This window comes from Pleurodeles waltl, chromosome 4_2 (genome assembly GCF_031143425.1).
Source record: "Pleurodeles waltl isolate 20211129_DDA chromosome 4_2, aPleWal1.hap1.20221129, whole genome shotgun sequence".
NCBI classification, from domain to species: domain Eukaryota; kingdom Metazoa; phylum Chordata; class Amphibia; order Caudata; family Salamandridae; genus Pleurodeles; species Pleurodeles waltl.
Genome location: NC_090443.1, coordinates 420,859,861 through 421,004,039, shown reverse-complemented (window position 1 = coordinate 421,004,039; position 144,179 = coordinate 420,859,861).

The window sequence follows — 144,179 nt, the reverse complement described above, 5'->3', positions numbered from 1 at the left end:
CAAAGCGCAACGTGGACACATCCAATTTTTTTAAACAAAACAGAGGTGATTTTTGCGAAGTGCCTACCTGTAGATTTTGGCCTCTAGCTCAGCCGGCACCTAGGGAAACCTACCATACCTGTGCATTTCTGAAAACTAGAGACCTGGGGGAATCCAAGATGGGGTGACTTGCGGGGCTCGGACCAGGTTCTGTTACCCAGAATCCTTTGCAAACCTCAAAACTTGGCTAAAAAAACACATGTTCCTCACATTTCTGTGGCAGAAAGTTCTGGAATCTGAGAGGAGCCACAAATTTCCTTCCACCCAGCGTTCCCCCAAGTCTCCCGATAAAAATGATACCTCACTTGTGTGGGTAGGCCTACCGCCCGCGACAGGAAACGCCCCAAAGCGCAACGTGGACACATCCAACTTTTTGAAAGAAAACAGAGGTGATTTTTGCGAAGTGCCTACCTGTAGATTTTGGCCTCTAGCTCAGCCGACACCTAGGGAAACCTACCAAACCTGTGCATTTCTGAGAACTAGAGACCTGGGCGAATGCAAGATGGGGTGACTTGCGGGGCTCGGACCGGGTTCTGTTACCCAGAATCCTTTGCAAACCTCAAAATTTGGCTAAAAAAACACATGTTCCTCACATTTCTGTGGCAGAAAGTTCTGGAATCTGAGAGGAGCCACAAGTTTCCTTCCAGCCAGCGTTCCCCCAAGTCTCCCGATAAAAATTATACCTCACTTGTGTGGGTAGGCCTAGCGCCCGCGACAGGAAACGCCCCAAAGCGCAACGTGGACACATCAAATTTTTTGAAAGAAAACAGAGGTGATTTTTGCGAAGTGCCTACCTGTAGATTTTGGCCTCTAGCTCAGCCGGCACCTAGGGAAACCTACCAAACCTGTGCATTTCTGAAAACTAGAGACCTGGGGGAATCCATGATGGGGTGACTTGCGGGGCTCGGACCAGGTTCTGTTACCCAGAATCCTTTGCAAACCTCAAAATTTGGCTAAAAAAACACATGTTCCTCACATTTCTGTGGCAGAAAGTTCTGGAATCTGAGAGGAGCCACAAATTTCCTTCCACCCAGCGTTCCCCCAAGTCTCCCGATAAAAATGATACCTCACTTGTATGGGTAGGCCTAGCTCCCGTGACAGGAAATGCCCCAAAGCGCCACGTGGACACATCCAATTTTTTGAAAGAAAACAGAAGTGATTTTTGCGAAGTGCCTACCTGTAGATTTTGGCCTCTAGCTCAGCCGGCACCTAGGGAAACCTACCAAACCTGTGCATTTCTGAAAACTAGAGACCTGGGGGAATCCAAGATGGGGTGACTTGCGGGGCTCGGACCGGGTTCTGTTACCCAGAATCCTTTGCAAACCTCAAAATTTGGCTAAAAAAACACATGTTCCTCACATTTCTGTGGCAGAAAGTTCTGGAATCTGAGAGGAGCCACAAATTTCCTTCCACCCAGCGTTCCCCCAAGTCTCCCGATAAAAATGATACCTCACTTGTGTGGGTAGGCCTAGCGCCCGTGACAGGAAATGCCCCAAAGCGCCACGTGGACACATCCAATTTTTTGAAAGAAAACAGAAGTGATTTTTGCGAAGTGCCTACCTGTAGATTTTGGCCTCTAGCTCAGCCGGCACCTAGGGAAACCTACCAAACCTGTGCATTTCTGAAAACTAGAGACCTGGGGGAATCCATGATGGGGTGACTTGTGGGGCTCGGACCAGGTTCTGTTACCCAGAATCCTTTGCAAACCTCAAAATTTGGCTAAAAAAACACATGTTCCTCACATTTCTGTGGCAGAAAGTTCTGGAATCTGAGAGGAGCCACAAATTTCCTTCCACCCAGCGTTCCCCCAAGTCTCCCGATAAAAATGATACCTCACTTGTGTGGGTAGGCCTAGCGCCCGCGACAGGAAACGCCCCAAAGCGCAACGTGGACACATCCAATTTTTTGAAAGAAAACAGAGGTGATTTTTGCGAAGTGCCTACCTGTAGATTTTGGCCTCTAGCTCAGCCGGCACCTAGGGAAACCTACCAAACCTGTGCATTTCTGAAAACTAGAGACCTAGGGGAATCCAAGATGGGGTGACTTGTTGGGCTCGGACCAGGTTCTGTTACCCAGAATCCTTTGCAAACCTCAAAATTTGGCTAAGAAAACACATGTTCCTCACATTTCTGTGGCAGAAAGTTCTGGAATCTGAGAGGAGCCACCAATTTCCTTCCACCCAGCGTTCCCCCAAGTCTCCCGATAAAAATGATACCTCACTTGTGTGGGTAGGCCTAGCGCCCCCGACAGGAAACGCCCCAAAGCGCAACGTGGACACATCCAATATTTTGAAAGAAAACAGAGGTGATTTTTGCGAAGTGCCTACCTGTAGATTTTGGCCTCTAGCTCAGCCGGCACCTAGGGAAACATACCAAACCTGTGCATTTCTGAAAACTAGAGACCTAGGGGAATCCAAGATGGGGTGACTTGCGGGGCTCGGACCAGGTTCTGTTACCCAGAATCCTTTGCAAACCTCAAAATGTGGCAAAAAAAACACGTTCCTCACATATCTGTGGCAGAAAGTTCTGGAATCTGAGAGGAGCCACAAATTTCCTTCCACCCAGCGTTCCCCCAAGTCTCCCGATAAAAATGATACCTCACTTGTGTGGGTAGGCCTAGCGCCCGCGACAGGAAACGCCCCAAAGCGCAACGTGGACACATCCAATTTTTTGAAAGAAAACAGAGGTGTTTTTTGCGAAGTGCCTACCTGTAGATTTTGGCCTCTAGCTCAGCCGGCACCTAGGGAAACCTACCAAACCTGTGCATTTCTGAAAACTAGAGACCTAGGGGAATCCAAGATGGGGTGACTTGCGGCGCTCGGACCAGGTTCTGTTACCCAGAATCCTTTGCAAACCTCAAAATTTGGCTAAAAAAACACATGTTCCTCACATTTCTGTGGCAGAAAGTTCTGGAATTTGAGAGGAGCCACAAATGTCCTTCCACCCAGCGTTCCCCCAAGTCTCTCGATAAAAATGATACCTCACTTGTGTGGGTAGGCCTAGCGCCCGCGACAGGAAACGCCCCAAAGCGCAACGTGGACACATCCAATTTTTTGAAAGAAAACAGAGGTGTTTTTTGCGAAGTGCCTACCTGTAGATTTTGGCCTCTAGCTCAGCCGGCACCTAGGGAAACCTACCAAACGTGTGCATTTCTGAAAACTAGAGACCTAGGGGAATCCAAGATGGGGTGACTTGCGGGGCTCGGACCAGGTTCTGTTACCCAGAATCCTTTGCAAACCTCAAAATTTGGCTAAAAAAACACATGTTCCTCACATTTCTGTGGCAGAAAGTTCTGGAATCTGAGAGGAGCCACAAATTTCCTTCCAGCCAGCGTTCCCCCAAGTCTCCCGATAAAAATGATACCTCACTTGTGTGGGTAGGCCTAGCGCCCGCGACAGGAAACGCCCCAAAGCGCAACGTGGACACATCCAATTTTTTTAAAGAAAACAGAGGTGATTTTTGCGAAGTGCCTACCTGTAGATTTTGGCCTCTAGCTCAGCCGGCACCTAGGGAAACCTACCAAACCTGTGCATTTCTGAAAACTAGAGACCTGGGGGAATCCAAGATGGGGTGACTTGCGGGGCTCGGACCAGGTTCTGTTACCCAGAATCCTTTGCAATCCTCAAAATTTGGCTAAAAAAACACATGTTCCTCACATTTCTGTGGCAGAAAGTTATGGAATCTGAGAGGAGCCACAAATTTCCTTCCAGCCAGGGTTCCCCCAAGTCTCCCGATAAAAATGATACCTCAGTTGTGTGGGTAGGCCTAGCGCCCCTGACAGGAAACGCCCCAAAGCGCAACGTGGACACATCCAATATTTTGAAAGAAAACAGAGGTGATTTTTGAGAAGTGCCTACCTGTAGATTTTTGCCTCTAGCTCAGCCGGCACCTAGGGAAACCTACCAAACCTGTGCATTTCTGAAAACTAGAGACCTGGGGGAATCCATGATGGGGTGACTTGCGGGGCTCGGACCACGTTCTGTTACCCAGAATCCTTTGCAAACCTCAAAATTTGGCTAAAAAAACACATGTTCCTCACATTTCTGTGGCAGAAAGTTCTGGAATCTGAGTGAAACCACAAATTTCCTTCCACCCAGCGTTCCCCCAAGTCTCCCGATAAAAATGATACCTCACTTGTGTGGGTAGGCCTAGCGCCCGCGACAGGAAACGCCCCAAAGCGCAATGTGGACACATCCAATGTTTTGAAAGAAAACAGAGGTGATTTTTGCGAAGTGCCTACTTGTAGATTTTGGCCTCTAGCTCAGCCGGCACCTAGGGAAACCTACCAAACCTGTGCATTTCTGAAAACTAGAGACCTGGGGGAATCCAAGATAGGGTGACTTGCGGGGCTCGGACCAGGTTCTGTTACCCAGAATCCTTTGCAAACCTCAAACTTTGGCTAAAAAAACACATGTCCCTCACATTTCTGTGGCAGAAAGTTTTGGAATCTGAGAGGAGCCACAAATTTCCTTCTACCCAGCGTTCCCCCAAGTCTCCCGATAAAAATGATACCTCACTTGTGTGGGTAGGCCTAGCGCCCGCGACAGGAAACGCCCCAAAGCGCAACGTGGACACATCCAATTTATTTAAAGAAAACAGAGGGGATTTTTGCGAAGTGCCTACCTGTAGATTCTGGCCTCTAGCTCAGCCGGCACCTAGGGAAACCTACCAAACCTGTGCATTTCTGAAAACTAGAGACCTGGGGGAATCCAAGATGGGGTAACTTGCAGGGCTCAGACCAGGTTCTGTTACCCAGAATCCTTTGCAAACCTCAAAATTTGGCTAAAAAAACACATGTTCCTCACATTTCTGTGGCAGAAAGTTCTGGAATCTGAGAGGAGCCACAAATTTCCTTCCAGCCAGGGTTCCCCCAAGTCTCCCGATAAAAATTATACCTCACTTGTGTGGGTAGGCCTAGTGCCCGCGACAGGAAACGCCCCAAAGCGCAACATGGACACATCCAATTTTTTTAAAGAAAACAGAGGTGATTTTTGCGAAGTGCCTACCTGTAAATTTTGGCCTCTAGCTCAGCCGGCACCTAGGGAAACCTACCAAACCTGTGCATTTCTGAAAACTAGAGACCTGGGGGATTCCAAGATGGGGTGACTTGTGGGGCTCGGACCAGGTTCTGTTACCCAGAATCCTTTGCAAACCTCAAAATTTGGCTAAAAAAACACATGTTCCTCACATTTCTGTGGCAGAAAGTTCTGGAATCTGAGAGGAGCCACAAATTTCCTTCCACCCAGCGTTCCCCCAAGTCTCCCGATAAAAATGATACCTCACTTGTGTGGGTAGGCCTAGCGCCCCCGACAGGAAACGCCCCAAAGCGCAACGTGGACACATCCAATATTTTGAAAGAAAACAGAGGTGATTTTTGCGAAGTGCCTACCTGTAGATTTTGGCCTCTAGCTCAGCCGGCACCTAGGGAAACCTACCAAACCTGTGCATTTCTGAAAACTAGAGACCTGGGGGAATCCATGATGGGGTGACTAGCGGGGATTCAGACCACGTTCTGTTACCCAGAATCCTTTGCAAACCTCAAAATTTGGCTAAAAAAACACATGTTCCTCACATTTCTGTGGCAGAAAGTTCTGGAATCTGAGAGGAACCACAAATTTCCTTCCACCCAGCGTTCCCCCAAGTCTCCCGATAAAAATGATACCTCACTTGTGTGGGTAGGCCTAGCGCCCGCGACAGGAAACGCCCCAAAGCGCAACGTGGACACATCCAATGTTTTGAAAGAAAACAGAGGTGATTTTTGTGAAGTGCCTATCTGTAGATTTTGGCCTCTAGCTCAGCCGGCACCTAGGGAAACCTACCAAACCTGTGCATTTCTGAAAACTAGAGACCTGGGGGATTCCAAGATGGGGTGACTTGTGGGGCTCGGACCAGGTTCTGTTACCCAGAATCCTTTGCAAACCTCAAAATTTGGCTAAAAAAACACATGTTCCTCACATTTCTGTGGCAGAAAGTTCTGGAATCTGAGAGGAGCCACAAATTTCCTTCCACCCAGCGTTCCCCCAAGTCTCCCGATAAAAATGATACCTCACTTGTGTGGGTAGGCCTAGCGCCCCCGACAGGAAACGCCCCAAAGCGCAACGTGGACACATCCAATATTTTGAAAGAAAACAGAGGTGATTTTTGCGAAGTGCCTACCTGTAGATTTTGGCCTCTAGCTCAGCCGGCACCTGGGGAAACCTACCAAACCTGTGCATTTCTGAAAACTAGAGACCTGGGGGAATCCATGATGGGGTGACTAGCGGGGATTCAGACCACGTTCTGTTACCCAGAATCCTTTGCAAACCTCAAAATTTGGCTAAAAAAACACATGTTCCTCACATTTCTGTGGCAGAAAGTTCTGGAATCTGAGAGGAACCACAAATTTCCTTCCACCCAGCGTTCCCCCAAGTCTCCCGATAAAAATGATACCTCACTTGTGTGGGTAGGCCTAGCGCCCGCGACAGGAAACGCCCCAAAGCGCAACGTGGACACATCCAATGTTTTGAAAGAAAACAGAGGTGATTTTTGTGAAGTGCCTATCTGTAGATTTTGGCCTCTAGCTCAGCCGGCACCTAGGGAAACCTACCAAACCTGTGCATTTCTGAAAACTAGAGACCTGGGGGAATCCAAGATGGGGTGACTTGCAGGGCTCGGACCAGGTTCTGTTACCCAGAATCCTTTGCAAACCTCAAAATTTGGCTAAAAAAACACATGTTCCTCACATTTCTGTGGCAGAAAGTTCTGGAATCTGAGAGGAGCCACAAATTTCCTTCCACCCAGCGTTCCCCCAAGTCTCCCGATAAAAATGATACCTCACTTGTGTGGGTAGGCCTAGCGCCCGCGACAGGGAACACCCCAAAGCGCAACGTGGACACATCACATTTTTTTAAAGAAAACAGAGGTGATTTTTGCGAAGTGCCTACCTGTAGATTTTGGCCTCTAGCTCAGCCGGCACCTAGGGAAACCTACCAAACCTGTGCATTTCTGAAAACTAGAGACCTGGGGGAATCCAAGATGGGGTGACTTGCGGGTCTCGGACCAGGTTCTGTTACCCAGAATCCTTTGCAAACCTCACAATTTGGCTAAAAAAACACATGTTCCTCACATTTCTGTGGCAGAAAGTTCTGGAATCTGAGAGGAGCCACAAATTTCCTTCCAGCCAGCGTTCCCCCAAGTCTCCCGATCAAAATTATACCTCACTTGTGTGGGTAGGCCTAGCGCCCGCGACAGGAAACGCCCCAAAGCGCAACGTGGACACATCCAATTTTTTTAAACAAAACAGAGGTGATTTTTGCGAAGTGCCTACCTGTAGATTTTGGCCTCTAGCTCAGCCGGCACCTAGGGAAACCTACCATACCTGTGCATTTCTGAAAACTAGAGACCTGGGGGAATCCAAGATGGGGTGACTTGCGGGGCTCGGACCAGGTTCTGTTACCCAGAATCCTTTGCAAACCTCAAAACTTGGCTAAAAAAACACATGTTCCTCACATTTCTGTGGCAGAAAGTTCTGGAATCTGAGAGGAGCCACAAATTTCCTTCCACCCAGCGTTCCCCCAAGTCTCCCGATAAAAATGATACCTCACTTGTGTGGGTAGGCCTACCGCCCGCGACAGGAAACGCCCCAAAGCGCAACGTGGACACATCCAACTTTTTGAAAGAAAACAGAGGTGATTTTTGCGAAGTGCCTACCTGTAGATTTTGGCCTCTAGCTCAGCCGGCACCTAGGGAAACCTACCAAACCTGTGCATTTCTGAGAACTAGAGACCTGGGGGAATGCAAGATGGGGTGACTTGCGGGGCTCGGACCGGGTTCTGTTACCCAGAATCCTTTGCAAACCTCAAAATTTGGCTAAAAAAACACATGTTCCTCACATTTCTGTGGCAGAAAGTTCTGGAATCTGAGAGGAGCCACAAGTTTCCTTCCAGCCAGCGTTCCCCCAAGTCTCCCGATAAAAATTATACCTCACTTGTGTGGGTAGGCCTAGCGCCCGCGACAGGAAACGCCCCAAAGCGCAACGTGGACACATCAAATTTTTTGAAAGAAAACAGAGGTGATTTTTGCGAAGTGCCTACCTGTAGATTTTGGCCTCTAGCTCAGCCGGCACCTAGGGAAACCTACCAAACCTGTGCATTTCTGAAAACTAGAGACCTGGGGGAATCCATGATGGGGTGACTTGCGGGGCTCGGACCAGGTTCTGTTACCCAGAATCCTTTGCAAACCTCAAAATTTGGCTAAAAAAACACATGTTCCTCACATTTCTGTGGCAGAAAGTTCTGGAATCTGAGAGGAGCCACAAATTTCCTTCCACCCAGCGTTCCCCCAAGTCTCCCGATAAAAATGATACCTCACTTGTGTGGGTAGGCCTAGCTCCCGTGACAGGAAATGCCCCAAAGCGCCACGTGGACACATCCAATTTTTTGAAAGAAAACAGAAGTGATTTTTGCGAAGTGCCTACCTGTAGATTTTGGCCTCTAGCTCAGCCGGCACCTAGGGAAACCTACCAAACCTGTGCATTTCTGAAAACTAGAGACCTGGGGGAATCCAAGATGGGGTGACTTGCGGGGCTCGGACCGGGTTCTGTTACCCAGAATCCTTTGCAAACCTCAAAATTTGGCTAAGAAAACACATGTTCCTCACATTTCTGTGGCAGAAAGTTCTGGAATCTGAGAGGAACCACAAATTTCCTTCCACCCAGCGTTCCCCCAAGTCTCCCGATAAAAATGATACCTCACTTGTGTGGGTAGGCCTAGCGCCCGCGACAGGAAACGCCCCAAAGCGCAACGTGGACACATCCAATGTTTTGAAAGAAAACAGAGGTGATTTTTGTGAAGTGCCTATCTGTAGATTTTGGCCTCTAGCTCAGCCGGCACCTAGGGAAACCTACCAAACCTGTGCATTTCTGAAAACTAGAGACCTGGGGGAATCCAAGATAGGGTGACTTGCGGGGCTCGGACCAGGTTCTGTTACCCAGAATCCTTTGCAAACCTCAAACTTTGGCTAAAAAAACACATGTCCCTCACATTTCTGTGGCAGAAAGTTCTGGAATCTGAGAGGAGCCACCAATTTCCTTCCACCCAGCGTTCCCCCAAGTCTCCCGATAAAAATGATACCTCACTTGTGTGGGTAGGCCTAGCGCCCCCGACAGGAAACGCCCCAAAGCGCAACGTGGACACATCCAATATTTTGAAAGAAAACAGAGGTGATTTTTGCGAAGTGCCTACCTGTAGATTTTGGCCTCTAGCTCAGCCGGCACCTAGGGAAACCTACCAAACCTGTGCATTTCTGAAAACTAGAGACCTGGGGGAATCCATGATGGGGTGACTAGCGGGGATTCAGACCACGTTCTGTTACCCAGAATCCTTTGCAAACCTCAAAATTTGGCTAAAAAAACACATGTTCCTCACATTTCTGTGGCAGAAAGTTCTGGAATCTGAGAGGAACCACAAATTTCCTTCCACCCAGCGTTCCCCCAAGTCTCCCGATAAAAATGATACCTCACTTGTGTGGGTAGGCCTAGCGCCCGCGACAGGAAACGCCCCAAAGCGCAACGTGGACACATCCAATTTTTTTAAAGAAAACAGAGGTGATTTTTGCGAAGTGCCTACCTGTAGATTTTGGCCTCTAGCTCAGCCGGCACCTAGGGAAACCTACCAAACCTGTGCATTTCTGAAAACTAGAGACCTGGGGGAATCCAAGATGGGGTGACTTGCGGGGCTCGGACCAGGTTCTGTTACCCAGAATCCTTTGCAATCCTCAAAATTTGGCTAAAAAAACACATGTTCCTCACATTTCTGTGGCAGAAAGTTATGGAATCTGAGAGGAGCCACAAATTTCCTTCCAGCCAGGGTTCCCCCAAGTCTCCCGATAAAAATGATACCTCAGTTGTGTGGGTAGGCCTAGCGCCCCTGACAGGAAACGCCCCAAAGCGCAACGTGGGCACATCCAATATTTTGAAAGAAAACAGAGGTGATTTTTGAGAAGTGCCTACCTGTAGATTTTTGCCTCTAGCTCAGCCGGCACCTAGGGAAACCTACCAAACCTGTGCATTTCTGAAAACTAGAGACCTGGGGGAATCCATGATGGGGTGACTTGCGGGGCTCGGACCACGTTCTGTTACCCAGAATCCTTTGCAAACCTCAAAATTTGGCTAAAAAAACACATGTTCCTCACATTTCTGTGGCAGAAAGTTCTGGAATCTGAGTGAAACCACAAATTTCCTTCCACCCAGCGTTCCCCCAAGTCTCCCGATAAAAATGATACCTCACTTGTGTGGGTAGGCCTAGCGCCCGCGACAGGAAACGCCCCAAAGCGCAATGTGGACACATCCAATGTTTTGAAAGAAAACAGAGGTGATTTTTGCGAAGTGCCTACTTGTAGATTTTGGCCTCTAGCTCAGCCAGCACCTAGGGAAACCTACCAAACCTGTGCATTTCTGAAAACTAGAGACCTGGGGGAATCCAAGATAGGGTGACTTGCGGGGCTCGGACCAGGTTCTGTTACCCAGAATCCTTTGCAAACCTCAAACTTTGGCTAAAAAAACACATGTCCCTCACATTTCTGTGGCAGAAAGTTTTGGAATCTGAGAGGAGCCACAAATTTCCTTCTACCCAGCGTTCCCCCAAGTCTCCCGATAAAAATGATACCTCACTTGTGTGGGTAGGCCTAGCGCCCGCGACAGGAAACGCCCCAAAGCGCAACGTGGACACATCCAATTTATTTAAAGAAAACAGAGGGGATTTTTGCGAAGTGCCTACCTGTAGATTCTGGCCTCTAGCTCAGCCGGCACCTAGGGAAACCTACCAAACCTGTGCATTTCTGAAAACTAGAGACCTGGGGGAATCCAAGATGGGGTAACTTGCAGGGCTCAGACCAGGTTCTGTTACCCAGAATCCTTTGCAAACCTCAAAATTTGGCTAAAAAAACACATGTTCCTCACATTTCTGTGGCAGAAAGTTCTGGAATCTGAGAGGAGCCACAAATTTCCTTCCAGCCAGGGTTCCCCCAAGTCTCCCGATAAAAATTATACCTCACTTGTGTGGGTAGGCCTAGTGCCCGCGACAGGAAACGCCCCAAAGCGCAACATGGACACATCCAATTTTTTTAAAGAAAACAGAGGTGATTTTTGCGAAGTGCCTACCTGTAAATTTTGGCCTCTAGCTCAGCCGGCACCTAGGGAAACCTACCAAACCTGTGCATTTCTGAAAACTAGAGACCTGGGGGATTCCAAGATGGGGTGACTTGTGGGGCTCGGACCAGGTTCTGTTACCCAGAATCCTTTGCAAACCTCAAAATTTGGCTAAAAAAACACATGTTCCTCACATTTCTGTGGCAGAAAGTTCTGGAATCTGAGAGGAGCCACAAATTTCCTTCCACCCAGCGTTCCCCCAAGTCTCCCGATAAAAATGATACCTCACTTGTGTGGGTAGGCCTAGCGCCCCCGACAGGAAACGCCCCAAAGCGCAACGTGGACACATCCAATATTTTGAAAGAAAACAGAGGTGATTTTTGCGAAGTGCCTACCTGTAGATTTTGGCCTCTAGCTCAGCCGGCACCTAGGGAAACCTACCAAACCTGTGCATTTCTGAAAACTAGAGACCTGGGGGAATCCATGATGGGGTGACTAGCGGGGATTCAGACCACGTTCTGTTACCCAGAATCCTTTGCAAACCTCAAAATTTGGCTAAAAAAACACATGTTCCTCACATTTCTGTGGCAGAAAGTTCTGGAATCTGAGAGGAACCACAAATTTCCTTCCACCCAGCGTTCCCCCAAGTCTCCCGATAAAAATGATACCTCACTTGTGTGGGTAGGCCTAGCGCCCGCGACAGGAAACGCCCCAAAGCGCAACGTGGACACATCCAATGTTTTGAAAGAAAACAGAGGTGATTTTTGTGAAGTGCCTATCTGTAGATTTTGGCCTCTAGCTCAGCCGGCACCTAGGGAAACCTACCAAACCTGTGCATTTCTGAAAACTAGAGACCTGGGGGATTCCAAGATGGGGTGACTTGTGGGGCTCGGACCAGGTTCTGTTACCCAGAATCCTTTGCAAACCTCAAAATTTGGCTAAAAAAACACATGTTCCTCACATTTCTGTGGCAGAAAGTTCTGGAATCTGAGAGGAGCCACAAATTTCCTTCCACCCAGCGTTCCCCCAAGTCTCCCGATAAAAATGATACCTCACTTGTGTGGGTAGGCCTAGCGCCCCCGACAGGAAACGCCCCAAAGCGCAACGTGGACACATCCAATATTTTGAAAGAAAACAGAGGTGATTTTTGCGAAGTGCCTACCTGTAGATTTTGGCCTCTAGCTCAGCCGGCACCTGGGGAAACCTACCAAACCTGTGCATTTCTGAAAACTAGAGACCTGGGGGAATCCATGATGGGGTGACTAGCGGGGATTCAGACCACGTTCTGTTACCCAGAATCCTTTGCAAACCTCAAAATTTGGCTAAAAAAACACATGTTCCTCACATTTCTGTGGCAGAAAGTTCTGGAATCTGAGAGGAACCACAAATTTCCTTCCACCCAGCGTTCCCCCAAGTCTCCCGATAAAAATGATACCTCACTTGTGTGGGTAGGCCTAGCGCCCGCGACAGGAAACGCCCCAAAGCGCAACGTGGACACATCCAATGTTTTGAAAGAAAACAGAGGTGATTTTTGTGAAGTGCCTATCTGTAGATTTTGGCCTCTAGCTCAGCCGGCACCTAGGGAAACCTACCAAACCTGTGCATTTCTGAAAACTAGAGACCTGGGGGAATCCAAGATGGGGTGACTTGCAGGGCTCGGACCAGGTTCTGTTACCCAGAATCCTTTGCAAACCTCAAAATTTGGCTAAAAAAACACATGTTCCTCACATTTCTGTGGCAGAAAGTTCTGGAATCTGAGAGGAGCCACAAATTTCCTTCCACCCAGCGTTCCCCCAAGTCTCCCGATAAAAATGATACCTCACTTGTGTGGGTAGGCCTAGCGCCCGCGACAGGGAACACCCCAAAGCGCAACGTGGACACATCACATTTTTTTAAAGAAAACAGAGGTGATTTTTGCGAAGTGCCTACCTGTAGATTTTGGCCTCTAGCTCAGCCGGCACCTAGGGAAACCTACCAAACCTGTGCATTTCTGAAAACTAGAGACCTGGGGGAATCCAAGATGGGGTGACTTGCGGGTCTCGGACCAGGTTCTGTTACCCAGAATCCTTTGCAAACCTCACAATTTGGCTAAAAAAACACATGTTCCTCACATTTCTGTGGCAGAAAGTTCTGGAATCTGAGAGGAGCCACAAATTTCCTTCCAGCCAGCGTTCCCCCAAGTCTCCCGATCAAAATTATACCTCACTTGTGTGGGTAGGCCTAGCGCCCGCGACAGGAAACGCCCCAAAGCGCAACGTGGACACATCCAATTTTTTTAAACAAAACAGAGGTGATTTTTGCGAAGTGCCTACCTGTAGATTTTGGCCTCTAGCTCAGCCGGCACCTAGGGAAACCTACCATACCTGTGCATTTCTGAAAACTAGAGACCTGGGGGAATCCAAGATGGGGTGACTTGCGGGGCTCGGACCAGGTTCTGTTACCCAGAATCCTTTGCAAACCTCAAAACTTGGCTAAAAAAAACACATGTTCCTCACATTTCTGTGGCAGAAAGTTCTGGAATCTGAGAGGAGCCACAAATTTCCTTCCACCCAGCGTTCCCCCAAGTCTCCCGATAAAAATGATACCTCACTTGTGTGGGTAGGCCTACCGCCCGCGACAGGAAACGCCCCAAAGCGCAACGTGGACACATCCAACTTTTTGAAAGAAAACAGAGGTGATTTTTGCGAAGTGCCTACCTGTAGATTTTGGCCTCTAGCTCAGCCGGCACCTAGGGAAACCTACCAAACCTGTGCATTTCTGAGAACTAGAGACCTGGGGGAATGCAAGATGGGGTGACTTGCGGGGCTCGGACCGGGTTCTGTTACCCAGAATCCTTTGCAAACCTCAAAATTTGGCTAAAAAAACACATGTTCCTCACATTTCTGTGGCAGAAAGTTCTGGAATCTGAGAGGAGCCACAAGTTTCCTTCCAGCCAGCGTTCCCCCAAGTCTCCCGATAAAAATTATACCTCACTTGTGTGGGTAGGCCTAGCGCCCGCGACAGGAAACGCCCCAAAGCGCAACGTGGACACATCAAATTTTTTGAAAGAAAACAGATGTGATTTTTGCGAAGTGCCTACCTGTAGATTTTGGCCTCTAGCTCAGCCGGCACCTAGGGAAACCTACCAAACCTGTGCATTTCTGAAAACTAGAGACCTGGGGGAATCCATGATGGGGTGACTTGCGGGGCTCGGACCAGGTTCTGTTACCCAGAATCCTTTGCAAACCTCAAAATTTGGCTAAAAAAACACATGTTCCTCACATTTCTGTGGCAGAAAGTTCTGGAATCTGAGAGGAGCCACAAATTTCCTTCCACCCAGCGTTCCCCCAAGTCTCCCGATAAAAATGATACCTCACTTGTGTGGGTAGGCCTAGCTCCCGTGACAGGAAATGCCCCAAAGCGCCACGTGGACACATCCAATTTTTTGAAAGAAAACAGAAGTGATTTTTGCGAAGTGCCTACCTGTAGATTTTGGCCTCTAGCTCAGCCGGCACCTAGGGAAACCTACCAAACCTGTGCATTTCTGAAAACTAGAGACCTGGGGGAATCCAAGATGGGGTGACTTGCGGGGCTCGGACCGGGTTCTGTTACCCAGAATCCTTTGCAAACCTCAAAATTTGGCTAAGAAAACACATGTTCCTCACATTTCTGTGGCAGAAAGTTCTGGAATCTGAGAGGAACCACAAATTTCCTTCCACCCAGCGTTCCCCCAAGTCTCCCGATAAAAATGATACCTCACTTGTGTGGGTAGGCCTAGCGCCCGCGACAAGAAACGCCCCAAAGCGCAACGTGGACACATCCAATGTTTTGAAAGAAAACAGAGGTGATTTTTGTGAAGTGCCTATCTGTAGATTTTGGCCTCTAGCTCAGCCGGCACCTAGGGAAACCTACCAAACCTGTGCATTTCTGAAAACTAGAGACCTGGGGGAATCCAAGATAGGGTGACTTGCGGGGCTCGGACCAGGTTCTGTTACCCAGAATCCTTTGCAAACCTCAAACTTTGGCTAAAAAAACACATGTCCCTCACATTTCTGTGGCAGAAAGTTCTGGAATCTGAGAGGAGCCACCAATTTCCTTCCACCCAGCGTTCCCCCAAGTCTCCCGATAAAAATGATACCTCACTTGTGTGGGTAGGCCTAGCGCCCCCGACAGGAAACGCCCCAAAGCGCAACGTGGACACATCCAATATTTTGAAAGAAAACAGAGGTGATTTTTGCGAAGTGCCTACCTGTAGATTTTGGCCTCTAGCTCAGCCGGCACCTAGGGAAACCTACCAAACCTGTGCATTTCTGAAAACTAGAGACCTGGGGGAATCCATGATGGGGTGACTAGCGGGGATTCAGACCACGTTCTGTTACCCAGAATCCTTTGCAAACCTCAAAATTTGGCTAAAAAAACACATGTTCCTCACATTTCTGTGGCAGAAAGTTCTGGAATCTGAGAGGAACCACAAATTTCCTTCCACCCAGCGTTCCCCCAAGTCTCCCGATAAAAATGATACCTCACTTGTGTGGGTAGGCCTAGCGCCCGCGACAGGAAACGCCCCAAAGCGCAACGTGGACACATCCAATGTTTTGAAAGAAAACAGAGGTGATTTTTGTGAAGTGCCTATCTGTAGATTTTGGCCTCTAGCTCAGCCGGCACCTAGGGAAACCTACCAAACCTGTGCATTTCTGAAAACTAGAGACCTGGGGGAATCCAAGATAGGGTGACTTGCGGGGCTCGGACCAGGTTCTGTTACCCAGAATCCTTTGCAAACCTCAAACTTTGGCTAAAAAAACACATGTCCCTCACATTTCTGTGGCAGAAAGTTCTGGAATCTGAGAGGAGCCACAAATTTCCTTCCACCCAGCGTTCCCCCAAGTCTCCCGATAAAAATGATACCTCACTTGTGTGGGTAGGCCTAGCGCCCCCGACAGGAAACGCCCCAAAGCGCAACGTGGACACATCCAATATTTTGAAAGAAAACAGAGGTGATTTTTGCGAAGTGCCTACCTGTAGATTTTGGCCTCTAGCTCAGCCGGCACCTAGGGAAACCTACCAAACCTGTGCATTTCTGAAAACTAGAGACCTGGGGGAATCCATGATGGGGTGACTAGCGGGGATTCAGACCACGTTCTGTTACCCAGAATCCTTTGCAAACCTCAAAATTTGGCTAAAAAAACACATGTTCCTCACATTTCTGTGGCAGAAAGTTCTGGAATCTGAGAGGAACCACAAATTTCCTTCCACCCAGCGTTCCCCCAAGTCTCCCGATAAAAATGATACCTCACTTGTGTGGGTAGGCCTAGCGCCCGCGACAGGAAACGCCCCAAAGCGCAAAGTGGACACATCCAATGTTTTGAAAGAAAACAGAGGTGATTTTTGTGAAGTGCCTATCTGTAGATTTTGGCCTCTAGCTCAGCCGGCACCTGGGGAAACCTACCAAACCTGTGCATTTCTGAAAACTAGAGACCTGGGGGAATCCAAGATAGGGTGACTTGCGGGGCTCGGACCAGGTTCTGTTACCCAGAATCCTTTGCAAACCTCAAACTTTGGCTAAAAAAACACATGTCCCTCACATTTCTGTGGCAGAAAGTTCTGGAATCTGAGAGGAGCCACAAATTTCCTTCCACCCAGCGTTCCCCCAAGTCTCCCGATAAAAATGATACCTCACTTGTGTGGGTAGGCCTAGCGCCCGCGACAGGAAACGCCCCAAAGCGCAACGTGGACACATCCAATTTATTTAAAGAAAACAGAGGGGATTTTTGCGAAGTGCCTACCTGTAGATTCTGGCCTCTAGCTCAGCCGGCACCTAGGGAAACCTACCAAACCTGTGCATTTCTGAAAACTAGAGACCTGGGGGAATCCAAGATGGGGTGACTTGCAGGGCTCGGACCAGGTTCTGTTACCCAGAATCCTTTGCAAACCTCAAAATTTGGCTAAAAAAACACATGTTCCTCACATTTCTGTGGCAGAAAGTTCTGGAATCTGAGAGGAGCCACAAATTTCCTTCCACCCAGCGTTCCCCCAAGTCTCCCGATAAAAATGATACCTCACTTGTGTGGGTAGGCCTAGCGCCCGCGACAGGGAACACCCCAAAGCGCAACGTGGACACATCACATTTTTTGAAAGAAAACAGAGGTGATTTTTGCGAAGTGCCTACCTGTAGATTTTGGCCTCTAGCTCAGCCGGCACCTAGGGAAACCTACCAAACCTGTGCATTTCTGAAAACTAGAGACCTGGGGGAATCCAAGATGGGGTGACTTGCGGGTCTCGGACCAGGTTCTGTTACCCAGAATCCTTTGCAAACCTCAAAATTTGGCTAAAAAAACACATGTTCCTCACATTTCTGTGGCAGAAAGTTCTGGAATCTGAGAGGAGCCACAAATTTCCTTCCAGCCAGCGTTCCCCCAAGTCTCCCGATCAAAATTATACCTCACTTGTGTGGGTAGGCCTAGCGCCCGCGACAGGAAACGCCCCAAAGCGCAACGTGGACACATCCAATTTTTTTAAACAAAACAGAGGTGATTTTTGCGAAGTGCCTACCTGTAGATTTTGGCCTCTAGCTCAGCCGGCACCTAGGGAAACCTACCATACCTGTGCATTTCTGAAAACTAGAGACCTGGGGGAATCCAAGATGGGGTGACTTGCGGGGCTCGGACCAGGTTCTGTTACCCAGAATCCTTTGCAAACCTCAAAACTTGGCTAAAAAAACACATGTTCCTCACATTTCTGTGGCAGAAAGTTCTGGAATCTGAGAGGAGCCACAAATTTCCTTCCACCCAGCGTTCCCCCAAGTCTCCCGATAAAAATGATACCTCACTTGTGTGGGTAGGCCTACCGCCCGCGACAGGAAACGCCCCAAAGCGCAACGTGGACACATCCAACTTTTTGAAAGAAAACAGAGGTGATTTTTGCGAAGTGCCTACCTGTAGATTTTGGCCTCTAGCTCAGCCGACACCTAGGGAAACCTACCAAACCTGTGCATTTCTGAGAACTAGAGACCTGGGCGAATGCAAGATGGGGTGACTTGCGGGGCTCGGACCGGGTTCTGTTACCCAGAATCCTTTGCAAACCTCAAAATTTGGCTAAAAAAACACATGTTCCTCACATTTCTGTGGCAGAAAGTTCTGGAATCTGAGAGGAGCCACAAGTTTCCTTCCAGCCAGCGTTCCCCCAAGTCTCCCGATAAAAATTATACCTCACTTGTGTGGGTAGGCCTAGCGCCCGCGACAGGAAACGCCCCAAAGCGCAACGTGGACACATCAAATTTTTTGAAAGAAAACAGAGGTGATTTTTGCGAAGTGCCTACCTGTAGATTTTGGCCTCTAGCTCAGCCGGCACCTAGGGAAACCTACCAAACCTGTGCATTTCTGAAAACTAGAGACCTGGGGGAATCCATGATGGGGTGACTTGCGGGGCTCGGACCAGGTTCTGTTACCCAGAATCCTTTGCAAACCTCAAAATTTGGCTAAAAAAACACATGTTCCTCACATTTCTGTGGCAGAAAGTTCTGGAATCTGAGAGGAGCCACAAATTTCCTTCCACCCAGCGTTCCCCCAAGTCTCCCGATAAAAATGATACCTCACTTGTGTGGGTAGGCCTAGCTCCCGTGACAGGAAATGCCCCAAAGCGCCACGTGGACACATCCAATTTTTTGAAAGAAAACAGAAGTGATTTTTGCGAAGTGCCTACCTGTAGATTTTGGCCTCTAGCTCAGCCGGCACCTAGGGAAACCTACCAAACCTGTGCATTTCTGAAAACTAGAGACCTGGGGGAATCCAAGATGGGGTGACTTGCGGGGCTCGGACCGGGTTCTGTTACCCAGAATCCTTTGCAAACCTCAAAATTTGGCTAAAAAAACACATGTTCCTCACATTTCTGTGGCAGAAAGTTCTGGAATCTGAGAGGAGCCACAAATTTCCTTCCACCCAGCGTTCCCCCAAGTCTCCCGATAAAAATGATACCTCACTTGTGTGGGTAGGCCTAGCGCCCGCGACAGGGAACACCCCAAAGCGCAACGTGGACACATCACATTTTTTGAAAGAAAACAGAGGTGATTTTTGCGAAGTGCCTACCTGTAGATTTTGGCCTCTAGCTCAGCCGGCACCTAGGGAAACCTACCAAACCTGTGCATTTCTGAAAACTAGAGACCTGGGGGAATCCAAGATGGGGTGACTTGCGGGTCTCGGACCAGGTTCTGTTACCCAGAATCCTTTGCAAACCTCAAAATTTGGCTAAAAAAACACATGTTCCTCACATTTCTGTGGCAGAAAGTTCTGGAATCTGAGAGGAACCACAAATTTCCTTCCACCCAGCGTTCCCCCAAGTCTCCCGATAAAAATGATACCTCACTTGTGTGGGTAGGCCTAGCGCCCGCGACAGGAAACGCCCCAAAGCGCAACGTGGACACATCCAATGTTTTGAAAGAAAACAGAGGTGATTTTTGTGAAGTGCCTATCTGTAGATTTTGGCCTCTAGCTCAGCCGGCACCTAGGGAAACCTCCAAACCTGTGCATTTCTGAAAACTAGAGACCTGGGGGAATCCAAGATAGGGTGACTTGCGGGGCTCGGACCAGGTTCTGTTACCCAGAATCCTTTGCAAACCTCAAACTTTGGCTAAAAAAACACATGTCCCTCACATTTCTGTGGCAGAAAGTTCTGGAATCTGAGAGGAGCCACCAATTTCCTTCCACCCAGCGTTCCCCCAAGTCTCCCGATAAAAATGATACCTCACTTGTGTGGGTAGGCCTAGCGCCCCCGACAGGAAACGCCCCAAAGCGCAACGTGGACACATCCAATATTTTGAAAGAAAACAGAGGTGATTTTTGCGAAGTGCCTACCTGTAGATTTTGGCCTCTAGCTCAGCCGGCACCTAGGGAAACCTACCAAACCTGTGCATTTCTGAAAACTAGAGACCTGGGGGAATCCATGATGGGGTGACTAGCGGGGATTCAGACCACGTTCTGTTACCCAGAATCCTTTGCAAACCTCAAAATTTGGCTAAAAAAACACATGTTCCTCACATTTCTGTGGCAGAAAGTTCTGGAATCTGAGAGGAACCACAAATTTCCTTCCACCCAGCGTTCCCCCAAGTCTCCCGATAAAAATGATACCTCACTTGTGTGGGTAGGCCTAGCGCCCGCGACAGGAAACGCCCCAAAGCGCAACGTGGACACATCCAATGTTTTGAAAGAAAACAGAGGTGATTTTTGTGAAGTGCCTATCTGTAGATTTTGGCCTCTAGCTCAGCCGGCACCTAGGGAAACCTACCAAACCTGTGCATTTCTGAAAACTAGAGACCTGGGGGAATCCAAGATAGGGTGACTTGCGGGGCTCGGACCAGGTTCTGTTACCCAGAATCCTTTGCAAACCTCAAACTTTGGCTAAAAAAACACATGTCCCTCACATTTCTGTGGCAGAAAGTTCTGGAATCTGAGAGGAGCCACAAATTTCCTTCCACCCAGCGTTCCCCCAAGTCTCCCGATAAAAATGATACCTCACTTGTGTGGGTAGGCCTAGCGCCCCCGACAGGAAACGCCCCAAAGCGCAACGTGGACACATCCAATATTTTGAAAGAAAACAGAGGTGATTTTTGCGAAGTGCCTACCTGTAGATTTTGGCCTCTAGCTCAGCCGGCACCTAGGGAAACCTACCAAACCTGTGCATTTCTGAAAACTAGAGACCTGGGGGAATCCATGATGGGGTGACTAGCGGGGATTCAGACCACGTTCTGTTACCCAGAATCCTTTGCAAACCTCAAAATTTGGCTAAAAAAACACATGTTCCTCACATTTCTGTGGCAGAAAGTTCTGGAATCTGAGAGGAGCCACAAATTTCCTTCCACCCAGCGTTCCCCCAAGTCTCCCGATAAAAATGATACCTCACTTGTGTGGGTAGGCCTAGCTCCCGTGACAGGAAATGCCCCAAAGCGCCACGTGGACACATCCAATTTTTTGAAAGAAAACAGAAGTGATTTTTGCGAAGTGCCTACCTGTAGATTTTGGCCTCTAGCTCAGCCGGCACCTAGGGAAACCTACCAAACCTGTGCATTTCTGAAAACTAGAGACCTGGGGGAATCCAAGATGGGGTGACTTGCGGGGCTCGGACCGGGTTCTGTTACCCAGAATCCTTTGCAAACCTCAAAATTTGGCTAAGAAAACACATGTTCCTCACATTTCTGTGGCAGAAAGTTCTGGAATCTGAGAGGAACCACAAATTTCCTTCCACCCAGCGTTCCCCCAAGTCTCCTGATAAAAATGATACCTCACTTGTGTGGGTAGGCCTAGCGCCCGCGACAGGAAACGCCCCAAAGCGCAACGTGGACACATCCAATGTTTTGAAAGAAAACAGAGGTGATTTTTGTGAAGTGCCTATCTGTAGATTTTGGCCTCTAGCTCAGCCGGCACCTAGGGAAACCTACCAAACCTGTGCATTTCTGAAAACTAGAGACCTGGGGGAATCCAAGATAGGGTGACTTGCGGGGCTCGGACCAGGTTCTGTTACCCAGAATCCTTTGCAAACCTCAAACTTTGGCTAAAAAAACACATGTCCCTCACATTTCTGTGGCAGAAAGTTCTGGAATCTGAGGAGCCACCAATTTCCTTCCACCCAGCGTTCCCCCAAGTCTCCCGATAAAAATGATACCTCACTTGTGTGGGTAGGCCTAGCGCCCCCGACAGGAAACGCCCCAAAGCGCAACGTGGACACATCCAATATTTTGAAAGAAAACAGAGGTGATTTTTGCGAAGTGCCTACCTGTAGATTTTGGCCTCTAGCTCAGCCGGCACCTAGGGAAACCTACCAAACCTGTGCATTTCTGAAAACTAGAGACCTGGGGGAATCCATGATGGGGTGACTAGCGGGGATTCAGACCACGTTCTGTTACCCAGAATCCTTTGCAAACCTCAAAATTTGGCTAAAAAAACACATGTTCCTCACATTTCTGTGGCAGAAAGTTCTGGAATCTGAGAGGAACCACAAATTTCCTTCCACCCAGCGTTCCCCCAAGTCTCCCGATAAAAATGATACCTCACTTGTGTGGGTAGGCCTAGCGCCCGCGACAGGAAACGCCCCAAAGCGCAACGTGGACACATCCAATGTTTTGAAAGAAAACAGAGGTGATTTTTGTGAAGTGCCTATCTGTAGATTTTGGCCTCTAGCTCAGCCGGCACCTAGGGAAACCTACCAAACCTGTGCATTTCTGAAAACTAGAGACCTGGGGGAATCCAAGATAGGGTGACTTGCGGGGCTCGGACCAGGTTCTGTTACCCAGAATCCTTTGCAAACCTCAAACTTTGGCTAAAAAAACACATGTCCCTCACATTTCTGTGGCAGAAAGTTCTGGAATCTGAGAGGAGCCACAAATTTCCTTCCACCCAGCGTTCCCCCAAGTCTCCCGATAAAAATGATACCTCACTTGTGTGGGTAGGCCTAGCGCCCCCGACAGGAAACGCCCCAAAGCGCAACGTGGACACATCCAATATTTTGAAAGAAAACAGAGGTGATTTTTGCGAAGTGCCTACCTGTAGATTTTGGCCTCTAGCTCAGCCGGCACCTAGGGAAACCTACCAAACCTGTGCATTTCTGAAAACTAGAGACCTGGGGGAATCCATGATGGGGTGACTAGCGGGGATTCAGACCACGTTCTGTTACCCAGAATCCTTTGCAAACCTCAAAATTTGGCTAAAAAAACACATGTTCCTCACATTTCTGTGGCAGAAAGTTCTGGAATCTGAGAGGAACCACAAATTTCCTTCCACCCAGCGTTCCCCCAAGTCTCCCGATAAAAATGATACCTCACTTGTGTGGGTAGGCCTAGCGCCCGCGACAGGAAACGCCCCAAAGCGCAACGTGGACACATCCAATGTTTTGAAAGAAAACAGAGGTGATTTTTGTGAAGTGCCTATCTGTAGATTTTGGCCTCTAGCTCAGCCGGCACCTAGGGAAACCTACCAAACCTGTGCATTTCTGAAAACTAGAGACCTGGGGGAATCCAAGATAGGGTGACTTGCGGGGCTCGGACCAGGTTCTGTTACCCAGAATCCTTTGCAAACCTCAAACTTTGGCTAAAAAAACACATGTCCCTCACATTTCTGTGGCAGAAAGTTCTGGAATCTGAGAGGAGCCACAAATTTCCTTCCACCCAGCGTTCCCCCAAGTCTCCCGATAAAAATGATACCTCACTTGTGTGGGTAGGCCTAGCGCCCGCGACAGGAAACGCCCCAAAGCGCAACGTGGACACATCCAATTTATTTAAAGAAAACAGAGGGGATTTTTGCGAAGTGCCTACCTGTAGATTCTGGCCTCTAGCTCAGCCGGCACCTAGGGAAACCTACCAAACCTGTGCATTTCTGAAAACTAGAGACCTGGGGGAATCCAAGATGGGGTGACTTGCAGGGCTCGGACCAGGTTCTGTTACCCAGAATCCTTTGCAAACCTCAAAATTTGGCTAAAAAAACACATGTTCCTCACATTTCTGTGGCAGAAAGTTCTGGAATCTGAGAGGAGCCACAAATTTCCTTCCACCCAGCGTTCCCCCAAGTCTCCCGATAAAAATGATACCTCACTTGTGTGGGTAGGCCTAGCGCCCGCGACAGGGAACACCCCAAAGCGCAACGTGGACACATCACATTTTTTTAAAGAAAACAGAGGTGATTTTTGCGAAGTGCCTACCTGTAGATTTTGGCCTCTAGCTCAGCCGGCACCTAGGGAAACCTACCAAACCTGTGCATTTCTGAAAACTAGAGACCTGGGGGAATCCAAGATGGGGTGACTTGCGGGGCTCGGACCAGGTTCTGTTACCCAGAATCCTTTGCAAACCTCAAAATTTGGCTAAAAAAACACATGTTCCTCACATTTCTGTGGCAGAAAGTTCTGGAATCTGAGAGGAGCCACAAATTTCCTTCCAGCCAGCGTTCCCCCAAGTCTCCCGATCAAAATTATACCTCACTTGTGTGGGTAGGCCTAGCGCCCGCGACAGGAAACGCCCCAAAGCGCAACATGGACACATCCAATTTTTTTAAAGAAAACAGAGGTGATTTTTGCGAAGTGCCTACCTGTAGATTTTGGCCTCTAGCTCAGCCGGCACCTAGGGAAACCTACCATACCTGTGCATTTCTGAAAACTAGAGACCTGGGGGAATCCAAGATGGGGTGACTTGCGGGGCTCGGACCAGGTTCTGTTACCCAGAATCCTTTGCAAACCTCAAAATTTGGCTAAAAAAACACATGTTACTCACATTTCTGTGGCAGAAAGTTCTGGAATCTGAGAGGAGCCACAAATTTCCTTCCACCCAGCGTTCCCCCAAGTCTCCCGATAAAAATGATACCTCACTTGTGTGGGTAGGCCTACCGCCCGCGACAGGAAACGCCCCAAAGCGCAACGTGGACACATCCAACTTTTTGAAAGAAAACAGAGGTGATTTTTGCGATGTGCCTACCTGTAGATTTTGGCCTCTAGCTCAGCCGGCACCTAGGGAAACCTACCAAACCTGTGCATTTCTGAGAACTAGAGACCTGGGGGAATGCAAGATGGGGTGACTTGCGGGGCTCGGACCGGGTTCTGTTACCCAGAATCCTTTGCAAACCTCAAAATTTGGCTAAAAAAACACATGTTCCTCACATTTCTGTGGCAGAAAGTTCTGGAATCTGAGAGGAGCCACAAGTTTCCTTCCAGCCAGTGTTCCCCCAAGTCTCCCGATAAAAATTATACCTCACTTGTGTGGGTAGGCCTAGCGCCCGCGACAGGAAACGCCCCAAAGCGCAACGTGGACACATCAAATTTTTTGAAAGAAAACAGAGGTGATTTTTGCGAAGTGCCTACCTGTAGATTTTGGCCTCTAGCTCAGCCGGCACCTAGGGAAACCTACCAACCCTGTGCATTTCTGAAAACTAGAGACCTGGGGGAATCCAAGATGGGGTGACTTGTGGGGCTCGGACCAGGTTCTGTTACCCAGAATCCTTTGCAAACCTCAAAATTTGGCTAAAAAAACACATGTTCCTCACATTTCTGTGGCAGAAAGTTCTGGAATCTGAGAGGAGCCACAAATTTCCTTCCACCCAGCGTTCCCCCAAGTCTCCCGATAAAAATGATACCTCACTTGTGTGGGTAGGCCTAGCGCCCGCGACAGGAAACGCCCCAAAGCGCAACGTGGACACATCCAATTTTTTTAAAGAAAACAGAGGTGATTTTTGCGAAGTGCCTACCTGTAGATTTTGGCCTCTAGCTCAGCCGGCACCTAGGGAAACCTACCAAACCTGTGCATTTCTGAAAACTAGAGACCTAGGGGAATCCAAGATGGGGTGACTTGTTGGGCTCGGACCAGGTTCTGTTACCCAGAATCCTTTGCAAACCTCAAAATTTGGCTAAGAAAACACATGTTCCTCACATTTCTGTGGCAGAAAGTTCTGGAATCTGAGAGGAGCCACCAATTTCCTTCCACCCAGCGTTCCCCTAAGTCTCCCGATAAAAATGATACCTCACTTGTGTGGGTAGGCCTAGCGCCCCCGACAGGAAACGCCCCAAAGCGCAACGTGGACACATCCAATATTTTGAAAGAAAACAGAGGTGATTTTTGCGAAGTGCCTACCTGTAGATTTTGGCCTCTAGCTCAGCCGGCACCTAGTGAAACATACCAAACCTGTGCATTTCTGAAAACTAAAGACCTAGGGGAATCCAAGATGGGGTGACTTGCGGGGCTCGGACCAGGTTCTGTTACCCAGTATCCTTTGCAAACCTCAAAATGTGGCAAAAAAAACACGTTCCCCACATATCTGTGGCAGAAAGTTCTGGAATCTGAGATGAGCCACAAATTTCCTTCCACCCAGCGTTCCCCCAAGTCTCCCGATAAAAATGATACCTCACTTGTGTGGGTAGGCCTAGCGCCCGCGACAGGAAACGCCCCAAAGCACAACGTGGACACATCCAATTTTTTGAAAGAAAACAGAGGGGATTTTTGCGAAGTGCCTACCTGTAGATTCTGGCCTCTAGCTCAGCCGGCACCTAGGGAAACCTACCAAACCTGTGCATTTCTGAAAACTAGAGACCTGGGGGAATCCAAGATGGGGTGACTTGCAGGGCTCGGACCAGGTTCTGTTACCCAGAATCCTTTGCAAACCTCAAAATTTGGCTAAAAAAACACATGTTCCTCACATTTCTGTGGCAAAAAGTTCTGGAATCTGAGAGGAGCCACAAATTTCCTTCCACCCAGCGTTCCCCCAAGTCTCTCGATAAAAATGATACCTCACTTGTGTGGGTAGGCCTAGCGCCCGCGACAGGAAACGCCCCAAAGCGCAACGTGGACACATCCAATTTATTTAAAGAAAACAGAGGGGATTTTTGCGAAGTGCCTACCTGTAGATTCTGGCCTCTAGCTCAGCCGGCACCTAGGGAAACCTACCAAACCTGTGCATTTCTGAAAACTAGAGACCTGGGGGAATCCAAGATGGGGTGACTTGCAGGGCTCGGACCAGGTTCTGTTACCCAGAATCCTTTGCAAACCTCAAAATTTGGCTAAAAAAACACATGTTCCTCACATTTCTGTGGCAGAAAGTTCTGGAATCTGAGAGGAGCCACAAATTTCCTTCCAGCCAGGGTTCCCCCAAGTCTCCCGATAAAAATTATACCTCACTTGTGTGGGTAGGCCTAGTGCCCGCGACAGGAAACGCCCCAAAGCGCAACATGGACACATCCAATTTTTTTAAAGAAAACAGAGGTGATTTTTGCGAAGTGCCTACCTGTAGATTTTGGCCTCTAGCCCAGCCGGCACCTAGGGAAACCTACCAAACCTGTGCATTTCTGAAAACTAGAGACCTGGGGGAATCCAAGATGGGGTGACTTGCGGGGCTCGGACCAGGTTCTGTTACCCAGAATCCTTTGCAAACCTCAAAATTTGGCTAAAAAAACACATGTTCCTCACATTTCTGTGGCAGAAAGTTCTGGAATCTGAGAGGAGCCACAAATTTCCTTCCACCCAGCGTTCCCCCAAGTCTCCCGATAAAAATGATACCTCACTTGTGTGGGTAGGCCTAGCGCCCGTGACAGGAAATGCCCCAAAGCGCCACGTGGACACATCCAATTTTTTGAAAGAAAACAGAAGTGATTTTTGCGAAGTGCCTACCTGTAGATTTTGGCCTCTAGCTCAGCCGGCACCTAGGGAAACCTATCAAACCTTTGCATTTCTGAAAACTAGAGACCTGGGGGAATCCATGATGGGGTGACTTGCGGGGCTCGGACCAGGTTCTGTTACCCAGAATCCTTTGCAAACCTCAAAATTTGGCTAAAAAAACACATGTTCCTCACATTTCTGTGGCAGAAAGTTCTGGAATCTGAGAGGAGCCACAAATTTCCTTCCACCCAGCGTTCCCCCAAGTCTCCCGATAAAAATGATACCTCACTTGTGTGGGTAGGCCTAGCGCCCGCGACAGGAAACGCCCCAAAGCGCAACGTGGACACATCCAATTTTTTGAAAGAAAACAGAGGTGATTTTTGCGAAGTGCCTACCTGTAGATTTTGGCCTCTAGCTCAGCCGGCACCTAGGGAAACCTACCAAACCTGTGCATTTCTGAAAACTAGAGACCTAGGGGAATCCAAGATGGGGTGACTTGTTGGGCTCGGACCAGGTTCTGTTACCCAGAATCCTTTGCAAACCTCAAAATTTGGCTAAGAAAACACATGTTCCTCACATTTCTGTGGCAGAAAGTTCTGGAATCTGAGAGGAGCCACCAATTTCCTTCCACCCAGCGTTCCCCCAAGTCTCCCGATAAAAATGATACCTCACTTGTGTGGGTAGGCCTAGCGCCCCCGACAGGAAACGCCCCAAAGCGCAACGTGGACACATCCAATATTTTGAAAGAAAACAGAGGTGATTTTTGCGAAGTGCCTACCTGTAGATTTTGGCCTCTAGCTCAGCCGGCACCTAGGGAAACATACCAAACCTGTGCATTTCTGAAAACTAGAGACCTAGGGGAATCCAAGATGGGGTGACTTGCGGGGCTCGGACCAGGTTCTGTTACCCAGAATCCTTTGCAAACCTCAAAATTTGGCTAAAAAAACACATGTTCCTCACATTTCTGTGGCAGAAAGTTCTGGAATCTGAGAGGAGCCACAAATTTCCTTCCAGCCAGCGTTCCCCCAAGTCTCCCGATAAAAATGATACCTCACTTGTGTGGGTAGGCCTAGCGCCCGCGACAGGAAACGCCCCAAAGCGCAACGTGGACACATCCAATTTTTTGAAAGAAAACAGAGGTGATTTTTGCGAAGTGCCTACCTGTAGATTTTGGCCTCTAGCTCAGCCGGCACCTAGGGAAACCTACCAAACCTGTGCATTTCTGAAAACTAGAGACCTAGGGGAATCCAAGATGGGGTGACTTGTTGGGCTCGGACCAGGTTCTGTTACCCAGAATCCTTTGCAAACCTCAAAATTTGGCTAAGAAAACACATGTTCCTCACATTTCTGTGGCAGAAAGTTCTGGAATCTGAGAGGAGCCACCAATTTCCTTCCACCCAGCGTTCCCCCAAGTCTCCCGATAAAAATGATACCTCACTTGTGTGGGTAGGCCTAGCGCCCCCGACAGGAAACGCCCCAAAGCGCAACGTGGACACATCCAATATTTTGAAAGAAAACAGAGGTGATTTTTGCGAAGTGCCTACCTATAGATTTTGGCCTCTAGCTCAGCCGGCACCTAGGGAAACCTACCAAACCTGTGCATTTCTGAAAACTAGAGACCTGGGGGAATCCATGATGGGGTGACTTGCGGGGATTCGGACCACGTTCTGTTACCCAGAATCCTTTGCAAACCTCAAAATTTGGCTAAAAAAACACATGTTCCTCACATTTCTGTGGCAGAAAGTTCTGGAATCTGAGAGGAACCACAAATTTCCTTCCACCCAGCGTTCCCCCAAGTCTCCCGATAAAAATGATACCTCACTTGTGTGGGTAGGCCTAGCGCCCGCGACAGGAAACGCCCCAAAGCGCAACGTGGACACATCCAATGTTTTGAAAGAAAACAGAGGTGATTTTTGCGAAGTGCCTACCTGTAGATTTTGGCCTCTAGCTCAGCCGGCACCTAGGGAAACCTACCAAACCTGTGCATTTCTGAAAACTAGAGACCTGGGGGAATCCAAGATAGGGTGACTTGCGGGGCTCGGACCAGGTTCTGTTACCCAGAATCCTTTGCAAACCTCAAACTTTGGCTAAAAAAACACATGTCCCTCACATTTCTGTGGCAGAAAGTTCTGGAATCTGAGAGGAGCCACAAATTTCCTTCCACCCAGTGTTCCCCCAAGTCTCCCGATAAAAATGATACCTCACTTGTGTGGGTAGGCCTAGCGCCCGCGACAGGAAACGCCCCAAAGCGCAACGTGGACACATCCAATTTATTTAAAGAAAACAGAGGGGATATTTGCGAAGTGCCTACCTGTAGATTTTGGCCTCTAGCTCAGCCGGCACCTAGGGAAACCTACTAAACCTGTGCATTTCTGAATACTAGAGACCTAGGGAAATCCAAGATGGGGTGACTTGCGGGGCTCGGACCAGGTTCTGTTACCCAGAATCCTTTGCAAACCTCAAAATTTGGCTAAAAAAACACATGTTCCTCACATTTCTGTGGCAGAAAGTTCTGGAATCTGAGAGGAGCCACAAATTTCCTTCCAGCCAGCGTTCCCCCAAGTCTCCCGATAAAAATTATACCTCACTTGTTTGGGTAGGCCTAGCGCCCGCGACAGGAAACGCCCCAAAGCGCAACGTGGACACATCCAATTTTTTGAAAGAAAACAGAGGTGATTTTTGCGAAGTGCCTACCTGTAGATTTTGGCCTCTAGCTCAGCCGGCACCTAGGGAAACCTACCAAACCTGTGCATTTCTGAAAACTAGAGACCTGGGAGAATCCAAGATGGGGTGACTTGCAGGGCTCGGACCAGGTTCTGTTACCCAGAATCCTTTGCAAACCTCAAAATTTGGCTAAAAAAACACATGTTCCTCACATTTCTGTGGCAGAAAGTTCTGGAATCTGAGAGGAGCCACAAATTTCCTTCCACCCAGCGTTCCCCCAAGTCTCCCGATAAAAATGATACCTCACTTGTGTGGGTAGGCCTAGCGCCCGTGACAGGAAATGCCCCAAAGCGCCACGTGGACACATCCAATTTTTTGAAAGAAAACAGAGGTGATTTTTGCGAAGTGCCTACCTGTAGATTTTGGCCTCTAGCTCAGCCGGCACCTAGGGAAACATACCAAACCTGTGCATTTCTGAAAACTAGAGACCTAGGGGAATCCAAGATGGGGTGACTTGCGGGGCTCGGACCAGGTTCTGTTACCCAGAATCCTTTGCAAACCTCAAAATTTGGCTAAAAAAACACATGTTCCTCACATTTCTGTGGCAGAAAGTTCTGGAATCTGAGAGGAGCCACAAATTTCCTTCCAGCCAGCGTTCCCCCAAGTCTCCCGATAAAAATGATACCTCACTTGTGTGGGTAGGCCTAGCGCCCGCGACAGGAAACGCCCCAAAGCGCAACGTGGACACATCCAATTTTTTGAAAGAAAACAGAGGTGATTTTTGCGAAGTGCCTACCTGTAGATTTTGGCCTCTAGCTCAGCCGGCACCTAGGGAAACCTACCAAACCTGTGCATTTCTGAAAACTAGAGACCTAGGGGAATCCAAGATGGGGTGACTTGTTGGGCTCGGACCAGGTTCTGTTACCCAGAATCCTTTGCAAACCTCAAAATTTGGCTAAGAAAACACATGTTCCTCACATTTCTGTGGCAGAAAGTTCTGGAATCTGAGAGGAGCCACCAATTTCCTTCCACCCAGCGTTCCCCCAAGTCTCCCGATAAAAATGATACCTCACTTGTGTGGGTAGGCCTAGCGCCCCCGACAGGAAACGCCCCAAAGCGCAACGTGGACACATCCAATATTTTGAAAGAAAACAGAGGTGATTTTTGCGAAGTGCCTACCTATAGATTTTGGCCTCTAGCTCAGCCGGCACCTAGGGAAACCTACCAAACCTGTGCATTTCTGAAAACTAGAGACCTGGGGGAATCCATGATGGGGTGACTTGCGGGGATTCGGACCACGTTCTGTTACCCAGAATCCTTTGCAAACCTCAAAATTTGGCTAAAAAAACACATGTTCCTCACATTTCTGTGGCAGAAAGTTCTGGAATCTGAGAGGAACCACAAATTTCCTTCCACCCAGCGTTCCCCCAAGTCTCCCGATAAAAATGATACCTCACTTGTGTGGGTAGGCCTAGCGCCCGCGACAGGAAACGCCCCAAAGCGCAACGTGGACACATCCAATGTTTTGAAAGAAAACAGAGGTGATTTTTGCGAAGTGCCTACCTGTAGATTTTGGCCTCTAGCTCAGCCGGCACCTAGGGAAACCTACCAAACCTGTGCATTTCTGAAAACTAGAGACCTGGGGGAATCCAAGATAGGGTGACTTGCGGGGCTCGGACCAGGTTCTGTTACCCAGAATCCTTTGCAAACCTCAAACTTTGGCTAAAAAAACACATGTCCCTCACATTTCTGTGGCAGAAAGTTCTGGAATCTGAGAGGAGCCACAAATTTCCTTCCACCCAGTGTTCCCCCAAGTCTCCCGATAAAAATGATACCTCACTTGTGTGGGTAGGCCTAGCGCCCGCGACAGGAAACGCCCCAAAGCGCAACGTGGACACATCCAATTTATTTAAAGAAAACAGAGGGGATATTTGCGAAGTGCCTACCTGTAGATTTTGGCCTCTAGCTCAGCCGGCACCTAGGGAAACCTACTAAACCTGTGCATTTCTGAATACTAGAGACCTAGGGAAATCCAAGATGGGGTGACTTGCGGGGCTCGGACCAGGTTCTGTTACCCAGAATCCTTTGCAAACCTCAAAATTTGGCTAAAAAAACACATGTTCCTCACATTTCTGTGGCAGAAAGTTCTGGAATCTGAGAGGAGCCACAAATTTCCTTCCAGCCAGCGTTCCCCCAAGTCTCCCGATAAAAATTATACCTCACTTGTTTGGGTAGGCCTAGCGCCCGCGACAGGAAACGCCCCAAAGCGCAACGTGGACACATCCAATTTTTTGAAAGAAAACAGAGGTGATTTTTGCGAAGTGCCTACCTGTAGATTTTGGCCTCTAGCTCAGCCGGCACCTAGGGAAACCTACCAAACCTGTGCATTTCTGAAAACTAGAGACCTGGGAGAATCCAAGATGGGGTGACTTGCAGGGCTCGGACCAGGTTCTGTTACCCAGAATCCTTTGCAAACCTCAAAATTTGGCTAAAAAAACACATGTTCCTCACATTTCTGTGGCAGAAAGTTCTGGAATCTGAGAGGAGCCACAAATTTCCTTCCACCCAGCGTTCCCCCAAGTCTCCCGATAAAAATGATACCTCACTTGTGTGGGTAGGCCTAGCGCCCGTGACAGGAAATGCCCCAAAGCGCCACGTGGACACATCCAATTTTTTGAAAGAAAACAGAGGTGATTTTTGCGAAGTGCCTACCTGTAGATTTTGGCCTCTAGCTCAGCCGGCACCTAGGGAAACCTACCAAACCTGTGCATTTCTGAAAACTAGAGACCTGGGGGAATCCAAGATGGGGTGACTTGCGGGGCTCGGACCAGGTTCTGTTACCCAGAATCCTTTGCAAACCTCAAAATTTGGCTAAGAAAACACATGTTCCTCACATTTCTGTGGCAGAAAGTTCTGGAATCTGAGAGGAGCCACAAATTTCCTTCCAGCCAGGGTTCCCCCAAGTCTCCCGATAAAAATGATACCTCACTTGTGTGGGTAGGCCTAGCGCCCCCGACAGGAAACGCCCCAAAGCGCAACGTGGACACATCCAATATTTTGAAAGAAAACAGAGGTGATTTTTGCGAAGTGCCTACCTGTAGATTTTTGCCTCTAGCTCAGCCGGCACCTAGGGAAACCTACCAAACCTGTGCATTTCTGAAAACTAGAGACCTGGGGGAATCCATGATGGGGTGACTTGCGGGGCTCGGACCACGTTCTGTTACCCAGAATCCTTTGCAAACCTCAAAATTTGGCTAAAAAAACACATGTTCCTCACATTTCTGTGGCAGAAAGTTCTGGAATCTGAGTGAAACCACAAATTTCCTTCCACCCAGCGTTCCCCCAAGTCTCCCGATAAAAATGATACCTCACTTGTGTGGGTAGGCCTAGCGCCCGCGACAGGAAACGCCCCAAAGCGCAACGTGGACACATCCAATTTTTTGAAAGAAAACAGAGGTGATTTTTGCGAAGTGCCTACCTGTAGATTTTGGCCTCTAGCTCAGCCGGCACCTAGGGAAACCTACCAAACCTGTGCATTTCTGAAAACTAGAGACCTAGGGGAATCCAAGATGGGGTGACTTGTTGGGCTCGGACCAGGTTCTGTTACCCAGAATCCTTTGCAAACCTCAAAATTTGGCTAAGAAAACACATGTTCCTCACATTTCTGTGGCAGAAAGTTCTGGAATCTGAGAGGAGCCACCAATTTCCTTCCACCCAGCGTTCCCCCAAGTCTCCCGATAAAAATGATACCTCACTTGTGTGGGTAGGCCTAGCGCCCCCGACAGGAAACGCCCCAAAGCGCAACGTGGACACATCCAATATTTTGAAAGAAAACAGAGGTGATTTTTGCGAAGTGCCTACCTATAGATTTTGGCCTCTAGCTCAGCCGGCACCTAGGGAAACCTACCAAACCTGTGCATTTCTGAAAACTAGAGACCTGGGGGAATCCATGATGGGGTGACTTGCGGGGATTCGGACCACGTTCTGTTACCCAGAATCCTTTGCAAACCTCAAAATTTGGCTAAAAAAACACATGTTCCTCACATTTCTGTGGCAGAAAGTTCTGGAATCTGAGAGGAACCACAAATTTCCTTCCACCCAGCGTTCCCCCAAGTCTCCCGATAAAAATGATACCTCACTTGTGTGGGTAGGCCTAGCGCCCGCGACAGGAAACGCCCCAAAGCGCAACGTGGACACATCCAATGTTTTGAAAGAAAACAGAGGTGATTTTTGCGAAGTGCCTACCTGTAGATTTTGGCCTCTAGCTCAGCCGGCACCTAGGGAAACCTACCAAACCTGTGCATTTCTGAAAACTAGAGACCTGGGGGAATCCAAGATAGGGTGACTTGCGGGGCTCGGACCAGGTTCTGTTACCCAGAATCCTTTGCAAACCTCAAACTTTGGCTAAAAAAACACATGTCCCTCACATTTCTGTGGCAGAAAGTTCTGGAATCTGAGAGGAGCCACAAATTTCCTTCCACCCAGTGTTCCCCCAAGTCTCCCGATAAAAATGATACCTCACTTGTGTGGGTAGGCCTAGCGCCCGCGACAGGAAACGCCCCAAAGCGCAACGTGGACACATCCAATTTATTTAAAGAAAACAGAGGGGATATTTGCGAAGTGCCTACCTGTAGATTTTGGCCTCTAGCTCAGCCGGCACCTAGGGAAACCTACTAAACCTGTGCATTTCTGAATACTAGAGACCTAGGGAAATCCAAGATGGGGTGACTTGCGGGGCTCGGACCAGGTTCTGTTACCCAGAATCCTTTGCAAACCTCAAAATTTGGCTAAAAAAACACATGTTCCTCACATTTCTGTGGCAGAAAGTTCTGGAATCTGAGAGGAGCCACAAATTTCCTTCCAGCCAGCGTTCCCCCAAGTCTCCCGATAAAAATTATACCTCACTTGTTTGGGTAGGCCTAGCGCCCGCGACAGGAAACGCCCCAAAGCGCAACGTGGACACATCCAATTTTTTGAAAGAAAACAGAGGTGATTTTTGCGAAGTGCCTACCTGTAGATTTTGGCCTCTAGCTCAGCCGGCACCTAGGGAAACCTACCAAACCTGTGCATTTCTGAAAACTAGAGACCTGGGAGAATCCAAGATGGGGTGACTTGCAGGGCTCGGACCAGGTTCTGTTACCCAGAATCCTTTGCAAACCTCAAAATTTGGCTAAAAAAACACATGTTCCTCACATTTCTGTGGCAGAAAGTTCTGGAATCTGAGAGGAGCCACAAATTTCCTTCCACCCAGCGTTCCCCCAAGTCTCCCGATAAAAATGATACCTCACTTGTGTGGGTAGGCCTAGCGCCCGTGACAGGAAATGCCCCAAAGCGCCACGTGGACACATCCAATTTTTTGAAAGAAAACAGAGGTGATTTTTGCGAAGTGCCTACCTGTAGATTTTGGCCTCTAGCTCAGCCGGCACCTAGGGAAACCTACCAAACCTGTGCATTTCTGAAAACTAGAGACCTGGGGGAATCCAAGATGGGGTGACTTGCGGGGCTCGGACCAGGTTCTGTTACCCAGAATCCTTTGCAAACCTCAAAATTTGGCTAAGAAAACACATGTTCCTCACATTTCTGTGGCAGAAAGTTCTGGAATCTGAGAGGAGCCACAAATTTCCTTCCAGCCAGGGTTCCCCCAAGTCTCCCGATAAAAATGATACCTCACTTGTGTGGGTAGGCCTAGCGCCCCCGACAGGAAACGCCCCAAAGCGCAACGTGGACACATCCAATATTTTGAAAGAAAACAGAGGTGATTTTTGCGAAGTGCCTACCTGTAGATTTTTGCCTCTAGCTCAGCCGGCACCTAGGGAAACCTACCAAACCTGTGCATTTCTGAAAACTAGAGACCTGGGGGAATCCATGATGGGGTGACTTGCGGGGCTCGGACCACGTTCTGTTACCCAGAATCCTTTGCAAACCTCAAAATTTGGCTAAAAAAACACATGTTCCTCACATTTCTGTGGCAGAAAGTTCTGGAATCTGAGTGAAACCACAAATTTCCTTCCACCCAGCGTTCCCCCAAGTCTCCCGATAAAAATGATACCTCACTTGTGTGGGTAGGCCTAGCGCCCGCAACAGGAAACGCCCCAAAGCGCAACGTGGACACATCCAATTTTTTGAAAGAAAACAGAGGTGATTTTTGCGAAGTGCCTACTTGTAGATTTTGGCCTCTAGCTCAGCCGGCACCTAGGGAAACCTACCAAACCTGTGCATTTCAGAAAACTAGAGACCTGGGGGAATCCAAGATAGGGTGACTTGCGGGGCTCGGACCAGGTTCTGTTACCCAGAATCCTTTGCAAACCTCAAACTTTGGCTAAAAAAACACATGTCCCTCACATTTCTGTGGCAGAAAGTTCTGGAATCTGAGAGGAGCCACAAATTTCCTTCCACCCAGCGTTCCCCCAAGTTACCTGATACAAATGATACCTCACTTGTGTGGGTAGGCCTAGCGCCCGCGACAGGAAACACCCCAAAGCGCAACGTGGACACATCCAATATTTTGAAAGAAAACAGAGGTGATTTTTGCGAAGTGCCTACCTGTAGATTTTGGCCTCTAGCTCAGCCGGCACCTAGGGAAACCTACCAAACCTGTGCATTTCTGAAAACTAGAGACCTGGGGGAATCCATGATGGGGTGACTAGCGGGGATTCAGACCACGTTCTGTTACCCAGAATCCTTTGCAAACCTCAAAATTTGGCTAAAAAAACACATGTTCCTCACATTTCTGTGGCAGAAAGTTCTGGAATCTGAGAGGAACCACAAATTTCCTTCCACCCAGCGTTCCCCCAAGTCTCCCGATAAAAATGATACCTCACTTGTGTGGGTAGGCCTAGCGCCCGCGACAGGAAACGCCCCAAAGCGCAACGTGGACACATCCAATGTTTTGAAAGAAAACAGAGGTGATTTTTGTGAAGTGCCTATCTGTAGATTTTGGCCTCTAGCTCAGCCGGCACCTAGGGAAACCTACCAAACCTGTGCATTTCTGAAAACTAGAGACCTGGGGGATTCCAAGATGGGGTGACTTGTGGGGCTCGGACCAGGTTCTGTTACCCAGAATCCTTTGCAAACCTCAAAATTTGGCTAAAAAAACACATGTTCCTCACATTTCTGTGGCAGAAAGTTCTGGAATCTGAGAGGAGCCACAAATTTCCTTCCACCCAGCGTTCCCCCAAGTCTCCCGATAAAAATGATACCTCACTTGTGTGGGTAGGCCTAGCGCCCCCGACAGGAAACGCCCCAAAGCGCAACGTGGACACATCCAATATTTTGAAAGAAAACAGAGGTGATTTTTGCGAAGTGCCTACCTGTAGATTTTGGCCTCTAGCTCAGCCGGCACCTAGGGAAACCTACCAAACCTGTGCATTTCTGAAAACTAGAGACCTGGGGGAATCCATGATGGGGTGACTAGCGGGGATTCAGACCACGTTCTGTTACCCAGAATCCTTTGCAAACCTCAAAATTTGGCTAAAAAAACACATGTTCCTCACATTTCTGTGGCAGAAAGTTCTGGAATCTGAGAGGAACCACAAATTTCCTTCCACCCAGCGTTCCCCCAAGTCTCCCGATAAAAATGATACCTCACTTGTGTGGGTAGGCCTAGCGCCCGCGACAGGAAACGCCCCAAAGCGCAACGTGGACACATCCAATGTTTTGAAAGAAAACAGAGGTGATTTTTGTGAAGTGCCTATCTGTAGATTTTGGCCTCTAGCTCAGCCGGCACCTAGGGAAACCTACCAAACCTGTGCATTTCTGAAAACTAGAGACCTGGGGGAATCCAAGATGGGGTGACTTGCAGGGCTCGGACCAGGTTCTGTTACCCAGAATCCTTTGCAAACCTCAAAATTTGGCTAAAAAAACACATGTTCCTCACATTTCTGTGGCAGAAAGTTCTGGAATCTGAGAGGAGCCACAAATTTCCTTCCACCCAGCGTTCCCCCAAGTCTCCCGATAAAAATGATACCTCACTTGTGTGGGTAGGCCTAGCGCCCGCGACAGGGAACACCCCAAAGCGCAACGTGGACACATCACATTTTTTGAAAGAAAACAGAGGTGATTTTTGCGAAGTGCCTACCTGTAGATTTTGGCCTCTAGCTCAGCCGGCACCTAGGGAAACCTACCAAACCTGTGCATTTCTGAAAACTAGAGACCTGGGGGAATCCAAGATGGGGTGACTTGCGGGTCTCGGACCAGGTTCTGTTACCCAGAATCCTTTGCAAACCTCAAAATTTGGCTAAAAAAACACATGTTCCTCACATTTCTGTGGCAGAAAGTTCTGGAATCTGAGAGGAGCCACAAATTTCCTTCCAGCCAGCGTTCCCCCAAGTCTCCCGATCAAAATTATACCTCACTTGTGTGGGTAGGCCTAGCGCCCGCGACAGGAAACGCCCCAAAGCGCAACGTGGACACATCCAATTTTTTTAAACAAAACAGAGGTGATTTTTGCGAAGTGCCTACCTGTAGATTTTGGCCTCTAGCTCAGCCGGCACCTAGGGAAACCTACCATACCTGTGCATTTCTGAAAACTAGAGACCTGGGGGAATCCAAGATGGGGTGACTTGCGGGGCTCGGACCAGGTTCTGTTACCCAGAATCCTTTGCAAACCTCAAAACTTGGCTAAAAAAACACATGTTCCTCACATTTCTGTGGCAGAAAGTTCTGGAATCTGAGAGGAGCCACAAATTTCCTTCCACCCAGCGTTCCCCCAAGTCTCCCGATAAAAATGATACCTCACTTGTGTGGGTAGGCCTACCGCCCGCGACAGGAAACGCCCCAAAGCGCAACGTGGACACATCCAACTTTTTGAAAGAAAACAGAGGTGATTTTTGCGAAGTGCCTACCTGTAGATTTTGGCCTCTAGCTCAGCCGACACCTAGGGAAACCTACCAAACCTGTGCATTTCTGAGAACTAGAGACCTGGGCGAATGCAAGATGGGGTGACTTGCGGGGCTCGGACCGGGTTCTGTTACCCAGAATCCTTTGCAAACCTCAAAATTTGGCTAAAAAAACACATGTTCCTCACATTTCTGTGGCAGAAAGTTCTGGAATCTGAGAGGAGCCACAAGTTTCCTTCCAGCCAGCGTTCCCCCAAGTCTCCCGATAAAAATTATACCTCACTTGTGTGGGTAGGCGTAGCGCCCGCGACAGGAAACGCCCCAAAGCGCAACGTGGACACATCAAATTTTTTGAAAGAAAACAGAGGTGATTTTTGCGAAGTGCCTACCTGTAGATTTTGGCCTCTAGCTCAGCCGGCACCTAGGGAAACCTACCAAACCTGTGCATTTCTGAAAACTAGAGACCTGGGGGAATCCATGATGGGGTGACTTGCGGGGCTCGGACCAGGTTCTGTTACCCAGAATCCTTTGCAAACCTCAAAATTTGGCTAAAAAAACACATGTTCCTCACATTTCTGTGGCAGAAAGTTCTGGAATCTGAGAGGAGCCACAAATTTCCTTCCACCCAGCGTTCCCCCAAGTCTCCCGATAAAAATGATACCTCACTTGTGTGGGTAGGCCTAGCTCCCGTGACAGGAAATGCCCCAAAGCGCCACGTGGACACATCCAATTTTTTGAAAGAAAACAGAAGTGATTTTTGCGAAGTGCCTACCTGTAGATTTTGGCCTCTAGCTCAGCCGGCACCTAGGGAAACCTACCAAACCTGTGCATTTCTGAAAACTAGAGACCTGGGGGAATCCAAGATGGGGTGACTTGCGGGGCTCGGACCGGGTTCTGTTACCCAGAATCCTTTGCAAACCTCAAAATTTGGCTAAAAAAACACATGTTCCTCACATTTCTGTGGCAGAAAGTTCTGGAATCTGAGAGGAGCCACAAATTTCCTTCCACCCAGCGTTCCCCCAAGTCTCCCGATAAAAATGATACCTCACTTGTGTGGGTAGGCCTAGCTCCCGTGACAGGAAATGCCCCAAAGCGCCACGTGGACACATCCAATTTTTTGAAAGAAAACAGAAGTGATTTTTGCGAAGTGCCTACCTGTAGATTTTGGCCTCTAGCTCAGCCGGCACCTAGGGAAACCTACCAAACCTGTGCATTTCTGAAAACTAGAGACCTGGGGGAATCCAAGATGGGGTGACTTGCGGGGCTCGGACCGGGTTCTGTTACCCAGAATCCTTTGCAAACCTCAAAATTTGGCTAAGAAAACACATGTTCCTCACATTTCTGTGGCAGAAAGTTCTGGAATCTGAGAGGAACCACAAATTTCCTTCCACCCAGCGTTCCCCCAAGTCTCCCGATAAAAATGATACCTCACTTGTGTGGGTAGGCCTAGCGCCCGCGACAGGAAACGCCCCAAAGCGCAACGTGGACACATCCAATGTTTTGAAAGAAAACAGAGGTGATTTTTGTGAAGTGCCTATCTGTAGATTTTGGCCTCTAGCTCAGCCGGCACCTAGGGAAACCTACCAAACCTGTGCATTTCTGAAAACTAGAGACCTGGGGGAATCCAAGATAGGGTGACTTGCGGGGCTCGGACCAGGTTCTGTTACCCAGAATCCTTTGCAAACCTCAAACTTTGGCTAAAAAAACACATGTCCCTCACATTTCTGTGGCAGAAAGTTCTGGAATCTGAGAGGAGCCACCAATTTCCTTCCACCCAGCGTTCCCCCAAGTCTCCCGATAAAAATGATACCTCACTTGTGTGGGTAGGCCTAGCGCCCCCGACAGGAAACGCCCCAAAGCGCAACGTGGACACATCCAATATTTTGAAAGAAAACAGAGGTGATTTTTGCGAAGTGCCTACCTGTAGATTTTGGCCTCTAGCTCAGCCGGCACCTAGGGAAACCTACCAAACCTGTGCATTTCTGAAAACTAGAGACCTGGGGGAATCCATGATGGGGTGACTAGCGGGGATTCAGACCACGTTCTGTTACCCAGAATCCTTTGCAAACCTCAAAATTTGGCTAAAAAAACACATGTTCCTCACATTTCTGTGGCAGAAAGTTCTGGAATCTGAGAGGAACCACAAATTTCCTTCCACCCAGCGTTCCCCCAAGTCTCCCGATAAAAATGATACCTCACTTGTGTGGGTAGGCCTAGCGCCCGCGACAGGAAACGCCCCAAAGCGCAACGTGGACACATCCAATGTTTTGAAAGAAAACAGAGGTGATTTTTGTGAAGTGCCTATCTGTAGATTTTGGCCTCTAGCTCAGCCGGCACCTAGGGAAACCTACCAAACCTGTGCATTTCTGAAAACTAGAGACCTGGGGGAATCCAAGATAGGGTGACTTGCGGGGCTCGGACCAGGTTCTGTTACCCAGAATCCTTTGCAAACCTCAAACTTTGGCTAAATAAACACATGTCCCTCACATTTCTGTGGCAGAAAGTTCTGGAATCTGAGAGGAGCCACAAATTTCCTTCCACCCAGCGTTCCCCCAAGTCTCCCGATAAAAATGATACCTCACTTGTGTGGGTAGGCCTAGCGCCCCCGACAGGAAACGCCCCAAAGCGCAACGTGGACACATCCAATATTTTGAAAGAAAACAGAGGTGATTTTTGCGAAGTGCCTACCTGTAGATTTTGGCCTCTAGCTCAGCCGGCACCTAGGGAAACCTACCAAACCTGTGCATTTCTGAAAACTAGAGACCTGGGGGAATCCATGATGGAGTGACTAGCGGGGATTCAGACCACGTTCTGTTACCCAGAATCCTTTGCAAACCTCAAAATTTGGCTAAAAAAACACATGTTCCTCACATTTCTGTGGCAGAAAGTTCTGGAATCTGAGAGGAACCACAAATTTCCTTCCACCCAGCGTTCCCCCAAGTCTCCCGATAAAAATGATACCTCACTTGTGTGGGTAGGCCTAGCGCCCGCGACAGGAAACGCCCCAAAGCGCAACGTGGACACATCCAATGTTTTGAAAGAAAACAGAGGTGATTTTTGTGAAGTGCCTATCTGTAGATTTTGGCCTCTAGCTCAGCCGGCACCTAGGGAAACCTACCAAACCTGTGCATTTCTGAAAACTAGAGACCTGGGGGAATCCAAGATAGGGTGACTTGCGGGGCTCGGACCAGGTTCTGTTACCCAGAATCCTTTGCAAACCTCAAACTTTGGCTAAAAAAACACATGTCCCTCACATTTCTGTGGCAGAAAGTTCTGGAATCTGAGAGGAGCCACAAATTTCCTTCCACCCAGCGTTCCCCCAAGTCTCCCGATAAAAATGATACCTCACTTGTGTGGGTAGGCCTAGCGCCCGCGACAGGAAACGCCCCAAAGCGCAACGTGGACACATCCAATTTATTTAAAGAAAACAGAGGGGATTTTTGCGAAGTGCCTACCTGTAGATTCTGGCCTCTAGCTCAGCCGGCACCTAGGGAAACCTACCAAACCTGTGCATTTCTGAAAACTAGAGACCTGGGGGAATCCAAGATGGGGTGACTTGCAGGGCTCGGACCAGGTTCTGTTACCCAGAATCCTTTGCAAACCTCAAAATTTGGCTAAAAAAACACATGTTCCTCACATTTCTGTGGCAGAAAGTTCTGGAATCTGAGAGGAGCCACAAATTTCCTTCCACCCAGCGTTCCCCCAAGTCTCCCGATAAAAATGATACCTCACTTGTGTGGGTAGGCCTAGCGCCCGCGACAGGGAACACCCCAAAGCGCAACGTGGACACATCACATTTTTTGAAAGAAAACAGAGGTGATTTTTGCGAAGTGCCTACCTGTAGATTTTGGCCTCTAGCTCAGCCGGCACCTAGGGAAACCTACCAAACCTGTGCATTTCTGAAAACTAGAGACCTGGGGGAATCCAAGATGGGGTGACTTGCGGGGCTCGGACCAGGTTCTGTTACCCAGAATCCTTTGCAAACCTCAAAATTTGGCTAAAAAACACATGTTCCTCACATTTCTGTGGCAGAAAGTTCTGGAATCTGAGAGGAGCCACAAATTTCCTTCCACCCAGCGTTCCCCCAAGTCTCCCGATAAAAATGATACCTCACTTGTGTGGGTAGGCCTACCGCCCGCGACAGGAAACGCCCCAAAGCGCAACGTGGACACATCCAACTTTTTGAAAGAAAACAGAGGTGATTTTTGCGATGTGCCTACCTGTAGATTTTGGCCTCTAGCTCAGCCGGCACCTAGGGAAACCTACCAAACCTGTGCATTTCTGAGAACTAGAGACCTGGGGGAATGCAAGATGGGGTGACTTGCGGGGCTCGGACCGGGTTCTGTTACCCAGAATCCTTTGCAAACCTCAAAATTTGGCTAAAAAAACACATGTTCCTCACATTTCTGTGGCAGAAAGTTCTGGAATCTGAGAGGAGCCACAAGTTTCCTTCCAGCCAGCGTTCCCCCAAGTCTCCCGATAAAAATTATACCTCACTTGTGTGGGTAGGCCTAGCGCCCGCGACAGGAAACGCCCCAAAGCGCAACGTGGACACATCAAATTTTTTGAAAGAAAACAGAGGTGATTTTTGCGAAGTGCCTACCTGTAGATTTTGGCCTCTAGCTCAGCCGGCACCTAGGGAAACCTACCAACCCTGTGCATTTCTGAAAACTAGAGACCTGGGGGAATCCAAGATGGGGTGACTTGTGGGGCTCGGACCAGGTTCTGTTACCCAGAATCCTTTGCAAACCTCAAAATTTGGCTAAAAAAACACATGTTCCTCACATTTCTGTGGCAGAAAGTTCTGGAATCTGAGAGGAGCCACAAATTTCCTTCCACCCAGCGTTCCCCCAAGTCTCCCGATAAAAATGATACCTCACTTGTGTGGGTAGGCCTAGCGCCCGCGACAGGAAACGCCCCAAAGCGCAACGTGGACACATCCAATTTTTTTAAAGAAAACAGAGGTGATTTTTGCGAAGTGCCTACCTGTAGATTTTGGCCTCTAGCTCAGCCGGCACCTAGGGAAACCTACCAAACCTGTGCATTTCTGAAAACTAGAGACCTAGGGGAATCCAAGATGGGGTGACTTGTTGGGCTCGGACCAGGTTCTGTTACCCAGAATCCTTTGCAAACCTCAAAATTTGGCTAAGAAAACACATGTTCCTCACATTTCTGTGGCAGAAAGTTCTGGAATCTGAGAGGAGCCACCAATTTCCTTCCACCCAGCGTTCCCCTAAGTCTCCCGATAAAAATGATACCTCACTTGTGTGGGTAGGCCTAGCGCCCCCGACAGGAAACGCCCCAAAGCGCAACGTGGACACATCCAATATTTTGAAAGAAAACAGAGGTGATTTTTGCGAAGTGCCTACCTGTAGATTTTGGCCTCTAGCTCAGCCGGCACCTAGTGAAACATACCAAACCTGTGCATTTCTGAAAACTAAAGACCTAGGGGAATCCAAGATGGGGTGACTTGCGGGGCTCGGACCAGGTTCTGTTACCCAGTATCCTTTGCAAACCTCAAAATGTGGCAAAAAAAACACGTTCCCCACATATCTGTGGCAGAAAGTTCTGGAATCTGAGAGGAGCCACAAATTTCCTTCCACCCAGCGTTCCCCCAAGTCTCCCGATAAAAATTATACCTCACTTGTGTGGGTAGGCCTAGCGCCCGCGACAGGAAACGCCCCAAAGCACAACGTGGACACATCCAATTTTTTGAAAGAAAACAGAGGGGATTTTTGCGAAGTGCCTACCTGTAGATTCTGGCCTCTAGCTCAGCCGGCACCTAGGGAAACCTACCAAACCTGTGCATTTCTGAAAACTAGAGACCTGGGGGAATCCAAGATGGGGTGACTTGCAGGGCTCGGACCAGGTTCTGTTACCCAGAATCCTTTGCAAACCTCAAAATTTGGCTAAAAAAACACATGTTCCTCACATTTCTGTGGCAAAAAGTTCTGGAATCTGAGAGGAGCCACAAATTTCCTTCCACCCAGCGTTCCCCCAAGTCTCTCGATAAAAATGATACCTCACTTGTGTGGGTAGGCCTAGCGCCCGCGACAGGAAACGCCCCAAAGCGCAACGTGGACACATCCAATTTATTTAAAGAAAACAGAGGGGATTTTTGCGAAGTGCCTACCTGTAGATTCTGGCCTCTAGCTCAGCCGGCACCTAGGGAAACCTACCAAACCTGTGCATTTCTGAAAACTAGAGACCTGGGGGAATCCAAGATGGGGTGACTTGCAGGGCTCGGACCAGGTTCTGTTACCCAGAATCCTTTGCAAACCTCAAAATTTGGCTAAAAAAACACATGTTCCTCACATTTCTGTGGCAGAAAGTTCTGGAATCTGAGAGGAGCCACAAATTTCCTTCCAGCCAGGGTTCCCCCAAGTCTCCCGATAAAAATTATACCTCACTTGTGTGGGTAGGCCTAGTGCCCGCGACAGGAAACGCCCCAAAGCGCAACATGGACACATCCAATTTTTTTAAAGAAAACAGAGGTGATTTTTGCGAAGTGCCTATCTGTAGATTTTGGCCTCTAGCCCAGCCGGCACCTAGGGAAACCTACCAAACCTGTGCATTTCTGAAAACTAGAGACCTGGGGGAATCCAAGATGGGGTGACTTGCGGGGCTCGGACCAGGTTCTGTTACCCAGAATCCTTTGCAAACCTCAAAATTTGGCTAAAAAAACACATGTTCCTCACATTTCTGTGGCAGAAAGTTCTGGAATCTGAGAGGAGCCACAAATTTCCTTCCAACCAGCGTTCCCCCAAGTCTCCCGATAAAAATGATACCTCACTTGTGTGGGTAGGCCTAGCGCCCGTGACAGGAAATGCCCCAAAGCGCCACGTGGACACATCCAATTTTTTGAAAGAAAACAGAAGTGATTTTTGCGAAGTGCCTACCTGTAGATTTTGGCCTCTAGCTCAGCCGGCACCTAGGGAAACCTATCAAACCTTTGCATTTCTGAAAACTAGAGACCTGGGGGAATCCATGATGGGGTGACTTGCGGGGCTCGGACCAGGTTCTGTTACCCAGAATCCTTTGCAAACCTCAAAATTTGGCTAAAAAAACACATGTTTCTCACATTTCTGTGGCAGAAAGTTCTGGAATCTGAGAGGAGCCACAAATTTCCTTCCACCCAGCGTTCCCCCAAGTCTCCCGATAAAAATGATACCTCACTTGTGTGGGTAGGCCTAGCGCCCGCGACAGGAAACGCCCCAAAGCGCAACGTGGACACATCCAATTTTTTGAAAGAAAACAGAGGTGATTTTTGCGAAGTGCCTACCTGTAGATTTTGGCCTCTAGCTCAGCCGGCACCTAGGGAAACCTACCAAACCTGTGCATTTCTGAAAACTAGAGACCTAGGGGAATCCAAGATGGGGTGACTTGTTGGGCTCGGACCAGGTTCTGTTACCCAGAATCCTTTGCAAACCTCAAAATTTGGCTAAGAAAACACATGTTCCTCACATTTCTGTGGCAGAAAGTTCTGGAATCTGAGAGGAGCCACCAATTTCCTTCCACCCAGCGTTCCCCCAAGTCTCCCGATAAAAATGATACCTCACTTGTGTGGGTAGGCCTAGCGCCCCCGACAGGAAACGCCCCAAAGCGCAACGTGGACACATCCAATATTTTGAAAGAAAACAGAGGTGATTTTTGCGAAGTGCCTACCTGTAGATTTTGGCCTCTAGCTCAGCCGGCACCTAGGGAAACATACCAAACCTGTGCATTTCTGAAAACTAGAGACCTAGGGGAATCCAAGATGGGGTGACTTGCGGGGCTCGGACCAGGTTCTGTTACCCAGAATCCTTTGCAAACCTCAAAATTTGGCTAAAAAAACACATGTTCCTCACATTTCTGTGGCAGAAAGTTCTGGAATCTGAGAGGAGCCACAAATTTCCTTCCAGCCAGCGTTCCCCCAAGTCTCCCGATAAAAATGATACCTCACTTGTGTGGGTAGGCCTAGCGCCCGCGACAGGAAACGCCCCAAAGCGCAACGTGGACACATCCAATTTTTTGAAAGAAAACAGAGGTGATTTTTGCGAAGTGCCTACCTGTAGATTTTGGCCTCTAGCTCAGCCGGCACCTAGGGAAACCTACCAAACCTGTGCATTTCTGAAAACTAGAGACCTAGGGGAATCCAAGATGGGGTGACTTGTTGGGCTCGGACCAGGTTCTGTTACCCAGAATCCTTTGCAAACCTCAAAATTTGGCTAAGAAAACACATGTTCCTCACATTTCTGTGGCAGAAAGTTCTGGAATCTGAGAGGAGCCACCAATTTCCTTCCACCCAGCGTTCCCCCAAGTCTCCCGATAAAAATGATACCTCACTTGTGTGGGTAGGCCTAGCGCCCCCGACAGGAAACGCCCCAAAGCGCAACGTGGACACATCCAATATTTTGAAAGAAAACAGAGGTGATTTTTGCGAAGTGCCTACCTATAGATTTTGGCCTCTAGCTCAGCCGGCACCTAGGGAAACCTACCAAACCTGTGCATTTCTGAAAACTAGAGACCTGGGGGAATCCATGATGGGGTGACTTGCGGGGATTCGGACCACGTTCTGTTACCCAGAATCCTTTGCAAACCTCAAAATTTGGCTAAAAAAACACATGTTCCTCACATTTCTGTGGCAGAAAGTTCTGGAATCTGAGAGGAACCACAAATTTCCTTCCACCCAGCGTTCCCCCAAGTCTCCCGATAAAAATGATACCTCACTTGTGTGGGTAGGCCTAGCGCCCGCGACAGGAAACGCCCCAAAGCGCAACGTGGACACATCCAATGTTTTGAAAGAAAACAGAGGTGATTTTTGCGAAGTGCCTACCTGTAGATTTTGGCCTCTAGCTCAGCCGGCACCTAGGGAAACCTACCAAACCTGTGCATTTCTGAAAACTAGAGACCTGGGGGAATCCAAGATAGGGTGACTTGCGGGGCTCGGACCAGGTTCTGTTACCCAGAATCCTTTGCAAACCTCAAACTTTGGCTAAAAAAACACATGTCCCTCACATTTCTGTGGCAGAAAGTTCTGGAATCTGAGAGGAGCCACAAATTTCCTTCCACCCAGTGTTCCCCCAAGTCTCCCGATAAAAATGATACCTCACTTGTGTGGGTAGGCCTAGCGCCCGCGACAGGAAACGCCCCAAAGCGCAACGTGGACACATCCAATTTATTTAAAGAAAACAGAGGGGATATTTGCGAAGTGCCTACCTGTAGATTTTGGCCTCTAGCTCAGCCGGCACCTAGGGAAACCTACTAAACCTGTGCATTTCTGAATACTAGAGACCTAGGGAAATCCAAGATGGGGTGACTTGCGGGGCTCGGACCAGGTTCTGTTACCCAGAATCCTTTGCAAACCTCAAAATTTGGCTAAAAAAACACATGTTCCTCACATTTCTGTGGCAGAAAGTTCTGGAATCTGAGAGGAGCCACAAATTTCCTTCCAGCCAGCGTTCCCCCAAGTCTCCCGATAAAAATTATACCTCACTTGTTTGGGTAGGCCTAGCGCCCGCGACAGGAAACGCCCCAAAGCGCAACGTGGACACATCCAATTTTTTGAAAGAAAACAGAGGTGATTTTTGCGAAGTGCCTACCTGTAGATTTTGGCCTCTAGCTCAGCCGGCACCTAGGGAAACCTACCAAACCTGTGCATTTCTGAAAACTAGAGACCTGGGAGAATCCAAGATGGGGTGACTTGCGGGGCTCGGACCAGGTTCTGTTACCCAGAATCCTTTGCAAACCTCAAAATTTGGCTAAAAAAACACATGTTCCTCACATTTCTGTGGCAGAAAGTTCTGGAATCTGAGAGGAGCCACAAATTTCCTTCCACTCAGCGTTCCCCCAAGTCTCCCGATAAAAATGATACCTCACTTGTGTGGGTAGGCCTAGCGCCCGTGACAGGAAATGCCCCAAAGCGCCACGTGGACACATCCAATTTTTTGAAAGAAAACAGAGGTGATTTTTGCGAAGTGCCTACCTGTAGATTTTGGCCTCTAGCTCAGCCGGCACCTAGGGAAACCTACCAAACCTGTGCATTTCTGAAAACTAGAGACCTGGGGGAATCCAAGATGGGGTGACTTGCGGGGCTCGGACCAGGTTCTGTTACCCAGAATCCTTTGCAAACCTCAAAATTTGGCTAAGAAAACACATGTTCCTCACAGTTCTGTGGCAGAAAGTTCTGGAATCTGAGAGGAGCCACAAATTTCCTTCCAGCCAGGGTTCCCCCAAGTCTCCCGATAAAAATGATACCTCACTTGTGTGGGTAGGCCTAGCGCCCCCGACAGGAAACGCCCCAAAGCGCAACGTGGACACATCCAATATTTTGAAAGAAAACAGAGGTGATTTTTGCGAAGTGCCTACCTGTAGATTTTTGCCTCTAGCTCAGCCGGCACCTAGGGAAACCTACCAAACCTGTGCATTTCTGAAAACTAGAGACCTGGGGGAATCCATGATGGGGTGACTTGCGGGGCTCGGACCACGTTCTGTTACCCAGAATCCTTTGCAAACCTCAAAATTTGGCTAAAAAAACACATGTTCCTCACATTTCTGTGGCAGAAAGTTCTGGAATCTGAGTGAAACCACAAATTTCCTTCCACCCAGCGTTCCCCCAAGTCTCCCGATAAAAATGATACCTCACTTGTGTGGGTAGGCCTAGCGCCCGCGACAGGAAACGCCCCAAAGCGCAACGTGGACACATCCAATTTTTTGAAAGAAAACAGAGGTGATTTTTGCGAAGTGCCTACTTGTAGATTTTGGCCTCTAGCTCAGCCGGCACCTAGGGAAACCTACCAAACCTGTGCATTTCAGAAAACTAGAGACCTGGGGGAATCCAAGATAGGGTGACTTGCGGGGCTCGGACCAGGTTCTGTTACCCAGAATCCTTTGCAAACCTCAAACTTTGGCTAAAAAAACACATGTCCCTCACATTTCTGTGGCAGAAAGTTCTGGAATCTGAGAGGAGCCACAAATTTCCTTCCACCCAGCGTTCCCCCAAGTTACCTGATACAAATGATACCTCACTTGTGTGGGTAGGCCTAGCGCCCGCGACAGGAAACGCCCCAAAGCGCAACGTGGACACATCCAATATTTTGAAAGAAAACAGAGGTGATTTTTGCGAAGTGCCTACCTGTAGATTTTGGCCTCTAGCTCAGCCGGCACCTAGGGAAACCTACCAAACCTGTGCATTTCTGAAAACTAGAGACCTGGGGGAATCCATGATGGGGTGACTAGCGGGGATTCAGACCACGTTCTGTTACCCAGAATCCTTTGCAAACCTCAAAATTTGGCTAAAAAAACACATGTTCCTCACATTTCTGTGGCAGAAAGTTCTGGAATCTGAGAGGAACCACAAATTTCCTTCCACCCAGCGTTCCCCCAAGTCTCCCGATAAAAATGATACCTCACTTGTGTGGGTAGGCCTAGCGCCCGCGACAGGAAACGCCCCAAAGCGCAACGTGGACACATCCAATGTTTTGAAAGAAAACAGAGGTGATTTTTGTGAAGTGCCTATCTGTAGATTTTGGCCTCTAGCTCAGCCGGCACCTAGGGAAACCTACCAAACCTGTGCATTTCTGAAAACTAGAGACCTGGGGGATTCCAAGATGGGGTGACTTGTGGGGCTCGGACCAGGTTCTGTTACCCAGAATCCTTTGCAAACCTCAAAATTTGGCTAAAAAAACACATGTTCCTCACATTTCTGTGGCAGAAAGTTCTGGAATCTGAGAGGAGCCACAAATTTCCTTCCACCCAGCGTTCCCCCAAGTCTCCCGATAAAAATGATACCTCACTTGTGTGGGTAGGCCTAGCGCCCCCGACAGGAAACGCCCCAAAGCGCAACGTGGACACATCCAATATTTTGAAAGAAAACAGAGGTGATTTTTGCGAAGTGCCTACCTGTAGATTTTGGCCTCTAGCTCAGCCGGCACCTAGGGAAACCTACCAAACCTGTGCATTTCTGAAAACTAGAGACCTGGGGGAATCCATGATGGGGTGACTAGCGGGGATTCAGACCACGTTCTGTTACCCAGAATCCTTTGCAAACCTCAAAATTTGGCTAAAAAAACACATGTTCCTCACATTTCTGTGGCAGAAAGTTCTGGAATCTGAGAGGAACCACAAATTTCCTTCCACCCAGCGTTCCCCCAAGTCTCCCGATAAAAATGATACCTCACTTGTGTGGGTAGGCCTAGCGCCCGCGACAGGAAACGCCCCAAAGCGCAACGTGGACACATCCAATGTTTTGAAAGAAAACAGAGGTGATTTTTGTGAAGTGCCTATCTGTAGATTTTGGCCTCTAGCTCAGCCGGCACCTAGGGAAACCTACCAAACCTGTGCATTTCTGAAAACTAGAGACCTGGGGGAATCCAAGATGGGGTGACTTGCAGGGCTCGGACCAGGTTCTGTTACCCAGAATCTTTTGCAAACCTCAAAATTTGGCTAAAAAAACACATGTTCCTCACATTTCTGTGGCAGAAAGTTCTGGAATCTGAGAGGAGCCACAAATTTCCTTCCACCCAGCGTTCCCCCAAGTCTCCCGATAAAAATGATACCTCACTTGTGTGGGTAGGCCTAGCGCCCGCGACAGGGAACACCCCAAAGCGCAACGTGGACACATCACATTTTTTGAAAGAAAACAGAGGTGATTTTTGCGAAGTGCCTACCTGTAGATTTTGGCCTCTAGCTCAGCCGGCACCTAGGGAAACCTACCAAACCTGTGCATTTCTGAAAACTAGAGACCTGGGGGAATCCAAGATGGGGTGACTTGCGGGTCTCGGACCAGGTTCTGTTACCCAGAATCCTTTGCAAACCTCAAAATTTGGCTAAAAAAACACATGTTCCTCACATTTCTGTGGCAGAAAGTTCTGGAATCTGAGAGGAGCCACAAATTTCCTTCCAGCCAGCGTTCCCCCAAGTCTCCCGATCAAAATTATACCTCACTTGTGTGGGTAGGCCTAGCGCCCGCGACAGGAAACGCCCCAAAGCGCAACGTGGACACATCCAATTTTTTTAAACAAAACAGAGGTGATTTTTGCGAAGTGCCTACCTGTAGATTTTGGCCTCTAGCTCAGCCGGCACCTAGGGAAACCTACCATACCTGTGCATTTCTGAAAACTAGAGACCTGGGGGAATCCAAGATGGGGTGACTTGCGGGGCTCGGACCAGGTTCTGTTACCCAGAATCCTTTGCAAACCTCAAAACTTGGCTAAAAAAACACATGTTCCTCACATTTCTGTGGCAGAAAGTTCTGGAATCTGAGAGGAGCCACAAATTTCCTTCCACCCAGCGTTCCCCCAAGTCTCCCGATAAAAATGATACCTCACTTGTGTGGGTAGGCCTAGCGCCCGCGACAGGAAACGCCCCAAAGCGCAACGTGGACACATCCAACTTTTTGAAAGAAAACAGAGGTGATTTTTGCGAAGTGCCTACCTGTAGATTTTGGCCTCTAGCTCAGCCGGCACCTAGGGAAACCTACCAAACCTGTGCATTTCTGAGAACTAGAGACCTGGGGGAATGCAAGATGGGGTGACTTGCGGGGCTCGGACCGGGTTCTGTTACCCAGAATCCTTTGCAAACCTCAAAATTTGGCTAAAAAAACACATGTTCCTCACATTTCTGTGGCAGAAAGTTCTGGAATCTGAGAGGAGCCACAAGTTTCCTTCCAGCCAGCGTTCCCCCAAGTCTCCCGATAAAAATTATACCTCACTTGTGTGGGTAGGCCTAGCGCCCGCGACAGGAAACGCCCCAAAGCGCAACGTGGACACATCAAATTTTTTTAAAGAAAACAGAGGTGATTTTTGCGAAGTGCCTACCTGTAGATTTTGGCCTCTAGCTCAGCCGGCACCTAGGGAAACCTACCAAACCTGTGCATTTCTGAAAACTAGAGACCTGGGGGAATCCATGATGGGGTGACTTGCGGGGCTCGGACCAGGTTCTGTTACCCAGAATCCTTTGCAAACCTCAAAATTTGGCTAAAAAAACACATGTTCCTCACATTTCTGTGGCAGAAAGTTCTGGAATCTGAGAGGAGCCACAAATTTCCTTCCACCCAGCGTTCCCCCAAGTCTCCCGATAAAAATGATACCTCACTTGTGTGGGTAGGCCTAGCTCCCGTGACAGGAAATGCCCCAAAGCGCCACGTGGACACATCCAATTTTTTGAAAGAAAACAGAAGTGATTTTTGCGAAGTGCCTACCTGTAGATTTTGGCCTCTAGCTCAGCCGGCACCTAGGGAAACCTACCAAACCTGTGCATTTCTGAAAACTAGAGACCTGGGGGAATCCAAGATGGGGTGACTTGCGGGGCTCGGACCGGGTTCTGTTACCCAGAATCCTTTGCAAACCTCAAAATTTGGCTAAGAAAACACATGTTCCTCACATTTCTGTGGCAGAAAGTTCTGGAATCTGAGAGGAACCACAAATTTCCTTCCACCCAGCGTTCCCCCAAGTCTCCCGATAAAAATGATACCTCACTTGTGTGGGTAGGCCTAGCGCCCGCGACAGGAAACGCCCCAAAGCGCAACGTGGACACATCCAATGTTTTGAAAGAAAACAGAGGTGATTTTTGTGAAGTGCCTATCTGTAGATTTTGGCCTCTAGCTCAGCCGGCACCTAGGGAAACCTACCAAACCTGTGCATTTCTGAAAACTAGAGACCTAGGGGAATCCAAGATAGGGTGACTTGCGGGGCTCGGACCAGGTTCTGTTACCCAGAATCCTTTGCAAACCTCAAACTTTGGCTAAAAAAACACATGTCCCTCACATTTCTGTGGCAGAAAGTTCTGGAATCTGAGAGGAGCCACCAATTTCCTTCCACCCAGCGTTCCCCCAAGTCTCCCGATAAAAATGATACCTCACTTGTGTGGGTAGGCCTAGCGCCCCCGACAGGAAACGCCCCAAAGCGCAACGTGGACACATCCAATATTTTGAAAGAAAACAGAGGTGATTTTTGCGAAGTGCCTACCTGTAGATTTTGGCCTCTAGCTCAGCCGGCACCTAGGGAAACCTACCAAACCTGTGCATTTCTGAAAACTAGAGACCTGGGGGAATCCATGATGGGGTGACTAGCGGGGATTCAGACCACGTTCTGTTACCCAGAATCCTTTGCAAACCTCAAAATTTGGCTAAAAAAACACATGTTCCTCACATTTCTGTGGCAGAAAGTTCTGGAATCTGAGAGGAACCACAAATTTCCTTCCACCCAGCGTTCCCCCAAGTCTCCCGATAAAAATGATACCTCACTTGTGTGGGTAGGCCTAGCGCCCGCGACAGGAAACGCCCCAAAGCGCAACGTGGACACATCCAATGTTTTGAAAGAAAACAGAGGTTATTTTTGTGAAGTGCCTATCTGTAGATTTTGGCCTCTAGCTCAGCCGGCACCTAGGGAAACCTACCAAACCTGTGCATTTCTGAAAACTAGAGACCTGGGGGAATCCAAGATAGGGTGACTTGCGGGGCTCGGACCAGGTTCTGTTACCCAGAATCCTTTGCAAACCTCAAACTTTGGCTAAAAAAACACATGTCCCTCACATTTCTGTGGCAGAAAGTTCTGGAATCTGAGAGGAGCCACAAATTTCCTTCCACCCAGCGTTCCCCCAAGTCTCCCGATAAAAATGATACCTCACTTGTGTGGGTAGGCCTAGCGCCCCCGACAGGAAACGCCCCAAAGCGCAACGTGGACACATCCAATATTTTGAAAGAAAACAGAGGTGATTTTTGCGAAGTGCCTACCTGTAGATTTTGGCCTCTAGCTCAGCCGGCACCTAGGGAAACCTACCAAACCTGTGCATTTCTGAAAACTAGAGACCTGGGGGAATCCATGATGGGGTGACTAGCGGGGATTCAGACCACGTTCTGTTACCCAGAATCCTTTGCAAACCTCAAAATTTGGCTAAAAAAACACATGTTCCTCACATTTCTGTGGCAGAAAGTTCTGGAATCTGAGAGGAACCACAAATTTCCTTCCACCCAGCGTTCCCCCAAGTCTCCCGATAAAAATGATACCTCACTTGTGTGGGTAGGCCTAGCGCCCGCGACAGGAAACGCCCCAAAGCGCAAAGTGGACACATCCAATGTTTTGAAAGAAAACAGAGGTGATTTTTGTGAAGTGCCTATCTGTAGATTTTGGCCTCTAGCTCAGCCGGCACCTAGGGAAACCTACCAAACCTGTGCATTTCTGAAAACTAGAGACCTGGGGGAATCCAAGATAGGGTGACTTGCGGGGCTCGGACCAGGTTCTGTTACCCAGAATCCTTTGCAAACCTCAAACTTTGGCTAAAAAAACACATGTCCCTCACATTTCTGTGGCAGAAAGTTCTGGAATCTGAGAGGAGCCACAAATTTCCTTCCACCCAGCGTTCCCCCAAGTCTCCCGATAAAAATGATACCTCACTTGTGTGGGTAGGCCTAGCGCCCGCGACAGGAAACGCCCCAAAGCGCAACGTGGACACATCCAATTTATTTAAAGAAAACAGAGGGGATTTTTGCGAAGTGCCTACCTGTAGATTCTGGCCTCTAGCTCAGCCGGCACCTAGGGAAACCTACCAAACCTGTGCATTTCTGAAAACTAGAGACCTGGGGGAATCCAAGATGGGGTGACTTGCAGGGCTCGGACCAGGTTCTGTTACCCAGAATCCTTTGCAAACCTCAAAATTTGGCTAAAAAAACACATGTTCCTCACATTTCTGTGGCAGAAAGTTCTGGAATCTGAGAGGAGCCACAAATTTCCTTCCACCCAGCGTTCCCCCAAGTCTCCCGATAAAAATGATACCTCACTTGTGTGGGTAGGCCTAGCGCCCGCGACAGGGAACACCCCAAAGCGCAACGTGGACACATCACATTTTTTGAAAGAAAACAGAGGTGATTTTTGCGAAGTGCCTACCTGTAGATTTTGGCCTCTAGCTCAGCCGGCACCTAGGGAAACCTACCAAACCTGTGCATTTCTGAAAACTAGAGACCTGGGGGAATCCAAGATGGGGTGACTTGCGGGTCTCGGACCAGGTTCTGTTACCCAGAATCCTTTGCAAACCTCAAAATTTGGCTAAAAAAACACATGTTCCTCACATTTCTGTGGCAGAAAGTTCTGGAATCTGAGAGGAGCCACAAATTTCCTTCCAGCCAGCGTTCCCCCAAGTCTCCCGATCAAAATTATACCTCACTTGTGTGGGTAGGCCTAGCGCCCGCGACAGGAAACGCCCCAAAGCGCAACGTGGACACATCCAATTTTTTTAAACAAAACAGAGGTGATTTTTGCGAAGTGCCTACCTGTAGATTTTGGCCTCTAGCTCAGCCGGCACCTAGGGAAACCTACCATACCTGTGCATTTCTGAAAACTAGAGACCTGGGGGAATCCAAGATGGGGTGACTTGCGGGGCTCGGACCAGGTTCTGTTACCCAGAATCCTTTGCAAACCTCAAAACTTGGCTAAAAAAACACATGTTCCTCACATTTCTGTGGCAGAAAGTTCTGGAATCTGAGAGGAGCCACAAATTTCCTTCCACCCAGCGTTCCCCCAAGTCTCCCGATAAAAATGATACCTCACTTGTGTGGGTAGGCCTACCGCCCGCGACAGGAAACGCCCCAAAGCGCAACGTGGACACATCCAACTTTTTGAAAGAAAACAGAGGTGATTTTTGCGAAGTGCCTACCTGTAGATTTTGGCCTCTAGCTCAGCCGACACCTAGGGAAACCTACCAAACCTGTGCATTTCTGAGAACTAGAGACCTGGGCGAATGCAAGATGGGGTGACTTGCGGGGCTCGGACCGGGTTCTGTTACCCAGAATCCTTTGCAAACCTCAAAATTTGGCTAAAAAAACACATGTTCCTCACATTTCTGTGGCAGAAAGTTCTGGAATCTGAGAGGAGCCACAAGTTTCCTTCCAGCCAGCGTTCCCCCAAGTCTCCCGATAAAAATTATACCTCACTTGTGTGGGTAGGCCTAGCGCCCGCGACAGGAAACGCCCCAAAGCGCAACGTGGACACATCAAATTTTTTGAAAGAAAACAGAGGTGATTTTTGCGTAGTGCCTACCTGTAGATTTTGGCCTCTAGCTCAGCCGGCACCTAGGGAAACCTACCAAACCTGTGCATTTCTGAAAACTAGAGACCTGGGGGAATCCATGATGGGGTGACTTGCGGGGCTCGGACCAGGTTCTGTTACCCAGAATCCTTTGCAAACCTCAAAATTTGGCTAAAAAAACACATGTTCCTCACATTTCTGTGGCAGAAAGTTCTGGAATCTGAGAGGAGCCACAAATTTCCTTCCACCCAGCGTTCCCCCAAGTCTCCCGATAAAAATGATACCTCACTTGTGTGGGTAGGCCTAGCTCCCGTGACAGGAAATGCCCCAAAGCGCAAAGTGGACACATCCAATGTTTTGAAAGAAAACAGAGGTGATTTTTGTGAAGTGCCTATCTGTAGATTTTGGCCTCTAGCTCAGCCGGCACCTAGGGAAACCTACCAAACCTGTGCATTTCTGAAAACTAGAGACCTGGGGGAATCCAAGATAGGGTGACTTGCGGGGCTCGGACCAGGTTCTGTTACCCAGAATCCTTTGCAAACCTCAAACTTTGGCTAAAAAAACACATGTCCCTCACATTTCTGTGGCAGAAAGTTCTGGAATCTGAGAGGAGCCACAAATTTCCTTCCACCCAGCGTTCCCCCAAGTCTCCCGATACAAATGATACCTCACTTGTGTGGGTAGGCCTAGCGCCCGCGACAGGAAACGCCCCAAAGCGCAACGTGGACACATCCAATTTATTTAAAGAAAACAGAGGGGATTTTTGCGAAGTGCCTACCTGTAGATTCTGGCCTCTAGCTCAGCCGGCACCTAGGGAAACCTACCAAACCTGTGCATTTCTGAAAACTAGAGACCTGGGGGAATCCAAGATGGGGTGACTTGCAGGGCTCGGACCAGGTTCTGTTACCCAGAATCCTTTGCAAACCTCAAAATTTGGCTAAAAAAACACATGTTCCTCACATTTCTGTGGCAGAAAGTTCTGGAATCTGAGAGGAGCCACAAATTTCCTTCCACCCAGCGTTCCCCCAAGTCTCCCGATAAAAATGATACCTCACTTGTGTGGGTAGGCCTAGCGCCCGCGACAGGGAACACCCCAAAGCGCAACGTGGACACATCACATTTTTTGAAAGAAAACAGAGGTGATTTTTGCGAAGTGCCTACCTGTAGATTTTGGCCTCTAGCTCAGCCGGCACCTAGGGAAACCTACCAAACCTGTGCATTTCTGAAAACTAGAGACCTGGGGGAATCCAAGATGGGGTGACTTGCGGGTCTCGGACCAGGTTCTGTTACCCAGAATCCTTTGCAAACCTCAAAATTTGGCTAAAAAAACACATGTTCCTCACATTTCTGTGGCAGAAAGTTCTGGAATCTGAGAGGAGCCACAAATTTCCTTCCAGCCAGCGTTCCCCCAAGTCTCCCGATCAAAATTATACCTCACTTGTGTGGGTAGGCCTAGCGCCCGCGACAGGAAACGCCCCAAAGCGCAACGTGGACACATCCAATTTTTTTAAACAAAACAGAGGTGATTTTTGCGAAGTGCCTACCTGTAGATTTTGGCCTCTAGCTCAGCCGGCACCTAGGGAAACCTACCATACCTGTGCATTTCTGAAAACTAGAGACCTGGGGGAATCCAAGATGGGGTGACTTGCGGGGCTCGGACCAGGTTCTGTTACCCAGAATCCTTTGCAAACCTCAAAACTTGGCTAAAAAAACACATGTTCCTCACATTTCTGTGGCAGAAAGTTCTGGAATCTGAGAGGAGCCACAAATTTCCTTCCACCCAGCGTTCCCCCAAGTCTCCCGATAAAAATGATACCTCACTTGTGTGGGTAGGCCTACCACCCGCGACAGGAAACGCCCCAAAGCGCAACGTGGACACATCCAACTTTTTGAAAGAAAACAGAGGTGATTTTTGCGAAGTGCCTACCTGTAGATTTTGGCCTCTAGCTCAGCCGACACCTAGGGAAACCTACCAAACCTGTGCATTTCTGAGAACTAGAGACCTGGGCGAATGCAAGATGGGGTGACTTGCGGGGCTCGGACCGGGTTCTGTTACCCAGAATCCTTTGCAAACCTCAAAATTTGGCTAAAAAAACACATGTTCCTCACATTTCTGTGGCAGAAAGTTCTGGAATCTGAGAGGAGCCACAAGTTTCCTTCCAGCCAGCGTTCCCCCAAGTCTCCCGATAAAAATGATACCTCACTTGTGTGGGTAGGCCTAGCGCCCGCGACAGGAAACGCCCCAAAGCGCAACGTGGACACATCAAATTTTTTGAAAGAAAACAGAGGTGATTTTTGCGAAGTGCCTACCTGTAGATTTTGGCCTCTAGCTCAGCCGGCACCTAGGGAAACCTACCAAACCTGTGCATTTCTGAAAACTAGAGACCTGGGGGAATCCATGATGGGGTGACTTGCGGGGCTCGGACCAGGTTCTGTTACCCAGAATCCTTTGCAAACCTCAAAATTTGGCTAAAAAAACACATGTTCCTCACATTTCTGTGGCAGAAAGTTCTGGAATCTGAGAGGAGCCACAAATTTCCTTCCACCCAGCGTTCCCCCAAGTCTCCCGATAAAAATGATACCTCACTTGTGTGGGTAGGCCTAGCTCCCGTGACAGGAAATGCCCCAAAGCGCCACGTGGACACATCCAATTTTTTGAAAGAAAACAGAAGTGATTTTTGCGAAGTGCCTACCTGTAGATTTTGGCCTCTAGCTCAGCCGGCACCTAGGGAAACCTACCAAACCTGTGCATTTCTGAAAACTAGAGACCTGGGGGAATCCAAGATGGGGTGACTTGCGGGGCTCGGACCGGGTTCTGTTACCCAGAATCCTTTGCAAACCTCAAAATTTGGCTAAAAAAACACATGTTCCTCACATTTCTGTGGCAGAAAGTTCTGGAATCTGAGAGGAGCCACAAATTTCCTTCCACCCAGCGTTCCCCCAAGTCTCCCGATAAAAATGATACCTCACTTGTGTGGGTAGGCCTAGCTCCCGTGACAGGAAATGCCCCAAAGCGCCACGTGGACACATCCAATTTTTTGAAAGAAAACAGAAGTGATTTTTGCGAAGTGCCTACCTGTAGATTTTGGCCTCTAGCTCAGCCGGCACCTAGGGAAACCTACCAAACCTGTGCATTTCTGAAAACTAGAGACCTGGGGGAATCCAAGATGGGGTGACTTGCGGGGCTCGGACCGGGTTCTGTTACCCAGAATCCTTTGCAAACCTCAAAATTTGGCTAAGAAAACACATGTTCCTCACATTTCTGTGGCAGAAAGTTCTGGAATCTGAAAGGAACCACAAATTTCCTTCCACCCAGCGTTCCCCCAAGTCTCCCGATAAAAATGATACCTCACTTGTGTGGGTAGGCCTAGCGCCCGCGACAGGAAACGCCCCAAAGCGCAACGTGGACACATCCAATGTTTTGAAAGAAAACAGAGGTGATTTTTGTGAAGTGCCTATCTGTAGATTTTGGCCTCTAGCTCAGCCGGCACCTAGGGAAACCTACCAAACCTGTGCATTTCTGAAAACTAGAGACCTGGGGGAATCCAAGATAGGGTGACTTGCGGGGCTCGGACCAGGTTCTGTTACCCAGAATCCTTTGCAAACCTCAAACTTTGGCTAAAAAAACACATGTCCCTCACATTTCTGTGGCAGAAAGTTCTGGAATATGAGAGGAGCCACCAATTTCCTTCCACCCAGCGTTCCCCCAAGTCTCCCGATAAAAATGATACCTCACTTGTGTGGGTAGGCCTAGCGCCCCCGACAGGAAACGCCCCAAAGCGCAACGTGGACACATCCAATATTTTGAAAGAAAACAGAGGTGATTTTTGCGAAGTGCCTACCTGTAGATTTTGGCCTCTAGCTCAGCCGGCACCTAGGGAAACCTACCAAACCTGTGCATTTCTGAAAACTAGAGACCTGGGGGAATCCATGATGGGGTGACTAGCGGGGATTCAGACCACGTTCTGTTACCCAGAATCCTTTGCAAACCTCAAAATTGGGCTAAAAAAACACATGTTCCTCACATTTCTGTGGCAGAAAGTTCTGGAATCTGAGAGGAACCACAAATTTCCTTCCACCCAGCGTTCCCCCAAGTCTCCCGATAAAAATGATACCTCACTTGTGTGGGTAGGCCTAGCGCCCGCGACAGGAAACGCCCCAAAGCGCAACGTGGACACATCCAATGTTTTGAAAGAAAACAGAGGTGATTTTTGTGAAGTGCCTATCTGTAGATTTTGGCCTCTAGCTCAGCCGGCACCTAGGGAAACCTACCAAACCTGTGCATTTCTGAAAACTAGAGACCTGGGGGAATCCAAGATAGGGTGACTTGCGGGGCTCGGACCAGGTTCTGTTACCCAGAATCCTTTGCAAACCTCAAACTTTGGCTAAAAAAACACATGTCCCTCACATTTCTGTGGCAGAAAGTTCTGGAATCTGAGAGGAGCCACAAATTTCCTTCCACCCAGCGTTCCCCCAAGTCTCCCGATAAAAATGATACCTCACTTGTGTGGGTAGGCCTAGCGCCCCCGACATGAAACGCCCCAAAGCGCAACGTGGACACATCCAATATTTTGAAAGAAAACAGAGGTGATTTTTGCGAAGTGCCTACCTGTAGATTTTGGCCTCTAGCTCAGCCGGCACCTAGGGAAACCTACCAAACCTGTGCATTTCTGAAAACTAGAGACCTGGGGGAATCCATGATGGGGTGACTAGCGGGGATTCAGACCACGTTCTGTTACCCAGAATCCTTTGCAAACCTCAAAATTTGGCTAAAAAAACACATGTTCCTCACATTTCTGTGGCAGAAAGTTCTGGAATCTGAGAGGAACCACAAATTTCCTTCCACCCAGCGTTCCCCCAAGTCTCCCGATAAAAATGATACCTCACTTGTGTGGGTAGGCCTAGCGCCCGCGACAGGAAACGCCCCAAAGCGCAACGTGGACACATCCAATGTTTTGAAAGAAAACAGAGGTGATTTTTGTGAAGTGCCTATCTGTAGATTTTGGCCTCTAGCTCAGCCGGCACCTAGGGAAACCTACCAAACCTGTGCATTTCTGAAAACTAGAGACCTGGGGGAATCCAAGATAGGGTGACTTGCGGGGCTCGGACCAGGTTCTGTTACCCAGAATCCTTTGCAAACCTCAAACTTTGGCTAAAAAAACACATGTCCCTCACATTTCTGTGGCAGAAAGTTCTGGAATCTGAGAGGAGCCACAAATTTCCTTCCACCCAGCGTTCCCCCAAGTCTCCCGATAAAAATGATACCTCACTTGTGTGGGTAGGCCTAGCGCCCGCGACAGGAAACGCCCCAAAGCGCAACGTGGACACATCCAATTTATTTAAAGAAAACAGAGGGGATTTTTGCGAAGTGCCTACCTGTAGATTCTGGCCTCTAGCTCAGCCGGCACCTAGGGAAACCTACCAAACCTGTGCATTTCTGAAAACTAGAGACCTGGGGGAATCCAAGATGGGGTGACTTGCAGGGCTCGGACCAGGTTCTGTTACCCAGAATCCTTTGCAAACCTCAAAATTTGGCTAAAAAAACACATGTTCCTCACATTTCTGTGGCAGAAAGTTCTGGAATCTGAGAGGAGCCACAAATTTCCTTCCACCCAGCGTTCCCCCAAGTCTCCCGATAAAAATGATACCTCACTTGTGTGGGTAGGCCTAGCGCCCGCGACAGGGAACACCCCAAAGCGCAACGTGGACACATCACATTTTTTGAAAGAAAACAGAGGTGATTTTTGCGAAGTGCCTACCTGTAGATTTTGGCCTCTAGCTCAGCCGGCACCTAGGGAAACCTACCAAACCTGTGCATTTCTGAAAACTAGAGACCTGGGGGAATCCAAGATGGGGTGACTTGCGGGGCTCGGACCAGGTTCTGTTACCCAGAATCCTTTGCAAACCTCAAAATTTGGCTAAAAAAACACATGTTCCTCACATTTCTGTGGCAGAAAGTTATGGAATCTGAGAGGAGCCACAAATTTCCTTCCACCCAGCGTTTCCCCAAGTCTCCCGATAAAAATGATACCTCACTTGTGTGGGTAGGCCTAGCGCCCGCGACAGGAAACGCCCCAAAGAGCAACGTGGACACATCCAATTTTTTGAAAGAAAACAGAGGTGATTTTTGCGAAGTGCCTACCTGTAGATTTTGGCCTCTAGCTCAGCCGGCACCTAGGGAAACCTACCAAACCTGTGCATTTCTGAAAACTAGAGACCTGGGGGAATCCAAGATGGGGTGACTTGCGGGGCTCGGACCAGGTTCTGTTACCCAGAATCCTTTGCAAACCTCAAAATTTGGCTAAGAAAACACATGTTCCTCACATTTCTGTGGCAGAAAGTTCTGGAATCTGAGTGAAACCACAAATTTCCTTCCACCCAGCGTTCCCCCAAGTCTCCCGATAAAAATGATACCTCACTTGTGTGGGTAGGCCTAGCGCCCGCGACAGGAAACGCCCCAAAGCGCAACGTGGACACATCCAATTTTTTTAAAGAAAACAGAGGTGATTTTTGCGAAGTGCCTACTTGTAGATTTTGGCCTCTAGCTCAGCCGGCACCTAGGGAAACCTACCAAACCTGTGCATTTCAGAAAACTAGAGACCTGGGGGAATCCAAGATAGGGTGACTTGCGGGGCTCGGACCAGGTTCTGTTACCCAGAATCCTTTGCAAACCTCAAACTTTGGCTAAAAAAACACATGTCCCTCACATTTCTGTGGCAGAAAGTTCTGGAATCTGAGAGGAGCCACAAATTTCCTTCCACCCAGCGTTCCCCCAAGTCTCCTGATACAAATGATACCTCACTTGTGTGGGTAGGCCTAGCGCCCGCGACAGGAAACGCCCCAAAGCGCAACGTGGACACATCCAATATTTTGAAAGAAAACAGAGGTGATTTTTGCGAAGTGCCTACCTGTAGATTTTGGCCTCTAGCTCAGCCGGCACCTAGGGAAACCTACCAAACCTGTGCATTTCTGAAAACTAGAGACCTGGGGGAATCCATGATGGGGTGACTAGCGGGGATTCAGACCACGTTCTGTTACCCAGAATCCTTTGCAAACCTCAAAATTTGGCTAAAAAAACACATGTTCCTCACATTTCTGTGGCAGAAAGTTCTGGAATCTGAGAGGAACCACAAATTTCCTTCCACCCAGCGTTCCCCCAAGTCTCCCGATAAAAATGATACCTCACTTGTGTGGGTAGGCCTAGCGCCCGCGACAGGAAACGCCCCAAAGCGCAACGTGGACACATCCAATGTTTTGAAAGAAAACAGAGGTGATTTTTGTGAAGTGCCTATCTGTAGATTTTGGCCTCTAGCTCAGCCGGCACCTAGGGAAACCTACCAAACCTGTGCATTTCTGAAAACTAGAGACCTGGGGGATTCCAAGATGGGGTGACTTGTGGGGCTCGGACCAGGTTCTGTTACCCAGAATCCTTTGCAAACCTCAAAATTTGGCTAAAAAAACACATGTTCCTCACATTTCTGTGGCAGAAAGTTCTGGAATCTGAGAGGAGCCACAAATTTCCTTCCACCCAGCGTTCCCCCAAGTCTCCCGATAAAAATGATACCTCACTTGTGTGGGTAGGCCTAGCGCCCCCGACAGGAAACGCCCCAAAGCGCAACGTGGACACATCCAATATTTTGAAAGAAAACAGAGGTGATTTTTGCGAAGTGCCTACCTGTAGATTTTGGCCTCTAGCTCAGCCGGCACCTAGGGAAACCTACCAAACCTCTGCATTTCTGAAAACTAGAGACCTGGGGGAATCCATGATGGGGTGACTAGCGGGGATTCAGACCACGTTCTGTTACCCAGAATCCTTTGCAAACCTCAAAATTTGGCTAAAAAAACACATGTTCCTCACATTTCTGTGGCAGAAAGTTCTGGAATCTGAGAGGAACCACAAATTTCCTTCCACCCAGCGTTCCCCCAAGTCTCCCGATAAAAATGATACCTCACTTGTGTGGGTAGGCCTAGCGCCCGCGACAGGAAACGCCCCAAAGCGCAAAGTGGACACATCCAATGTTTTGAAAGAAAACAGAGGTGATTTTTGTGAAGTGCCTATCTGTAGATTTTGGCCTCTAGCTCAGCCGGCACCTAGGGAAACCTACCAAACCTGTGCATTTCTGAAAACTAGAGACCTGGGGGAATCCAAGATGGGGTGACTTGCGGGGCTCGGACCAGGTTCTGTTACCCAGAATCCTTTGCAAACCTCAAAATTTGGCTAAGAAAACACATGTTCCTCACAGTTCTGTGGCAGAAAGTTCTGGAATCTGAGAGGAGCCACAAATTTCCTTCCAGCCAGGGTTCCCCCAAGTCTCCCGATCAAAATTATACCTCACTTGTGTGGGTAGGCCTAGCGCCCGCGACAGGAAACGCCCCAAAGCGCAACGTGGACACATCCAATTTTTTTAAACAAAACAGAGGTGATTTTTGCGAAGTGCCTACCTGTAGATTTTGGCCTCTAGCTCAGCCGGCACCTAGGGAAACCTACCATACCTGTGCATTTCTGAAAACTAGAGACCTGGGGGAATCCAAGATGGGGTGACTTGCGGGGCTCGGACCAGGTTCTGTTACCCAGAATCCTTTGCAAACCTCAAAACTTGGCTAAAAAAACACATGTTCCTCACATTTCTGTGGCAGAAAGTTCTGGAATCTGAGAGGAGCCACAAATTTCCTTCCACCCAGCGTTCCCCCAAGTCTCCCGATAAAAATGATACCTCACTTGTGTGGGTAGGCCTACCGCCCGCGACAGGAAACGCCCCAAAGCGCAACGTGGACACATCCAACTTTTTGAAAGAAAACAGAGGTGATTTTTGCGAAGTGCCTACCTGTAGATTTTGGCCTCTAGCTCAGCCGGCACCTAGGGAAACCTACCAAACCTGTGCATTTCTGAGAACTAGAGACCTGGGGGAATGCAAGATGGGGTGACTTGCGGGGCTCGGACCGGGTTCTGTTACCCAGAATCCTTTGCAAACCTCAAAATTTGGCTAAAAAAACACATGTTCCTCACATTTCTGTGGCAGAAAGTTCTGGAATCTGAGAGGAGCCACAAGTTTCCTTCCAGCCAGCGTTCCCCCAAGTCTCCCGATAAAAATTATACCTCACTTGTGTGGGTAGGCCTAGCGCCCGCGACAGGAAACGCCCCAAAGCGCAACGTGGACACATCAAATTTTTTGAAAGAAAACAGAGGTGATTTTTGCGAAGTGCCTACCTGTAGATTTTGGCCTCTAGCTCAGCCGGCACCTAGGGAAACCTACCAAACCTGTGCATTTCTGAAAACTAGAGACCTGGGGGAATCCATGATGGGGTGACTTGCGGGGCTCGGACCAGGTTCTGTTACCCAGAATCCTTTGCAAACCTCAAAATTTGGCTAAAAAAACACATGTTCCTCACATTTCTGTGGCAGAAAGTTCTGGAATCTGAGAGGAGCCACAAATTTCCTTCCACCCAGCGTTCCCCCAAGTCTCCCGATAAAAATGATACCTCACTTGTGTGGGTAGGCCTAGCTCCCGTGACAGGAAATGCCCCAAAGCGCCACGTGGACACATCCAATTTTTTGAAAGAAAACAGAAGTGATTTTTGCGAAGTGCCTACCTGTAGATTTTGGCCTCTAGCTCAGCCGGCACCTAGGGAAACCTACCAAACCTGTGCATTTCTGAAAACTAGAGACCTGGGGGAATCCAAGATGGGGTGACTTGCGGGGCTCGGACCGGGTTCTGTTACCCAGAATCCTTTGCAAACCTCAAAATTTGGCTAAGAAAACACATGTTCCTCACATTTCTGTGGCAGAAAGTTCTGGAATCTGAGAGGAACCACAAATTTCCTTCCACCCAGCGTTCCCCCAAGTCTCCCGATAAAAATGATACCTCACTTGTGTGGGTAGGCCTAGCGCCCGCGACAGGAAACGCCCCAAAGCGCAACGTGGACACATCCAATGTTTTGAAAGAAAACAGAGGTGATTTTTGTGAAGTGCCTATCTGTAGATTTTGGCCTCTAGCTCAGCCGGCACCTAGGGAAACCTACCAAACCTGTGCATTTCTGAAAACTAGAGACCTGGGGGAATCCAAGATAGGGTGACTTGCGGGGCTCGGACCAGGTTCTGTTACCCAGAATCCTTTGCAAACCTCAAACTTTGGCTAAAAAAACACATGTCCCTCACATTTCTGTGGCAGAAAGTTCTGGAATCTGAGAGGAGCCACCAATTTCCTTCCACCCAGCGTTCCCCCAAGTCTCCCGATAAAAATGATACCTCACTTGTGTGGGTAGGCCTAGCGCCCCCGACAGGAAACGCCCCAAAGCGCAACGTGGACACATCCAATATTTTGAAAGAAAACAGAGCTGATTTTTGCGAAGTGCCTACCTGTAGATTTTGGCCTCTAGCTCAGCCGGCACCTAGGGAAACCTACCAAACCTGTGCATTTCTGAAAACTAGAGACCTGGGGGAATCCATGATGGGGTGACTAGCGGGGATTCAGACCACGTTCTGTTACCCAGAATCCTTTGCAAACCTCAAAATTTGGCTAAAAAAACACATGTTCCTCACATTTCTGTGGCAGAAAGTTCTGGAATCTGAGAGGAACCACAAATTTCCTTCCACCCAGCGTTCCCCCAAGTCTCCCGATAAAAATGATACCTCACTTGTGTGGGTAGGCCTAGCGCCCGCGACAGGAAACGCCCCAAAGCGCAACGTGGACACATCCAATGTTTTGAAAGAAAACAGAGGTGATTTTTGTGAAGTGCCTATCTGTAGATTTTGGCCTCTAGCTCAGCCGGCACCTAGGGAAACCTACCAAACCTGTGCATTTCTGAAAACTAGAGACCTGGGGGAATCCAAGATAGGGTGACTTGCGGGGCTCGGACCAGGTTCTGTTACCCAGAATCCTTTGCAAACCTCAAACTTTGGCTAAAAAAACACATGTCCCTCACATTTCTGTGGCAGAAAGTTCTGGAATCTGAGAGGAGCCACAAATTTCCTTCCACCCAGCGTTCCCCCAAGTCTCCCGATAAAAATGATACCTCACTTGTGTGGGTAGGCCTAGCGCCCCCGACAGGAAACGCCCCAAAGCGCAACGTGGACACATCCAATATTTTGAAAGAAAACAGAGGTGATTTTTGCGAAGTGCCTACCTGTAGATTTTGGCCTCTAGCTCAGCCGGCACCTAGGGAAACCTACCAAACCTGTGCATTTCTGAAAACTAGAGACCTGGGGGAATCCATGATGGGGTGACTAGCGGGGATTCAGACCACGTTCTGTTACCCAGAATCCTTTGCAAACCTCAAAATTTGGCTAAAAAAACACATGTTCCTCACATTTCTGTGGCAGAAAGTTCTGGAATCTGAGAGGAACCACAAATTTCCTTCCACCCAGCGTTCCCCCAAGTCTCCCGATAAAAATGATACCTCACTTGTGTGGGTAGGCCTAGCGCCCGCGACAGGAAACGCCCCAAAGCGCAAAGTGGACACATCCAATGTTTTGAAAGAAAACAGAGGTGATTTTTGTGAAGTGCCTATCTGTAGATTTTGGCCTCTAGCTCAGCCGGCACCTAGGGAAACCTACCAAACCTGTGCATTTCTGAAAACTAGAGACCTGGGGGAATCCAAGATAGGGTGACTTGCGGGGCTCGGACCAGGTTCGGTTACCCAGAATCCTTTGCAAACCTCAAACTTTGGCTAAAAAAACACATGTCCCTCACATTTCTGTGGCAGAAAGTTCTGGAATCTGAGAGGAGCCACAAATTTCCTTCCACCCAGCGTTCCCCCAAGTCTCCCGATAAAAATGATACCTCACTTGTGTGGGTAGGCCTAGCGCCCGCGACAGGAAACGCCCCAAAGCGCAACGTGGACACATCCAATTTATTTAAAGAAAACAGAGGGGATTTTTGCGAAGTGCCTACCTGTAGATTCTGGCCTCTAGCTCAGCCGGCACCTAGGGAAACCTACCAAACCTGTGCATTTCTGAAAACTAGAGACCTGGGGGAATCCAAGATGGGGTGACTTGCAGGGCTCGGACCAGGTTCTGTTACCCAGAATCCTTTGCAAACCTCAAAATTTGGCTAAAAAAACACATGTTCCTCACATTTCTGTGGCAGAAAGTTCTGGAATCTGAGAGGAGCCACAAATTTCCTTCCACCCAGCGTTCCCCCAAGTCTCCTGATAAAAATGATACCTCACTTGTGTGGGTAGGCCTAGCGCCCGCGACAGGGAACACCCCAAAGCGCAACGTGGACACATCACATTTTTTGAAAGAAAACAGAGGTGATTTTTGCGAAGTGCCTACCTGTAGATTTTGGCCTCTAGCTCAGCCGGCACCTAGGGAAACCTACCAAACCTGTGCATTTCTGAAAACTAGAGACCTGGGGGAATCCAAGATGGGGTGACTTGCGGGTCTCGGACCAGGTTCTGTTACCCAGAATCCTTTGCAAACCTCAAAATTTGGCTAAAAAAACACATGTTCCTCACATTTCTGTGGCAGAAAGTTCTGGAATCTGAGAGGAGCCACAAATTTCCTTCCAGCCAGCGTTCCCCCAAGTCTCCCGATCAAAATTATACCTCACTTGTGTGGGTAGGCCTAGCGCCCGCGACAGGAAACGCCCCAAAGCGCAACGTGGACACATCCAATTTTTTTAAACAAAACAGAGGTGATTTTTGCGAAGTGCCTACCTGTAGATTTTGGCCTCTAGCTCAGCCGGCACCTAGGGAAACCTACCATACCTGTGCATTTCTGAAAACTAGAGACCTGGGGGAATCCAAGATGGGGTGACTTGCGGGGCTCGGACCAGGTTCTGTTACCCAGAATCCTTTGCAAACCTCAAAACTTGGCTAAAAAAACACATGTTCCTCACATTTCTGTGGCAGAAAGTTCTGGAATCTGAGAGGAGCCACAAATTTCCTTCCACCCAGCGTTCCCCCAAGTCTCCCGATAAAAATGATACCTCACTTGTGTGGGTAGGCCTACCGCCCGCGACAGGAAACGCCCCAAAGCGCAACGTGGACACATCCAACTTTTTGAAAGAAAACAGAGGTGATTTTTGCGAAGTGCCTACCTGTAGATTTTGGCCTCTAGCTCAGCCGACACCTAGGGAAACCTACCAAACCTGTGCATTTCTGAGAACTAGAGACCTGGGCGAATGCAAGATGGGGTGACTTGCGGGGCTCGGACCGGGTTCTGTTACCCAGAATCCTTTGCAAACCTCAAAATTTGGCTAAAAAAACACATGTTCCTCACATTTCTGTGGCAGAAAGTTCTGGAATCTGAGAGGAGCCACAAGTTTCCTTCCAGCCAGCGTTCCCCCAAGTCTCCCGATAAAAATTATACCTCACTTGTGTGGGTAGGCCTAGCGCCCGCGACAGGAAACGCCCCAAAGCGCAACGTGGACACATCAAATTTTTTGAAAGAAAACAGAGGTGATTTTTGCGAAGTGCCTACCTGTAGATTTTGGCCTCTAGCTCAGCCGGCACCTAGGGAAACCTACCAAACCTGTGCATTTCTGAAAACTAGAGACCTGGGGGAATCCATGATGGGGTGACTTGCGGGGCTCGGACCAGGTTCTGTTACCCAGAATCCTTTGCAAACCTCAAAATTTGGCTAAAAAAACACATGTTCCTCACATTTCTGTGGCAGAAAGTTCTGGAATCTGAGAGGAGCCACAAATTTCCTTCCACCCAGCGTTCCCCCAAGTCTCCCGATAAAAATGATACCTCACTTGTGTGGGTAGGCCTAGCTCCCGTGACAGGAAATGCCCCAAAGCGCCACGTGGACACATCCAATTTTTTGAAAGAAAACAGAAGTGATTTTTGCGAAGTGCCTACCTGTAGATTTTGGCCTCTAGCTCAGCCGGCACCTAGGGAAACCTACCAAACCTGTGCATTTCTGAAAACTAGAGACCTGGGGGAATCCAAGATGGGGTGACTTGCGGGGCTCGGACCGGGTTCTGTTACCCAGAATCCTTTGCAAACCTCAAAATTTGGCTAAAAAAACACATGTTCCTCACATTTCTGTGGCAGAAAGTTCTGGAATCTGAGAGGAGCCACAAATTTCCTTCCACCCAGCGTTCCCCCAAGTCTCCCGATAAAAATGATACCTCACTTGTGTGGGTAGGCCTAGCTCCCGTGACAGGAAATGCCCCAAAGCGCCACGTGGACACATCCAATTTTTTGAAAGAAAACAGAAGTGATTTTTGCGAAGTGCCTACCTGTAGATTTTGGCCTCTAGCTCAGCCGGCACCTAGGGAAACCTACCAAACCTGTGCATTTCTGAAAACTAGAGACCTGGGGGAATCCAAGATGGGGTGACTTGCGGGGCTCGGACCGGGTTCTGTTACCCAGAATCCTTTGCAAACCTCAAAATTTGGCTAAGAAAACACATGTTCCTCACATTTCTGTGGCAGAAAGTTCTGGAATCTGAGAGGAACCACAAATTTCCTTCCACCCAGCGTTCCCCCAAGTCTCCCGATAAAAATGATACCTCACTTGTGTGGGTAGGCCTAGCGCCCGCGACAGGAAACGCCCCAAAGCGCAACGTGGACACATCCAATGTTTTGAAAGAAAACAGAGGTGATTTTTGTGAAGTGCCTATCTGTAGATTTTGGCCTCTAGCTCAGCCGGCACCTAGGGAAACCTACCAAACCTGTGCATTTCTGAAAACTAGAGACCTGGGGGAATCCAAGATAGGGTGACTTGCGGGGCTCGGACCAGGTTCTGTTACCCAGAATCCTTTGCAAACCTCAAACTTTGGCTAAAAAAACACATGTCCCTCACATTTCTGTGGCAGAAAGTTCTGGAATCTGAGAGGAGCCACCAATTTCCTTCCACCCAGCGTTCCCCCAAGTCTCCCGATAAAAATGATACCTCACTTGTGTGGGTAGGCCTAGCGCCCCCGACAGGAAACGCCCCAAAGCGCAACGTGGACACATCCAATATTTTGAAAGAAAACAGAGGTGATTTTTGCGAAGTGCCTACCTGTAGATTTTGGCCTCTAGCTCAGCCGGCACCTAGGGAAACCTACCAAACCTGTGCATTTCTGAAAACTAGAGACCTGGGGGAATCCATGATGGGGTGACTAGCGGGGATTCAGACCACGTTCTGTTACCCAGAATCCTTTGCAAACCTCAAAATTTGGCTAAAAAAACACATGTTCCTCACATTTCTGTGGCAGAAAGTTCTGGAATCTGAGAGGAACCACAAATTTCCTTCCACCCAGCGTTCCCCCAAGTCTCCCGATAAAAATGATACCTCACTTGTGTGGGTAGGCCTAGCGCCCGCGACAGGAAACGCCCCAAAGCGCAACGTGGACACATCCAATGTTTTGAAAGAAAACAGAGGTGATTTTTGTGAAGTGCCTATCTGTAGATTTTGGCCTCTAGCTCAGCCGGCACCTAGGGAAACCTACCAAACCTGTGCATTTCTGAAAACTAGAGACCTGGGGGAATCCAAGATAGGGTGACTTGCGGGGCTCGGACCAGGTTCTGTTACCCAGAATCCTTTGCAAACCTCAAACTTTGGCTAAAAAAACACATGTCCCTCACATTTCTGTGGCAGAAAGTTCTGGAATCTGAGAGGAGCCACAAATTTCCTTCCACCCAGCGTTCCCCCAAGTCTCCCGATAAAAATGATACCTCACTTGTGTGGGTAGGCCTAGCGCCCCCGACAGGAAACGCCCCAAAGCGCAACGTGGACACATCCAATATTTTGAAAGAAAACAGAGGTGATTTTTGCGAAGTGCCTACCTGTAGATTTTGGCCTCTAGCTCAGCCGGCACCTAGGGAAACCTACCAAACCTGTGCATTTCTGAAAACTAGAGACCTGGGGGAATCCATGATGGGGTGACTAGCGGGGATTCAGACCACGTTCTGTTACCCAGAATCCTTTGCAAACCTCAAAATTTGGCTAAAAAAACACATGTTCCTCACATTTCTGTGGCAGAAAGTTCTGGAATCTGAGAGGAACCACAAATTTCCTTCCACCCAGCGTTCCCCCAAGTCTCCCGATAAAAATGATACCTCACTTGTGTGGGTAGGCCTAGCGCCCGCGACAGGAAACGCCCCAAAGCGCAACGTGGACACATCCAATGTTTTGAAGGAAAACAGAGGTGATTTTTGTGAAGTGCCTATCTGTAGATTTTGGCCTCTAGCTCAGCCGGCACCTAGGGAAACCTACCAAACCTGTGCATTTCTGAAAACTAGAGACCTGGGGGAATCCAAGATAGGGTGACTTGCGGGGCTCGGACCAGGTTCTGTTACCCAGAATCCTTTGCAAACCTCAAACTTTGGCTAAAAAAACACATGTCCCTCACATTTCTGTGGCAGAAAGTTCTGGAATCTGAGAGGAGCCACAAATTTCCTTCCACCCAGCGTTCCCCCAAGTCTCCCGATAAAAATGATACCTCACTTGTGTGGGTAGGCCTAGCGCCCGCGACAGGAAACGCCCCAAAGCGCAACGTGGACACATCCAATTTATTTAAAGAAAACAGAGGGGATTTTTGCGAAGTGCCTACCTGTAGATTCTGGCCTCTAGCTCAGCCGGCACCTAGGGAAACCTACCAAACCTGTGCATTTCTGAAAACTAGAGACCTGGGGGAATCCAAGATGGGGTGACTTGCAGGGCTCGGACCAGGTTCTGTTACCCAGAATCCTTTGCAAACCTCAAAATTTGGCTAAAAAAACACATGTTCCTCACATTTCTGTGGCAGAAAGTTCTGGAATCTGAGAGGAGCCACAAATTTCCTTCCACCCAGCGTTCCCCCAAGTCTCCCGATAAAAATGATACCTCACTTGTGTGGGTAGGCCTAGCGCCCGCGACAGGGAACACCCCAAAGCGCAACGTGGACACATCACATTTTTTGAAAGAAAACAGAGGTGATTTTTGCGAAGTGCCTACCTGTAGATTTTGGCCTCTAGCTCAGCCGGCACCCAGGGAAACCTACCAAACCTGTGCATTTCTGAAAACTAGAGACCTGGGGGAATCCAAGATGGGGTGACTTGCGGGGCTCGGACCAGGTTCTGTTACCCAGAATCCTTTGCAAACCTCAAAATTTGGCTAAAAAAACACATGTTCCTCACATTTCTGTGGCAGAAAGTTATGGAATCTGAGAGGAGCCACAAATTTCCTTCCACCCAGCGTTTCCCCAAGTCTCCCGATAAAAATGATACCTCACTTGTGTGGGTAGGCCTAGCGCCCGCGACAGGAGACGCCCCAAAGCGCAACGTGGACACATCCAATTTTTTGAAAGAAAACAGAGGTGATTTTTGCGAAGTGCCTACCTGTAGATTTTGGCCTCTAGCTCAGCCGGCACCTAGGGAAACCTACCAAACCTGTGCATTTCTGAAAACTAGAGACCTAGGGGAATCCAAGATGGGGTGACTTGTTGGGCTCGGACCAGGTTCTATTACCCAGAATCCTTTGCAAACCTCAAAATTTGGCTAAGAAAACACATGTTCCTCACATTTCTGTGGCAGAAAGTTCTGGAATCTGAGAGGAGCCACCAATTTCCTTCCACCCAGCGTTCCCCCAAGTCTCCCGATAAAAATGATACCTCACTTGTGTGGGTAGGCCTAGCGCCCCCGACAGGAAACGCCCCAAAGCGCAACGTGGACACATCCAATATTTTGAAAGAAAACAGAAGTGATTTTTGCGAAGTGCCTACCTGTAGATTTTGGCCTCTAGCTCAGCCGGCACCTAGGGAAACCTACCAAACCTGTGCATTTCTGAAAACTAGAGACCTGGGGGAATCCATGATGGGGTGACTTGCGGGGCTCGGACCAGGTTCTGTTACCCAGAATCCTTTGCAAACCTCAAAATGTGGCTAAAAAAACACATGTTCCTCACATTTCTGTGGCAGAAAGTTCTGGAATCTGAGAGGAACCACAAATTTCCTTCCACCCAGCGTTCCCCCAAGTCTCCCGATAAAAATGATACCTCACTTGTGTGGGTAGGCCTAGCGCCCGCGACAGGAAACGCCCCAAAGCGCAACGTGGACACATCCAATGTTTTGAAAGAAAACAGAGGTGATTTTTGTGAAGTGCCTATCTGTAGATTTTGGCCTCTAGCTCAGCCGGCACCTAGGGAAACCTACCAAACCTGTGCATTTCTGAAAACTAGAGACCTGGGGGAATCCAAGATAGGGTGACTTGCGGGGCTCGGACCAGGTTCTGTTACCCAGAATCCTTTGCAAACCTCAAACTTTGGCTAAAAAAACACATGTCCCTCACATTTCTGTGGCAGAAAGTTCTGGAATCTGAGAGGAGCCACAAATTTCCTTCCACCCAGCGTTCCCCCAAGTCTCCCGATAAAAATGATACCTCACTTGTGTGGGTAGGCCTAGCGCCCGCGACAGGAAACTCCCCAAAGCGCAACGTGGACACATCCAATTTATTTAAAGAAAACAGAGGGGATTTTTGCGAAGTGCCTACCTGTAGATTCTGGCCTCTAGCTCAGCCGGCACCTAGGGAAACCTACCAAACCTGTGCATTTCTGAAAACTAGAGACCTGGGGGAATCCAAGATGGGGTGACTTGCAGGGCTCGGACCAGGTTCTGTTACCCAGAATCCTTTGCAAACCTCAAAATTTGGCTAAAAAAACACATGTTCCTCACATTTCTGTGGCAGAAAGTTCTGGAATCTGAGAGGAGCCACAAATTTCCTTCCACCCAGCGTTCCCCCAAGTCTCCCGATAAAAATGATACCTCACTTGTGTGGGTAGGCCTAGCGCCCGCGACAGGGAACACCCCAAAGCGCAACGTGGACACATCACATTTTTTGAAAGAAAACAGAGGTGATTTTTGCGAAGTGCCTACCTGTAGATTTTGGCCTCTAGCTCAGCCGGCACCTAGGGAAACCTACCAAACCTGTGCATTTCTGAAAACTAGAGACCTGGGGGAATCCAAGATGGGGTGACTTGCGGGTCTCGGACCAGGTTCTGTTACCCAGAATCCTTTGCAAACCTCAAAATTTGGCTAAAAAAACACATGTTCCTCACATTTCTGTGGCAGAAAGTTCTGGAATCTGAGAGGAGCCACAAATTTCCTTCCAGCCAGCGTTCCCCCAAGTCTCCCGATCAAAATTATACCTCACTTGTGTGGGTAGGCCTAGCGCCCGCGACAGGAAACGCCCCAAAGCGCAACATGGACACATCCAATTTTTTTAAAGAAAACAGAGGTGATTTTTGCGAAGTGCCTACCTGTAGATTTTGGCCTCTAGCTCAGCCGGCACCTAGGGAAACCTACCATACCTGTGCATTTCTGAAAACTAGAGACCTGGGGGAATCCAAGATGGGGTGACTTGCGGGGCTCGGACCAGGTTCTGTTACCCAGAATCCTTTGCAAACCTCAAAATTTGGCTAAAAAAACACATGTTCCTCACATTTCTGTGGCAGAAAGTTCTGGAATCTGAGAGGAGCCACAAATTTCCTTCCACCCAGCGTTCCCCCAAGTCTCCCGATAAAAATGATACCTCACTTGTGTGGGTAGGCCTACCGCCCGCGACAGGAAACGCCCCAAAGCGCAACGTGGACACATCCAACTTTTTGAAAGAAAACAGAGGTGATTTTTGCGATGTGCCTACCTGTAGATTTTGGCCTCTAGCTCAGCCGGCACCTAGGGAAACCTACCAAACCTGTGCATTTCTGAGAACTAGAGACCTGGGGGAATGCAAGATGGGGTGACTTGCGGGGCTCGGACCGGGTTCTGTTACCCAGAATCCTTTGCAAACCTCAAAATTTGGCTAAAAAAACACATGTTCCTCACATTTCTGTGGCAGAAAGTTCTGGAATCTGAGAGGAGCCACAAGTTTCCTTCCAGCCAGCGTTCCCCCAAGTCTCCCGATAAAAATTATACCTCACTTGTGTGGGTAGGCCTAGCGCCCGCGACAGGAAACGCCCCAAAGCGCAACGTGGACACATCAAATTTTTTGAAAGAAAACAGAGGTGATTTTTGCGAAGTGCCTACCTGTAGATTTTGGCCTCTAGCTCAGCCGGCACCTAGGGAAACCTACCAACCCTGTGCATTTCTGAAAACTAGAGACCTGGGGGAATCCAAGATGGGGTGACTTGTGGGGCTCGGACCAGGTTCTGTTACCCAGAATCCTTTGCAAACCTCAAAATTTGGCTAAAAAAAACACATGTTCCTCACATTTCTGTGGCAGAAAGTTCTGGAATCTGAGAGGAGCCACAAATTTCCTTCCACCCAGCGTTCCCCCAAGTCTCCCGATAAAAATGATACCTCACTTGTGTGGGTAGGCCTAGCGCCCGCGACAGGAAACGCCCCAAAGCGCAACGTGGACACATCCAATTTTTTTAAAGAAAACAGAGGTGATTTTTGCGAAGTGCCTACCTGTAGATTTTGGCCTCTAGCTCAGCCGGCACCTAGGGAAACCTACCAAACCTGTGCATTTCTGAAAACTAGAGACCTAGGGGAATCCAAGATGGGGTGACTTGTTGGGCTCGGACCAGGTTCTGTTACCCAGAATCCTTTGCAAACCTCAAAATTTGGCTAAGAAAACACATGTTCCTCACATTTCTGTGGCAGAAAGTTCTGGAATCTGAGAGGAGCCACCAATTTCCTTCCACCCAGCGTTCCCCTAAGTCTCCCGATAAAAATGATACCTCACTTGTGTGGGTAGGCCTAGCGCCCCCGACAGGAAACGCCCCAAAGCGCAACGTGGACACATCCAATATTTTGAAAGAAAACAGAGGTGATTTTTGCGAAGTGCCTACCTGTAGATTCTGGCCTCTAGCTCAGCCGGCACCTAGGGAAACCTACCAAACCTGTGCATTTCTGAAAACTAGAGACCTGGGGGAATCCAAGATGGGGTGACTTGTTGGGCTCGGACCAGGTTCTGTTACCCAGAATCCTTTGCAAACCTCAAAATTTGGCTAAGAAAACACATGTTCCTCACATTTCTGTGGCAGAAAGTTCTGGAATCTGAGAGGAGCCACCAATTTCCTTCCACCCAGCGTTCCCCTAAGTCTCCCGATAAAAATGATACCTCACTTGTGTGGGTAGGCCTAGCGCCCCCGACAGGAAACGCCCCAAAGCACAACGTGGACACATCCAATTTTTTGAAAGAAAACAGAGGGGATTTTTGCGAAGTGCCTACCTGTAGATTCTGGCCTCTAGCTCAGCCGGCACCTAGGGAAACCTACCAAACCTGTGCATTTCTGAAAACTAGAGACCTGGGGGAATCCAAGATGGGGTGACTTGCAGGGCTCGGACCAGGTTCTGTTACCCAGAATCCTTTGCAAACCTCAAAATTTGGCTAAAAAAACACATGTTCCTCACATTTCTGTGGCAAAAAGTTCTGGAATCTGAGAGGAGCCACAAATTTCCTTCCACCCAGCGTTCCCCCAAGTCTCTCGATAAAAATGATACCTCACTTGTGTGGGTAGGCCTAGCGCCCGCGACAGGAAACGCCCCAAAGCGCAACGTGGACACATCCAATTTATTTAAAGAAAACAGAGGGGATTTTTGCGAAGTGCCTACCTGTAGATTCTGGCCTCTAGCTCAGCCGGCACCTAGGGAAACCTACCAAACCTGTGCATTTCTGAAAACTAGAGACCTGGGGGAATCCAAGATGGGGTGACTTGCAGGGCTCGGACCAGGTTCTGTTACCCAGAATCCTTTGCAAACCTCAAAATTTGGCTAAAAAAACACATGTTCCTCACATTTCTGTGGCAGAAAGTTCTGGAATCTGAGAGGAGCCACAAATTTCCTTCCAGCCAGGGTTCCCCCAAGTCTCCCGATAAAAATTATACCTCACTTGTGTGGGTAGGCCTAGTGCCCGCGACAGGAAACGCCCCAAAGCGCAACATGGACACATCCAATTTTTTTAAAGAAAACAGAGGTGATTTTTGCGAAGTGCCTATCTGTAGATTTTGGCCTCTAGCCCAGCCGGCACCTAGGGAAACCTACCAAACCTGTGCATTTCTGAAAACTAGAGACCTGGGGGAATCCAAGATGGGGTGACTTGCGGGGCTCGGACCAGGTTCTGTTACCCAGAATCCTTTGCAAACCTCAAAATTTGGCTAAAAAAACACATGTTCCTCACATTTCTGTGGCAGAAAGTTCTGGAATCTGAGAGGAGCCACAAATTTCCTTCCACCCAGCGTTCCCCCAAGTCTCCCGATAAAAATGATACCTCACTTGTGTGGGTAGGCCTAGCGCCCGTGACAGGAAATGCCCCAAAGCGCCACGTGGACACATCCAATTTTTTGAAAGAAAACAGAAGTGATTTTTGCGAAGTGCCTACCTGTAGATTTTGGCCTCTAGCTCAGCCGGCACCTAGGGAAACCTATCAAACCTTTGCATTTCTGAAAACTAGAGACCTGGGGGAATCCATGATGGGGTGACTTGCGGGGCTCGGACCAGGTTCTGTTACCCAGAATCCTTTGCAAACCTCAAAATTTGGCTAAAAAAACACATGTTCCTCACATTTCTGTGGCAGAAAGTTCTGGAATCTGAGAGGAGCCACAAATTTCCTTCCACCCAGCGTTCCCCCAAGTCTCCCGATAAAAATGATACCTCACTTGTGTGGGTAGGCCTAGCGCCCGCGACAGGAAACGCCCCAAAGCGCAACGTGGACACATCCAATTTTTTGAAAGAAAACAGAGGTGATTTTTGCGAAGTGCCTACCTGTAGATTTTGGCCTCTAGCTCAGCCGGCACCTAGGGAAACCTACCAAACCTGTGCATTTCTGAAAACTAGAGACCTAGGGGAATCCAAGATGGGGTGACTTGTTGGGCTCGGACCAGGTTCTGTTACCCAGAATCCTTTGCAAACCTCAAAATTTGGCTAAGAAAACACATGTTCCTCACATTTCTGTGGCAGAAAGTTCTGGAATCTGAGAGGAGCCACCAATTTCCTTCCACCCAGCGTTCCCCCAAGTCTCCCGATAAAAATGATACCTCACTTGTGTGGGTAGGCCTAGCGCCCCCGACAGGAAACGCCCCAAAGCGCAACGTGGACACATCCAATATTTTGAAAGAAAACAGAGGTGATTTTTGCGAAGTGCCTACCTGTAGATTTTGGCCTCTAGCTCAGCCGGCACCTAGGGAAACATACCAAACCTGTGCATTTCTGAAAACTAGAGACCTAGGGGAATCCAAGATGGGGTGACTTGCGGGGCTCGGACCAGGTTCTGTTACCCAGAATCCTTTGCAAACCTCAAAATTTGGCTAAAAAAACACATGTTCCTCACATTTCTGTGGCAGAAAGTTCTGGAATCTGAGAGGAGCCACAAATTTCCTTCCAGCCAGCGTTCCCCCAAGTCTCCCGATAAAAATGATACCTCACTTGTGTGGGTAGGCCTAGCGCCCGCGACAGGAAACGCCCCAAAGCGCAACGTGGACACATCAAATTTTTTGAAAGAAAACAGAGGTGATTTTTGCGAAGTGCCTACCTGTAGATTTTGGCCTCTAGCTCAGCCGGCACCTAGGGAAACCTACCAAACCTGTGCATTTCTGAAAACTAGAGACCTAGGGGAATCCAAGATGGGGTGACTTGTTGGGCTCGGACCAGGTTCTGTTACCCAGAATCCTTTGCAAACCTCAAAATTTGGCTAAGAAAACACATGTTCCTCACATTTCTGTGGCAGAAAGTTCTGGAATCTGAGAGGAGCCACCAATTTCCTTCCACCCAGCGTTCCCCCAAGTCTCCCGATAAAAATGATACCTCACTTGTGTGGGTAGGCCTAGCGCCCCCGACAGGAAACGCCCCAAAGCGCAACGTGGACACATCCAATATTTTGAAAGAAAACAGAGGTGATTTTTGCGAAGTGCCTACCTATAGATTTTGGCCTCTAGCTCAGCCGGCACCTAGGGAAACCTACCAAACCTGTGCATTTCTGAAAACTAGAGACCTGGGGGAATCCATAATGGGGTGACTTGCGGGGATTCGGACCACGTTCTGTTACCCAGAATCCTTTGCAAACCTCAAAATTTGGCTAAAAAAACACATGTTCCTCACATTTCTGTGGCAGAAAGTTCTGGAATCTGAGAGGAACCACAAATTTCCTTCCACCCAGCGTTCCCCCAGGTCTCCCGATAAAAATGATACCTCACTTGTGTGGGTAGGCCTAGCGCCCGCGACAGGAAACGCCCCAAAGCGCAACGTGGACACATCCAATGTTTTGAAAGAAAACAGAGGTGATTTTTGCGAAGTGCCTACCTGTAGATTTTGGCCTCTAGCTCAGCCGGCACCTAGGGAAACCTACCAAACCTGTGCATTTCTGAAAACTAGAGACCTGGGGGAATCCAAGATAGGGTGACTTGCGGGGCTCGGACCAGGTTCTGTTACCCAGAATCCTTTGCAAACCTCAAACTTTGGCTAAAAAAACACATGTCCCTCACATTTCTGTGGCAGAAAGTTCTGGAATCTGAGAGGAGCCACAAATTTCCTTCCACCCAGTGTTCCCCCAAGTCTCCCGATAAAAATGATACCTCACTTGTGTGGGTAGGCCTAGCGCCCGCGACAGGAAACGCCCCAAAGCGCAACGTGGACACATCCAATTTATTTAAAGAAAACAGAGGGGATATTTGCGAAGTGCCTACCTGTAGATTCTGGCCTCTAGCTCAACCGGCACCTAGGGAAACCTACCAAACCTGTGCATTTCTGAAAACTAGAGACCTGGGGGAATCCAAGATGGGGTGACTTGCAGGGCTCGGACCAGGTTCTGTTACCCAGAATCCTTTGCAAACCTCAAAATTTGGCTAAAAAAACACATGTTCCTCACATTTCTGTGGCAGAAAGTTCTGGAATCTGAGAGGAGCCACAAATTTCCTTCCACCCAGCGTTCCCCCAAGTCTCCCGATAAAAATGATACCTCACTTGTGTGGGTAGGCCTAGCGCCCGCGACAGGGAACACCCCAAAGCGCAACGTGGACACATCACATTTTTTGAAAGAAAACAGAGGTGATTTTTGCGAAGTGCCTACCTGTAGATTTTGGCCTCTAGCTCAGCCGGCACCTAGGGAAACCTACCAAACCTGTGCATTTCTGAAAACTAGAGACCTGGGGGAATCCAAGATGGGGTGACTTGCGGGTCTCGGACCAGGTTCTGTTACCCAGAATCCTTTGCAAACCTCAAAATTTGGCTAAAAAAACACATGTTCCTCACATTTCTGTGGCAGAAAGTTCTGGAATCTGAGAGGAGCCACAAATTTCCTTCCAGCCAGCGTTCCCCCAAGTCTCCCGATAAAAATTATACCTCACTTGTGTGGGTAGGCCTAGCGCCCGCGACAGGAAACGCCCCAAAGCGCAACGTGGACACATCCAATTTTTTTAAAGAAAACAGAGGTGATTTTTGCGAAGTGCCTACCTGTAGATTTTGGCCTCTAGCTCAGCCGGCACCTAGGGAAACCTACCATACCTGTGCATTTCTGAAAACTAGAGACCTGGGGGAATCCAAGATGGGGTGACTTGCGGGGCTCGGACCAGGTTCTGTTACCCAGAATCCTTTGCAAACCTCAAAATTTGGCTAAAAAAACACATGTTCCTCACATTTCTGTGGCAGAAAGTTCTGGAATCTGAGAGGAGCCACGAATTTCCTTCCACCCAGCGTTCCCCCAAGTCTCCCGATAAAAATGATACCTCACTTGTGTGGGTAGGCCTAGCGCCCGCGACAGCAAACGCCCCAAAGCGCAACGTGGACACATCCAACTTTTTGAAAGAAAACAGAGGTGTTTTTTGCGAAGTGCCTACCTGTAGATTTTGGCCTCTAGCTCAGCCGGCACCTAGGGAAACCTACTAAACCTGTGCATTTCTGAATACTAGAGACCTAGGGAAATCCAAGATGGGGTGACTTGCGGGGCTCGGACCAGGTTCTGTTACCCAGAATCCTTTGCAAACCTCAAAATTTGGCTAAAAAAACACATGTTCCTCACATTTCTGTGGCAGAAAGTTCTGGAATCTGAGAGGAGCCACAAATTTCCTTCCAGCCAGCGTTCCCCCAAGTCTCCCGATAAAAATTATACCTCACTTGTTTGGGTAGGCCTAGCGCCCGCGACAGGAAACGCCCCAAAGCGCAACGTGGACACATCCAATTTTTTTAAAGAAAACAGAGGTGATTTTTGCGAAGTGCCTACCTGTAGATTTTGGCCTCTAGCTCAGCCGGCACCTAGGGAAACCTACCAAACCTGTGCATTTCTGAAAACTAGAGACCTGGGGGAATCCAAGATGGGGTGACTTGCGGGGCTCGGACCAGGTTCTGTTACCCAGAATCCTTTGCAAACCTCAAAATTTGGCTAAGAAAACACATGTTCCTCACATTTCTGTGGCAGAAAGTTCTGGAATCTGAGAGGAGCCACAAATTTCCTTCCAGCCAGGGTTCCCCCAAGTCTCCCGATAAAAATGATACCTCACTTGTGTGGGTAGGCCTAGCGCCCCCGACAGGAAACGCCCCAAAGCGCAACGTGGACACATCCAATATTTTGAAAGAAAACAGAGGTGATTTTTGCGAAGTGCCTACCTGTAGATTTTTGCCTCTAGCTCAGCCGGCACCTAGGGAAACCTACCAAACCTGTGCATTTCTGAAAACTAGAGACCTGGGGGAATCCATGATGGGGTGACTTGCGGGGCTCGGACCACGTTCTGTTACCCAGAATCCTTTGCAAACCTCAAAATTTGGCTAAAAAAACACATGTTCCTCACATTTCTGTGGCAGAAAGTTCTGGAATCTGAGTGAAACCACAAATTTCCTTCCACCCAGCGTTCCCCCAAGTCTCCCGATAAAAATGATACCTCACTTGTGTGGGTAGGCCTAGCGCCCGCGACAGGAAACGCCCCAAAGCGCAACGTGGACACATCCAATTTTTTTAAAGAAAACAGAGGTGATTTTTGCGAAGTGCCTACTTGTAGATTTTGGCCTCTAGCTCAGCCGGCACCTAGGGAAACCTACCAAACCTGTGCATTTCAGAAAACTAGAGACCTGGGGGAATCCAAGATAGGGTGACTTGCGGGGCTCGGACCAGGTTCTGTTACCCAGAATCCTTTGCAAACCTCAAACTTTGGCTAAAAAAACACATGTCCCTCACATTTCTGTGGCAGAAAGTTCTGGAATCTGAGAGGAGCCACAAATTTCCTTCCACCCAGCGTTCCCCCAAGTCTCCTGATACAAATGATACCTCACTTGTGTGGGTAGGCCTAGCGCCCGCGACAGGAAACGCCCCTAAGCGCAACGTGGACACATCCAATTTTTTGAAAGAAAACAGAGGTGATTTTTGCGAAGTGCCTACCTGTAGATTTTGGCCTCTAGCTCAGCCGGCACATAGGGAAACCTACCAAACCTGTGCATTTCTGAAAACTAGAGACCTAGGGGAATCCAAGATGGGGTGACTTGTTGGGCTCGGACCAGGTTCTGTTACCCAGAATCCTTTGCAAACCTCAAAATTTGGCTAAAAAAACACATGTTCCTCACATTTCTGTGGCAGAAAGTTCTGGAATCTGAGAGGAGCCACAAATTTCCTTCCACCCAGCGTTCCCCCAAGTCTCCCGATAAAAATGATACCTCACTTGTGTGGGTAGGCCTAGCGCCCGCGACAGGGAACACCCCAAAGCGCAACGTGGACACATCACATTTTTTGAAAGAAAACAGAGGTGATTTTTGCGAAGTGCCTACCTGTAGATTTTGGCCTCTAGCTCAGCCGGCACCTAGGGAAACCTACCAAACCTGTGCATTTCTGAAAACTAGAGACCTGGGGGAATCCAAGATGGGGTGACTTGCGGGTCTCGGACCAGGTTCTGTTACCCAGAATCCTTTGCAAACCTCAAAATTTGGCTAAAAAAACACATGTTCCTCACATTTCTGTGGCAGAAAGTTCTGGAATCTGAGAGGAGCCACAAATTTCCTTCCAGCCAGCGTTCCCCCAAGTCTCCCGATAAAAATTATACCTCACTTGTGTGGGTAGGCCTAGCGCCCGCGACAGGAAACGCCCCAAAGCGCAACGTGGACACATCCAATTTTTTTAAAGAAAACAGAGGTGATTTTTGCGAAGTGCCTACCTGTAGATTTTGGCCTCTAGCTCAGCCGGCACCTAGGGAAACCTACCATACCTGTGCATTTCTGAAAACTAGAGACCTGGGGGAATCCAAGATGGGGTGACTTGCGGGGCTCGGACCAGGTTCTGTTACCCAGAATCCTTTGCAAACCTCAAAATTTGGCTAAAAAAACACATGTTCCTCACATTTCTGTGGCAGAAAGTTCTGGAATCTGAGAGGAGCCACGAATTTCCTTCCACCCAGCGTTCCCCCAAGTCTCCCGATAAAAATGATACCTCACTTGTGTGGGTAGGCCTAGCGCCCGCGACAGCAAACGCCCCAAAGCGCAACGTGGACACATCCAACTTTTTGAAAGAAAACAGAGGTGTTTTTTGCGAAGTGCCTACCTGTAGATTTTGGCCTCTAGCTCAGCCGGCACCTAGGGAAACCTACTAAACCTGTGCATTTCTGAATACTAGAGACCTAGGGAAATCCAAGATGGGGTGACTTGCGGGGCTCGGACCAGGTTCTGTTACCCAGAATCCTTTGCAAACCTCAAAATTTGGCTAAAAAAACACATGTTCCTCACATTTCTGTGGCAGAAAGTTCTGGAATCTGAGAGGAGCCACAAATTTCCTTCCAGCCAGCGTTCCCCCAAGTCTCCCGATAAAAATTATACCTCACTTGTTTGGGTAGGCCTAGCGCCCGCGACAGGAAACGCCCCAAAGCGCAACGTGGACACATCCAATTTTTTTAAAGAAAACAGAGGTGATTTTTGCGAAGTGCCTACCTGTAGATTTTGGCCTCTAGCTCAGCCGGCACCTAGGGAAACCTACCAAACCTGTGCATTTCTGAAAACTAGAGACCTGGGGGAATCCAAGATGGGGTGACTTGCGGGGCTCGGACCAGGTTCTGTTACCCAGAATCCTTTGCAAACCTCAAAATTTGGCTAAGAAAACACATGTTCCTCACATTTCTGTGGCAGAAAGTTCTGGAATCTGAGAGGAGCCACAAATTTCCTTCCAGCCAGGGTTCCCCCAAGTCTCCCGATAAAAATGATACCTCACTTGTGTGGGTAGGCCTAGCGCCCCCGACAGGAAACGCCCCAAAGCGCAACGTGGACACATCCAATATTTTGAAAGAAAACAGAGGTGATTTTTGCGAAGTGCCTACCTGTAGATTTTTGCCTCTAGCTCAGCCGGCACCTAGGGAAACCTACCAAACCTGTGCATTTCTGAAAACTAGAGACCTGGGGGAATCCATGATGGGGTGACTTGCGGGGCTCGGACCACGTTCTGTTACCCAGAATCCTTTGCAAACCTCAAAATTTGGCTAAAAAAACACATGTTCCTCACATTTCTGTGGCAGAAAGTTCTGGAATCTGAGTGAAACCACAAATTTCCTTCCACCCAGCGTTCCCCCAAGTCTCCCGATAAAAATGATACCTCACTTGTGTGGGTAGGCCTAGCGCCCGCGACAGGAAACGCCCCAAAGCGCAACGTGGACACATCCAATTTTTTTAAAGAAAACAGAGGTGATTTTTGCGAAGTGCCTACTTGTAGATTTTGGCCTCTAGCTCAGCCGGCACCTAGGGAAACCTACCAAACCTGTGCATTTCAGAAAACTAGAGACCTGGGGGAATCCAAGATAGGGTGACTTGCGGGGCTCGGACCAGGTTCTGTTACCCAGAATCCTTTGCAAACCTCAAACTTTGGCTAAAAAAACACATGTCCCTCACATTTCTGTGGCAGAAAGTTCTGGAATCTGAGAGGAGCCACAAATTTCCTTCCACCCAGCGTTCCCCCAAGTCTCCTGATACAAATGATACCTCACTTGTGTGGGTAGGCCTAGCGCCCGCGACAGGAAACGCCCCTAAGCGCAACGTGGACACATCCAATTTTTTGAAAGAAAACAGAGGTGATTTTTGCGAAGTGCCTACCTGTAGATTTTGGCCTCTAGCTCAGCCGGCACATAGGGAAACCTACCAAACCTGTGCATTTCTGAAAACTAGAGACCTAGGGGAATCCAAGATGGGGTGACTTGTTGGGCTCGGACCAGGTTCTGTTACCCAGAATCCTTTGCAAACCTCAAAATTTGGCTAAGAAAACACATGTTCCTCACCTTTCTGTGGCAGAAAGTTCTGGAATCTGAGAGGAGCCACCAATTTCCTTCCACCCAGCGTTCCCCCAAGTCTCCCGATAAAAATGATACCTCACTTGTGCGGGTAGGCCTAGCGCCCACGACAGCAAACGCCCCAAAGCGCAACGTGGACACATCCAACTTTTTCAAAGAAAACAGAGGTGTTTTTTGCGAAGTGCCTACCTGTAGATTTTGGCCTCTAGCTCAGCCGGCACCTAGGGAAACCTACCAAACCTGTGCATTTCTGAAAACTAGAGACCTAGGGGAATCCAAGATGGGGTGACTTGTTGGGCTCGGACCAGGTTCTGTTACCCAGAATCCTTTGCAAACCTCAAAATTTGGCTAAGAAAACACATGTTCCTCACATTTCTGTGGCAGAAAGTTCTGGAATCTGAGAGGAGCCACCAATTTCCTTCCACCCAGCGTTCCCCTAAGTCTCCCGATAAAAATGATACCTCACTTGTGTGGGTAGGCCTAGCGCCCCCGACAGGAAACGCCCCAAAGCGCAACGTGGACACATCCAATATTTTGAAAGAAAACAGAGGTGATTTTTGCGAAGTGCCTACCTGTAGATTTTGGCCTCTAGCTCAGCCGGCACCTAGTGAAACATACCAAACCTGTGCATTTCTGAAAACTAAAGACCTAGGGGAATCCAAGATGGGGTGACTTGCGGGGCTCGGACCAGGTTCTGTTACCCAGAATCCTTTGCAAACCTCAAAATGTGGCAAAAAAAACACGTTCCCCACATATCTGTGGCAGAAAGTTCTGGAATCTGAGAGGAGCCACAAATTTCCTTCCACCCAGCGTTCCCCCAAGTCTCCCGATAAAAATGATACCTCACTTGTGTGGGTAGGCCTAGCGCCCGCGACAGGAAACGCCCCAAAGCACAACGTGGACACATCCAATTTTTTGAAAGAAAACAGAGGGGATTTTTGCGAAGTGCCTACCTGTAGATTCTGGCCTCTAGCTCAGCCGGCACCTAGGGAAACCTACCAAACCTGTGCATTTCTGAAAACTAGAGACCTGGGGGAATCCAAGATGGGGTGACTTGCAGGGCTCGGACCAGGTTCTGTTACCCAGAATCCTTTGCAAACCTCAAAGTTTGGCTAAAAAAACACATGTTCCTCACATTTCTGTGGCAAAAAGTTCTGGAATCTGAGAGGAGCCACAAATTTCCTTCCACCCAGCGTTCCCCCAAGTCTCTCGATAAAAATGATACCTCACTTGTGTGGGTAGGCCTAGCGCCCGCGACAGGAAACGCCCCAGAGCGCAACGTGGACACATCCAATTTATTTAAAGAAAACAGAGGGGATTTTTGCGAAGTGCCTACCTGTAGATTCTGGCCTCTAGCTCAGCCGGCACCTAGGGAAACCTACCAAACCTGTGCATTTCTGAAAACTAGAGACCTGGGGGAATCCAAGATGGGGTGACTTGCAGGGCTCGGACCAGGTTCTGTTACCCAGAATCCTTTGCAAACCTCAAAATTTGGCTAAAAAAACACATGTTCCTCACATTTCTGTGGCAGAAAGTTCTGGAATCTGAGAGGAGCCACAAATTTCCTTCCAGCCAGGGTTCCCCCAAGTCTCCCGATAAAAATTATACCTCACTTGTGTGGGTAGGCCTAGTGCCCGCGACAGGAAACGCCCCAAAGCGCAACATGGACACATCCAATTTTTTTAAAGAAAACAGAGGTGATTTTTGCGAAGTGCCTATCTGTAGATTTTGGCCTCTAGCCCAGCCGGCACCTAGGGAAACCTACCAAACCTGTGCATTTCTGAAAACTAGAGACCTGGGGGAATCCAAGATGGGGTGACTTGCGGGGCTCGGACCAGGTTCTGTTACCCAGAATCCTTTGCAAACCTCAAAATTTGGCTAAAAAAACACATGTTCCTCACATTTCTGTGGCAGAAAGTTCTGGAATCTGAGAGGAGCCACAAATTTCCTTCCACCCAGCGTTCCCCCAAGTCTCCCGATAAAAATGATACCTCACTTGTGTGGGTAGGCCTAGCGCCCGTGACAGGAAATGCCCCAAAGCGCCACGTGGACACATCCAATTTTTTGAAAGAAAACAGAAGTGATTTTTGCGAAGTGCCTACCTGTAGATTTTGGCCTCTGGCTCAGCCGGCACCTAGGGAAACCTACCAAACCTTTGCATTTCTGAAAACTAGAGACCTGGGGGAATCCATGATGGGGTGACTTGCGGGGCTCGGACCAGGTTCTGTTACCCAGAATCCTTTGCAAACCTCAAAATTTGGCTAAAAAAACACATGTTCCTCACATTTCTGTGGCAGAAAGTTCTGGAATCTGAGAGGAGCCACAAATTTCCTTCCACCCAGCGTTCCCCCAAGTCTCCCGATAAAAATGATACCTCACTTGTGTGGGTAGGCCTAGCGCCCGCGACAGGAAACGCCCCAAAGCGCAACGTGGACACATCCAATTTTTTGAAAGAAAACAGAGGTGATTTTTGCGAAGTGCCTACCTGTAGATTTTGGCCTCTAGCTCAGCCGGCACCTAGGGAAACCTACCAAACCTGTGCATTTCTGAAAACTAGAGACCTAGGGGAATCCAAGATGGGGTGACTTGTTGGGCTCGGACCAGGTTCTGTTACCCAGAATCCTTTGCAAACCTCAAAATTTGGCTAAGAAAACACATGTTCCTCACATTTCTGTGGCAGAAAGTTCTGGAATCTGAGAGGAGCCACCAATTTCCTTCCACCCAGCGTTCCCCCAAGTCTCCCGATAAAAATGATACCTCACTTGTGTGGGTAGGCCTAGCGCCCCCGACAGGAAACGCCCCAAAGCGCAACGTGGACACATCCAATATTTTGAAAGAAAACAGAGGTGATTTTTGCGAAGTGCCTACCTGTAGATTTTGGCCTCTAGCTCAGCCGGCACCTAGGGAAACATACCAAACCTGTGCATTTCTGAAAACTAGAGACCTAGGGGAATCCAAGATGGGGTGACTTGCGGGGCTCGGACCAGGTTCTGTTACCCAGAATCCTTTGCAAACCTCAAAATTTGGCTAAAAAAACACATGTTCCTCACATTTCTGTGGCAGAAAGTTCTGGAATCTGAGAGGAGCCACAAATTTCCTTCCAGCCAGCGTTCCCCCAAGTCTCCCGATAAAAATTATACCTCACTTGTGTGGGTAGGCCTAGCACCCGCGACAGGAAACGCCCCAAAGCGCAACGTGGACACATCCAATTTTTTTAAAGAAAACAGAGGTGATTTTTGCGAAGTGCCTCCCTGTAGATTTTGGCCTCTAGCTCAGCCGGCACCTAGGGAAACCTACCAAACCTGTCCATTTCTGAAAACTAGAGACCTGGGGGAATCCAAGATGGGGTGACTTGCGGGGCTCGGACCAGGTTCTGTTACCCAGAATCCTTTGCAAACCTCAAAATTTGGCTAAAAAAACACATGTTCCTCACATTTCTGTGGCAGAAAGTTATGGAATCTGAGAGGAGCCACAAATTTCCTTCCACCCAGCGTTCCCCCAAGTCTCCCGATAAAAATGATACCTCACTTGTGTGGGTAGGCCTAGCGCCCGCGACAGGAAACGCCCCAAAGCGCAACGTGGACACATCCAATTTTTTGAAAGAAAACAGAGGTGATTTTTGCGAAGTGCCTACCTGTAGATTTTGGCCTCTAGCTCAGCCGGCACCTAGGGAAACCTACCAAACCTGTGCATTTCTGAAAACTAGAGACCTAGGGGAATCCAAGATGGGGTGACTTGTTGGGCTCGGACCAGGTTCTGTTACCCAGAATCCTTTGCAAACCTCAAAATTTGGCTAAGAAAACACATGTTCCTCACATTTCTGTGGCAGAAAGTTCTGGAATCTGAGAGGAGCCACCAATTTCCTTCCACCCAGCGTTCCCCCAAGTCTCCCGATAAAAATGATACCTCACTTGTGTGGGTAGGCCTAGCGCCCGTGACAGGAAACGCCCCAAAGCGCAACGTGGACACATCCAATATTTTGAAAGAAAACAGAGGTGATTTTTGCGAAGTGCCTACCTATAGATTTTGGCCTCTAGCTCAGCCGGCACCTAGGGAAACCTACCAAACCTGTGCATTTCTGAAAACTAGAGACCTGGGGGAATCCATGATGGGGTGACTTGCGGGGATTCGGACCACGTTCTGTTACCCAGAATCCTTTGCAAACCTCAAAATTTGGCTAAAAAAACACATGTTCCTCACATTTCTGTGGCAGAAAGTTCTGGAATCTGAGAGGAACCACAAATTTCCTTCCACCCAGCGTTCCCCCAAGTCTCCCGATAAAAATGATACCTCACTTGTGTGGGTAGGCCTAGCGCCCGTGACAGGAAACGCCCCAAAGCGCAACGTGGACACATCCAATGTTTTGAAAGAAAACAGAGGTGATTTTTGCGAAGTGCCTACCTGTAGATTTTGGCCTCTAGCTCAGCCGGCACCTAGGGAAACCTACCAAACCTGTGCATTTCTGAAAACTAGAGACCTGGGGGAATCCAAGATAGGGTGACTTGCAGGGCTCGGACCAGGTTCTGTTACCCAGAATCCTTTGCAAACCTCAAACTTTGGCTAAAAAAACACATGTCCCTCACATTTCTGTGGCAGAAAGTTCTGGAATCTGAGAGGAGCCACAAATTTCCTTCCACCCAGTGTTCCCCCAAGTCTCCCGATAAAAATGATACCTCACTTGTGTGGGTAGGCCTAGCGCCCGCGACAGGAAACACCCCAAAGCGCAACGTGGACACATCCAATTTATTTAAAGAAAACAGAGGGGATATTTGCGAAGTGCCTACCTGTAGATTCTGGCCTCTAGCTCAACCGGCACCTAGGGAAACCTACCAAACCTGTGCATTTCTGAAAACTAGAGACCTGGGGGAATCCAAGATGGGGTGACTTGCAGGGCTCGGACCAGGTTCTGTTACCCAGAATCCTTTGCAAACCTCAAAATTTGGCTAAAAAAACACATGTTCCTCACATTTCTGTGGCAGAAAGTTCTGGAATCTGAGAGGAGCCACAAATTTCCTTCCACCCAGCGTTCCCCCAAGTCTCCCGATAAAAATGATACCTCACTTGTGTGGGTAGGCCTAGCGCCCGCGACAGGGAACACCCCAAAGCGCAACGTGGACACATCACATTTTTTGAAAGAAAACAGAGGTGATTTTTGCGAAGTGCCTACCTGTAGATTTTGGCCTCTAGCTCAGCCGGCACCTAGGGAAACCTACCAAACCTGTGCATTTCTGAAAACTAGAGACCTGGGGGAATCCAAGATGGGGTGACTTGCGGGTCTCGGACCAGGTTCTGTTACCCAGAATCCTTTGCAAACCTCAAAATTTGGCTAAAAAAACACATGTTCCTCACATTTCTGTGGCAGAAAGTTCTGGAATCTGAGAGGAGCCACAAATTTCCTTCCAGCCAGCGTTCCCCCAAGTCTCCCGATAAAAATTATACCTCACTTGTGTGGGTAGGCCTAGCGCCCGCGACAGGAAACGCCCCAAAGCGCAACGTGGACACATCCAATTTATTTAAAGAAAACAGAGGGGATTTTTGCGAAGTGCCTACCTGTAGATTCTGGCCTCTAGCTCAGCCGGCACCTAGGGAAACCTACCAAACCTGTGCATTTCTGAAAACTAGAGACCTGGGGGAATCCAAGATGGGGTGACTTGCAGGGCTCGGACCAGGTTCTGTTACCCAGAATCCTTTGCAAACCTCAAAATTTGGCTAAAAAAACACATGTTCCTCACATTTCTGTGGCAGAAAGTTCTGGAATCTGAGAGGAGCCACAAATTTCCTTCCAGCCAGGGTTCCCCCAACTCTCCCGATAAAAATTATACCTCACTTGTGTGGGTAGGCCTAGTGCCCGCGACAGGAAACGCCCCAAAGCGCAACATGGACACATCCAATTTTTTTAAAGAAAACAGAGGTGATTTTTGCGAAGTGCCTATCTGTAGATTTTGGCCTCTAGCCCAGCCGGCACCTAGGGAAACCTACCAAACCTGTGCATTTCTGAAAACTAGAGACCTGGGGGAATCCAAGATGGGGTGACTTGCGGGGCTCGGACCAGGTTCTGTTACCCAGAATCCTTTGCAAACCTCAAAATTTGGCTAAAAAAACACATGTTCCTCACATTTCTGTGGCAGAAAGTTCTGGAATCTGAGAGGAGCCACAAATTTCCTTCCACCCAGCGTTCCCCCAAGTCTCCCGATAAAAATGATACCTCACTTGTGTGGGTAGGCCTAGCGCCCGTGACAGGAAATGCCCCAAAGCGCCACGTGGACACATCCAATTTTTTGAAAGAAAACATAAGTGATTTTTGCGAAGTGCCTACCTGTAGATTTTGGCCTCTAGCTCAGCCGGCACCTAGGGAAACCTATCAAACCTTTGCATTTCTGAAAACTAGAGACCTGGGGGAATCCATGATGGGGTGACTTGCGGGGCTCGGACCAGGTTCTGTTACCCAGAATCCTTTGCAAACCTCAAAATTTGGCTAAAAAAACACATGTTCCTCACATTTCTGTGGCAGAAAGTTCTGGAATCTGAGAGGAGCCACAAATTTCCTTCCACCCAGCGTTCCCCCAAGTCTCCCGATAAAAATGATACCTCACTTGTGTGGGTAGGCCTAGCGCCCGCGACAGGAAACGCCCCAAAGCGCAACGTGGACACATCCAATTTTTTGAAAGAAAACAGAGGTGATTTTTGCGAAGTGCCTACCTGTAGATTTTGGCCTCTAGCTCAGCCGGCACCTAGGGAAACCTACCAAACCTGTGCATTTCTGAAAACTAGAGACCTAGGGGAATCCAAGATGGGGTGACTTGTTGGGCTCGGACCAGGTTCTGTTACCCAGAATCCTTTGCAAACCTCAAAATTTGGCTAAGAAAACACATGTTCCTCACATTTCTGTGGCAGAAAGTTCTGGAATCTGAGAGGAGCCACAAATTTCCTTCCAGCCAGCGTTCCCCCAAGTCTCCCGATAAAAATTATACCTCACTTGTGTGGGTAGGCCTAGCGCCCGCGACAGGAAACGCCCCAAAGCGCAACGTGGACACATCCAATTTATTTAAAGAAAACAGAGGGGATTTTTGCGAAGTGCCTACCTGTAGATTCTGGCCTCTAGCTCAGCCGGCACCTAGGGAAACCTACCAAACCTGTGCATTTCTGAAAACTAGAGACCTGGGGGAATCCAAGATGGGGTGACTTGCAGGGCTCGGACCAGGTTCTGTTACCCAGAATCCTTTGCAAACCTCAAAATTTGGCTAAAAAAACACATGTTCCTCACATTTCTGTGGCAGAAAGTTCTGGAATCTGAGAGGAGCCACAAATTTCCTTCCAGCCAGGGTTCCCCCAACTCTCCCGATAAAAATTATACCTCACTTGTGTGGGTAGGCCTAGTGCCCGCGACAGGAAACGCCCCAAAGCGCAACATGGACACATCCAATTTTTTTAAAGAAAACAGAGGTGATTTTTGCGAAGTGCCTATCTGTAGATTTTGGCCTCTAGCCCAGCCGGCACCTAGGGAAACCTACCAAACCTGTGCATTTCTGAAAACTAGAGACCTGGGGGAATCCAAGATGGGGTGACTTGCGGGGCTCGGACCAGGTTCTGTTACCCAGAATCCTTTGCAAACCTCAAAATTTGGCTAAAAAAACACATGTTCCTCACATTTCTGTGGCAGAAAGTTCTGGAATCTGAGAGGAGCCACAAATTTCCTTCCACCCAGCGTTCCCCCAAGTCTCCCGATAAAAATGATACCTCACTTGTGTGGGTAGGCCTAGCGCCCGTGACAGGAAATGCCCCAAAGCGCCACGTGGACACATCCAATTTTTTGAAAGAAAACATAAGTGATTTTTGCGAAGTGCCTACCTGTAGATTTTGGCCTCTAGCTCAGCCGGCACCTAGGGAAACCTATCAAACCTTTGCATTTCTGAAAACTAGAGACCTGGGGGAATCCATGATGGGGTGACTTGCGGGGCTCGGACCAGGTTCTGTTACCCAGAATCCTTTGCAAACCTCAAAATTTGGCTAAAAAAACACATGTTCCTCACATTTCTGTGGCAGAAAGTTCTGGAATCTGAGAGGAGCCACAAATTTCCTTCCACCCAGCGTTCCCCCAAGTCTCCCGATAAAAATGATACCTCACTTGTGTGGGTAGGCCTAGCGCCCGCGACAGGAAACGCCCCAAAGCGCAACGTGGACACATCCAATTTTTTGAAAGAAAACAGAGGTGATTTTTGCGAAGTGCCTACCTGTAGATTTTGGCCTCTAGCTCAGCCGGCACCTAGGGAAACCTACCAAACCTGTGCATTTCTGAAAACTAGAGACCTAGGGGAATCCAAGATGGGGTGACTTGTTGGGCTCGGACCAGGTTCTGTTACCCAGAATCCTTTGCAAACCTCAAAATTTGGCTAAGAAAACACATGTTCCTCACATTTCTGTGGCAGAAAGTTCTGGAATCTGAGAGGAGCCACAAATTTCCTTCCAGCCAGGGTTCCCCCAAGTCTCCCGATAAAAATTATACCTCACTTGTGTGGGTAGGCCTAGTGCCCGCGACAGGAAACGCCCCAAAGCGCAACATGGACACATCCAATTTTTTTTAAAGAAAACAGAGGTGATTTTTGCGAAGTGCCTATCTGTAGATTTTGGCCTCTAGCCCAGCCGGCACCTAGGGAAACCTACCAAACCTGTGCATTTCTGAAAACTAGAGACCTGGGGGAATCCAAGATGGGGTGACTTGCGGGGCTCGGACCAGGTTCTGTTACCCAGAATCCTTTGCAAACCTCAAAATTTGGCTAAAAAAACACATGTTCCTCACATTTCTGTGGCAGAAAGTTCTGGAATCTGAGAGGAGCCACAAATTTCCTTCCACCCAGCGTTCCCCCAAGTCTCCCGATAAAAATGATACCTCACTTGTGTGGGTAGGCCTAGCGCCCGTGACAGGAAATGCCCCAAAGCGCCACGTGGACACATCCAATTTTTTGAAAGAAAACAGAAGTGATTTTTGCGAAGTGCCTACCTGTAGATTTTGGCCTCTAGCTCAGCCGGCACCTAGGGAAACCTATCAAACCTTTGCATTTCTGAAAACTAGAGACCTGGGGGAATCCATGATGGGGTGACTTGCGGGGCTCGGACCAGGTTCTGTTACCCAGAATCCTTTGCAAACCTCAAAATTTGGCTAAAAAAACACATGTTCCTCACATTTCTGTGGCAGAAAGTTCTGGAATCTGAGAGGAGCCACAAATTTCCTTCCACCCAGCGTTCCCCCAAGTCTCCCGATAAAAATGATACCTCACTTGTGTGGGTAGGCCTAGCGCCCGCGACAGGAAACGCCCCAAAGCGCAACGTGGACACATCCAATTTTTTGAAAGAAAACAGAGGTGATTTTTGCGAAGTGCCTACCTGTAGATTTTGGCCTCTAGCTCAGCCGGCACCTAGGGAAACCTACCAAACCTGTGCATTTCTGAAAACTAGAGACCTGGGGGAATCCAAGATGGGGTGACTTGCAGGGCTCGGACCAGGTTCTGTTACCCAGAATCCTTTGCAAACCTCAAAATTTGGCTAAAAAAACACATGTTCCTCACATTTCTGTGGCAGAAAGTTCTGGAATCTGAGAGGAGCCACAAATTTCCTTCCACCCAGCGTTCCCCCAAGTCTCCCGATAAAAATGATACCTCACTTGTGTGGGTAGGCCTAGCGCCCGCGACAGGGAACACCCCAAAGCGCAACGTGGACACATCACATTTTTTGAAAGAAAACAGAGGTGATTTTTGCGAAGTGCCTACCTGTAGATTTTGGCCTCTAGCTCAGCCGGCACCTAGGGAAACCTACCAAACCTGTGCATTTCTGAAAACTAGAGACCTGGGGGAATCCAAGATGGGGTGACTTGCGGGTCTCGGACCAGGTTCTGTTACCCAGAATCCTTTGCAAACCTCAAAATTTGGCTAAAAAAACACATGTTCCTCACATTTCTGTGGCAGAAAGTTCTGGAATCTGAGAGGAGCCACAAATTTCCTTCCAGCCAGCGTTCCCCCAAATCTCCCGATAAAAATTATACCTCACTTGTGTGGGTAGGCCTAGCGCCCGCGACAGGAAACGCCCCAAAGCGCAACGTGGACACATCCAATTTTTTTAAAGAAAACAGAGGTGATTTTTGCGAAGTGCCTACCTGTAGATTTTGGCCTCTAGCTCAGCCGGCACCTAGGGAAACCTACCATACCTGTGCATTTCTGAAAACTAGAGACCTGGGGGAATCCAAGATGGGGTGACTTGCGGGGCTCGGACCAGGTTCTGTTACCCAGAATCCTTTGCAAACCTCAAAATTTGGCTAAAAAAACACATGTTCCTCACATTTCTGTGGCAGAAAGTTCTGGAATCTGAGAGGAGCCACGAATTTCCTTCCACCCAGCGTTCCCCCAAGTCTCCCGATAAAAATGATACCTCACTTGTGTGGGTAGGCCTAGCGCCCGCGACAGCAAACGCCCCAAAGCGCAACGTGGACACATCCAACTTTTTGAAAGAAAACAGAGGTGTTTTTTGCGAAGTGCCTACCTGTAGATTTTGGCCTCTAGCTCAGCCGGCACCTAGGGAAACCTACTAAACCTGTGCATTTCTGAATACTAGAGACCTAGGGAAATCCAAGATGGGGTGACTTGCGGGGCTCGGACCAGGTTCTGTTACCCAGAATCCTTTGCAAACCTCAAAATTTGGCTAAAAAAACACATGTTCCTCACATTTCTGTGGCAGAAAGTTCTGGAATCTGAGAGGAGCCACAAATTTCCTTCCAGCCAGCGTTCCCCCAAGTCTCCCGATAAAAATGATACCTCACTTGTTTGGGTAGGCCTAGCGCCCGCAACAGGAAACGCCCCAAAGCGCAACGTGGACACATCCAATTTTTTGAAAGAAAACAGAGGTGATTTTTGCGAAGTGCCTACCTGTAGATTTTGGCCTCTAGCTCAGCCGGCACCTAGGGAAACCTACCAAACCTGTGCATTTCTGAAAACTAGAGACCTGGGGGAATCCAAGATGGGGTGACTTGCAGGGCTCGGACCAGGTTCTGTTACCCAGAATCCTTTGCAAACCTCAAAATTTGGCTAAAAAAACACATGTTCCTCACATTTCTGTGGCAGAAAGTTCTGGAATCTGAGAGGAGCCACAAATTTCCTTCCACCCAGCGTTCCCCCAAGTCTCCCGGTAAAAATGATACCTCACTTGTGTGGGTAGGCCTAGCGCCCGTGACAGGAAATGCCCCAAAGCGCCACGTGGACACATCCAATTTTTTGAAAGAAAACAGAGGTGATTTTTGCGAAGTGCCTACCTGTAGATTTTGGCCTCTAGCTCAGCCGGCACCTAGGGAAACCTACCAAACCTGTGCATTTCTGAAAACTAGAGACCTGGGGGAATCCAAGATGGGGTGACTTGCGGGGCTCGGACCAGGTTCTGTTACCCAGAATCCTTTGCAAACCTCAAAATTTGGCTAAGAAAACACATGTTCCTCACATTTCTGTGGCAGAAAGTTCTGGAATCTGAGAGGAGCCACAAATTTCCTTCCAGCCAGGGTTCCCCCAAGTCTCCCGATAAAAATGATACCTCACTTGTGTGGGTAGGCCTAGCGCCCCCGACAGGAAACGCCCCAAAGCGCAACGTGGACACATCCAATATTTTGAAAGAAAACAGAGGTGATTTTTGCGAAGTGCCTACCTGTAGATTTTTGCCTCTAGCTCAGCCGGCACCTAGGGAAACCTACCAAACCTGTGCATTTCTGAAAACTAGAGACCTGGGGGAATCCATGATGGGGTGACTTGCGGGGCTCGGACCACGTTCTGTTACCCAGAATCCTTTGCAAACCTCAAAATTTGGCTAAAAAAACACATGTTCCTCACATTTCTGTGGCAGAAAGTTCTGGAATCTGAGTGAAACCACAAATTTCCTTCCACCCAGCGTTCCCCCAAGTCTCCCGATAAAAATGATACCTCACTTGTGTGGGTAGGCCTAGCGCCCGCGACAGGAAACGCCCCAAAGCGCAACGTGGACACATCCAATTTTTTGAAAGAAAACAGAGGTGATTTTTGCGAAGTGCCTACTTGTAGATTTTGGCCTCTAGCTCAGCCGGCACCTAGGGAAACCTACCAAACCTGTGCATTTCAGAAAACTAGAGACCTGGGGGAATCCAAGATAGGGTGACTTGCGGGGCTCGGACCAGGTTCTGTTACCCAGAATCCTTTGCAAACCTCAAACTTTGGCTAAAAAAACACATGTCCCTCACATTTCTGTGGCAGAAAGTTCTGGAATCTGAGAGGAGCCACAAATTTCCTTCCACCCAGCGTTCCCCCAAGTCTCCTGATACAAATGATACCTCACTTGTGTGGGTAGGCCTAGCGCCCGCGACAGGAAACGCCCCAAAGCGCAACGTGGACACATCCAATTTTTTGAAAGAAAACAGAGGTGATTTTTGCGAAGTGCCTACCTGTAGATTTTGGCCTCTAGCTCAGCCGGCACATAGGGAAACCTACCAAACCTGTGCATTTCTGAAAACTAGAGACCTAGGGGAATCCAAGATGGGGTGACTTGTTGGGCTCGGACCAGGTTCTGTTACCCAGAATCCTTTGCAAACCTCAAAATTTGGCTAAGAAAACACATGTTCCTCACCTTTCTGTGGCAGAAAGTTCTGGAATCTGAGAGGAGCCACCAATTTCCTTCCACCCAGCGTTCCCCCAAGTCTCCCGATAAAAATGATACCTCACTTGTGTGGGTAGGCCTAGCGCCCACGACAGCAAACGCCCCAAAGCGCAACGTGGACACATCCAACTTTATGAAAGAAAACAGAGGTGTTTTTTGCGAAGTGCCTACCTGTAGATTTTGGCCTCTAGCTCAGCCGGCACCTAGGGAAACCTACCAAACCTGTGCATTTCTGAAAACTAGAGACCTAGGGGAATCCAAGATGGGGTGACTTGCGGGGCTCGGACCAGGTTCTGTTACCCAGAATCCTTTGCAAACCTCAAAATTTGGCTAAGAAAACACATGTTCCTCACATTTCTGTGGCAGAAAGTTCTGGAATCTGAGAGGAGCCACCAATTTCCTTCCACCCAGCGTTCCCCTAAGTCTCCCGATAAAAATGATACCTCACTTGTGTGGGTAGGCCTAGCGCCCCCGACAGGAAACGCCCCAAAGCGCAACGTGGACACATCCAATATTTTGAAAGAAAACAGAGGTGATTTTTGCGAAGTGCCTACCTGTAGATTTTGGCCTCTAGCTCAGCCGGCACCTAGTGAAACATACCAAACCTGTGCATTTCTGAAAACTAAAGACCTAGGGGAATCCAAGATGGGGTGACTTGCGGGGCTCGGACCAGGTTCTGTTACCCAGAATCCTTTGCAAACCTCAAAATGTGGCAAAAAAAACACGTTCCCCACATATCTGTGGCAGAAAGTTCTGGAATCTGAGAGGAGCCACAAATTTCCTTCCACCCAGCGTTCCCCCAAGTCTCCCGATAAAAATGATACCTCACTTGTGTGGGTAGGCCTAGCGCCCGCGACAGGAAACGCCCCAAAGCACAACGTGGACACATCCAATTTTTTGAAAGAAAACAGAGGGGATTTTTGCGAAGTGCCTACCTGTAGATTCTGGCCTCTAGCTCAGCCGGCACCTAGGGAAACCTACCAAACCTGTGCATTTCTGAAAACTAGAGACCTGGGGGAATCCAAGATGGGGTGACTTGCAGGGCTCGGACCAGGTTCTGTTACCCAGAATCCTTTGCAAACCTCAAAGTTTGGCTAAAAAAACACATGTTCCTCACATTTCTGTGGCAAAAAGTTCTGGAATCTGAGAGGAGCCACAAATTTCCTTCCACCCAGCGTTCCCCCAAGTCTCTCGATAAAAATGATACCTCACTTGTGTGGGTAGGCCTAGCGCCCGCGACAGGAAACGCCCCAAAGCGCAACGTGGACACATCCAATTTTTTGAAAGAAAACAGAGGTGATTTTTGCGAAGTGCCTACTTGTAGATTTTGGCCTCTAGCTCAGCCGGCACCTAGGGAAACCTACCAAACCTGTGCATTTCAGAAAACTAGAGACCTGGGGGAATCCAAGATAGGGTGACTTGCGGGGCTCGGACCAGGTTCTGTTACCCAGAATCCTTTGCAAACCTCAAACTTTGGCTAAAAAAACACATGTCCCTCACATTTCTGTGGCAGAAAGTTCTGGAATCTGAGAGGAGCCACAAATTTCCTTCCACCCAGCGTTCCCCCAAGTCTCCTGATACAAATGATACCTCACTTGTGTGGGTAGGCCTAGCGCCCGCGACAGGAAACGCCCCAAAGCGCAACGTGGACACATCCAATTTTTTGAAAGAAAACAGAGGTGATTTTTGCGAAGTGCCTACCTGTAGATTTTGGCCTCTAGCTCAGCCGGCACATAGGGAAACCTACCAAACCTGTGCATTTCTGAAAACTAGAGACCTAGGGGAATCCAAGATGGGGTGACTTGTTGGGCTCGGACCAGGGTCTGTTACCCAGAATCCTTTGCAAACCTCAAAATTTGGCTAAGAAAACACATGTTCCTCACCTTTCTGTGGCAGAAAGTTCTGGAATCTGAGAGGAGCCACCAATTTCCTTCCACCCAGCGTTCCCCCAAGTCTCCCGATAAAAATGATACCTCACTTGTGTGGGTAGGCCTAGCGCCCACGACAGCAAACGCCCCAAAGCGCAACGTGGACACATCCAACTTTTTGAAAGAAAACAGAGGTGTTTTTTGCGAAGTGCCTACCTGTAGATTTTGGCCTCTAGCTCAGCCGGCACCTAGGGAAACCTACCAAACCTGTGCATTTCTGAAAACTAGAGACCTAGGGGAATCCAAGATGGGGTGACTTGCGGGGCTCGGACCAGGTTCTGTTACCCAGAATCCTTTGCAAACCTCAAAATTTGGCTAAGAAAACACATGTTCCTCACATTTCTGTGGCAGAAAGTTCTGGAATCTGAGAGGAGCCACCAATTTCCTTCCACCCAGCGTTCCCCTAAGTCTCCCGATAAAAATGATACCTCACTTGTGTGGGTAGGCCTAGCGCCCCCGACAGGAAACGCCCCAAAGCGCAACGTGGACACATCCAATATTTTGAAAGAAAACAGAGGTGATTTTTGCGAAGTGCCTACCTGTAGATTTTGGCCTCTAGCTCAGCCGGCACCTAGTGAAACATACCAAACCTGTGCATTTCTGAAAACTAAAGACCTAGGGGAATCCAAGATGGGGTGACTTGCGGGGCTCGGACCAGGTTCTGTTACCCAGAATCCTTTGCAAACCTCAAAATGTGGCAAAAAAAACACGTTCCCCACATATCTGTGGCAGAAAGTTCTGGAATCTGAGAGGAGCCACAAATTTCCTTCCACCCAGCGTTCCCCCAAGTCTCCCGATAAAAATGATACCTCACTTGTGTGGGTAGGCCTAGCGCCCGTGACAGGAAACGCCCCAAAGCACAACGTGGACACATCCAATTTTTTGAAAGAAAACAGAGGGGATTTTTGCGAAGTGCCTACCTGTAGATTCTGGCCTCTAGCTCAGCCGGCACCTAGGGAAACCTACCAAACCTGTGCATTTCTGAAAACTAGAGACCTGGGGGAATCCAAGATGGGGTGACTTGCAGGGCTCGGACCAGGTTCTGTTACCCAGAATCCTTTGCAAACCTCAAAGTTTGGCTAAAAAACACATGTTCCTCACATTTCTGTGGCAAAAAGTTCTGGAATCTGAGAGGAGCCACAAATTTCCTTCCACCCAGCGTTCCCCCAAGTCTCTCGATAAAAATGATACCTCACTTGTGTGGGTAGGCCTAGCGCCCGCGACAGGAAACGCCCCAAAGCGCAACGTGGACACATCCAATTTATTTAAAGAAAACAGAGGGGATTTTTGCGAAGTGCCTACCTGTAGATTCTGGCCTCTAGCTCAGCCGGCACCTAGGGAAACCTACCAAACCTGTGCATTTCTGAAAACTAGAGACCTGGGGGAATCCAAGATGGGGTGACTTGCAGGGCTCGGACCAGGTTCTGTTACCCAGAATCCTTTGCAAACCTCAAAATTTGGCTAAAAAAACACATGTTCCTCACATTTCTGTGGCAGAAAGTTCTGGAATCTGAGAGGAGCCACAAATTTCCTTCCAGCCAGGGTTCCCCCAAGTCTCCCGATAAAAATTATACCTCACTTGTGTGGGTAGGCCTAGTGCCCGCGACAGGAAACGCCCCAAAGCGCAACATGGACACATCCAATTTTTTTAAAGAAAACAGAGGTGATTTTTGCGAAGTGCCTATCTGTAGATTTTGGCCTCTAGCCCAGCCGGCACCTAGGGAAACCTACCAAACCTGTGCATTTCTGAAAACTAGAGACCTGGGGGAATCCAAGATGGGGTGACTTGCGGGGCTCGGACCAGGTTCTGTTACCCAGAATCCTTTGCAAACCTCAAAATTTGGCTAAAAAAACACATGTTCCTCACATTTCTGTGGCAGAAAGTTCTGGAATCTGAGAGGAGCCACAAATTTCCTTCCACCCAGCGTTCCCCCAAGTCTCCCGATAAAAATGATACCTCACTTGTGTGGGTAGGCCTAGCGCCCGTGACAGGAAATGCCCCAAAGCGCCACGTGGACACATCCAATTTTTTTAAAGAAAACAGAAGTGATTTTTGCGAAGTGCCTACCTGTAGATTTTGGCCTCTAGCTCAGCCGGCACCTAGGGAAACCTACCAAACCTTTGCATTTCTGAAAACTAGAGACCTGGGGGAATCCATGATGGGGTGACTTGCGGGGCTCGGACCAGGTTCTGTTACCCAGAATCCTTTGCAAACCTCAAAATTTGGCTAAAAAAACACATGTTCCTCACATTTCTGTGGCAGAAAGTTCTGGAATCTGAGAGGAGCCACAAATTTCCTTCCACCCAGCGTTCCCCCAAGTCTCCCGATAAAAATGATACCTCACTTGTGTGGGTAGGCCTAGCGCCCGCGACAGGAAACGCCCCAAAGCGCAACGTGGACACATCCAATTTTTTGAAAGAAAACAGAGGTGATTTTTGCGAAGTGCCTACCTGTAGATTTTGGCCTCTAGCTCAGCCGGCACCTAGGGAAACCTACCAAACCTGTGCATTTCTGAAAACTAGAGACCTAGGGGAATCCAAGATGGGGTGACTTGTTGGGCTCGGACCAGGTTCTGTTACCCAGAATCCTTTGCAAACCTCAAAATTTGGCTAAGAAAACACATGTTCCTCACATTTCTGTGGCAGAAAGTTCTGGAATCTGAGAGGAGCCACCAATTTCCTTCCACCCAGCGTTCCCCCAAGTCTCCCGATAAAAATGATACCTCACTTGTGTGGGTAGGCCTAGCGCCCCCGACAGGAAACGCCCCAAAGCGCAACGTGGACACATCCAATATTTTGAAAGAAAACAGAGGTGATTTTTGCGAAGTGCCTACCTGTAGATTTTGGCCTCTAGCTCAGCCGGCACCTAGGGAAACATACCAAACCTGTGCATTTCTGAAAACTAGAGACCTAGGGGAATCCAAGATGGGGTGACTTGCGGGGCTCGGACCAGGTTCTGTTACCCAGAATCCTTTGCAAACCTCAAAATTTGGCTAAAAAAACACATGTTCCTCACATTTCTGTGGCAGAAAGTTCTGGAATCTGAGAGGAGCCACAAATTTCCTTCCAGCCAGCGTTCCCCCAAGTCTCCCGATAAAAATTATACCTCACTTGTGTGGGTAGGCCTAGCACCCGCGACAGGAAACGCCCCAAAGCGCAACGTGGACACATCCAATTTTTTTAAAGAAAACAGAGGTGATTTTTGCGAAGTGCCTACCTGTAGATTTTGGCCTCTAGCTCAGCCGGCACCTAGGGAAACCTACCAAACCTGTGCATTTCTGAAAACTAGAGACCTGGGGGAATCCAAGATGGGGTGACTTGCGGGGCTCGGACCAGGTTCTGTTACCCAGAATCCTTTGCAAACCTCAAAATTTGGCTAAAAAAACACATGTTCCTCACATTTCTGTGGCAGAAAGTTATGGAATCTGAGAGGAGCCACAAATTTCCTTCCACCCAGCGTTCCCCCAAGTCTCCCGATAAAAATGATACCTCACTTGTGTGGGTAGGCCTAGCGCCCGCGACAGGAAACGCCCCAAAGCGCAACGTGGACACATCCACTTTTTTGAAAGAAAACAGAGGTGATTTTTGCGAAGTGCCTACCTGTAGATTTTGGCCTCTAGCTCAGCCGGCACCTAGGGAAACCTACCAAACCTGTGCATTTCTGAAAACTAGAGACCTAGGGGAATCCAAGATGGGGTGACTTGTTGGGCTCGGACTAGGTTCTGTTACCCAGAATCCTTTGCAAACCTCAAAATTTGGCTAAGAAAACACATGTTCCTCACATTTCTGTGGCAGAAAGTTCTGGAATCTGAGAGGAGCCACCAATTTCCTTCCACCCAGCGTTCCCCCAAGTCTCCCGATAAAAATGATACCTCACTTGTGTGGGTAGGCCTAGCGCCCCCGACAGGAAACGCCCCAAAGCGCAACGTGGACACATCCAATATTTTGAAAGAAAACAGAGGTGATTTTTGCGAAGTGCCTACCTATAGATTTTGGCCTCTAGCTCAGCCGGCACCTAGGGAAACCTACCAAACCTGTGCATTTCTGAAAACTAGAGACCTGGGGGAATCCATGATGGGGTGACTTGCGGGGATTCGGACCACGTTCTGTTACCCAGAATCCTTTGCAAACCTCAAAATTTGGCTAAAAAAACACATGTTCCTCACATTTCTGTGGCAGAAAGTTCTGGAATCTGAGAGGAACCACAAATTTCCTTCCACCCAGCGTTCCCCCAAGTCTCCCGATAAAAATGATACCTCACTTGTGTGGGTAGGCCTAGCGCCCGCGACAGGAAACGCCCCAAAGCGCAACGTGGACACATCCAATGTTTTGAAAGAAAACAGAGGTGATTTTTGCGAAGTGCCTACCTGTAGATTTTGGCCTCTAGCTCAGCCGGCACCTAGGGAAACCTACCAAACCTGTGCATTTCTGAAAACTAGAGACCTGGGGGAATCCAAGATAGGGTGACTTGCGGGGCTCGGACCAGGTTCTGTTACCCAGAATCCTTTGCAAACCTCAAAATTTGGCTAAAAAAACACATGTTCCTCACATTTCTGTGGCAGAAAGTTCTGGAATCTGAGAGGAGCCACAAATTTCCTTCCACCCAGCGTTCCCCCAAGTCTCCCGATAAAAATGATACCTCACTTGTGTGGGTAGGCCTAGCGCCCGCGACAGGGAACACCCCAAAGCGCAACGTGGACACATCACATTTTTTGAAAGAAAACAGAGGTGATTTTTGCGAAGTGCCTACCTGTAGATTTTGGCCTCTAGCTCAGCCGGCACCTAGGGAAACCTACCAAACCTGTGCATTTCTGAAAACTAGAGACCTGGGGGAATCCAAGATGGGGTGACTTGCGGGTCTCGGACCAGGTTCTGTTACCCAGAATCCTTTGCAAACCTCAAACTTTGGCTAAAAAAACACATGTCCCTCACATTTCTGTGGCAGAAAGTTCTGGAATCTGAGAGGAGCCACAAATTTCCTTCCACCCAGTGTTCCCCCAAGTCTCCCGATAAAAATGATACCTCACTTGTGTGGGTAGGCCTAGCGCCCGCGACAGGAAACGCCCCAAAGCGCAACGTGGACACATCCAATTTTTTTAAAGAAAACAGAGGTGATTTTTGCGAAGTGCCTACCTGTAGATTTTGGCCTCTAGCTCAGCCGGCACCTAGGGAAACCTACCATACCTGTGCATTTCTGAAAACTAGAGACCTGGGGGAATCCAAGATGGGGTGACTTGCGGGGCTCGGACCAGGTTCTGTTACCCAGAATCCTTTGCAAACCTCAAAATTTGGCTAAAAAAACACATGTTCCTCACATTTCTGTGGCAGAAAGTTCTGGAATCTGAGAGGAGCCACGAATTTCCTTCCACCCAGCGTTCCCCCAAGTCTCCCGATAAAAATGATACCTCACTTGTGTGGGTAGGCCTAGCGCCCGCGACAGCAAACGCCCCAAAGCGCAACGTGGACACATCCAACTTTTTGAAAGAAAACAGAGGTGTTTTTTGCGAAGTGCCTACCTGTAGATTTTGGCCTCTAGCTCAGCCGGCACCTAGGGAAACCTACCAAACCTGTGCATTTCTGAATACTAGAGACCTAGGGAAATCCAAGATGGGGTGACTTGCGGGGCTCGGACCAGGTTCTGTTACCCAGAATCCTTTGCAAACCTCAAAATTTGGCTAAAAAAACACATGTTCCTCACATTTCTGTGGCAGAAAGTTCTGGAATCTGAGAGGAGCCACAAATTTCCTTCCAGCCAGCGTTCCCCCAAGTCTCCCGATAAAAATTATACCTCACTTGTTTGGGTAGGCCTAGCGCCCGCGACAGGAAACGCCCCAAAGCGCAACGTGGACACATCCAATTTTTTGAAAGAAAACAGAGGTGATTTTTGCGAAGTGCCTACCTGTAGATTTTGGCCTCTAGCTCAGCCGGCACCTAGGGAAACCTACCAAACCTGTGCATTTCTGAAAACTAGAGACCTGGGGGAATCCAAGATGGGGAGACTTGCAGGGCTCGGACCAGGTTCTGTTACCCAGAATCCTTTGCAAACCTCAAAATTTGGCTAAAAAAACACATGTTCCTCACATTTCTGTGGCAGAAAGTTATGGAATCTGAGAGGAGCCACAAATTTCCTTCCACCCAGCGTTCCCCCAAGTCTCCCGATAAAAATGATACCTCACTTGTGTGGGTAGGCCTAGTGCCCGTGACAGGAAATGCCCCAAAGCGCCACGTGGACACATCCAATTTTTTGAAAGAAAACAGAGGTGATTTTTGCGAAGTGCCTACCTGTAGATTTTGGCCTCTAGCTCAGCCGGCACCTAGGGAAACCTACCAAACCTGTGCATTTCTGAAAACTAGAGACCTGGGGGAATCCAAGATGGGGTGACTTGCGGGGCTCGGACCAGGTTCTGTTACCCAGAATCCTTTGCAAACCTCAAAATTTGGCTAAGAAAACACATGTTCCTCACATTTCTGTGGCAGAAAGTTCTGGAATCTGAGAGGAGCCACAAATTTCCTTCCAGCCAGGGTTCCCCCAAGTCTCCCGATAAAAATGATACCTCACTTGTGTGGGTAGGCCTAGCGCCCCCGACAGGAAACGCCCCAAAGCGCAACGTGGACACATCCAATATTTTGAAAGAAAACAGAGGTGATTTTTGCGAAGTGCCTACCTGTAGATTTTTGCCTCTAGCTCAGCCGGCACCTAGGGAAACCTACCAAACCTGTGCATTTCTGAAAACTAGAGACCTGGGGGAATCCATGATGGGGTGACTTGCGGGGCTCGGACCACGTTCTGTTACCCAGAATCCTTTGCAAACCTCAAAATTTGGCTAAAAAAACACATGTTCCTCACATTTCTGTGGCAGAAAGTTCTGGAATCTGAGTGAAACCACAAATTTCCTTCCACCCAGCGTTCCCCCAAGTCTCCCGATAAAAATGATACCTCACTTGTGTGGGTAGGCCTAGCGCCCGCGACAGGAAACGCCCCAAAGCGCAACGTGGACACATCCAATTTTTTTAAAGAAAACAGAGGTGATTTTTGCGAAGTGCCTACTTGTAGATTTTGGCCTCTAGCTCAGCCGGCACCTAGGGAAACCTACCAAACCTGTGCATTTCTGAAAACTAGAGACCTGGGGGAATCCAAGATAGGGTGACTTGCGGGGCTCGGACCAGGTTCTGTTACCCAGAATCCTTTGCAAACCTCAAACTTTGGCTAAAAAAACACATGTCCCTCACATTTCTGTGGCAGAAAGTTCTGGAATCTGAGAGGAGCCACAAATTTCCTTCCACCCAGCGTTCCCCCAAGTCTCCTGATAAAAATGATACCTCACTTGTGTGGGTAGGCCTAGCGCCCGCGACAGGAAACGCCCCAAAGCGCAACGTGGACACATCCAATTTTTTGAAAGAAAACAGAGGTGATTTTTGCGAAGTGCCTACCTGTAGATTTTGGCCTCTAGCTCAGCCGGCACATAGGGAAACCTACCAAACCTGTGCATTTCTGAAAACTAGAGACCTAGGGGAATCCAAGATGGGGTGACTTGTTGGGCTCGGACCAGGTTCTGTTACCCAGAATCCTTTGCAAACCTCAAAATTTGGCTAAGAAAACACATGTTCCTCACCTTTCTGTGGCAGAAAGTTCTGGAATCTGAGAGGAGCCACCAATTTCCTTCCACCCAGCGTTCCCCCAAGTCTCCCGATAAAAATGATACCTCACTTGTGTGGGTAGGCCTAGCGCCTGCGACAGCAAACGCCCCAAAGCGCAACGTGGACACATCTAACTTTTTGAAAGAAAACAGAGGTGTTTTTTGCGAAGTGCCTACCTGTAGATTTTGGCCTCTAGCTCAGCCGGCACCTAGGGAAACCTACCAAACCTGTGCATTTCTGAAAACTAGAGACCTAGGGGAATCCAAGATGGGGTGACTTGCGGGGCTCGGACCAGGTTCTGTTACCCAGAATCCTTTGCAAACCTCAAAATTTGGCTAAAAAAACACATGTTCCTCACATTTCTGTGGCAGAAAGTTCTGGAATCTGAGAGGAGCCACAAATTTCCTTCCAGCCAGCGTTCCCCCAAGTCTCCCGATAAAAATTATACCTCACTTGTTTGGGTAGGCCTAGCGCCCGCGACAGGAAACGCCCCAAAGCGCAACGTGGACACATCCAATTTTTTGAAAGAAAACAGAGGTGATTTTTGCGAAGTGCCTACCTGTAGATTTTGGCCTCTAGCTCAGCCGGCACCTAGGGAAACCTACCAAACCTGTGCATTTCTGAAAACTAGAGACCTGGGGGAATCCAAGATGGGGTGACTTGCAGGGCTCGGACCAGGTTCTGTTACCCAGAATCCTTTGCAAACCTCAAAATTTGGCTAAAAAAACACATGTTCCTCACATTTCTGTGGCAGAAAGTTATGGAATCTGAGAGGAGCCACAAATTACCTTCCACCCAGCGTTCCCCCAAGTCTCCCGATAAAAATGATACCTCACTTGTGTGGGTAGGCCTAGCGCCCGTGACAGGAAATGCCCCAAAGCGCCACGTGGACACATCCAATTTTTTGAAAGAAAACAGAGGTGATTTTTGCGAAGTGCCTACCTGTAGATTTTGGCCTCTAGCTCAGCCGGCACCTAGGGAAACCTACCAAACCTGTGCATTTCTGAAAACTAGAGACCTGGGGGAATCCAAGATGGGGTGACTTGCGGGGCTTGGACCAGGTTCTGTTACCCAGAATCCTTTGCAAACCTCAAAATTTGGCTAAGAAAACACATGTTCCTCACATTTCTGTGGCAGAAAGTTCTGGAATCTGAGAGGAGCCACAAATTTCCTTCCAGCCAGGGTTCCCCCAAGTCTCCCGATAAAAATGATACCTCACTTGTGTGGGTAGGCCTAGCGCCCCCGACAGGAAACGCCCCAAAGCGTAACGTGGACACATCCAATATTTTGAAAGAAAACAGAGGTGATTTTTGCGAAGTGCCTACCTGTAGATTTTTGCCTCTAGCTCAGCCGGCACCTAGGGAAACCTACCAAACCTGTGCATTTCTGAAAACTAGAGACCTGGGGGAATCCATGATGGGGTGACTTGCGGGGCTCGGACCACGTTCTGTTACCCAGAATCCTTTGCAAACCTCAAAATTTGGCTAAAAAAACACATGTTCCTCACATTTCTGTGGCAGAAAGTTCTGGAATCTGAGTGAAACCACAAATTTCCTTCCACCCAGCGTTCCCCCAAGTCTCCCGATAAAAATGATACCTCACTTGTGTGGGTAGGCCTAGCGCCCGCGACAGGAAACGCCCCAAAGCGCAACGTGGACACATCCAATTTTTTGAAAGAAAACAGAGGTGATTTTTGCGAAGTGCCTACTTGTAGATTTTGGCCTCTAGCTCAGCCGGCACCTAGGGAAACCTACCAAACCTGTGCATTTCTGAAAACTAGAGACCTGGGGGAATCCAAGATAGGGTGACTTGCGGGGCTCGGACCAGGTTCTGTTACCCAGAATCCTTTGCAAACCTCAAACTTTGGCTAAAAAAACACATGTCCCTCACATTTCTGTGGCAGAAAGTTCTGGAATCTGAGAGGAGCCACAAATTTCCTTCCACCCAGCGTTCCCCCAAGTCTCCTGATAAAAATGATACCTCACTTGTGTGGGTAGGCCTAGCGCCCGCGACAGGAAACGCCCCAAAGCGCAACGTGGACACATCCAATTTTTTGAAAGAAAACAGAGGTGATTTTTGCGAAGTGCCTACCTGTAGATTTTGGCCTCTAGCTCAGCCGGCACATAAGGAAACATACCAAACCTGTGCATTTCTGAAAACTAGAGACCTAGGGGAATCCAAGATGGGGAGACTTGTTGGGCTCGGACCAGGTTCTGTTACCCAGAATCCTTTGCAAACCTCAAAATTTGGCTAAGAAAACACATGTTCCTCACCTTTCTGTGGCAGAAAGTTCTGGAATCTGAGAGGAGCCACCAATTTCCTTCCACCCAGCGTTCCCCCAAGTCTCCCGATAAAAATGATACCTCACTTGTGTGGGTAGGCCTAGCGCCCCCGACAGGAAACGCCCCAAAGCGCAACGTGGACACATCCAATATTTTGAAAGAAAACAGAGGTGATTTTTGGGAAGTGCCTACCTATAGATTTTGGCCTCTAGCTCAGCCGGCACCTAGGGAAACCTACGAAACCTGTGCATTTCTGAAAACTAGAGACCTGGGGGAATCCATGATGGGGTGACTTGCGGGGATTCGGACCACTTTCTGTTACCAGAATCCTTTGCAAACCTCAAAATTTGGCTAAAAAAACACATGTTCCTCACATTTCTGTGGCAGAAAGTTCTGGAATCTGAGAGGAACCACAAATTTCCTTCCACCCAGCGTTCCCCCAAGTCTCCCGATAAAAATGATACCTCACTTGTGTGGGTAGGCCTAGCGCCCGCGACAGGAAACGCCCCAAAGCGCAACGTGGACACATCCAATGTTTTGAAAGAAAACAGAGGTGATTTTTGTGAAGTGCCTACCTGTAGATTTTGGCCTCTAGCTCAGCCGGCACCTAGGGAAACCTACCAAACCTGTGCATTTCTGAAAACTAGAGACCTGGGGGAATCCAAGATAGGGTGACTTGCGGGGCTCGGACCAGGTTCTGTTACCCAGAATCCTTTGCAAACCTCAAAACTTGGCTAAAAAAACACATGTTCCTCACATTTCTGTGGCAGAAAGTTGTGGAATCTGAGAGGAGCCACAAATTTCCTTCCACCCAGCGTTCCCCCAAGTCTCCCGATAAAAATGATACCTCACTTGTGTGGGTAGGCCTAGCGCCCGCGACAGGGAACACCCCAAAGCGCAACGTGGACACATCACATTTTTTGAAAGAAAACAGAGGTGATTTTTGCGAAGTGCCTACCTGTAGATTTTGGCCTCTAGCTCAGCCGGCACCTAGGGAAACCTACCATACCTGTGCATTTCTGAAAACTAGAGACCTGGGGGAATCCAAGATGGGGTGACTTGCGGGTCTCGGACCAGGTTCTGTTACCCAGAATCCTTTGCAAACCTCAAAATTTGGCTAAAAAAACACATGTTCCTCACATTTCTGTGGCAGAAAGTTCTGGAATCTGAGAGGAGCCACAAATTTCCTTCCAGCCAGCGTTCCCCCAAGTCTCCCGATAAAAATTATACCTCACTTGTGTGGGTAGGCCTAGCGCCCGCGACAGGAAACGCCCCAAAGCGCAACGTGGACACATCCAATTTATTTAAAGAAAACAGAGGGGATTTTTGCGAAGTGCCTACCTGTAGATTCTGGCCTCTAGCTCAGCCGGCACCTAGGGAAACCTACCAAACCTGTGCATTTCTGAAAACTAGAGACCTGGGGGAATCCAAGATGGGGTGACTTGCAGGGCTCGGACCAGGTTCTGTTACCCAGAATCCTTTGCAAACCTCAAAATTTGGCTAAAAAAACACATGTTCCTCACATTTCTGTGGCAGAAAGTTCTGGAATCTGAGAGGAGCCACAAATTTCCTTCCACCCAGCGTTCCCCCAAGTCTCCCGATAAAAATGATACCTCACTTGTGTGGGTAGGCCTAGCGCCCGCAACAGGGAACACCCCAAAGCGCAACGTGGACACATCACATTTTTTGAAAGAAAACAGAGGTGATTTTTGCGAAGTGCCTACCTGTAGATTTTGGCCTCTAGCTCAGCCGGCACCTAGGGAAACCTACCAAACCTGTGCATTTCTGAAAACTAGAGACCTGGGGGAATCCAAGATGGGGTGACTTGCGGGGCTCGGACCAGGTTCTGTTACCCAGAATCCTTTGCAAACCTCAAAATTTGGCTAAAAAAACACATGTTCCTCACATTTCTGTGGCAGAAAGTTCTGGAATCTGAGAGGAGCCACAAATTTCCTTCCACCCAGCGTTCCCCCAAGTCTCCCGATAAAAATGATACCTCACTTGTGTGGGTAGGCCTAGCGCCCGCGACAGGGAACACCCCAAAGCGCAACGTGGACACATCAAATTTTTTTAAAGAAAACAGAGGTGATTTTTGCGAAGTGCCTACCTGTAGATTTTGGCCTCTAGCTCAGCCGGCACCTAGGGAAACCTACCAAACCTGTGCATTTCTGAAAACTAGAGACCTGGGGGAATCCAAGATGGGGTGACTTGCGGGGCTCGGACCAGGTTCTGTTACCCAGAATCCTTTGCAAACCTCAAAATTTGGCTAAAAAAACACATGTTCCTCACATTTCTGTGGCAGAAAGTTCTGGAATCTGAGAGGAGCCACAAATTTCCTTCCACCCAGCGTTCCCCCAAGTCTCCCGATAAAAATGATACCTCACTTGTGTGGGTAGGCCTAGCGCCCGTGACAGGAAATGCCCCAAAGCGCCACGTGGACACATCCAATTTTTTGAAAGAAAACAGAAGTGATTTTTGCGAAGTGCCTACCTGTAGATTTTGGCCTCTAGCTCAGCCGGCACCTAGGGAAACCTACCAAACCTGTGCATTTCTGAAAACTAGAGACCTGGGGGAATCCATGATGGGGTGACTTGCGGGGCTCGGACCAGGTTCTGTTACCCAGAATCCTTTGCAAACCTCAAAACTTGGCTTAAAAAACACATGTTCCTCACATTTCTGTGGCAGAAAGTTGTGGAATCTGAGAGCAGCCACAAATTTCCTTCCGCCCAGCGTTCCCCCAAGTCTCCCGATAAAAATGATACCTCACTTGTGTGGGTAGGCCTAGCGCCCACGACAGGAAACGCCCCAAAGCGCAACGTGGACACATCCAATTTTTTGAAAGAAAACTGAGGTGATTTTTGCGAAGTGCCTACCTGTAGATTTTGGCCTCTAGCTCAGCCGGCACCTAGGGAAACCTACCAAACCTGTACATTTCTGAAAACTAGAGACCTAGGGGAATCCAAGATGGGGTGACTTGTTGGGCTCGGACCAGGTTCTGTTACCCAGAATCCTTTGCAAACCTCAAAATTTGGCTAAGAAAACACATGTTCCTCACATTTCTGTGGCAGAAAGTTCTGGAATCTGAGAGGAGCCACCAATTTCCTTCCACCCAGTGTTCCCCCAAGTCTCCCGATAAAAATGATACCTCACTTGTGTGGGTAGGCCTAGCGCCCCCGACAGGAAACGCCCCAAAGCGCAACGTGGACACATCCAATATTTTGAAAGAAAACAGAGGTGATTTTTGCGAAGTGCCTACCTGTAGATTTTGGCCTCTAGCTCAGCCGGCACCTAGGGAAACATACCAAACCTGTGCATTTCTGAAAACTAGAGACCTAGGGGAATCCAAGATGGGGTGACTTGCGGGGCTCGGACCAGGTTCTGTTACCCAGAATCCTTTGCAAACCTCAAAATGTGGCAAAAAAAACACGTTCCTCACATATCTGTGGCAGAAAGTTCTGGAATCTGAGAGGAGCCACAAATTTCCTTCCACCCAGCGTTCCCCCAAGTCTCCCGATAAAAATGATACCTCACTTGTGTGGGTAGGCCTAGCGCCCGCGACAGGAAACGCCCCAAAGCGCAACGTGGACACATCCAATTTTTTGAAAGAAAACAGAGCTGTTTTTTGCGAAGTGCCTACCTGTAGATTTTGGCCTCTAGCTCAGCCGGCACCTAGGGAAACCTACCAAACCTGTGCATTTCTGAAAACTAGAGACCTAGGGGAATCCAAGATGGGGTGACTTGCGGGGCTCGGACCAGGTTCTGTTACCCAGAATCCTTTGCAAACCTCAAAATTTGGCTAAAAAAACACATGTTCCTCACATTTCTGTGGCAGAAAGTTCTGGAATCTGAGAGGAGCCACAAATTTCCTTCCACCCAGCGTTCCCCCAAGTCTCTCGATAAAAATGATACCTCACTTGTGTGGGTAGGCCTAGCGCCCGCGACAGGAAACGCCCCAAAGCGCAACGTGGACACATCCAATTTTTTTAAAGAAAACAGAGGTGTTTTTTGCGAAGTGCCTACCTGTAGATTTTGGCCTCTAGCTCAGCCGGCACCTAGGGAAACCTACCAAACCTGTGCATTTCTGAAAACTAGAGACCTAGGGGAATCCAAGATGGGGTGACTTGCGGGGCTCGGACCAGGTTCTGTTACCCAGAATCCTTTGCAAACCTCAAAATTTGGCTAAAAAAACACATGTTCCTCACATTTCTGTGGCAGAAAGTTCTGGAATCTGAGAGGAGCCACAAATTTCCTTCCAGCCAGCGTTCTCCCAAGTCTCCCGATAAAAATTATACCTCACTTGTGTGGGTAGGCCTAGCGCCCGCGACAGGAAACGCCCCAAAGCGCAACGTGGACACATCCAATTTTTTGAAAGAAAACAGAGGTGATTTTTGCGAAGTGCCTACCTGTAGATTTTGGCCTCTAGCTCAGCCGGCACCTAGGGAAACCTACCATACCTGTGCATTTCTGAAAACTAGAGACCTGGGGGAATCCAAGATGGGGTGACTTGCGGGGCTCGGACCAGGTTCTGTTACCCAGAATCCTTTGCAAACCTCAAAATTTGGTTAAAAAAACACATGTTCCTCACATTTCTGTGGCAGAAAGTTCTGGAATCTGAGAGGAGCCACGAATTTCCTTCCACCCAGCGTTCCCCCAAGTCTCCCGATAAAAATGATACCTCACTTGTGTGGGTAGGCCTAGCGCCCGCGACAGGAAACGCCCCAAAGCGCAACGTGGACACATCCAATTTTTTTAAAGAAAACAGAGGTGATTTTTGCGAAGTGCCTACCTGTAGATTTTGGCCTCTAGCTCAGCCGGCACCTAGGAAAACCTACCAAACCTGTGCATTTCTGAGAACTAGAGACCTGGGGGAATGCAAGATGGGGTGACTTGCGGGGCTCGGACCGGGTTCTGTTACCCAGAATCCTTTGCAAACCTCAAAATTTGGCTAAAAAAACACATGTTCCTCACATTTCTGTGGCAGAAAGTTCTGGAATCTGAGAGGAGCCACAAATTTCCTTCCACCCAGCGTTCCCCCAAGTCTCCCGATAAAAATGATACCTCACTTGTGTGGGTAGGCCTAGCGCCCGCGACAGGAAACGCCCCAAAGCGCAACGTGGACACATCCAATTTTTTGAAAGAAAACAGAGCTGTTTTTTGCGAAGTGCCTACCTGTAGATTTTGGCCTCTAGCTCAGCCGGCACCTAGGGAAACCTACCAAACCTGTGCATTTCTGAAAACTAGAGACCTAGGGGAATCCAAGATGGGGTGACTTGCGGGGCTCGGACCAGGTTCTGTTACCCAGAATCCTTTGCAAACCTCAAAATTTGGCTAAAAAAACACATGTTCCTCACATTTCTGTGGCAGAAAGTTCTGGAATCTGAGAGGAGCCACAAATTTCCTTCCACCCAGCGTTCCCCCAAGTCTCTCGATAAAAATGATACCTCACTTGTGTGGGTAGGCCTAGCGCCCGCGACAGGAAACGCCCCAAAGCGCAACGTGGACACATCCAATTTTTTTAAAGAAAACAGAGGTGTTTTTTGCGAAGTGCCTACCTGTAGATTTTGGCCTCTAGCTCAGCCGGCACCTAGGGAAACCTACCAAACCTGTGCATTTCTGAAAACTAGAGACCTAGGGGAATCCAAGATGGGGTGACTTGCGGGGCTCGGACCAGGTTCTGTTACCCAGAATCCTTTGCAAACCTCAAAATTTGGCTAAAAAAACACATGTTCCTCACATTTCTGTGGCAGAAAGTTCTGGAATCTGAGAGGAGCCACAAATTTCCTTCCAGCCAGCGTTCTCCCAAGTCTCCCGATAAAAATTATACCTCACTTGTGTGGGTAGGCCTAGCGCCCGCGACAGGAAACGCCCCAAAGCGCAACGTGGACACATCCAATTTTTTGAAAGAAAACAGAGGTGATTTTTGCGAAGTGCCTACCTGTAGATTTTGGCCTCTAGCTCAGCCGGCACCTAGGGAAACCTACCATACCTGTGCATTTCTGAAAACTAGAGACCTGGGGGAATCCAAGATGGGGTGACTTGCGGGGCTCGGACCAGGTTCTGTTACCCAGAATCCTTTGCAAACCTCAAAATTTGGTTAAAAAAACACATGTTCCTCACATTTCTGTGGCAGAAAGTTCTGGAATCTGAGAGGAGCCACGAATTTCCTTCCACCCAGCGTTCCCCCAAGTCTCCCGATAAAAATGATACCTCACTTGTGTGGGTAGGCCTAGCGCCCGCGACAGGAAACGCCCCAAAGCGCAACGTGGACACATCCAATTTTTTTAAAGAAAACAGAGGTGATTTTTGCGAAGTGCCTACCTGTAGATTTTGGCCTCTAGCTCAGCCGGCACCTAGGAAAACCTACCAAACCTGTGCATTTCTGAGAACTAGAGACCTGGGGGAATGCAAGATGGGGTGACTTGCGGGGCTCGGACCGGGTTCTGTTACCCAGAATCCTTTGCAAACCTCAAAATTTGGCTAAAAAAACACATGTTCCTCACATTTCTGTGGCAGAAAGTTCTGGAATCTGAGAGGAGCCACAAGTTTCCTTCCAGCCAGCGTTCCCCCAAGTCTCCCGATAAAAATGATACCTCACTTGTGTGGGTAGGCCTAGCGCCCGTGACAGGAAATGCCCCAAAGCGCCACGTGGACACATCCAATTTTTTGAAAGAAAACAGAGGTGATTTTTGCGAAGTGCCTACCTGTAGATTTTGGCCTCTAGCTCAGCCGGCACCTAGGGAAACCTACCAAACCTGTGCATTTCTGAAAACTAGAGACCTGGGGGAATCCATGATGGGGTGACTTGCGGGGCTCGGACCAGGTTCTGTTACCCAGAATCCTTTGCAAACCTCAAAATTTGGCTAAAAAAACACATGTTCCTCACATTTCTGTGGCAGAAAGTTCTGGAATCTGAGAGGAGCCACAAATTTCCTTCCAGCCAGCGTTCCCCCAAGTCTCCCGATAAAAATGATACCTCACTTGTGTGGGTAGGCCTAGCGCCCGCGACAGGAAACGCCCCAAAGCGCAACGTGGACACATCCAATTTTTTGAAAGAAAACAGAGGTGATTTTTGCGAAGTGCCTACCTGTAGATTTTGGCCTCTAGCTCAGCCGGCACCTAGGGAAACCTACCAAACCTGTGCATTTCTGAAAACTAGAGACCTAGGGGAATCGAAGATGGGGTGACTTGTTGGACTCGGACCAGGTTCTGTTACCCAGAATCCTTTGTAAACCTCAAAATTTGGCTAAGAAAACACATGTTCCTCACATTTCTGTGGCAGAAAGTTCTGGAATCTGAGAGGAGCCACCATTTTCCTTCCACCCAGAGTTCCCCCAAGTCTCCCGATAAAAATGATACCTCACTTGTGTGGGTAGGCCTAGCGCCCCCGACAGGAAACGCCCCAAAGCGCAACGTGGACTCATCCAATATTTTGAAAGAAAACAGAGGTGATTTTTGCGAAGTGCCTACCTGTAGATTTTGGCCTCTAGCTCAGCCGGCACCTAGGGAAACCTACCAAACCTGTGCATTTCTGAAAACTAGAGACCTAGGGGAATCCAAGATGGGGTGACTTGCGGGGCTCGGACCAGGTTCTGTTACCCAGAATCCTTTGCAAACCTCAAAATTTGGCTAAAAAAACACATGTTCCTCACATTTCTGTGGCAGAAAGTTCTGGAATCTGAGAGGAGCCACAAATTTCCTTCCACCCAGCGTTCCCCCAAGTCTCTCGATAAAAATGATGCCTCACTTGTGTGGGTAGGCCTAGCGCCCGCGACAGGAAACGCCCCAAAGCGCAACGTGGACACATCCAATTTTTTTAAAGAAAACAGAGGTGTTTTTTGCGAAGTGCCTACCTGTAGATTTTGGCCTCTAGCTCAGCCGGCACCTAGGGAAACCTACCAAACCTGTGCATTTCTGAAAACTAGAGACCTAGGGGAATCCAAGATGGGGTGACTTGCGGGGCTCGGACCAGGTTCTGTTACCCAGAATCCTTTGCAAACCTCAAAATTTGGCTAAAAAAACACATGTTCCTCACATTTCTGTGGCAGAAAGTTCTGGAATCTGAGAGGAGCCACAAATTTCCTTCCAGCCAGCGTTCCCCCAAGTCTCCCGATAAAAATTATACCTACTTGTGTGGGTAGGCCTAGCGCCCGCGACAGGAAACGCCCCAAAGCGCAACGTGGACACATCCAATTTTTTTAAAGAAAACAGAGGTGATATTTGCGAAGTGCCTACCTGTAGATTTTGGCCTCTAGCTCAGCCGGCACCTAGGGAAACCTACCAAACCTGTGCATTTCTGAAAACTAGAGACCTGGGGGAATCCAAGATGGGGTGACTTGCTGGGCTCGGACCAGGTTCTGTTACCCAGAATCCTTTGCAAACCTCAAAATTTTGCTAAAAAAACACATGTTCCTCACATTTCTGTGGCAGAAAGTTATGGAATCTGAGAGGAGCCACAAATTTCCTTCCACCCAGCGTTCCCCCAAGTCTCCCGATAAAAATGATACCTCACTTGTGTGGGTAGGCCTAGCGCCCGTGACAGGAAATGCCCCAAAGCGCCACGTGGACACATCCAATTTTTTGAAAGAAAACAGAGGTGATTTTTGCGAAGTGCCTACCTGTAGATTTTGGCCTCTAGCTCAGCCGGCACCTAGGGAAACCTACCAAACCTGTGCATTTCTGAAAACTAGAGACCTGGGGGAATCCAAGATGGGGTGACTTGCGGGGCTCGGACCAGGTTCTGTTACCCAGAATCCTTTGCAAACCTCAATATTTGGCTAAGAAAACACATGTTCCTCACATTTCTGTGGCAGAAAGTTCTGGAATCTGAGAGGAGCCACAAATTTCCTTCCAGCCAGGGTTCCCCCAAGTCTCCCGATAAAAATGATACCTCACTTGTGTGGGTAGGCCTAGCGCCCCCGACAGGAAACGCCCCAAAGCGCAACGTGGACACATCCAATATTTTGAAAGAAAACAGAGGTGATTTTTGCGAAGTGCCTACCTGTAGATTTTTGCCTCTAGCTCAGCCGGCACCTAGGGAAACCTACCAAACCTGTGCATTTCTGAAAACTAGAGACCTGGGGGAATCCATGATGGGGTGACTTGCGGGGCTCGGACCACGTTCTGTTACCCAGAATCCTTTGCAAACCTCAAAATTTGGCTAAAAAAACACATGTTCCTCACATTTCTGTGGCAGAAAGTTCTGGAATCTGAGTGAAACCACAAATTTCCTTCCACCAAGCGTTCCCCCAAGTCTCCCGATAAAAATGATACCTCACTTGTGTGGGTAGGCCTAGCGCCCGCGACAGGAAACGCCCCAAAGCGCAACGTGGACACATCCAATGTTTTGAAAGAAAACAGAGGTGATTTTTGCGAAGTGCCTACTTGTAGATTTTGGCCTCTAGCTCAGCCGGCACCTAGGGAAACCTACCAAACCTGTGCATTTCTGAAAACTAGAGACCTGGGGGAATCCAAGATAGGGTGACTTGCGGGGCTCGGACCAGGTTCGGTTACCCAGAATCCTTTGCAAACCTCAAACTTTGGCTAAAAAAACACATGTCCCTCACATTTCTGTGGCAGAAAGTTCTGGAATCTGAGAGGAGCCACAAATTTCCTTCTACCCAGCGTTCCCCCAAGTCTCCCGATAAAAATGATACCTCACTTGTGTGGGTAGGCCTAGCGCCCGCGACAGGAAACGCCCCAAAGCGCAACGTGGACACATCCAATTTATTTAAAGAAAACAGAGGGGATTTTTGCGAAGTGCCTACCTGTAGATTCTGGCCTCTAGCTCAGCCGGCACCTAGGGAAACCTACCAAACCTGTGCATTTCTGAAAACTAGAGACCTAGGGGAATCCAAGATGGGGTGACTTGCAGGGCTCGGACCAGGTTCTGTTACCCAGAATCCTTTGCAAACCTAAAAATTTGGCTAAAAAAACACATGTTCCTCACATTTCTGTGGCAGAAAGTTCTGGAATCTGAGAGGAGCCACAAATTTCCTTCCACCCAGCGTTCCCCCAAGTCTCCCGATAAAAATGATACCTCACTTGTGTGGGTAGGCCTAGCGCCCGTGACAGGAAATGCCCCAAAGCGCCACGTGGACACATCCAATTTTTTGAAAGAAAACAGAAGTGATTTTTGCGAAGTGCCTACCTGTAGATTTTGGCCTCTAGCTCAGCCGGCACCTAGGGAAACCTACCAAACCTGTGCATTTCTGAAAACTAGAGACCTGGGGGAATCCATGATGGGGTGACTTGCGGGGCTCGGACCAGGTTCTGTTACCCAGAATCCTTTGCAAACCTCAAAATGTGGCTAAAAAAACACATGTTCCTCATATTTCTGTGGCAGAAAGTTCTGGAATCTGAGAGGAGCCACAAATTTCCTTCCACCCAGCGTTCCCCCAAGTCTCCCGATAAAAATGATACCTCACTTGTGTGGGTAGGCCTAGCGCCCGCAACAGGAAACGCCCCAAAGCGCAACGTGGACACATCCAATTTTTTGAAAGAAAACAGAGGTGATTTTTGCGAAGTGCCTACCTGTAGATTTTGGCCTCTAGCTCAGCCGGCACCTAGGGAAACCTACCAAACCTGTGCATTTCTGAAAACTAGAGACCTAGGGGAATCCAAGATGGGGTGACTTGTTGGGCTCGGACCAGGTTCTGTTACCCAGAATCCTTTGCAAACCTCAAAATTTGGCTAAAAAAACACATGTTCCTCACATTTCTGTGGCAGAAAGTTATGGAATCTGAGAGGAGCCACAAATTTCCTTCCACCCAGCGTTCCCCCAAGTCTCCCGATAAAAATGATACCTCACTTGTGTGGGTAGGCCTAGCGCCCGTGACAGGAAATGCCGCAAAGCGCCACGTGGACACATCCAATTTTTTTAAAGAAAACAGAGGTGATTTTTGCGAAGTGCCTACCTGTAGATTTTGGCCTCTAGCTCAGCCGGCACCTAGGGAAACCTACCAAACCTGTGCATTTCTGAAAACTAGAGACCTGGGGGAATCCAAGATGGGGTGACTTGCGGGGCTCGTACCAGGTTCTGTTACCCAGAATCCTTTGCAAACCTCAATATTTGGCTAAGAAAACACATGTTCCTCACATTTCTGTGGCAGAAAGTTCTGGAATCTGAGAGGAGCCACAAATTTCCTTCCAGCCAGGGTTCCCCCAAGTCTCCCGATAAAAATGATACCTCACTTGTGTGGGTAGGCCTAGCGCCCCCGACAGGAAACGCCCCAAAGCGCAACGTGGACACATCCAATTTATTTAAAGAAAACAGAGGGGATTTTTGCGAAGTGCCTACCTGTAGATTCTGGCCTCTAGCTCAGCCGGCACCTAGGGAAACCTACCAAACCTGTGCATTTCTGAAAACTAGAGACCTAGGGGAATCCAAGATGGGGTGACTTGCAGGGCTCGGACCAGGTTCTGTTACCCAGAATCCTTTGCAAACCTAAAAATTTGGCTAAAAAAACACATGTTCCTCACATTTCTGTGGCAGAAAGTTGTGGAATCTGAGAGGAGCCACAAATTTCCTTCCACCAGCGTTCCCCCAAGTCTCCCGATAAAAATGATACCTCACTTGTGTGGGTAGGCCTAGTGCCCGTGACAGGAAATGCCCCAAAGCGCCACGTGGACACATCCAATTTTTTGAAAGAAAACAGAACTGATTTTTGCGAAGTGCCTACCTGTAGATTTTGGCCTCTAGCTCAGCCGGCACCTAGGGAAACCTACCAAACCTGTGCATTTCTGAAAACTAGAGACCTGGGGGAATCCATGATGGGGTGACTTGCGGGGCTCGGACCAGGTTCTGTTACCCAGAATCCTTTGCAAACCTCAAAATGTGGCTAAAAAAACACATGTTCCTCATATTTCTGTGGCAGAAAGTTCTGGAATCTGAGAGGAGCCACAAATTTCCTTCCACCCAGCGTTCCCCCAAGTCTCCCGATAAAAATGATACCTCACTTGTGTGGGTAGGCCTAGCGCCCGTGACAGGAAATGCCGCAAAGCGCCACGTGGACACATCCAATTTTTTGAAAGAAAACAGAGGTGTTTTTTGCGAAGTGCCTACCTGTAGATTTTGGCCTCTAGCTCAGCCGGCACCTAGGGAAACCTACCAAACCTGTGCATTTCTGAAAACTAGAGACCTGGGGGAATCCAAGATGGGGTGACTTGCGGGGCTCGGACCAGGTTCTGTTACCCAGAATCCTTTGCAAACCTCAATATTTGGCTAAGAAAACACATGTTCCTCACATTTCTTTGGCAGAAAGTTCTGGAATCTGAGAGGAGCCACAAATTTCCTTCCAGCCAGGGTTCCCCCAAGTCTCCCGATAAAAATGATACCTCACTTGTGTGGGTAGGCCTAGCGCCCCCGACAGGAAACGCCCCAAAGCGCAACGTGGACACATCCAATATTTTGAAAGAAAACAGAGGTGATTTTTGCGAAATGCCTACCTGTAGATTTTTGCCTCTAGCTCAGCCGGCACCTAGGGAAACCTACCAAACCTGTGCATTTCTGAAAACTAGAGACCTGGGGGAATCCATGATGGGGTGACTTGCGGGGCTCGGACCACGTTCTGTTACCCAGAATCCTTTGCAAACCTCAAAATTTGGCTAAAAAAACACATGTTCCTCACATTTCTGTGGCAGAAAGTTCTGGAATCTGAGTGAAACCACAAATTTCCTTCCACCCAGCGTTCCCCCAAGTCTCCCGATAAAAATGATACCTCACTTGTGTGGGTAGGCCTAGCGCCCGCGAAAGGAAACGCCCCAAAGCGCAACGTGGACACATCCAATGTTTTGAAAGAAAACAGAGGTGATTTTTGCGAAGTGCCTACTTGTAGATTTTGGCCTCTAGCTCAGCCGGCACCTAGGGAAACCTACCAAACCTGTGCATTTCTGAAAACTGGAGACCTGGGAGAATCCAAGATAGGGTGACTTGCGGGGCTCGGACCAGGTTCGGTTACCCAGAATCCTTTGCAAACCTCAAACTTTGGCTAAAAAAACACATGTCCCTCACATTTCTGTGGCAGAAAGTTCTGGAATCTGAGAGGAGCCACAAATTTCCTTCTACCCAGCGTTCCCCCAAGTCTCCCGATAAAAATGATACCTCACTTGTGTGGGTAGGCCTAGCGCCCGCGACAGGAAACGCCCCAAAGCGCAACGTGGACACATCCAATTTATTTAAAGAAAACAGAGGGGATTTTTGCGAAGTGCCTACCTGTAGATTCTGGCCTCTAGCTCAGCCGGCACCTAGGGAAACCTAACAAACCTGTGCATTTCTGAAAACTAGAGACCTGGGGGAATCCATGATGGGGTGACTTGCGGGGCTCGGACCAGGTTCTGTTACCCAGAATCCTTTGCAAACCTCAAAATGTGGCTTAAAAAACACATGTTCCTCACATTTCTGTGGCAGAAAGTTCTGGAATCTGAGAGGAGCCACAAATTTCCTTCCACCCAGCGTTCCCCCAAGTCTCCCGATAAAAATGATACCTCACTTGTGTGGGTAGGCCTAGCGCCCGCAACAGGAAACGCCCCAAAGCGCAACGTGGACACATCCAATTTTTTGAAAGAAAACAGAGGTGATTTTTGCGAAGTGCCTACCTGTAGATTTTGGCCTCTAGCTCAGCCGGCACCTAGGGAAACCTACCAAACCTGTGCATTTCTGAAAACTAGAGACCTAGGGGAATCCAAGATGGGGTGACTTGTTGGGTTCGGACCAGGTTCTGTTACCCAGAATCCTTTGCAAACCTCAAAATTTGGCTAAAAAAACACATGTTCCTCACATTTCTGTGGCAGAAAGTTATGGAATCTGAGAGGAGCCACAAATTTCCTTCCACTCAGCGTTCCCCCAAGTCTCCCGATAAAAATGATACCTCACTTGTGTGGGTAGGCCTAGCGCCCGTGACAGGAAATGCCCCAAAGCGCCACGTGGACACATCCAATTTTTTGAAAGAAAACAGAGGTGATTTTTGCGAAGTGCCTACCTGTAGATTTTGGCCTCTAGCTCAGCCGGCACCTAGGGAAACCTACCAAACCTGTGCATTTCTGAAAACTAGAGACCTGGGGGAATCCAAGATGGGGTGACTTGCGGGGCTCGGACCAGGTTCTGTTACCCAGAATCCTTTGCAAACCTCAATATTTGGCTAAGAAAACACATGTTCCTCACATTTCTGTGGCAGAAAGTTCTGGAATCTGAGAGGAGCCACAAATTTCCTTCCAGCCAGGGTTCCCCCAAGTCTCCCGATAAAAATGATACCTCACTTGTGTGGGTAGGCCTAGCGCCCCCGACAGGAAACGCCCCAAAGCGCAACGTGGACACATCCAATATTTTGAAAGAAAACAGAGGTGATTTTTGCGAAATGCCTACCTGTAGATTTTTGCCTCTAGCTCAACCGGCACCTAGGGAAACCTACCAAACCTGTGCATTTCTGAAAACTAGAGACCTGGGGGAATCCATGATGGGGTGACTTGCGGGGCTCGGACCACGTTCTGTTACCCAGAATCCTTTGCAAACCTCAAAATTTGGCTAAAAAAACACATGTTCCTCACATTTCTGTGGCAGAAAGTTCTGGAATCTGAGTGAAACCACAAATTTCCTTCCACCCAGCGTTCCCCCAAGTCTCCCGATAAAAATGATACCTCACTTGTGTGGGTAGGCCTAGCGCCCGCGACAGGAAACGCCCCAAAGCGCAACGTGGACACATCCAATGTTTTGAAAGAAAACAGAGGTGATTTTTGCGAAGTGCCTACCTGTAGATTTTGGCCTCTAGCTCAGCCGGCACCTAGGGAAACCTACCAAACCTGTGCATTTCTGAAAACTAGAGACCTGGGGGAATCCAAGATAGGGTGACTTGCGGGGCTCGGACCAGGTTCGGTTACCCAGAATCCTTTGCAAACCTCAAACTTTGGCTAAAAAAACACATGTCCCTCACATTTCTGTGGCAGAAAGTTCTGGAATCTGAGAGGAGCCACAAATTTCCTTCTACCCAGCGTTCCCCCAAGTCTCCCGATAAAAATGATACCTCACTTGTGTGGGTAGGCCTAGCGCCCGCAACAGGAAACGCCCCAAAGCGCAACGTGGACACATCCAATATTTTGAAAGAAAACAGAGGTGATTTTTGCGAAGTGCCTACCTGTAGATTTTGGCCTCTAGCTCAGCCGGCACCTAGGGAAACCTACCAAATCTGTGCATTTCTGAAAACTAGAGACCTAGGGGAATCCAAGATGGGGTGACTTGTTGGGCTCGGACCAGGTTCTGTTACCCAGAATCCTTTGCAAACCTCAAAATTTGGCTAAGAAAACACATGTTCCTCACATTTCTGTGGCAGAAAGTTCTGGAATCTGAGAGGAGCCACAAATTTCCTTCCACCCAGCGTTCCCCCAAGTCTCCCGATAAAAATGATACCTCACTTGTGTGGGTAGGCATAGCGCCAGCGACAGGAAACGCCCCAAAGCGCAACGTGGACACATCCAATTTATTTAAAGAAAACAGAGGGGATTTTTGCGAAGTTCCTACCTGTAGATTCTGGCCTCTAGCTCAGCCGGCACCTAGGGAAACCTACCAAACCTGTGCATTTCTGAAAACTAGAGACCTGGGGGAATCCAAGATGGGGTGACTTGCAGGGCTCGGACCAGGTTCTGTTACCCAGAATCCTTTGCAAACCTCAAAATTTGGCTAAAAAAACACATGTTCCTCACATTTCTGTGGCAGAAAGTTCTGGAATCTGAGAGGAGCCACAAATTTCCTTCCACCCAGCGTTCCCCCAAGTCTCCCGATAAAAATGATACCTCACTTGTGTGGGTAGGCCTAGCGCCCGCGACAGGGAACACCCCAAAGCGCAACGTGGACACATCACATTTTTTGAAAGAAAACAGAGGTGATTTTTGCGAAGTGCCTACCTGTAGATTTTGGCCTCTAGCTCAGCCGGCACCTAGGGAAACCTACCAAACCTGTGCATTTCTGAAAACTAGAGACCTGGGGGAATCCAAGATGGGGTGACTTGCGGGTCTCGGACCAGGTTCTGTTACCCAGAATCCTTTGCAAACCTCAAAATTTGGCTAAAAAAACACATGTTCCTCACATTTCTGTGGCAGAAAGTTCTGGAATCTGAGAGGAGCCACAAATTTCCTTCCAGCCAGCGTTCCCCCAAGTCTCCCGATAAAAATTACACCTCACTTGTGTGGGTAGGCCTAGCGCCCGCGACAGGAAACGCCCCAAAGCGCAACGTGGACACATCCAATTTTTTAAAAGAAAACAGAGGTGATTTTTGCGAAGTGCCTACCTGTAGATTTTGGCCTCTAGCTCAGCCGGCACCTAGGGAAACCTACTAAACCTGTGCATTTCTGAAAACTAGAGACGTAGGGGAATCCAAGATGGGGTGACTTGTTGGGCTCGGACCAGGTTCTGTTACCCAGAATCCTTTGCAAACCTCAAAATTTGGCTAAGAAAACACATGTTCCTCACATTTCTGTGGCAGAAAGTTCTGGAATCTGAGAGGAGCCACCAATTTCCTTCCACCCAGAGTTCCCCCAAGTCTCCCGATAAAAATGATACCTCACTTGTGTGGGTAGGCCTAGCGCCCCCGACAGGAAACGCCCCAAAGCGCAACGTGGACTCATCCAATATTTTGAAAGAAAACAGAGGTGATTTTTGCGAAGTGCCTACCTGTAGATTTTGGCCTCTAGCTCAGCCGGCACCTAGGGAAACCTACCAAACCTGTGCATTTCTGAAAACTAGAGACCTAGGGGAATCCAAGATGGGGTGACTTGCGGGGCTCGGACCAGGTTCTGTTACCCAGAATCCTTTGCAAACCTCAAAATTTGGCTAAAAAAACACATGTTCCTCACATTTCTGTGGCAGAAAGTTCTGGAATCTGAGAGGAGCCACAAATTTCCTTCCACCCAGCGTTCCCCCAAGTCTCTCGATAAAAATGATACCTCACTTGTGTGGGTAGGCCTAGCGCCCGCGACAGGAAACGCCCCAAAGCGCAACGTGGACACATCCAATTTTTTTAAAGAAAACAGAGGTGTTTTTTGCGAAGTGCCTACCTGTAGATTTTGGCCTCTAGCTCAGCCGGCACCTAGGGAAACCTACCAAACCTGTGCATTTCTGAAAACTAGAGACTTAGGGGAATCCAAGATGGGGTGACTTGCGGGGCTCGGACCAGGTTCTGTTACCCAGAATCCTTTGCAAACCTCAAAATTTGGCTAAAAAAACACATGTTCCTCACATTTCTGTGGCAGAAAGTTCTGGAATCTGAGAGGAGCCACAAATTTCCTTCCAGCCAGCGTTCCCCCAAGTCTCCCGATAAAAATTATACCTCACTTGTGTGGGTAGGCCTAGCGCCCGCGACAGGAAACGCCCCAAAGCGCAACGTGGACACATCCAATTTTTTTAAAGAAAACAGAGGTGATTTTTGCGAAGTGCCTACCTGTAGATTTTGGCCTCTAGCTCAGCCGGCACCTAGGGAAACCTACCAAACCTGTGCATTTCTGAAAACTAGAGACCTGGGGGAATCCAAGATGGGGTGACTTGCGGGGCTCGGACCAGGTTCTGTTACCCAGAATCCTTTGCAAACCTCAAACTTTGGCTAAAAAAACACATGTCCCTCACATTTCTGTGGCAGAAAGTTCTGGAATCTGAGAGGAGCCACAAATTTCCTTCTACCCAGCGTTCCCCCAAGTCTCCCGATAAAAATGATACCTCACTTGTGTGGGTAGGCCTAGCGCCCGCGACAGGAAACGCCCCAAAGCGCAACGTGGACACATCCAATTTATTTAAAGAAAACAGAGGGGATTTTTGCGAAGTGCCTACCTGTAGATTCTGGCCTCTAGCTCAGCCGGCACCTAGGGAAACCTAACAAACCTGTGCATTTCTGAAAACTAGAGACCTGGGGGAATCCATGATGGGGTGACTTGCGGGGCTCGGACCAGGTTCTGTTACCCAGAATCCTTTGCAAACCTCAAAATGTGGCTTAAAAAACACATGTTCCTCACATTTCTGTGGCAGAAAGTTCTGGAATCTGAGAGGAGCCACAAATTTCCTTCCACCCAGCGTTCCCCCAAGTCTCCCGATAAAAATGATACCTCACTTGTGTGGGTAGGCCTAGCGCCCGCAACAGGAAACGCCCCAAAGCGCAACGTGGACACATCCAATTTTTTGAAAGAAAACAGAGGTGATTTTTGCGAAGTGCCTACCTGTAGATTTTGGCCTCTAGCTCAGCCGGCACCTAGGGAAACCTACCAAACCTGTGCATTTCTGAAAACTAGAGACCTAGGGGAATCCAAGATGGGGTGACTTGTTGGGCTCGGACCAGGTTCTGTTACCCAGAATCCTTTGCAAACCTCAAAATTTGGCTAAAAAAACACATGTTCCTCACATTTCTGTGGCAGAAAGTTATGGAATCTGAGAGGAGCCACAAATTTCCTTCCACCCAGCGTTCCCCCAAGTCTCCCGATAAAAATGATACCTCACTTGTGTGGGTAGGCCTAGCGCCCGTGACAGGAAATGCCCCAAAGCGCCACGTGGACACATCCAATTTTTTGAAAGAAAACAGAGGTGATTTTTGCGAAGTGCCTACCTGTAGATTTTGGCCTCTAGCTCAGCCGGCACCTAGGGAAACCTACCAAACCTGTGCATTTCTGAAAACTAGAGACCTGGGGGAATCCAAGATGGGGTGACTTGCGGGGCTCGGACCAGGTTCTGTTACCCAGAATCCTTTGCAAACCTCAATATTTGGCTAAGAAAACACATGTTCCTCACATTTCTGTGGCAGAAAGTTCTGGAATCTGAGAGGAGCCACAAATTTCCTTCCAGCCAGGGTTCCCCCAAGTCTCCCGATAAAAATGATACCTCACTTGTGTGGGTAGGCCTAGCGCCCCGACAGGAAACGCCCCAAAGCGCAACGTGGACACATCCAATATTTTGAAAGAAAACAGAGGTGATTTTTGCGAAATGCCTACCTGTAGATTTTTGCCTCTAGCTCAGCCGGCACCTAGGGAAACCTACCAAACCTGTGCATTTCTGAAAACTAGAGACCTGGGGGAATCCATGATGGGGTGACTTGCGGGGCTCGGACCACGTTCTGTTACCCAGAATCCTTTGCAAACCTCAAAATTTGGCTAAAAAAACACATGTTCCTCACATTTCTGTGGCAGAAAGTTCTGGAATCTGAGTGAAACCACAAATTTCCTTCCACCCAGCGTTCCCCCAAGTCTCCCGATAAAAATGATACCTCACTTGTGTGGGTAGGCCTAGCGCCCGCGACAGGAAACGCCCCAAAGCGCAACGTGGACACATCCAATGTTTTGAAAGAAAACAGAGGTGATTTTTGCGAAGTGCCTACCTGTAGATTTTGGCCTCTAGCTCAGCCGGCACCTAGGGAAACCTACCAAACCTGTGCATTTCTGAAAACTAGAGACCTGGGGGAATCCAAGATAGGGTGACTTGCGGGGCTCGGACCAGGTTCGGTTACCCAGAATCCTTTGCAAACCTCAAACTTTGGCTAAAAAAACACATGTCCCTCACATTTCTGTGGCAGAAAGTTCTGGAATCTGAGAGGAGCCACAAATTTCCTTCTACCCAGCGTTCCCCCAAGTCTCCCGATAAAAATGATACCTCACTTGTGTGGGTAGGCCTAGCGCCCGCAACAGGAAACGCCCCAAAGCGCAACGTGGACACATCCAATATTTTGAAAGAAAACAGAGGTGATTTTTGCGAAGTGCCTACCTGTAGATTTTGGCCTCTAGCTCAGCCGGCACCTAGGGAAACCTACCAAATCTGTGCATTTCTGAAAACTAGAGACCTAGGGGAATCCAAGATGGGGTGACTTGTTGGGCTCGGACCAGGTTCTGTTACCCAGAATCCTTTGCAAACCTCAAAATTTGGCTAAGAAAACACATGTTCCTCACATTTCTGTGGCAGAAAGTTCTGGAATCTGAGAGGAGCCACAAATTTCCTTCCACCCAGCGTTCCCCCAAGTCTCCCGATAAAAATGATACCTCACTTGTGTGGGTAGGCATAGCGCCAGCGACAGGAAACGCCCCAAAGCGCAACGTGGACACATCCAATTTATTTAAAGAAAACAGAGGGGATTTTTGCGAAGTTCCTACCTGTAGATTCTGGCCTCTAGCTCAGCCGGCACCTAGGGAAACCTACCAAACCTGTGCATTTCTGAAAACTAGAGACCTGGGGGAATCCAAGATGGGGTGACTTGCAGGGCTCGGACCAGGTTCTGTTACCCAGAATCCTTTGCAAACCTCAAAATTTGGCTAAAAAAACACATGTTCCTCACATTTCTGTGGCAGAAAGTTCTGGAATCTGAGAGGAGCCACAAATTTCCTTCCACCCAGCGTTCCCCCAAGTCTCCCGATAAAAATGATACCTCACTTGTGTGGGTAGGCCTAGCGCCCGCGACAGGGAACACCCCAAAGCGCAACGTGGACACATCACATTTTTTGAAAGAAAACAGAGGTGATTTTTGCGAAGTGCCTACCTGTAGATTTTGGCCTCTAGCTCAGCCGGCACCTAGGGAAACCTACCAAACCTGTGCATTTCTGAAAACTAGAGACCTGGGGGAATCCAAGATGGGGTGACTTGCGGGTCTCGGACCAGGTTCTGTTACCCAGAATCCTTTGCAAACCTCAAAATTTGGCTAAAAAAACACATGTTCCTCACATTTCTGTGGCAGAAAGTTCTGGAATCTGAGAGGAGCCACAAATTTCCTTCCAGCCAGCGTTCCCCCAAGTCTCCCGATAAAAATTACACCTCACTTGTGTGGGTAGGCCTAGCGCCCGCGACAGGAAACGCCCCAAAGCGCAACGTGGACACATCCAATTTTTTAAAAGAAAACAGAGGTGATTTTTGCGAAGTGCCTACCTGTAGATTTTGGCCTCTAGCTCAGCCGGCACCTAGGGAAACCTACTAAACCTGTGCATTTCTGAAAACTAGAGACGTAGGGGAATCCAAGATGGGGTGACTTGTTGGGCTCGGACCAGGTTCTGTTACCCAGAATCCTTTGCAAACCTCAAAATTTGGCTAAGAAAACACATGTTCCTCACATTTCTGTGGCAGAAAGTTCTGGAATCTGAGAGGAGCCACCAATTTCCTTCCACCCAGAGTTCCCCCAAGTCTCCCGATAAAAATGATACCTCACTTGTGTGGGTAGGCCTAGCGCCCCCGACAGGAAACGCCCCAAAGCGCAACGTGGACTCATCCAATATTTTGAAAGAAAACAGAGGTGATTTTTGCGAAGTGCCTACCTGTAGATTTTGGCCTCTAGCTCAGCCGGCACCTAGGGAAACCTACCAAACCTGTGCATTTCTGAAAACTAGAGACCTAGGGGAATCCAAGATGGGGTGACTTGCGGGGCTCGGACCAGGTTCTGTTACCCAGAATCCTTTGCAAACCTCAAAATTTGGCTAAAAAAACACATGTTCCTCACATTTCTGTGGCAGAAAGTTCTGGAATCTGAGAGGAGCCACAAATTTCCTTCCACCCAGCGTTCCCCCAAGTCTCTCGATAAAAATGATACCTCACTTGTGTGGGTAGGCCTAGCGCCCGCGACAGGAAACGCCCCAAAGCGCAACGTGGACACATCCAATTTTTTTAAAGAAAACAGAGGTGTTTTTTGCGAAGTGCCTACCTGTAGATTTTGGCCTCTAGCTCAGCCGGCACCTAGGGAAACCTACCAAACCTGTGCATTTCTGAAAACTAGAGACTTAGGGGAATCCAAGATGGGGTGACTTGCGGGGCTCGGACCAGGTTCTGTTACCCAGAATCCTTTGCAAACCTCAAAATTTGGCTAAAAAAACACATGTTCCTCACATTTCTGTGGCAGAAAGTTCTGGAATCTGAGAGGAGCCACAAATTTCCTTCCAGCCAGCGTTCCCCCAAGTCTCCCGATAAAAATTATACCTCACTTGTGTGGGTAGGCCTAGCGCCCGCGACAGGAAACGCCCCAAAGCGCAACGTGGACACATCCAATTTTTTTAAAGAAAACAGAGGTGATTTTTGCGAAGTGCCTACCTGTAGATTTTGGCCTCTAGCTCAGCCGGCACCTAGGGAAACCTACCAAACCTGTGCATTTCTGAAAACTAGAGACCTGGGGGAATCCAAGATGGGGTGACTTGCGGGGCTCGGACCAGGTTCTGTTACCCAGAATCCTTTGCAAACCTCAAAATTTGGCTAAAAAAACACATGTTCCTCACATTTCTGTGGCAGAAAGTTCTGGAATCTGAGAGGAGCCACAAATTTCCTTCCACCCAGCGTTCCCCCAAGTCTCCCGATAAAAATGATACCTCACTTGTGTGGGTAGGCCTAGCGCCCGTGACAGGAAATGCCCCAAAGCGCCACGTGGACACATCCAATTTTTTGAAAGAAAACAGAGGTGATTTTTGCGAAGTGCCTACCTGTAGATTTTGGCCTCTAGCTCAGCCGGCACCTAGGGAAACCTACCAAACCTGTGCATTTCTGAAAACTAGAGACCTGGGAGAATCCAAGATGGGGTGACTTGCGGGGCTCGGACCAGGTTCTGTTACCCAGAATCCTTTGCAAACCTCAAAATTTGGCTAAGAAAACACATGTTCCTCACATTTCTGTGGCAGAAAGTTCTGGAATCTGAGAGGAGCCACAAATTTCCTTCCAGCCAGGGTTCCCCCAAGTCTCCCGATAAAAATGATACCTCACTTGTGTGGGTAGGCCTAGCGCCCCCGAAAGGAAACGCCCCAAACCGCAACGTGGACACATCCAATATTTTGAAAGAAAACAGAGGTGATTTTTGCGAAGTGCCTACCTGTAGATTTTTGCCTCTAGCTCAGCCGGCACCTAGGGAAACCTACCAAACCTGTGCATTTCTGAAAACTAGAGACCTGGGGGAATCCATGATGGGGTGACTTGCGGGGCTCGGACCACGTTCTGTTACCCAGAATCCTTTGCAAACCTCAAAATTTGGCTAAAAAAACACATGTTCCTCACATTCCTGTGGCAGAAAGTTCTGGAATCTGAGTGAAACCACAAATTTCCTTCCACCCAGCGTTCCCCCAAGTCTCCCGATAAAAATGATACCTCACTTGTGTGGGTAGGCCTAGCGCCCGCGACAGGAAACGCCCCAAAGCGCAACGTGGACACATCCAATGTTTTGAAAGAAAACAGAGGTGATTTTTGCGAAGTGCCTACCTGTAGATTTTGGCCTCTAGCTCAGCCGGCACCTAGGGAAACCTACCAAACCTGTGCATTTCTGAAAACTAGAGACCTGGGGGAATCCAAGATAGGGTGACTTGCGGGGCTCGGACCAGGTTCGGTTACCCAGAATCCTTTGCAAACCTCAAACTTTGGCTAAAAAAACACATGTCCCTCACATTTCTGTGGCAGAAAGTTCTGGAATCTGAGAGGAGCCACAAATTTCCTTCCAGCCAGCGTTCCCCCAAGTCTCCCGATAAAAATGATACCTCACTTGTGTGGGTAGGCCTAGCGCCCGCAACAGGAAACGCCCCAAAGCGCAACGTGGACACATCCAATATTTTGAAAGAAAACAGAGGTGATTTTTGCGAAGTGCCTACCTGTAGATTTTGGCCTCTAGCTCAGCCGGCACCTAGGGAAACCTACCAAATCTGTGCATTTCTGAAAACTAGAGACCTAGGGGAATCCAAGATGGGGTGACTTGTTGGGCTCGGACCAGGTTCTGTTACCCAGAATCCTTTGCAAACCTCAAAATTTGGCTAAGAAAACACATGTTCCTCACATTTCTGTGGCAGAAAGTTCTGGAATCTGAGAGGAGCCACAAATTTCCTTCCACCCAGCGTTCCCCCAAGTCTCCCGATAAAAATGATACCTCACTTGTGTGAGTAGGCCTAGCGCCCCCGACAGGAAACGCCCCAAAGCGCAACGTGGACACATCCAATATTTTGAAAGAAAACAGAGGTGATTTTTGCGAAGTGCCTACCTGTAGATTTTGGCCTCTAGCTCAGCCGGCACCTAGGGAAACATACCAAACCTGTGCATTTCTGAGAACTAGAGACCTGGGAGAATCCATGATGGGGTGACTTGCGGGGCTCGGACCAGGTTCTGTTACCCAGAATCCTTTGCAAACCTCAAAATTTGGCTAAAAAAACACATGTTCCTCACATTTCTGTGGCAGAAAGTTCTGGAATCTGAGAGGAACCACAAATTTCCTTCCACCCAGCGTTCCCCCAAGTCTCCCGATAAAAATGATACCTCACTTGTGTGGGTAGGCCTAGCGCCCGCGACAGGAAACGCCCCAAAGCGCAACGTGGACACATCCAATGTTTTGAAAGAAAAAAGAGGTGATTTTTGCGAAGTGCCTACCTGTAGATTTTGGCCTCTAGCTCAGCCGGCACCTAGGGAAACCTACCAAACCTGTGCATTTCTGAAAACTAGAGACCTGGGGGAATCCAAGATATAGTGACTTACGGGGCTCGGACCAGGTTCTGTTACCCAGAATCCTTTGCAAACCTCAAACTTTGGCTAAAAAAACACATGTCCCTCACATTTCTGTGGCAGAAAGTTCTGGAATCTGAGAGGAGCCACAAATTTCCTTCCACCCAGCGTTCCCCCAAGTCTCCCGATAAAAATGATACCTCACTTGTGTGGGTAGGCATAGCGCCAGCGACAGGAAACGCCCCAAAGCGCAACGTGGACACATCCAATTTATTTAAAGAAAACAGAGGGGATTTTTGCGAAGTTCCTACCTGTAGATTCTGGCCTCTAGCTCAGCCGGCACCTAGGGAAACCTACCAAACCTGTGCATTTCTGAAAACTAGAGACCTGGGGGAATCCAAGATGGGGTGACTTGCAGGGCTCGGACCAGGTTCTGTTACCCAGAATCCTTTGCAAACCTCAAAATTTGGCTAAAAAAACACATGTTCCTCACATTTCTGTGGCAGAAAGTTCTGGAATCTGAGAGGAGCCACAAATTTCCTTCCACCCAGCGTTCCCCCAAGTCTCCCGATAAAAATGATACCTCACTTGTGTGGGTAGGCCTAGCGCCCGCGACAGGGAACACCCCAAAGCGCAACGTGGACACATCACATTTTTTGAAAGAAAACAGAGGTGATTTTTGCGAAGTGCCTACCTGTAGATTTTGGCCTCTAGCTCAGCCGGCACCTAGGGAAACCTACCAAACCTGTGCATTTCTGAAAACTAGAGACCTGGGGGAATCCAAGATGGGGTGACTTGCGGGTCTCGGACCAGGTTCTGTTACCCAGAATCCTTTGCAAACCTCAAAATTTGGCTAAAAAAACACATGTTCCTCACATTTCTGTGGCATAAAGTTCTGGAATCTGAGAGGAGCCACAAATTTCCTTCCAGCCAGCGTTCCCCCAAGTCTCCCGATAAAAATTACACCTCACTTGTGTGGGTAGGCCTAGCGCCCGCGACAGGAAACGCCCCAAAGCGCAACGTGGACACATCCAATTTTTTAAAAGAAAACAGAGGTGATTTTTGCGAAGTGCCTACCTGTAGATTTTGGCCTCTAGCTCAGCCGGCACCTAGGGAAACCTACTAAACCTGTGCATTTCTGAAAACTAGAGACGTAGGGGAATCCAAGATGGGGTGACTTGTTGGGCTCGGACCAGGTTCTGTTACCCAGAATCCTTTGCAAACCTCAAAATTTGGCTAAGAAAACACATGTTCCTCACATTTCTGTTTCAGAAAGTTCTGGAATCTGAGAGGAGCCACCAATTTCCTTCCACCCAGAGTTCCCCCAAGTCTCCCGATAAAAATGATACCTCACTTGTGTGGGTAGGCCTAGCGCCCCCGACAGGAAACGCCCCAAAGCGCAACGTGGACTCATCCAATATTTTGAAAGAAAACAGAGGTGATTTTTGCGAAGTGCCTACCTGTAGATTTTGGCCTCTAGCTCAGCCGGCACCTAGGGAAACCTACCAAACCTGTGCATTTCTGAAAACTAGAGACCTAGGGGAATCCAAGATGGGGTGACTTGCGGGGCTCGGACCAGGTTCTGTTACCCAGAATCCTTTGCAAACCTCAAAATTTGGCTAAAAAAACACATGTTCCTCACATTTCTGTGGCAGAAAGTTCTGGAATCTGAGAGGAGCCACAAATTTCCTTCCACCCAGCGTTCCCCCAAGTCTCTCGATAAAAATGATACCTCACTTGTGTGGGTAGGCCTAGCGCCCGCGACAGGAAACGCCCCAAAGCGCAACGTGGACACATCCAATTTTTTTAAAGAAAACAGAGGTGTTTTTTGCGAAGTGCCTACCTGTAGATTTTGGCCTCTAGCTCAGCCGGCACCTAGGGAAACCTACCAAACCTGTGCATTTCTGAAAACTAGAGACTTAGGGGAATCCAAGATGGGGTGACTTGCGGGGCTCGGACCAGGTTCTGTTACCCAGAATCCTTTGCAAACCTCAAAATTTGGCTAAAAAAACACATGTTCCTCACATTTCTGTGGCAGAAAGTTCTGGAATCTGAGAGGAGCCACAAATTTCCTTCCAGCCAGCGTTCCCCCAAGTCTCCCGATAAAAATTATACCTCACTTGTGTGGGTAGGCCTAGCGCCCGCGACAGGAAACGCCCCAAAGCGCAACGTGGACAAATCCAATTTTTTTAAAGAAAACAGAGGTGATTTTTGCGAAGTGCCTACCTGTAGATTTTGGCCTCTAGCTCAGCCGGCACCTAGGGAAACCTACCAAACCTGTGCATTTCTGAAAACTAGAGACCTGGGGGAATCCAAGATGGGGTGACTTGCGGGGCTCGGACCAGGTTCTGTTACCCAGAATCCTTTGCAAACCTCAAAATTTGGCTAAAAAAACACATGTTCCTCACATTTCTGTGGCAGAAAGTTCTGGAATCTGAGAGGAGCCACAAATTTCCTTCCACCCAGCGTTCCCCCAAGTCTCCCGATAAAAATGATACCTCACTTGTGTGGGTAGGCCTAGCGCCCGTGACAGGAAATGCCCCAAAGCGCCACGTGGACACATCCAATATTTTGAAAGAAAACAGAGGTGATTTTTGCGAAGTGCCTACCTGTAGATTTTTGCCTCTAGCTCAGCCGGCACCTAGGGAAACCTACCAAACCTGTGCATTTCTGAAAACTAGAGACCTGGGGGAATCCATGATGGGGTGACTTGCGGGGCTCGGACCACGTTCTGTTACCCAGAATCCTTTGCAAACCTCAAAATTTGGCTAAAAAAACACATGTTCCTCACATTCCTGTGGCAGAAAGTTCTGGAATCTGAGTGAAACCACAAATTTCCTTCCACCCAGCGTTCCCCCAAGTCTCCCGATAAAAATGATACCTCACTTGTGTGGGTAGGCCTAGCGCCCGCGACAGGAAACGCCCCAAAGCGCAACGTGGACACATCCAATGTTTTGAAAGAAAACAGAGGTGATTTTTGCGAAGTGCCTACCTGTAGATTTTGGCCTCTAGCTCAGCCGGCACCTAGGGAAACCTACCAAACCTGTGCATTTCTGAAAACTAGAGACCTGGGGGAATCCAAGATGGGGTGACTTGCGGGGCTCGGACCAGGTTCTGTTACCCAGAATCCTTTGCAAACCTCAATATTTGGCTAAGAAAACACATGTTCCTCACATTTCTGTGGCAGAAAGTTCTGGAATCTGAGAGGAGCCACAAATTTCCTTCCAGCCAGGGTTCCCCCAAGTCTCCCGATAAAAATGATACCTCACTTGTGTGGGTAGGCCTAGCGCCCCGACAGGAAACGCCCCAAAGCGCAACGTGGACACATCCAATATTTTGAAAGAAAACAGAGGTGATTTTTGCGAAATGCCTACCTGTAGATTTTTGCCTCTAGCTCAGCCGGCACCTAGGGAAACCTACCAAACCTGTGCATTTCTGAAAACTAGAGACCTGGGGGAATCCATGATGGGGTGACTTGCGGGGCTCGGACCACGTTCTGTTACCCAGAATCCTTTGCAAACCTCAAAATTTGGCTAAAAAAACACATGTTCCTCACATTTCTGTGGCAGAAAGTTCTGGAATCTGAGTGAAACCACAAATTTCCTTCCACCCAGCGTTCCCCCAAGTCTCCCGATAAAAATGATACCTCACTTGTGTGGGTAGGCCTAGCGCCCGCGACAGGAAACGCCCCAAAGCGCAACGTGGACACATCCAATGTTTTGAAAGAAAACAGAGGTGATTTTTGCGAAGTGCCTACCTGTAGATTTTGGCCTCTAGCTCAGCCGGCACCTAGGGAAACCTACCAAACCTGTGCATTTCTGAAAACTAGAGACCTGGGGGAATCCAAGATAGGGTGACTTGCGGGGCTCGGACCAGGTTCGGTTACCCAGAATCCTTTGCAAACCTCAAACTTTGGCTAAAAAAACACATGTCCCTCACATTTCTGTGGCAGAAAGTTCTGGAATCTGAGAGGAGCCACAAATTTCCTTCTACCCAGCGTTCCCCCAAGTCTCCCGATAAAAATGATACCTCACTTGTGTGGGTAGGCCTAGCGCCCGCAACAGGAAACGCCCCAAAGCGCAACGTGGACACATCCAATATTTTGAAAGAAAACAGAGGTGATTTTTGCGAAGTGCCTACCTGTAGATTTTGGCCTCTAGCTCAGCCGGCACCTAGGGAAACCTACCAAATCTGTGCATTTCTGAAAACTAGAGACCTAGGGGAATCCAAGATGGGGTGACTTGTTGGGCTCGGACCAGGTTCTGTTACCCAGAATCCTTTGCAAACCTCAAAATTTGGCTAAGAAAACACATGTTCCTCACATTTCTGTGGCAGAAAGTTCTGGAATCTGAGAGGAGCCACAAATTTCCTTCCACCCAGCGTTCCCCCAAGTCTCCCGATAAAAATGATACCTCACTTGTGTGGGTAGGCATAGCGCCAGCGACAGGAAACGCCCCAAAGCGCAACGTGGACACATCCAATTTATTTAAAGAAAACAGAGGGGATTTTTGCGAAGTTCCTACCTGTAGATTCTGGCCTCTAGCTCAGCCGGCACCTAGGGAAACCTACCAAACCTGTGCATTTCTGAAAACTAGAGACCTGGGGGAATCCAAGATGGGGTGACTTGCAGGGCTCGGACCAGGTTCTGTTACCCAGAATCCTTTGCAAACCTCAAAATTTGGCTAAAAAAACACATGTTCCTCACATTTCTGTGGCAGAAAGTTCTGGAATCTGAGAGGAGCCACAAATTTCCTTCCACCCAGCGTTCCCCCAAGTCTCCCGATAAAAATGATACCTCACTTGTGTGGGTAGGCCTAGCGCCCGCGACAGGGAACACCCCAAAGCGCAACGTGGACACATCACATTTTTTGAAAGAAAACAGAGGTGATTTTTGCGAAGTGCCTACCTGTAGATTTTGGCCTCTAGCTCAGCCGGCACCTAGGGAAACCTACCAAACCTGTGCATTTCTGAAAACTAGAGACCTGGGGGAATCCAAGATGGGGTGACTTGCGGGTCTCGGACCAGGTTCTGTTACCCAGAATCCTTTGCAAACCTCAAAATTTGGCTAAAAAAACACATGTTCCTCACATTTCTGTGGCAGAAAGTTCTGGAATCTGAGAGGAGCCACAAATTTCCTTCCAGCCAGCGTTCCCCCAAGTCTCCCGATAAAAATTACACCTCACTTGTGTGGGTAGGCCTAGCGCCCGCGACAGGAAACGCCCCAAAGCGCAACGTGGACACATCCAATTTTTTAAAAGAAAACAGAGGTGATTTTTGCGAAGTGCCTACCTGTAGATTTTGGCCTCTAGCTCAGCCGGCACCTAGGGAAACCTACTAAACCTGTGCATTTCTGAAAACTAGAGACGTAGGGGAATCCAAGATGGGGTGACTTGTTGGGCTCGGACCAGGTTCTGTTACCCAGAATCCTTTGCAAACCTCAAAATTTGGCTAAGAAAACACATGTTCCTCACATTTCTGTGGCAGAAAGTTCTGGAATCTGAGAGGAGCCACCAATTTCCTTCCACCCAGAGTTCCCCCAAGTCTCCCGATAAAAATGATACCTCACTTGTGTGGGTAGGCCTAGCGCCCCCGACAGGAAACGCCCCAAAGCGCAACGTGGACTCATCCAATATTTTGAAAGAAAACAGAGGTGATTTTTGCGAAGTGCCTACCTGTAGATTTTGGCCTCTAGCTCAGCCGGCACCTAGGGAAACCTACCAAACCTGTGCATTTCTGAAAACTAGAGACCTAGGGGAATCCAAGATGGGGTGACTTGCGGGGCTCGGACCAGGTTCTGTTACCCAGAATCCTTTGCAAACCTCAAAATTTGGCTAAAAAAACACATGTTCCTCACATTTCTGTGGCAGAAAGTTCTGGAATCTGAGAGGAGCCACAAATTTCCTTCCACCCAGCGTTCCCCCAAGTCTCTCGATAAAAATGATACCTCACTTGTGTGGGTAGGCCTAGCGCCCGCGACAGGAAACGCCCCAAAGCGCAACGTGGACACATCCAATTTTTTTAAAGAAAACAGAGGTGTTTTTTGCGAAGTGCCTACCTGTAGATTTTGGCCTCTAGCTCAGCCGGCACCTAGGGAAACCTACCAAACCTGTGCATTTCTGAAAACTAGAGACTTAGGGGAATCCAAGATGGGGTGACTTGCGGGGCTCGGACCAGGTTCTGTTACCCAGAATCCTTTGCAAACCTCAAAATTTGGCTAAAAAAACACATGTTCCTCACATTTCTGTGGCAGAAAGTTCTGGAATCTGAGAGGAGCCACAAATTTCCTTCCAGCCAGCGTTCCCCCAAGTCTCCCGATAAAAATTATACCTCACTTGTGTGGGTAGGCCTAGCGCCCGCGACAGGAAACGCCCCAAAGCGCAACGTGGACACATCCAATTTTTTTAAAGAAAACAGAGGTGATTTTTGCGAAGTGCCTACCTGTAGATTTTGGCCTCTAGCTCAGCCGGCACCTAGGGAAACCTACCAAACCTGTGCATTTCTGAAAACTAGAGACCTGGGGGAATCCAAGATGGGGTGACTTGCGGGGCTCGGACCAGGTTCTGTTACCCAGAATCCTTTGCAAACCTCAAAATTTGGCTAAAAAAACACATGTTCCTCACATTTCTGTGGCAGAAAGTTCTGGAATCTGAGAGGAGCCACAAATTTCCTTCCACCCAGCGTTCCCCCAAGTCTCCCGATAAAAATGATACCTCACTTGTGTGGGTAGGCCTAGCGCCCGTGACAGGAAATGCCCCAAAGCGCCACGTGGACACATCCAATTTTTTGAAAGAAAACAGAGGTGATTTTTGCGAAGTGCCTACCTGTAGATTTTGGCCTCTAGCTCAGCCGGCACCTAGGGAAACCTACCAAACCTGTGCATTTCTGAAAACTAGAGACCTGGGAGAATCCAAGATGGGGTGACTTGCGGGGCTCGGACCAGGTTCTGTTACCCAGAATCCTTTGCAAACCTCAAAATTTGGCTAAGAAAACACATGTTCCTCACATTTCTGTGGCAGAAAGTTCTGGAATCTGAGAGGAGCCACAAATTTCCTTCCAGCCAGGGTTCCCCCAAGTCTCCCGATAAAAATGATACCTCACTTGTGTGGGTAGGCCTAGCGCCCCCGAAAGGAAACGCCCCAAACCGCAACGTGGACACATCCAATATTTTGAAAGAAAACAGAGGTGATTTTTGCGAAGTGCCTACCTGTAGATTTTTGCCTCTAGCTCAGCCGGCACCTAGGGAAACCTACCAAACCTGTGCATTTCTGAAAACTAGAGACCTGGGGGAATCCATGATGGGGTGACTTGCGGGGCTCGGACCACGTTCTGTTACCCAGAATCCTTTGCAAACCTCAAAATTTGGCTAAAAAAACACATGTTCCTCACATTCCTGTGGCAGAAAGTTCTGGAATCTGAGTGAAACCACAAATTTCCTTCCACCCAGCGTTCCCCCAAGTCTCCCGATAAAAATGATACCTCACTTGTGTGGGTAGGCCTAGCGCCCGCGACAGGAAACGCCCCAAAGCGCAACGTGGACACATCCAATGTTTTGAAAGAAAACAGAGGTGATTTTTGCGAAGTGCCTACCTGTAGATTTTGGCCTCTAGCTCAGCCGGCACCTAGGGAAACCTACCAAACCTGTGCATTTCTGAAAACTAGAGACCTGGGGGAATCCAAGATAGGGTGACTTGCGGGGCTCGGACCAGGTTCGGTTACCCAGAATCCTTTGCAAACCTCAAACTTTGGCTAAAAAAACACATGTCCCTCACATTTCTGTGGCAGAAAGTTCTGGAATCTGAGAGGAGCCACAAATTTCCTTCCAGCCAGCGTTCCCCCAAGTCTCCCGATAAAAATGATACCTCACTTGTGTGGGTAGGCCTAGCGCCCGCAACAGGAAACGCCCCAAAGCGCAACGTGGACACATCCAATATTTTGAAAGAAAACAGAGGTGATTTTTGCGAAGTGCCTACCTGTAGATTTTGGCCTCTAGCTCAGCCGGCACCTAGGGAAACCTACCAAATCTGTGCATTTCTGAAAACTAGAGACCTAGGGGAATCCAAGATGGGGTGACTTGTTGGGCTCGGACCAGGTTCTGTTACCCAGAATCCTTTGCAAACCTCAAAATTTGGCTAAGAAAACACATGTTCCTCACATTTCTGTGGCAGAAAGTTCTGGAATCTGAGAGGAGCCACAAATTTCCTTCCACCCAGCGTTCCCCCAAGTCTCCCGATAAAAATGATACCTCACTTGTGTGAGTAGGCCTAGCGCCCCCGACAGGAAACGCCCCAAAGCGCAACGTGGACACATCCAATATTTTGAAAGAAAACAGAGGTGATTTTTGCGAAGTGCCTACCTGTAGATTTTGGCCTCTAGCTCAGCCGGCACCTAGGGAAACATACCAAACCTGTGCATTTCTGAGAACTAGAGACCTGGGAGAATCCAT